The 144,179-nt window shown below is 31.5% G+C and overlaps 15 protein-coding genes across 17 annotated transcripts; 11 read left to right on the forward strand and 4 right to left on the reverse strand.

Moving 5' to 3' along the window:
* Positions 1–11,241: 11,241 nt before the first annotated feature.
* LOC123291791 (cytochrome b5-like) lies at positions 11,242–14,920 on the forward strand. Its single transcript, XM_044872212.1, has 3 exons — positions 11,242–11,441; positions 13,235–13,363; positions 14,201–14,920. Exons 1-3 carry the CDS (start codon positions 11,316–11,318, stop codon positions 14,426–14,428), a joined length of 483 nt encoding a protein of 160 aa, XP_044728147.1. The 5' UTR covers positions 11,242–11,315; the 3' UTR covers positions 14,429–14,920.
* A 7,391-nt stretch (positions 14,921–22,311) lies between these two features.
* Positions 22,312–24,562, forward strand: LOC123291770 (pre-mRNA-splicing factor RBM22). The gene is made up of 5 exons (XM_044872183.1): positions 22,312–22,481; positions 22,556–22,609; positions 22,670–22,933; positions 23,470–23,837; positions 23,931–24,562. Exons 1-5 carry the CDS (start codon positions 22,428–22,430, stop codon positions 24,532–24,534), a joined length of 1,344 nt encoding a protein of 447 aa, XP_044728118.1. The 5' UTR covers positions 22,312–22,427; the 3' UTR covers positions 24,535–24,562.
* Positions 24,563–24,997: 435 nt separating this feature from the next.
* Positions 24,998–26,825, reverse strand: LOC123291790 (succinate dehydrogenase assembly factor 2-A, mitochondrial-like). Its single transcript, XM_044872211.1, has 4 exons — positions 26,689–26,825; positions 26,466–26,617; positions 26,255–26,368; positions 24,998–25,197 (listed from the first exon to the last, which is right to left on the reverse strand). Exons 1-4 carry the CDS (start codon positions 26,749–26,751, stop codon positions 25,038–25,040), a joined length of 489 nt encoding a protein of 162 aa, XP_044728146.1. The 5' UTR covers positions 26,752–26,825; the 3' UTR covers positions 24,998–25,037.
* A 1,229-nt stretch (positions 26,826–28,054) lies between these two features.
* Positions 28,055–33,338, forward strand: LOC123291759 (DNA-directed RNA polymerase III subunit RPC3). Its single transcript, XM_044872167.1, has 5 exons — positions 28,055–28,257; positions 28,330–28,454; positions 29,768–30,387; positions 31,374–31,891; positions 33,188–33,338. Exons 1-5 carry the CDS (start codon positions 28,111–28,113, stop codon positions 33,329–33,331), a joined length of 1,554 nt encoding a protein of 517 aa, XP_044728102.1. The 5' UTR covers positions 28,055–28,110; the 3' UTR covers positions 33,332–33,338.
* A 10,881-nt stretch (positions 33,339–44,219) lies between these two features.
* LOC123291753 (probable basic-leucine zipper transcription factor J) lies at positions 44,220–53,276 on the reverse strand. Of its 3 annotated transcripts, none has more exons than XM_044872159.1 (7): positions 52,905–53,276; positions 51,078–51,214; positions 50,228–50,445; positions 49,285–49,647; positions 47,767–48,100; positions 46,144–46,538; positions 44,220–45,348 (listed from the first exon to the last, which is right to left on the reverse strand). In XM_044872159.1, exons 1-7 carry the CDS (start codon positions 53,052–53,054, stop codon positions 44,969–44,971), a joined length of 1,977 nt encoding a protein of 658 aa, XP_044728094.1. In that variant the 5' UTR covers positions 53,055–53,276; the 3' UTR covers positions 44,220–44,968. The 3 variants fall into 3 exon arrangements, with proteins under 3 accessions (XP_044728094.1, XP_044728095.1, XP_044728093.1); XM_044872160.1 differs by having other exon boundaries at positions 44,220–45,345; positions 47,767–48,103; XM_044872158.1 differs by having other exon boundaries at positions 47,767–48,103.
* A 3,981-nt stretch (positions 53,277–57,257) lies between these two features.
* LOC123291773 (zinc finger protein 525-like) lies at positions 57,258–58,806 on the reverse strand. Its single transcript, XM_044872190.1, has one exon. It carries the CDS (start codon positions 58,708–58,710, stop codon positions 57,589–57,591), a length of 1,122 nt encoding a protein of 373 aa, XP_044728125.1. The 5' UTR covers positions 58,711–58,806; the 3' UTR covers positions 57,258–57,588.
* Positions 58,807–60,132: 1,326 nt separating this feature from the next.
* LOC123291751 (zinc finger protein 260-like) lies at positions 60,133–68,784 on the forward strand. Its single transcript, XM_044872154.1, has 3 exons — positions 60,133–60,542; positions 61,275–61,399; positions 66,955–68,784. The coding sequence occupies exons 1-3, from the start codon at positions 60,177–60,179 to the stop codon at positions 68,585–68,587; spliced, it is 2,124 nt and encodes a 707-aa protein (XP_044728089.1). The 5' UTR covers positions 60,133–60,176; the 3' UTR covers positions 68,588–68,784.
* LOC123293076 (zinc finger protein 26-like) lies at positions 68,676–73,512 on the forward strand. The gene is made up of 2 exons (XM_044873792.1): positions 68,676–68,694; positions 72,350–73,512. Exons 1-2 carry the CDS (start codon positions 68,676–68,678, stop codon positions 73,510–73,512), a joined length of 1,182 nt encoding a protein of 393 aa, XP_044729727.1.
* Positions 73,513–75,691: 2,179 nt separating this feature from the next.
* LOC123291766 (zinc finger protein 626-like) lies at positions 75,692–84,754 on the forward strand. The gene is made up of 9 exons (XM_044872177.1): positions 75,692–76,019; positions 76,087–76,175; positions 76,249–76,309; positions 78,050–78,508; positions 79,657–79,855; positions 81,779–82,041; positions 82,117–82,237; positions 83,747–83,939; positions 84,114–84,754. Exons 1-9 carry the CDS (start codon positions 75,692–75,694, stop codon positions 84,255–84,257), a joined length of 1,857 nt encoding a protein of 618 aa, XP_044728112.1. The 3' UTR covers positions 84,258–84,754.
* Positions 84,755–87,909: 3,155 nt separating this feature from the next.
* Positions 87,910–89,892, reverse strand: LOC123291757 (zinc finger protein 260-like). The gene is made up of 2 exons (XM_044872165.1): positions 89,760–89,892; positions 87,910–89,670 (listed from the first exon to the last, which is right to left on the reverse strand). Exons 1-2 carry the CDS (start codon positions 89,760–89,762, stop codon positions 87,922–87,924), a joined length of 1,752 nt encoding a protein of 583 aa, XP_044728100.1. The 5' UTR covers positions 89,763–89,892; the 3' UTR covers positions 87,910–87,921.
* A 4,872-nt stretch (positions 89,893–94,764) lies between these two features.
* On the forward strand, positions 94,765–95,990 carry LOC123291776 (zinc finger protein 678-like). The gene is made up of 2 exons (XM_044872195.1): positions 94,765–95,753; positions 95,972–95,990. Exons 1-2 carry the CDS (start codon positions 94,808–94,810, stop codon positions 95,980–95,982), a joined length of 957 nt encoding a protein of 318 aa, XP_044728130.1. The 5' UTR covers positions 94,765–94,807; the 3' UTR covers positions 95,983–95,990.
* A 3,920-nt stretch (positions 95,991–99,910) lies between these two features.
* On the forward strand, positions 99,911–110,183 carry LOC123293078 (putative zinc finger protein 66). Its single transcript, XM_044873793.1, has 9 exons — positions 99,911–100,241; positions 101,983–102,080; positions 102,140–102,185; positions 103,366–103,830; positions 104,586–104,778; positions 106,109–106,374; positions 107,620–107,740; positions 108,258–108,450; positions 109,492–110,183. Exons 1-9 carry the CDS (start codon positions 99,911–99,913, stop codon positions 109,633–109,635), a joined length of 1,857 nt encoding a protein of 618 aa, XP_044729728.1. The 3' UTR covers positions 109,636–110,183.
* A 1,798-nt stretch (positions 110,184–111,981) lies between these two features.
* On the forward strand, positions 111,982–122,274 carry LOC123293079 (zinc finger protein 732-like). The gene is made up of 9 exons (XM_044873794.1): positions 111,982–112,318; positions 112,397–112,485; positions 112,642–112,702; positions 115,123–115,593; positions 117,099–117,297; positions 118,922–119,184; positions 119,262–119,382; positions 119,870–120,062; positions 121,010–122,274. Exons 1-9 carry the CDS (start codon positions 111,982–111,984, stop codon positions 121,154–121,156), a joined length of 1,881 nt encoding a protein of 626 aa, XP_044729729.1. The 3' UTR covers positions 121,157–122,274.
* A 2,265-nt stretch (positions 122,275–124,539) lies between these two features.
* Positions 124,540–131,559, forward strand: LOC123291765 (zinc finger protein 718-like). Its single transcript, XM_044872176.1, has 9 exons — positions 124,540–124,873; positions 125,045–125,136; positions 125,202–125,286; positions 127,111–127,581; positions 128,261–128,459; positions 129,496–129,770; positions 129,934–130,054; positions 131,055–131,247; positions 131,336–131,559. The coding sequence occupies exons 1-9, from the start codon at positions 124,540–124,542 to the stop codon at positions 131,489–131,491; spliced, it is 1,926 nt and encodes a 641-aa protein (XP_044728111.1). The 3' UTR covers positions 131,492–131,559.
* A 2,051-nt stretch (positions 131,560–133,610) lies between these two features.
* On the forward strand, positions 133,611–136,415 carry LOC123291780 (esterase GA18864). Its single transcript, XM_044872198.1, has 4 exons — positions 133,611–133,935; positions 134,072–134,269; positions 135,455–135,595; positions 136,103–136,415. The coding sequence occupies exons 1-4, from the start codon at positions 133,713–133,715 to the stop codon at positions 136,297–136,299; spliced, it is 759 nt and encodes a 252-aa protein (XP_044728133.1). The 5' UTR covers positions 133,611–133,712; the 3' UTR covers positions 136,300–136,415.
* The last annotated feature ends 7,764 nt before the right edge of the window (positions 136,416–144,179 follow it).

A 144,179-nucleotide genomic window follows, 5' to 3' on the forward strand; every position in this document is an offset into this window, starting at 1 on the left:
CGCGAAGAGCTTCCTTGACAGTAGACACACTTTGAATGTGGTTTTCACCGACACCCAAATATGTGTAGAGCTCTTCTTCATCGAGATGTTTCACGATGCTTCCATCTGTGAGCTGCACGTCTGCATCGTAATCAGGGACACGACCCCTCTTACAATGAATGACGGCACATTTATCGAGTCCGAATTCCATGCCAATAGCCTTCGTGTACTGATGGACAGCTTTGAGAGCTTGAGATAGACTGCTCTCAGAAGAAGCATAAAGTTTCAGGTCATCCATATAGAATAGATGAGTTACCTGATGCTTCCTATCTGTCGGGGGACCACAACGGTAACCAGTTTCTTCTCGCAAGCGCAAGGAAAGGGGCATAAGGGAGATGCAGAATAAAAGCGGGCTAAGGCTGTCGCCTTGATAGACACCACGCTTATACGTTACCAGATCTGTTGAGACAGTACGTTTACCACATCTAATGGTAAATTTGGTCTTCCACAAAGGTAACAGCTCTTCGATGCATCTGATGATATCGGGGTGAATTTTCAAACATTTGAGCAGCACCAATATGAGTTGGTGAGAGGTAGTGTCAAATGCTTTCCTATAATCCACCCAGGCCATACTCAGGTCGCGCTGATACTGACGAGCGTCTTGACAGATACATCTGTCAACAAGAAGATTATCTTTGCAACCTGATATACCTCGTTTGGAGCCGCGTTGCTCGTATATCATCTGCCAAACCGGTTCTATGGATGTGAGTATGCGTTCATTAAGAATGGAGGTGAACGCTTTGTACACGGTATTGAGACATGTAATCGGGCGATAATTGCTCGGAACTGAAAGGTCTCCTTTCTTGGGAATCAAAACTGTTCGTCCTTCCGCGAACCACGTTGGAAAGGTCCCGTACCCAAGGATGTATGAAGTAAAGTGCCTAGCAAGATGTGCGTGTGTGGAAGTTAAACGTTTCCACCAGAAGTTGGACACAGCATCCATGCCAGGCGCCGAATGATTCTTCTTGCTTTTGAAAGCAAGGGATACTTCATCAGCGGTAATTGATGTTAGGACCGCTTGTTCTGCTAGGCGCGCGTTGCAGAACCTTTCGAACAGTTTGATTGGTCTTATATTTTTATCTACACTAGTCGACTTTTCATATAAATCACGCCAGTAGCCATCGATTTGCTCTATCGAAGGTGGATTCTCGACGAGAGAAGGGGGTTTTGCGAATAAACGGGAAGGATTCGATACAAAGATCTTGTTCTCTCGAATACACTTCTCGCGTTTAACTAGCTTTTTTCGAGCGAGAGCTAGTGCACGTATCTTTTCAATGTTTCGCTGCTTGATAGTGAGCAGGATACCCTTGTTTAGTGTGTGGTGTTGGTGCCTGAGTTCACGCGCGAAGGCTCGCACCTTTGGGGTGAAGGGTTTACCAGCTTTCTGGTACTCTAACACACACTCGATACGTGATACCGTCTGTCGAAGAGGCGTCAACTTGGAGTCAAGTTGCTCTATACGCTTGCGTGTTTTCTCCTCGGCTGTCTCAGTAGACTTGGGGGCGGGAGAAAGAGCACACATTGCAGCATAGACTGAGCTATCGATTTCGAGTAGGCTACTTGTGCGATTTAGATGATCGTCGACGATCTGGTTGATTAAAGCAAGGTCTTGTGCTTTGGCAAACGTTTTGCGATACTTTGGACGTTTGCGTTTGGAAAGGTCATTATCGGTTATGAACAGGATATTTTGAAACCGTTCTTTAAGCTCTTCCAAACGAGTGTTTGGTGGCTCAGCAGGAAGGATCGGAGTTTCCTCTACGTTCGCTTCCGTGGTCGAAGTGAGTGGCGTGGCTGTTTCCGCCGTTAACACAGGTAGTGCTGGGATATCTCTGGGTATCAGAGGCGTAGGTGGTGAAGCCTCTAACACAGGTGGTGGTGGGGTATTTTGACATACCCGATCCTGTGTCTCAGTATCAGATCTCTCACTCTCTAATACTGGCTCATCCTGAGATATTCCATCCTGTGTCTCAGCAACTAATGTCTCACGTGTAGAATGAACTACACCAGTAGCAGCCGGCTCTATCTCATCACCTTGATTCACTTCCGCTTGCGTAGTCCTGCATTGTTTCTTTTGTCCTGTTCGGGGGTTGTCAAATCCGGTTTTTTTGAGACGGGATACTTGATCGCGCAGATGTTGCGATTTCATGTGGGAAAGTTCGGGATGCTTTTCGCACCAGAGGGTGTGCATCCTGCCCATATAGCCACGTCTCGATGGTTCACTTGCTTCGTAGCAAGTGAGCAGGTCAGCCTTAAGTGCCTTCGTCCATTGAAAGCGCTGAAGACGACTGTTTTGTGTGCTCGCTCGACTTTCTTGAGAAGTGCCTTGAGATGGCTCTTCGTCGTCAGCGGCACGTCTAGTCTCCGGGACTAGCCTGGGATCCAAAGCCAAATTTGATTGCTCTCCCTCATATCCGTGAGAGCTACCCCCTATAGGTAAGGTAGAAGCGTCACCTGCAGGGGGGCGGGGTTCTGTAGGACTGGGTCGACTACTACCCGCCTGAGGACCGAAAAATCTGCTTCTCAAATTTGACATTTTTGGATTTGACTCATTTAGCTCCGCTGAGTCAGCACGGACCCACCTCGTTAGCCCATCACTTTGAGCGGAATTGATGGTTACCGGGTATGGCACGTGTCCTAGTGTTAGGCTCGGACGTGAGGTTAGGGATTGCCTGCCCTTATTATTATTATTATTATTATTATTATTATTATTATTATTATTTAAAATTTGAAATTAACGAATTCATGCCTGCCAAGGAGGGAGAGAGGATACAGGATTTACACCCCAGAGCGTCCCATCTCCTTGAGAGACATAAATCTTCACAAGGCAGCTGCGTCTTTTGAAGAAAGTTCATTGACTTGTGGCCGTGTAGTCTGTACGTCCATCAGTCCACGCGACGTCCGTTGGTCCGTCTGTCTTCCGAGTCGGTGGTACGTAAGTCTGTCTAATGTCCTGGTCAAGCAGGCTCCGTCCCTGCACCGCAGCGATGTGGAACCTACTAAAAGAAATAAAAGAAAAGAAAAAGAAAAAAGAAACTTCAAGGGCTGTTACTTGAAGACAGTCTGATGCGATCTCAATGTACGAAGGGTGCCTATAATGACAGCCTTCTGCATGGAAGAGATAAGGTGACGAAGATGAGACCTGCAGACCGGAATTTGAGATAGATTCGTCTCGAGAGTTGGACGAATTCCGCCTAGGCAACCGATAATGAGGACAACCATTTTGACTGAGTAGCCAGGGTGTAGTTGTCGTAGTTCTTGTAAGAGATCAAGATATTTAGTCCGTTTTTGCTCCTCCTTCGTGACTATGTTCGTTTCTGCAGGCGCAGAGAACTCGATGACGTACATAGTCTTAGATAAGATATCCTGGAGCACTATATCAGGCTTAGTAGCAGAGAGCTGCCTGGTAGTTGGGAACGAGAAATTCCAGAAGATAATGCATTTCTCGTTCTTGACGACGGACTCGATCTCGCCTGGAGCATATGGTAGGACTGGCGTAGGGTCCACTTCATACTTGTGTCTCAAGAAGTAGTACAGCACGCGGAGGGCAGCGTTATGGCGATGTATGTAGGTGTTCGTGGCATAAGAAGGACATGCCGAGATGAGGTGCATCAGCGTCTCCGGCTGAGATTTGCACGCTCTGCACATAGTGGTGGAGACTGCTTCTTTACATACATACTTTTGGTGAGTTAGCGTCGCTATCACACCATCTTGGGCAGCGATGATAAAGCCTTCTGTTTCTGACTTGAGTCCAGCTGATCGCAGAAAAGAGAACGTAAGATCAACGGAAAGACTACAGGTGTCTAGATGACGGTAGAACATTCCCTGATGGTCACGATTCCGATGATCTTCGAAGAGGGAGCGTATTTCAGCTCGTTTCACAGCTGAACGAAGTCGAGATTTGGAGAGAAGGACCACGTTATCATCAAGATCACGATTAGACGGATCAAAAGCAAGGCCCAATTTAGACGCTGCATGTTGTGCTGCAGAGAACAAGAATGCTCCTTTACCCTGTAACTCATGATCGCGCACGAGTTCCATAAGAGGGTCTGAACTATTTATGACCTGACAAGCTATTCCTAAAACTACCCTATCATGTAGACATTCAACGGATAGGAGACCTCTACCTCCTTGCTGGCGTGGGAGGTAATTACGCGGTACAGAAGCACGTGGGTGCAAACTACGATTGACGTTCATGAGTTTGCGAGTGCCTCTGTCAAGTTCCTTAAGCTCCTCTATTGTCCATTTGATGGAACCAAAAGAATAGAGAAGGATGGGTATTGAAAGCATATTAGTAGCACGGATCTTATGGATCCCAGACAATTCTGATTGCCAGATTTGTCGAAGACGGTGCCTATACCTGCCGCGAAGAGCTTCCTTGACAGTAGACACACTTTGAATGTGGTTTTCACCGACACCCAAATATGTGTAGAGCTCTTCTTCATCGAGATGTTTCACGATGCTTCCATCTGTGAGCTGCACGTCTGCATCGTAATCAGGGACACGACCCCTCTTACAATGAATGACGGCACATTTATCGAGTCCGAATTCCATGCCAATAGCCTTCGTGTACTGATGGACAGCTTTGAGAGCTTGAGATAGACTGCTCTCAGAAGAAGCATAAAGTTTCAGGTCATCCATATAGAATAGATGAGTAACCTGATGCTTCCTATCTGTCGGGGGACCACAACGGTAACCAGTTTCTTCTCGCAAGCGCAAGGAAAGGGGCATAAGGGAGATGCAGAATAAAAGCGGGCTAAGGCTGTCGCCTTGATAGACACCACGCTTATACGTTACCGGATCTGTTGAGACAGTACGTTTACCACATCTAATGGTAAATTTGGTCTTCCACAAAGGTAACAGCTCTTCGATGCATCTGATGATATCGGGGTGAATTTTCAAACATTTGAGCAGCACCAATATGAGTTGGTGAGAGGTAGTGTCAAATGCTTTCCTATAATCCACCCAGGCCATACTCAGGTCGCGTTGATATTGACGGGCGTCTTGACAGATACATCTGTCAACAAGAAGATTATCTTTGCAACCTGATATACCTCGTTTGGAGCCGCGTTGCTCGTATATCATCTGCCAAACCGGTTCTATGGTTGTGAGTATGCGTTCATTAAGAATGGAGGTGAACGCTTTGTACACGGTATTGAGACATGTAATCGGGCGATAATTGCTCGGAACTGAAAGGTCTCCTTTCTTGGGAATCAAAACTGTTCGTCCTTCGGCGAACCACGTTGGAAAGGTCCCGTACCCAAGGATGTATGACGTAAAGTGCCTAGCAAGATGTGCGTGTGTGGAAGTTAAACGTTTCCACCAGAAGTTAGACACAGCATCCATGCCAGGTGCCGAATGATTCTTCTTGCCTTTGAAAGCAAGGGATACTTCATCAGCGGTAACAGATGTTAGGACCGCTTGTTCTGTTAGGCGCGCGTTGCAGAACCTTTCGAACAGTTTGATTGGTCTTATATTTTTATCTACACTAGTCGACTTTTCATATAAATCACGCCAGTAGCCATCGATTTGCTCTATCGAAGGTGGATTCTCGACGAGAGAAGGGGGTTTTGCAAATAAACGGGAAGGATTCGATACAAAGATCTTGTTCTCTCGAATACACTTCTCGCGTTTAACCAGCTTTTTCCGAGCGAGAGCTAGTGCACGTATCCTTTCAATGTTTCGCTGCTTGATAGTGAGCAGGATACCCTTGTTTAGTGTGTGGTGTTGGTGCCTGAGTTCACGCGCGAAGGCTCGCACCTTTGGGGTGAAGGGTTTACCAGCTTTCTGGTACTCTAACACACACTCGATACGTGATACCGTCTGTCGAAGAGGGGTCAACTTGGAGTCAAGTTGCTCTATACGCTTGCGTGTTTTCTCCTCGGCTGTCTCAGTAGACTTGGGGGCAGGAGAAAGAGCACACACTGCAGCATAGACTGAGCTATCGATTTCGAGTAGGCTACTTGTGTGATTCAGATGATCGCCGACGATCTGGTTGATTAAAGCAAGGTCTTGTGCTTTGGCAAACGTTTTGCGGTACTTGGGACGTTTGCGTTTGGAAAGGTCATTATCGGTTTTGAACAGGATATTTTGAAACCGTTCTTTAAGCTCTTCCAAACGAGTGTTTGGTGGCTCAGCAGGAAGGATCGGAGTTTCCTCTACGTTCGCTTCCGTGGTCGAAGTGAGTGGCGTGGCTGTTTCCGCCGTTAACACAGGTAGTGCTGGGATATCTCTGGGTATCAGAGGCGTAGGTGGTGAAGCCTCTAACACAAGTGGTGGTGGGGTATTTTGACATACCCGATCCTGTGTCTCAGTATCAGATCTCTCACTCTCTAATACTGGCTCATCCTGAGATATTCCATCCTGTGTCTCAGCAACTAATGTCTCACGTGTAGAATGAACTACACCAGTAGCAGCCGGCTCTATCTCATCACCTTGATTCACTTCCGCTTGCGTAGTCCTGCATTGTTTCTTTTGTCCTGTTCGGGGGTTGTCAAATCCGGTTTTTTTGAGACGGGATACTTGATCGCGCAGATGTTGCGATTTCATGTGGGAAAGTTCGGGATGCTTTTCGCACCAGAGGGTGTGCATCCTGCCCATATAGCCACGTCTCGCTGGTTCACTTGCTTCGTAGCAAGTGAGCAGGTCAGCCTTAAGTGCCTTCGTCCATTGAAAGCGCTGAAGACGACTGTTTTGTGTGCTCGCTCGACTTTCTTGAGAAGTGCCTTGAGATGGCTCTTCGTCGTCAGCGGCACGTCTAGTCTCCGGGACTAGCCTGGGATCCAAAGCCAAATTTGATTGCTCTCCCTCATATCCGTGAGAGCTACCCCCTATAGGTAAGGTAGAAGCGTCACCTGCAGGGGGGCGGGGTTCTGTAGGACTGGGTCGACTACTACCCGCCTGAGGACCGAAAAATCTGCTTCTCAAATTTGACATGTTTGGATTTGACTCATTTAGCTCCGCTGAGTCAGCACGGACCCACCTCGTTAGCCCATCACTTTGAGCGGAATTGATGGTTACCGGGTATGGCACGTGTCCTAGTGTCAGGCTCGGACGTGAGGTTAGGGATTGCCTGCCCTTATTATTATTATTATTATTATTATTATTATTATTATTATTATTATTATTATTATTATTGGTCTATAAACTGTAGTTCCAAAGAATTGCAATCCATGAATAATCCAAAATTCATGATGACCTGAAATTAATGAGCCCCATGATAGTCTCATTCTGGTACACTAGAGCTGCAGTTCTACGAGTAATGACACTGTAATCTCTGGACTATAACATTCTAACACTAAAATCTTAAATATCTCTGAAAATATTAGATTTCTACAAATAATAATCAGGTAATAAATTAGAGAAAAATTTAATTTCTACATCTTTTACAACTATTAAATTTTTCACAATGTTAATTTTAAACTACGTATTCTATATGTGTGTTTTCTGTGAGCCTAGCCTTTACTTTTGCGAGCTGAAATTGCTTGGTAAAAATTTGGAATAATAAAAATACTTTCAAACAAGAAATATCTACGTAGGTACGTTTGGTAAGAGGTTTGGTATTTGAAAGGTCAAGCTCGTTAATGAGAAAAATCGATAGATAAACAAGGGGTAGAGGGTTCCCAAAGTACAAAATTTTGAATTTTTTCAAAATAAAAAATATTTTTGTATTCATACACTCACACATTTTACTGATGTTTGTATTGTGTTGTCAACATAGAATTTTTTTTAAGTAAAATGTGTATTTTTTCTATCTATTAAGAGGGATTTCGCTTAGCTAACGAAGCTTCTACGCTACGAATTTTTTTTATTGATTGTCATTGTATTAGTAATTTCCAAATTTAGAATTTATATTTTCCTATCTATTTCGTTATATAAATCATTAAAAACGCAATAAATGGTCAAGTCAGGTATGTTCTTTACACCTTAAAACAATTGATTATGTTCAAAGATTAGAAAATTTGTCATCGATTAATAATAATAATAATAATATACAAAATATTATCATACGTCAATATTTGATAAAAAATTATATTTTAATTCTAAAATATTTTGTCAGATGTACACAGTATGAGCTACAAGTCATGTCTACAAGTAAAATTTACAAAATTTAAAAAACCCCCGATAAATTTTTCGAATACAGAACCATAAACTCGCATTTGAAACGTATTATTCTCCATTAAATTACCTTTTTCCTTAGAGCCTTCTCCAAACTGAACCGATTTTGAGGATCATCGCCTATTTTTTTGTTGTTCCGGATATGTAACCCTAAACTCGCACTTCAAACATAGCTAAGAACATCCCCATTAAATTACCTTTCAAACCAAACAAAAAATCCAGCAGCACTCAAAGCGCTGACACTATCAGCGCTTTAAGTGCTGCTTGACTGTCTGTGCAGATACTAATCACATCATCCTTCAAATTGGCCAATTGGAGGTGGTCAGCACATCTCATGATGGCTACCAGCTCTGCCTGGAATACAGTATTGTAACTGTCCAACTTGATGGATGTGTCATTTGCCCTTCTTGGGCCGCAAAACCCCTCGCCTACACCTTCTGCGGTTTTGGAGCCTTCTTGAATTGGGTCTTGGATTCATCTTGTAAACCGTAGGAGATAGAACAAAAATTTAAATGTAAAAAATGTTTCTTATAAAAAACAAAACAACTTTTGTTTGATACATTTTTTCGTAATCATCACTGTTTACCCGTGAGGGCGTAAATTAGGCCTAAATTTTATAGTATGTATTATATGGGAATATCAGTTATGTATGTGTGACATGTATGTATGTGTAATGTGATAGAGTAATCAATATTGTCTATGCATGGTATTTCGACAGTTATCTCAGTCAATTATTTGTTTTGACGCAGACATTAAACTGGGCCAAGGTTTTCAAGCTCATTGAAAAGCTCATTCTACTGCAGACATTCTTTGTTCGAAACATTTTTTCATAAACCCTACAGCTTAGGCAAAAAACGTACTAGAAAGTTTTGCCCAATATTGTTTTTTCTTATCAAAATTGGTATTTCGTATAGTTGTTTCTGCGAAATTCTTCGAAAAAATTTTTCCAATAAATCCAATAAAAGTGATTCGTTTTTCTATAAAGACCATTTTAGTTCAAATTGAATGAAAAAAACGCACAAAAAGCTAGATTGTCCAAACTATTTGGTTTACAAAAAAATGTTTATTTAATAAGAACAACTTTCTAAATTAAAGCGTTCATGTAATTTTGCATATTTTGAGCTCGATACATCCTTTGACTTTGTCTTTGAGTCGAGTACTTCAAACAGAAATCCTGATACTTTGATTGCAAGAAGAGGAAAAGTTGGAGAAGAGTTCAGGAAATTGTCAAAACCATAAGCGACATTTGCGATGAACACTATATAGAAGTGCGGCAGCCAAGGTTCAATTAATGATTATCTATAGATCGAATTTTGAATCATCGCTATATTTTATCAAATGTAACTTGCCTGTTTCTCAATAAAATAGAAAATTTTGATGAAAACCCTTACTCCATTTTTTAACTAGAAAATCCAATTTTGCACGATGATTTCCATGATATCAGGATCGACGAAATACAACTTTGGCAAAACGCATTGCCGGGCGGGGTGTCGAAAATACACTCGAAGTTTTGCCTGTGACAACAGTGACAAATGAACGCTCCTTTTCAACCTTGCGTCGTCTTAAAACATACCTTAGATCGACAATGTCTGAAGATCAGCTAATCGGTTTAGTCCTCGCTCAATATACATCGCATTTTTGCCTGTACTTCTCAGAATTAACTTATTGAAAAACAGTGACTGAATATCGCATTTTGACCTAATTAAATGTTCTCTTATTTGAAAAAAGAATTTCTTGTTTTTATTGACTTTATGGCCTAGTATGGCGAACAAAAGTTTTAACCCCTCCCTTAGATAATTCCTACGCACGGGCCTGCCTCAAATAAATTTTCGGTCGAAAAAACATTTTGATACAACGAGTCCTAAAAATCACCCATACATCAATTAATTTTTTTTTAAAAAGTTCCTATGCTTTGTTAAGATTAAAATAACCATATAAAAACAATATGTTATCTTTGTACGCGTGTTGCTGATATAAAATTCTAGAAATACCAGAACAATTTTGAAATAGCAAAAAAAAATTGTAAAAAGTATATCCGATAATAATTTCAAACACTTAAAAATTGATTAATCTTAATCACGTACACTCATTATCACATTATTTCACTTATAGTCTAGTCGGCAAGTTCTCTATCGGTGAAATATAGAGATAATCAGCCCTGGACCAAGGATGTAGGCCGGTAGCGAGCTTAACTCGCGCCCGAGTCAAAATACCTTTTAAGCGACCCGCTCCTCCCATTCGAAAAACATATAATACTACATGTAAAATACACTCGCAAATTAATAAATAAATAAAGTAAAATAAATAAAGTCATTGGTTCAAGCTAGACTTTAAATTTGAGGCAAAAAATGTAGTTGAGAAAACAAAACTGTAGTTGACAAAAATCGGAAAATTGGCTAGATATAAATAATAGATTTATCTCTAGCCAATTATCCGAGCATTTTGCGGCGTCTTCTTACACGTATTCCTGTATCAATAACCCATTTTTCACGAAGAGACTTCGTTTTTTTCTATTGCCTCTTCACAGAGCTTGGCTCGAAATTCGGCTTGTTCAGTCGCTAATGATTCACGATCATATCTAACATTTTATTTTATCGGACAAATGAAGAAAGAAGATAATTTATGTAACCACGCAGCGTAGATACCATAAGGAAGTGTTGACAGACACAGGTCTAATCAACCCTGCCAGTAGAAAAGACGTATATTATTACAGTTTGATTTAGACTATTAGTGTACCTTTTTCCTTTTTATTTACGAATTCACATTTATCATATTACACTGACATTCATATATTCAGCAATTTTTTGCTTTTCGAATCATTTGGCGCCGTTTGTGAGTAACGCTCGGGGTATGATAAACCTGCTTGCCCCTCCCTCGCTACGCCACTGGCTTCTAGAACATTTTTCTAGACATCATTCCAAATCCATGAGCTATCATCACACGTGTTTTTATTTTTTACGACCATTATCTCTATATTTCACCAATTTGAGCTTTCCGCGACCAGACTATTACCTAATCTGGTAATAAAAGCACACTTCATCATTGTGAAGTATTTCAATATGTATATATATAGAGATGCAATTTTAATTTGGGAAAAAAAATTGAACTACTATTTTGTGAGGGAATTTGAATATCATTGTAGTGAAGAAAAATTTTGAAAAATGACCGTGAGTGATGTGAAATTATACTCATTGAAAGAGGTTGCTGAACATAATGGTGAAAATGGATCTGAAATTTGGATTATTATTAAGGATATGGTTTATAATGTTACACCATATTTAGACGATGTAAGTTTACCAAACAACAGTCGTTAAAATTGTAGAGACGCTATAGAAAACAAAAAACACCCTTATAAACTAAAAATTTTGATGATTAAAGTGGTTCGGTTGTTTAAGCAAGTACGGTGAATGTACATTTTTTTTTTGCAGTAAATGATTCAAAGTACGTTGATAAACACAGTTTTGGGGCCTCTTGCGGGACAAAATTTCTAATTATTTCATTTTAAAATTGTGAATTTAAACACAGTACCTTACGAAAGAACTCACAATAATGTTAATTGTACAAAATTTAATCAGTGATTGAACTTCAAAAAAATTTTATCATGAAGAAAATTTACCGCAGATTCTGTTTATGTCAAAAAAATATTACCTTTCGGTGCTTTCCAAAAAGGAAACATAAAAAAACTTTGGTTTTTGAGGCATTTTCGATATTTTTAGAACATTTTTTTACATTTACATCATACAAATTGCCTAGTTGACTAGTTGACTAGTTACTTGAAAGCCGCACCACTTTAACTTAAAATTTTGAGAAATTTTTATTAAGGAAGTACGAGCGTCAACGTAATTTTAGACTTGTGTTTGAAATTACTAATTATTTTCAACTTTAATGATGAATTTTGTTTTTGTTCAGAAATATAGAAAATAATAATAACAAGTGAAAAAAACAATTGACTGAGTTAATTGTTAACATACCATGCATAGTCAGTGTTGATTTCTTTATCACATAACACATACAAACATGTGACACATACATAACTGATAATCAAGTATAGTACATATTATAAAATTCCCGCCTAATTGGCGCCCTAACGGGTAAACAGTGATGTTTACGAAAAAATGTTTCTAACAAAAGTTGTTTAATTTTTGATAAGGAACATTTTTTACATTTAAACTTTTGTTCTATCTCTAACGATTTACAAGATGGGTCCTACGGACCCAATTGACCTATGATGCTCATTTACGAACTTGACCTCACTTTTTACGTCTTGAGTGCGCTGTAAAAATTTCAGCTCGATATCTTTTTTCGTTTTTGAGTTATCGTGTCCACAGACGGACGGACGGACAACCGGAAATGGACTAATTAGGTGATTTTAAGAACACCTATGACAAAATTTTTTTCCTAGTATCATTATTTTTAAGCGTTACAAACTTGGGACTAAACTTAATATACTATGTATATTTCATACATACATGGTATAAAACTGTTCGATATCTACCTTGGTTTTCGAAATATTGAAAGCTAAATAATTAAACAAAATTTTCAATTTTCGATATTTTGAAAATTACTCCAAATATCAAATAATTTTATGCTTACTTTTCGACTTTTATTGTCAAGTTATTACATAATTCACCATCAAAATTGAAAATATATATCTTTTTTTAGACTTGTGTCCCCACTACCGTACTACCGTGGCCATGCACCCTTAATTAGTCGGACACAACGGATTTTTTTTTGTTTTCAATAATTCATGAAGGTTTTAAAATTAATTTAGATAGTTTTTTTTTTTAATTTCTACCGACTAGCTTTTGAGAAATCTATGAAAACATATCATCCATCTACCGTTTTCCCATAAGACCAATTTTAAATATATCTACTTTTAAAGTCATTTATTTATTTAAATAATCGTACATCCTACCCTCTCCCTAAAATTTTCAGAATTGATTGAGACTTAGTCCAACTTCATATAAAAAAAATCAAGACTTTTAACAATTAAATTTTTTCTAAAGATTGTCTGAAAATTATACAAGTTTTTCAGAATTCCAATTCATTATATGTAATTTAAAAATATTTTTGAATTTAGCATCCCGGAGGTGGTGACTTAATTACTGAATGGGCGGGAAAGGACGCAACCAAAGCATACAATGATTTTGGACATAGTGGAGATGCTGATCGTATGCTGAAAAAATACAAAATTGGAGAACTTATTGATGTAAGTTTATTTTTATATTTTGGGCCATTTCGCACGAGTCGAGCTAGTTCTATTAATTTAAAGAAGAAACTTACTTAAATCATTTTAGGATGGTAATAGTTTTAATATAATTTAGATTTATAATTAAAAATTAAAAATTAAATTTTTCTCAAAATTTATTCAAAAGACTATATTTAGATGCAAAAGTACCTTTTATCCGGTAATAATAAAAAAAAATTTTTTTTAGTCATATTTGTCTTCATCATATTCGCCTTTAAACCCAAATATTTCATTTTCTTCTTCAATTTTTTTAATTTTTTTTAACTTTTGAGTCACTTTTTTTTTAATTTATGCTTGCTTTTGTTTCCACGTAAGGTGATTTTGGAATTATAAGTTGCAAATTTTCACCGGAAAACTGCTTGCTCCTTTTTTTGACTTTTTACTCAAGTTATCTTAATCTCTATCCTTATCTTAGTCTTAAAAGAAAAGGCGCAAGTTCGCGCAAGATTTTTTTTCATAAACATGTTATAGAATATTGAAACTTTGCCCTGTTACAAAAAATTTTACGGGGCAAAAAGAGGCACATAAACAAAAAGCTTTGAGTTTGATAAATGTAATGAAAAAAAGTTACTTTTTTAACAGTAAATATGAATCAAAAATATTTAATTATAATAATAGAAACATTAACAATAAATACTAATAAATAAAGCACAAACCTTCGTCTTCAATGTAAAAAAAAGTCCTTACTTAATTGCACTAACAAAAGTAAACGTAAATTGAATGACATGGTAAATCGAGATCAACAACAATAATTTTTTTCAATAATTTTCTACTAAAATTTTTTTTTCATTTATATAGGAAGATCGAAAATCAAAGAAAAAGACAAAAATACAAAAACCAGCAAAAGATGAGAAGCCGAAAGATGAAAAACCAAAAATTATTGAAAAACAACCAAATAATACAACAAATTCAATGAATTCATCAGCCACAGCGAAAGCAAAAGCAAAAGAAGCAGAAGCATCGGCTGGATTCGAAAAAGATCGAGGTTTCGTTTATTATGTGACTTGTGGTTGTTTATCATCCTAGCATAAATAATTTTTCGAAAATATTTTCGATATAAGAAATTTCGTGATAAAATTCGATTGACTTTCTAATATTTATTGGGATTAAATTACCAAATTGATATTTTCTTATCGTTTAAAGTTTTTAATGGTCTTTTATCCAGTAAATTTATTAGATAGAAGAGAATGTTATATATGAGGACACAAGTGGCATCTAGTGAACAGGAGTCAATACTACTGAGAAAGCACGGAATGTTTAGGTTAGACCAAAGGGGGTAGATAAATTATTTTAATCACCTCTCTTTGAATTAAGATGCAAACAGACTTTCCAATAAGATTGCAAGTACGGAAACCTGAATGGCTCACAAGCAATTTATGAGAAAGTGGCGCTACACTAGTTTATTTTTTAAATGTGTACTACCCACAAGTATAAAACTAGCGTTTATAAAGCCACTAGTTCATTTTCAACAAATGCACTTGTGACTTGTGGAATTATGGAAACGAACCTTTTTGAAGATGTCGGTATTTTGTCATGTGCAGATTTCTAATTATAACGTCAAAATAAACATTTAATAATACTTTTAAAGGTTAGAAATTAGAAATGTTGAGATGCAAAAGAAAAACATCAACAATTAAAACATTATATTTTTTAAATAATACTAAAGAAAATTTTGAACTAACTACATAAGACAAATTATAAACATTACCATTATTATTATTAAATCCGGACATATAATTATTAATAATTTCAGACAGTTTCGGTAGTGTCTAATTAAAGGATAATCATCACCGACTGACATCTTCTAAAAGGTTCGTTTCCAAATGCCACAAGTTACAAGTACACTTGTTGAAAGTGGATTAGTGATTTTTTTAAAAGTTGGTTTTATACTTGGTAGTATTATAAATTCTCATAAATTGATTGTGAGCCATTCAGGCTTCCGTACATAAGCCCTTATTATATTTTTTTTTTTTACAAAATATATTTTGTAAGAATTTATTTTGTGGAATTATGAATGAAAATAATTATTTTTTATATTTTATAATGTAAACATTAATATTTGAAATAAAGAAAATATTTATGTAATTTTTTTAATTTATGGATTTTTTTTTACTGTCTTAAATGATCCTACAAAAAATAATGGCTGAAATCGAATTTGATCTTTCCAGTTTTCAGGTTTCATTAAAACCTAACTCTGATTCATAACTGATAAACATTAGATGAGCTCTTTAAATTAGAAAGTTGTTTTTCATAAAGATGCAAAGATTTTTGTTTGAAACATTTTTTTTCTAAACCGAATAGTTTAGACAGTAATTGACAGCAAAAATCTAGCTTTTTGTGCATTTGTTCATTCAATTTGAATAAAATGATCTTTATAGAAAAACAAACCACTTTTATTGGATTTATTCGAAATTTTTTTTTTTTGTAGAGTGTCTATATTTCGTAGAAATAATTATACGAAATCACAATTTTGATACGAAAAAAGAATTTTGGGTAAAACTTTCTAGTCCGTTTTTTGCCTAAACTGTACGGTTTGTGAAAAAATGTTTCGAACAAAGAATGTTACTTTTTTAATAAATAACAACTTTCTATTTTAAAGTGTTCATTTATCGATTACCAGTTATTCAGTAGAATGAGCTTTTCATTGAGCTTGAAAACCTAGGTCAGGTTTAATGTCTGCGTAAGATTTGCGCCTACACACCCAACATTTTTCGCCTGAAGCATTTTTATCGATAAAAGTTATTTTTCGCGTTTCAAGCATATGTCAACGTAAAAAAACAGGCTGTGTGACTGAATAATTTACTTTATTTTTATTTATAGGCAATTTTATTACAGATATGAAATACAAATTACATAATGAACAAAATTAAATCTTAATATTATTTCTCTAGCCTGTTTTTTTCGTATTTTTCATCATAAGCCACCACGATAAGCTTGAAAATGAGGGGAAATTCATGGAATTTGATAAAGAAATAAGGAAGATCTTGCATGAGCAGGAAAAAAAACTGACTGCCGAAATAATATATAAGATTTTTATAAATTTTACTAGCCACTCTCATAAATAAAACGTTTAATTCTAATTTCAAATAATTAAAAGAAAAAAAAGGAAAAGGGTAAAAGTAAATTTGAGAGAAAAGCATTTACCATTAATAATCTAAAAAAATTGTGGGAAAAAGTTGTCTGAATAATATGTAACTAGAAATTTAAATACCTAGTATAAGATATTTACTAAAAAATTTAATTAAGCCTGCATTTATATGAACCGTTTAAGGATTATGAAGTACTTTTGCATCGAAATATAGCTAAGTTATATCTAAAAACATAAGCTCTTCCTCTTTACACCCAATAGATTTTCAATAAGCAATTGTGTATATAATAGTCTATTATTACTATTAATGTCTAATTAAGTTATATATATAGGCAAAGTTATTATCATCGATAACTGTAGGTTTCTGAATTACCATAAATTATTTCTTCATCATTTATGTAATTATATTGCCTATATCCATAAAAAAAATTAAAAATAGAGGCAAGTTATTACATTAATAATACAAACAGTGTGTGAAGACATTATAGATAGAAGAAGTTATAAATATTTTCACTAAAGACGCTAAGAACGTTTCTGCAAGCAACGAATAGTATATTGAAATCAGTAAAGTTTAAAACTCCTACAACGTTTTCAAGTTTGAAACAACAAAATGAAATCAATGATGAAAATTAAAAGATATTTAGAAGAAAAAACCTAGCCATACCTACATAATTAAACATTCAATTTTCATTTATTCCATATTTGACCTACAATCCCTAGTCCTTCTCAGTATCCTACAAACAACAACAACAAAAAAAAAGGTTGTACCTATCTTGTAATATGTTGCTATATAAATCCTTAAATCGGTACGTGCTTTGTTATTAATATTAGAGCTCTCAATTATTATTACTGATATGTGTTTTTCGTGGTAGAATCATGACATAACATTCCTTTACTCTTACCCCCACTCTATTCATCATTACTCCTACTATTCACAAGATGGTTACCAAAAATGTTATACACATACAACCATTGCATTTTTTTATGCCATCTGCATGCCTTTATAATAAATAATAATACTATTGCATATAAATATTAAACTACGATTACACCGTGTCGCCCTATTAGCTCAATTGGTTAAGGTGAAACCAATTCCGTCCACGGTAAGCTTAGGGTAGCGAGTTCGATTCCCGCCGTCTCAACAAAATTAATTTAATTAATAGTTGTGATGGGCTGGTGTAGTGCATTGTATGCAAGAAGGAGGTGCACTCAGCCTCTGAAATTGAGCAGCTGATAAATGAAATTATCAGCGGGAAGGTGGTAAAACACATATATGGTATCACAATGGGCTCCATAGCCTAAGTGTGTCCTTCATGGACAGCCAATATAATCTAACCAAACGATTACACCGTATTTATACCTTAGATCATGTATTACTAGATAGGCCCAACGTGTATGAAGTATGTACAATTTCGCTTCACAGAGGAGATTAACAACTCAATAACCAAACAGTTGACAGAGAAACACATTACCAGTGTTAAAGTTCTAAAAAATGGTTAGATATTGTTTTATTTACAAGGAATATTGAAAAGTAGACATGTCTCACAAGTTAAAAAAAAGATCCTCTAGATGGCAGGATATATTTGCACCCCCCCCCCTAGTGTTGCCATCTAGCGTATCTTTTTTTATCTTCTGAGTGAAAAGGCTAATTAAAGCATTATACATAAGACAAATTATAAACATTATCATATTATCATTAAATCTGGACATACAACAATTAATAATTCCAGGCCTTTTTCCTCTGAAGATTAAAAAAATATTCCCCAGCGGGGTACAAATTTATCCTGCCATCTAGAGGATATTTTTTTAATCTTCAGAGGAAAAAGGCTAATTATTAAATAATATTTATTTAATGGCAATTATTATGTTGTAAATACGCGCCAGGATACTATATTGTATATTAATACATGCGCATTAATAATCATGCTCTCGCATTTATTAACATTACCACTCTCAATCTTCTTTGAGAATTAGTTCTCACTCTGTTGTCAATTCATCTTAATATATATATTTCTTGTGTGTGTTTGTATGTGACTGAACTCCTCCTAGACGGCTGGACCGATTTCGATGAAATTTTTTGTGTGAGTTCAAGGGGATTGGAGAATGGTTTAGATTTACAATTTGGTCCAGTACAACTGTTTTTGAGGGCTCCGTACCAAAAAAATGAAATTTCATTAAATGGTGGGAGCGCATATAAATGATATCACATTATATTACAACTTACTATGTGTACTATGTATTTTTTATTGTCAATAGGCATTTTTTAGAGCCATATGCGAGCGCAGCGAGCTCTATGTGTACTATGTATTTTTTATTGTCAATAGGCATTTATTAGAGCCATATGCGAGCGCAGCGAGCTCCACTGCCGAAGGCCAGGCCAAAGGTCGAAGCTCAGGCCGGTCCAATAAATGGGAGTTAAATTGGGGTTTAGCGGGACGTGAGCGGCATTTATTAGAGCCATATGCGAGCGCAGCGAGCTCCACTGCCGAAGGCCAGGCCAAAGGTCGAAGCTCAGGCCGGTCCAATAAATGGGAGTTAAATTGGGGTTTAGCGGGATGAGTGTAGCGGGACGTGAGCGGCATTTATTAGAGCCATATGCGAGCGCAGCGAGCTCCACTGCCGAAGGCCAGGCCAAAGGTCGAAGCTCAGGCCGGTCCAATAAATGGGAGTTAAATTGGGGTTTAGCGGGATGAGTGTAGCGGGACGTGAGCGGCATTTATTAGAGCCATATGCGAGCGCAGCGAGCTCCACTGCCGAAGGCCAGGCCAAAGGTCGAAGCTCAGGCCGGTCCAATAAATGGGAGTTAAATTGGGGTTTAGCGGGATGAGTGTAGCGGGACGTGAGCGGGAATGGGAGTTAAATTGGGGTGTAGCGGGATGAGTGTAGCGGGACGTGAGCGGGACGAGTGAGCGGGACGTGTGTACAGGACAACGTCTGTCGGGCCCGCTAGTATTAGTATATTTTCAAAGGTTTATACTATGTGTAGAATATGTAAAATATAGATATAGACTGTCAGATAGTGACAGAAAAAAGCAACAAATTTTTTTAATTCCGCAAATGATAGGCAGCATATATACAGCCATAAGCAACAGAAAAGGTATAACATGCATAACGTATTTAATATGCATAATTAAATATTAACTTTAACATAAATTTTTGTCTGCCAATAAATTTTTAGTGTATTGAACAGCCTTGCCTTTTATTCAAGTGAGTGGCAGACTTTAAAAAATTGCTCTGTTTTTTTTTTTCAAACAAACATGTTATTTAATACATTTTTCTGTCGTTTGTGATTGTAAATATGTATTCTATCATTCGCAGATTGTAAGAAATTGTTTATTTTTTTGCTGTCACTATCTGACAGTCTATATCGTATCGTAATGATTAAAAAACGTAACAGTTTTAGTGAACCTCTCTGCAAACTAAAAAACAATATACTTTCCAGTTAGTTAGAATAATAAGCTATTGGTATATTCTGTAGAAGTTCACCAAGAATTGTAAGTTATAGAAGTGGTTTTACAACGAATTAAGTAACTTAGGTACGATGATGATAATAACTAAGTTCATGGTATAAATGCTTGAATTGCAGAAAAACATGCATTATCTTTATGATATTTTTCTATACGTACATCCATACTTAAAATATTATTATCATGTCGTTCTATTTAATTGTCATATGTCATCTTTCTAATAGTCATCTTTTACATTTCAATGAACTGTATGAAATAAAATTTTGAAAATTCTATGGTACATCCTATGGACACTGCGTCATATTTTTATGCCATCTTTTTTTTTGACATATATTTAGATACATGAAGTTGAGTGTCCATGTGTAGTGTTCGCTTTCAAAATATACTCACTAGAATTGACAACAGAGTGAGAACCACCTCTCAAAGAAGATTGAGAAGAATAATAAATGCGAGAGCATGATTATTAATGCGCATGTCTTAATATACAATATAATATCTTGGAGCGTATTTACAACATAATAATTGCCATTTAATAAATATTATTTAATAATTAAAGTTTACTAACCTATAATACATGTCCACTTAAAAATATTCTTTGCAAATAAAACAATATTTAACCATTTTCTTAGAACTTGAACACAGAATTAATTAAACAAACAGTAACTATTGAATCAGCTAATTTCCGTCAATACGATCATGCGCATTGAATTCCATTCTCTTTTATTGTGTTTCTCTATCAGCTGTTTAAATATTTTATTGTTGTTTTTGCTAATCTTCTCTGTGATGCAAAAATGTACATACTTGGTACCAAAGCTTGGTACACGTTGGGCCTATCTAGCAATAGATGATCTAAGAGTGTCCATAGTGCATCCATCAAATGTATCTATGAACTATATACATTGTACATAGTTCATAAACTATATACATTGTACATTGTTCATAGACCTTTTCTTTTTAAAAAGTGATTACTTTTTGTTTCGGGCAGTAGTCAAAAAATCATAGGCATGGAAAAAGGACTGACTGTTCCTATCTACCTGTACAGTAAATAAAAGCAGCAATTTATAATAAGAGAGACAAATCTATTTGTGACCAGTTGATCGTTTTCCATGCCTTTTCCATGCCTATGCTACAGAGGACTACAGAATAGAGAAAGGTATAGACCTTTTCATTTTAATTACGATTTATTATTGTTTCAGACAGAGAGTAATAAGTTGGTCAAAAGTATAAGATATTTATTATTCATTTTATCACATTAGTTTTTTTTACAAACTGTCCGAAACAAAAGGTAATCACTTTTTAAAATGAAAAAGTCTATTGGCTACGATTCTTGGAGGATATTGCTTGGTCCAAATATTCTTTTGTATCTTTATCCAACTTATGACTGCCTCCCTGAAAGAGTGGCAGAGAAAATGTACCAAATTGTAGTTGTATACCTATAATAATTTTTTTCGTATACTGGTACATAAAGGTTTTTTCAATAAAGTAACTTTAAACGATTTGAAAAAAAAAATGTTAGTTTTTATTATAAAAAATTAAATGATTAGTTTGCATCTGTAAAAGTTAACGAACTATGTACTTTGACATGTAATCAAAGAACAAATAGTATCTTACAAAATGACGTTATACATATTTACCAGGTATATAAATTCAATCATTATACAATTAGAATAATGTGACAAGAGCTTGTTATTTTTAGATTGAAACAATAAAGCTTTCGACGAACGAATAAAGTGGGCTGTTTGCTTACTAATTCGAACAGGTATAGAAAAATATTATAATATCTTATTTTGGCAACTGAGCAGAATACCACCTCAGTGTGAGCGTTAATTATCTAATAAACGAAACGCGACCATTTTCTACTTACAATAATCTTTTTCTTAAATTTTCGTAAAAATTTCATTTTTGAAACCACTCTAAAATATTACAAACCTTTACAAGATACCACTATTCGTTGTGTGCGTAGTCATGGTAGGGACAATAAAATCGATGCCAGCGCTTCCAGTAAAAATGTTGGCGTTAAAGGAGGCTGTTGTGAAAATAAGAAATCAAATTACACAAATATTATTTTTTAAATGTAAATTATCATAATTATTTATTTAAATTTGTAAGACAATAATATTAAATTTTCAATATAAGTCATAAATACAATCCATACAATTATATATGCATCCATACAATTCTATAATTAAAGTAATGTATCGTTGCCATAGAAACGCCTCCAATAAAGCTCACACCCGGTGCGAATAGTTCTATTTACAGTTTTCATATCAGATACTGCCATCTGTTTTATTTATTATGAACTAAAAGGCTAGTGACTTCTGAACGCACCCAATTAATATTCGCTCTCTATGTCTTGTCCGAGTTGACAAATCCTTTTTGCTGTAGTGTATACGATTAGCTGTCATTCTTTTTTCGAAAATATTAAATTTTCAAGGTTTTTAGTCTTATTTTTCTAAAATAAGAACATGTAATGGCGACTTCAAAAACTACAAATACATATAATCGACAAAATTGGGAAGATGCTGTAAGTTTACTGTTAAAAATTAACTATAACCTAATTTATATACAAGTCATGAATATTACCCTTGAATATTTCAGGAATTCCCAATTTTATGCCAAACATGTTTGGGAGATAATCCATATATACGTATGGTAAGTTCGCGCCATCCCTTTTTCTATAAACCATTTTTACTAAGAATTTTCGTGTTTTAGATGAAAGAAAAATATGGAAAAGAATGTAAAATATGTTCCCGACCTTTTACGGTATTTCGTTGGTGTCCAGGTGTTCGTATGCGTTTTAAAAAGACTGAAATATGTCAAACATGTAGTCGTCTGAAGAATGTGTGTCAAACATGTTTATTAGATTTAGAATATGGTTTACCAATTCAAGTACGAGATGCAGCACTCAAAATTAAGGATGATCTGCCTCGTAGTGATGTCAATAAGGAATATTATATTCAAAATATGGATAATGAGGTAAAGTTTTATGTTTTTTGAATTTGGAGAATTTTATACCCATAAAACGCCAAACAATTGGCGCAAATGTTGGAAATTTTAGAATCTCGAAAATGTAATAAGGTTTTGTGTGGATTTTCAGGCGATACCATAAAAAATACCCGACTAACCGCCGTTTTTACTATTACTGGGTCAAAGTTACTCTATATATCGATTTTTATCAAAATCCAAATCATAAAGTTATTTGTGATTATTTGGAATAAAAATTAGGTGCGTTCAGAATTCAGTGGCCTTTTAGTTCATAATAAATACAACAGATGGCAGTATTTGATATATTAAAACTAGCTTGAAAAAGTAAAACCTTTCATAATAAGATTTATCCTTTAGGTAAATTTCACCCGAAGCTATTTCCCTGATCGATTGCTGTCAATTTCTTAAAAAACATTTGTGTAGTGGTATAATTAACTGAAGTTTCGTAATTTTTCCTAGAAAATCTCAAAACCTAGTGGTATTTCGACTAATTTGACTCCACTAAAAACAATTTTTATAATTTGCAGTTAAGTAAAAATGATTCAGCTTCTGGAATTGTGGGTGGAAAAGCGGAAACAACAAATGATATGTTAATGCGATTAGCACGTACAACGCCTTATTATAAACGTAATCGACCTCATGTTTGTTCATTTTGGGTGAAAGGTGAATGTCGACGTGGTGAAGAATGCCCCTATCGACATGAACGTCCAACAGATCCTGACGATCCGTTAGCCGATCAAAATATACGTGATCGTTATTATGGTGTCAATGATCCCGTTGCGGATAAATTATTAAGGCGAGCGGCTGCGTTACCTGCATTACCACCGCCAGAGGATAAAAGTATTACAACTTTGTATATCGGTAATGTTGGAGATCTTACCGAACAAGATTTACGGTAAGCTCTTGTAAATTTAGAGTATAGGAATCCTAAAACTTTTAATCCGCCAATTTTCAAACAGCATTAATTGATTGTTTTTCTTGGTTACAGTGATTATTTTTATCAATACGGAGAAATTCGGACAGTGTCATTAGTGCCACGCCAACAATGTGCATTTATTCAATACACAACACGAAGTGCCGCTGAATTAGCTGCCGAAAAAACATTTAACAAACTTGTAATCGGCGGTCGACGATTAGCAATCAAATGGGGCCGTTCACAAGGCAGACAAGCCACTGGGGGAATGATTGCTCAAGGTGGTATTGGAACATTTGAACCACTTGAACCGGTACCAGGATTACCTGGAGCATTACCCGTACCACCACCAGAATTATCGCATAACTTCTTCAATTTAGAACCAGGTCACATTCCATTACCAAATGTACCGCCTCCGCCATCGTTAATGGTACCGCACTTATTTGGACCTCCACCGTCTTTCTTCTTTAATCCAGCTGCAGCTGCTATGTCGGCCGCTGCTATTGGAGCTCCACCATCAGTACCGCCTGGAACTGAACAGTTTGTTGCACCCGCAGCCGCCGCTAGTTCATCCGTAGCACCAAGTACGCTACCGAAACCTGCGACCACTACTGTTCATTATCCAAGTCAAGATCCGTCTAGACTTGGTGCAACACAAACTAAAGTTGATAGGGATTAAGTTTTTATTCATATTTTACTTTGTTCTTTTTTTTTTTGATAAAATGAAAGAAAGTTATCAAATGTCATTCTGTGTTCTTTTTTTTTTTATTTCCTTTACACTTTACGGGTCCCTTAATCCTTCAAATTGTTCATATTTCGTATGACAATCATTACTCTTATGATAATCCGAGAATATTTTTAAAATCTCTGCGCCGCGATTGTAACAAGATGAACCTTTAATTAGGTCAGCCAGCTCATAGTGGAATTAAACAAGATATGCTCTTGCGCAGGTAGATGTAAAGTGGAGGCATTCTCTTTAAGTAAATTTTCTCAATTTTCTTAATCGAGAATCAATTTTCTTTAATTAAAAAATTCTTTAAAAAACTTGGTTAATTTGGGTCAATTTCAAGAAAGAAAATATTCCGTAAAATCAAATAAATACTGCTTTATTGTTTTTTACTAAATTTTACATTTTTAATAACAGATTATCTGTTTTTTCTATACAGATTATTTGTTGGTTTTCTAAGAAAGATCTGGTTGTCTTTTAGGGGAAATTTGTGCAAAACTTTTCACATGCTCTTTTAATAAATTCATTATTTCACTTTCAAATTCTTTTGGTGTCTCTTTTGCATCAGTCGCCCAATAATATATTTCCCAATCGTTCGATGGTTGATTAATCAATCTTTAAATGAAAAAAACGATAATTCAGTAAAAAAACGAAAGTAAGCTTACTATAAGATTATCAGTCTCATCAAGTTAGGTGAAATTTATTGAAGTTTTGGAGGTAGCAATGCCAAGGCACCTATGCCAAGGTTTAGCTTTTTGGAATAAAAATTTTTATATGCGCAGAAAAAAGAAAGACAACTCGAAAACTAGACATTTTAGATCAGTTCAAATTTAGCGGGCATAAAATTTCCGATGGATTTGTTTACAAAAAACTTTTTCTTATCTTTCATATTTTCTGAAAAATCCATATCTATGTACAATTTTCCGTGTTTTTGTGTAGTTTTTTAAATTTTACTTAAAAATTGTGCATTTTAGGAACAAAATTCTTTGAATAAAAGTTGTTAAGCATAAAATTTTCAATCGATCTGTTTAATTTGATTATTCTCAATCTTTAGTATTTTCGGAAAAATCGATATTTAAATAAAATTTTCCGCTGTTTTTTAGAATTTATTCAAAAAAATGCATTTTATGGAAAAAACACTCCAGACAAAAGTTGTAGAACGTAAAATTTTCAATCGATTTGTAAATACAGTTTTTTTTCCAGTCTTTAATTTTCACCACCAGAGAGCGGAAAATAAATATAAGTATGTATGCCTTGTATATATTTGTTTAAACATCAATTTTTCTGAAAATGCAAAGGTTTGGGAACAATTAAACTATACAGATCGGTTGGAAGTATTTTTAACCTAAAATGCAGTTTTTAAGAAAAATTAAAAAGAAAAAGGTATACAAAAAAAAAAAACACGGAATTTGTACATTGATGTGGATTTTTCAGAAAATATGGAAGAAAAACAAAGTTTATATACACAAATCGATCGAAAATTTTACGTCCGATAACTTTGGACTGATCTTTTTTCTCTAAATTGCATAGTTTACGAGTAAATGGCAAAAATTTTTGAAAAATCGTTGATTTTTTCGAGACCTCCATTTCTTTTTTCTGCGAAAATGAAAGTTTTTAATCTACAGGTAAAATCTAACTTGATGGGACTATATTACATAACTTAAATACTTACTTATCGTAAACAATAACCTGGTCTTCGGTCATTGATTTTAGGTACTTGTCAGCAAAAGTACTCAACAGTAATCCATTTTCCAACATTCCTCTTTTACGTGATTGATACAGCAATCTAAAAAAAAAAATAGAAAATTTAATTTAACTTATAGACAAGGGATGCAATAATAAATTTAAGATAAGCCGAATTAATTATAAAAATGAATACAAACCTAGCCTTTTTTGTTGCCAAAGGCTCATCAGAACGTGGTATATAAGGAGGAATTATAATTGATGGATCATCGTCACGATCAATTATTCTGTCATCAGTACAATTCACGCTTGTTGTGACAATTTGTCGTAAACAATTTCGATAAAATTGATCCTAAAAATTGTGTATTTAATTAATATCCAAAAAGAGGATGCTTATATTTGAAAAACATTCAAATTACTTACATTTCTCATTCGTAGACAAGAAGATGATGATCTTAAAATATTTAATAATTTTAAATTCGACATGTTTGTTATTATGTAATTAGTTTGTAAATAAATAGCAATTCACGAATATTTTTGACATTTGAAGTTAGGTTTAACTTGACAACAAAAAAATATTCAGGTCCGTATTAAAACAATTTAAGATCAATGCTAAACATACATCTATCACAAAATATAAAACTGTTAGCATTAAACGCTTGAAATGGATGTGGGCAGAACACGTTGCCAGATTATAAGACGATCGATGGACGTTAAAAAGTTCTGTATGGACATTTTAGCAACACAAGGAATTGAGGGAGTAAAACATAGAAGAGAAAGGATCAGTATAACAATCTGCGAAAATTTTTAAGGGAGGCTTATGCCCAAAAATTACTCTTTATTATTGTTATGATCATATTGACTGTAATAATCAACGAGGTATGAGAGCTGGCTACGTTTTCGAGAGTTTATTTTTGGATGATTTCAAGTATTTCTTTCCTTATTGAAATAAGTAAGAGGTGAAGTATATACAGATCTTGCATCTCAGAGCCGTTTGGGTTAATTAACGATAGATTCGCGCTAGTAAAGCAACCAAATTTCTGTTGGGCAAGTTAAAATTACGTTCTTTAAATATAAAGCTAAATCATTTTAAAATTAAAACCATATTAAAATGATTTAAATAAGTTTTTTTTTTATTATTAGATAAATATCTCGCATGGTATTAGCGACGGTAAAAGTATCTGATAATTATAATTGATATTGCTAAAAGAACACAATAAAATAATTGGATACAAATTTTCTTAAACAGTCTTGATAATAACTTTTTCGTGACGTTTCTATCTACTAGCTGTGATACTAAACCTTTTTGTTGTCGGAGAAGTCTTATAAAAACAACAAAGGACAAAGGTTCACAGCTCCAGTTCAGAATAAGATTAATTCAGCGAGACTAGACTATAATTTATCACTCGGAGCATGAGATTTAGCAAAGTTGGATTTTTATAGATCATGAGGCTTAAGATGCACTCATTCAGATGGAGCGTCAAATTAAGGTTCCATCTAGCTGGAAAAATAGACTAAACCGTCCACGTAACCTAATTTGACACTCAAACTCAGCGCCAATCGTCAGCATGAAAACACACCTTTATGCCAACAAGCCCGCAATCATTCCCACATTTTGACAAACGTTTAATTCAAACCTAAAATACTTTTTGAATAATTTTAGGACACCATTACACATTGATAGTTTTTAGGGATTGAAGATGCAATTCTAAAAGCCCCACCCCTGTCTACGTGCTTATCAATTAATGGTAAGCAATCTAAATTTAGTAGAGTCGTCTCTGAAAGTAGACCGGCATGAATCTGTGTGGCGGCGTGTTTATTTTGTAGAAATAACCTATAAAAAAAATGTCCACACAATTGGGTACATTAATTTCTTGTATTTTAGCCGAATATTTTGGTGAAACAATTGAAAAAATTGGATCATTCTTGTACACATGGGGTCCAAATCCTTTAGCTTTAATATCCAAAAATACGAGTGTACCAATTGAAAAAGTTAGTATGATAGTATTCCTTTATCCTTGATGAAATAAATCATTTCTACTTTAAAATAATTTCTATTTCCAGACGAAAATATCATTATGTTTTTTAATTAAATACGGTCTTGTTAACTTTGAACCAGGACGAACACCTAGTACAGCCAATTATTATTTAATTCATGAAAAATTATTGCATTTATTGAGATATTCGAGGTAAGTACAAAATAGACGGAATTTACGTTCGTTTTAGAAACTTTCAAATTATTTTTGTTTATGAAATTTACAAATTTTAAAAAACTCCCGACAAATGCGGTTTATTTAATTGTAGCCCTCTCCAAACTAATCCAATTTTCTGGAAACATATCTGAAAATACTCTCCATTTAATTACCTTTCAAAAAAAATCGGTTCATCCGCTTAGGATCTACGGTTCCCAGACTGACTGTCAAACGTATAACACCCCTCTTTTATGATTGGGAGCTTAAAATGAAAGTATAAATGCTGTATATTAAGCATTTTGAGCCTAAAAGCTAAAATATTAACCGTGACCGTTATTTTTAGGGTACGTAGGCAGTTAAAGAAAATTGTCATCATCTGTTCGCGGGGTCTCGCGTGTGGCTTGGCACCCATTAATGCGCAGTGTATCTATTACTTATCCTATTACTTATTGCCTAAACTATCAGAATCCAAGATTATAATTTCGGGCTAAAATTAGTGCTTCAACTTACGAACACAATTTTAATCCGAGGCAACAGCGGCGACCCCCATTCATGTGCCGCGATCAAAAAAATACATTAAATTTCACCCATAAAAAAATTAAATATAATTAAAATCCGTCAATTGTTATCACTTAATTTGAAAGGAGACAATTCTTCGTCTCAAAACTTTTCTAGGGGACATTAGAACGAGGTATTAAAAAATGGGACAGCTTCGTTAAAAACGGGACGAACGATACATTAAATATTTCCCATACTTCGAGAAAGTAATTTCCATGAAAGAGAAGACAAGCTTAGATTTTTTGACAGTAGACAAGGCAATTTGTTGGGGCCCCTAGACGATGTGAAAATCAGACAGTGTCTTGTTTCTTTTAGTCTTCGTAAATCAACCGAGCGCCTCCTTGTGCGTCGCACTTTAAAAAATTATTTTTTAGTCTTCATAAATCAACTTGGTGCGCGGTCTTTCTCTTAAAAATTTGCCTCTTATCCTTTTTCTTTCAGTCGTCGTAAAACAATTAGGTGCCTTCTTGCGCGGAGTCCTTTTCAAAAAAAAATTGTATTTTTAACCTTCGTAAATCAACTTGTCGACTCTTCTCATAAAAATTTGTTTCTCCCTTTTTTCTTTTAGTCTTCGTAAACCAACTTTGCGCCCCCTTCTGTGTGGCCTTTTTCACAAAAATTTATTTTTTAGTCTTCGTAAAACAACTCAGCACCCCTTCTCATATAAATTTATATTTTTGTCTTTTAATCCGCCTAATGGTTAATCCGTCACTGTTTTTGGGGTATAATTTGAATTTGGGTTAAAATTTTAGGTATATTGCAATTATAAAAAAGAAATATGGTAACATAGCCGAAGTAACTCTCGAAAATATTCTCTGTCATGGTATTGTTCGAGCATCGGATACAATTTTAGCGATTGCAAAGCGATTACAACAGCAGAACGATGAAGAAGAAACTGTCGATTTATCACGATTACGTGATATGTTTTTTACATTTATCGCAAATCAATACATAATGCGTGTACCTTCCCCGATTTCGGATAATGAAAAAATACCAACACTGAAAATCTCTGAGCGTGATTTATATTTAGCGCCTGAGATTGATATTAAACTATTATCGGAAATATTTAATGAAACAAATGCTGAGAATAAAAAAGAACATACGAATGATAAGGATGTTTATTGGCGGATAAATTTTGATCGATTTCATCAAGATTTCCGTGATGCTACACTTATATCGGCCGTTAAACGACGTACAGATGAAAATGGCGGTGAATTAATGGCGATTTTATTGAAATTAATGTATATACGAACGGAACCATGGGCGGATATTTCGAATCCGATACCGGTCAGTGAAATTAAGGATGTTTTACGAAATCAAAATACAAATCCAAATTTATTGCTGTATTTGGATCAATACTTAACTATAATTGGTAAGATTATTGTTTTTTTTTCGTTTTAAAATATAATATACCGAAATAACTCGGTCGAAACAACTCCGGTTAAATTACTCAGTAAAACAACGACTCAATACAAAAAGAATTCCCGCAAAAGTTTCTTAGTTTGGATACAGACATTGGGTTGGGAAAATCATTTGAGACCCCATTAAAGGCATGACACACCCGTGGATCAGAGAGAGAACGAAATCACAGGGTACTGCAAGGGCAAGGGGATGTTGTTTTTATACCGAATTTTTGTGATCAGAGTTGTTTTGGCAACGAGTTGCTTCTATCAGAGTGTTTGTTAATGACCGAATTGTTTGAGCCAGAGTTATTAAATATCGACTATTCATTACGTTTCCCAATTTTTGGGGATATGCTTAGTTCTGGGTCCATCATGCCATTGAACAACAAATTTCTGAGATTTTGACTGAAGAAATTCCTCCGGGATCATCCCTTGAATTTGATTTTAGTCGTTTTTTAAATTTAGAGTATTTTTGATCCTAAAAATACAAAAGTCGAATTCAATTAACGATTGTATCTACAGTTTTTGAGTTCAGGGTCTTCTTAAACATATTGAGCGGCAGGGTGCGTGCATGAGGGAGCGGGTTTTTTTTTTGTCTTCGTGAAGGAACTTGTTACGACCTTTCCTCCTTGTGGCGTACTTTTATACAAATTTGTATTTTCATCCCTGTTTTTTTCAGTCTTTGTAAGCATAAGTAAGTATAACATGGTAAGCTAGCGCCCTCAAAGCCCCGCACCCGGTTGCCACACACCCCTTGTACTCCCGATTATAGACGTGCCTGTTTGAGTTAAGGGCCTAATTTCGAGTTGAATATCTGTTTTTGGGTCCTAATTATTCTAAATAAGTCTAAAGAGTCTAAAATTTGGTTTCTTTTGCGATTAAACGATAAAAAAAATTGATAGAATCGAAAAAATCACAAACAAAAATTTTGAAATTTGGCATCGAAATTTTTCAGAAAATGATCCATGTAAATTTCTAATGAAAATTGGTGAAACTGGTGGCGGTCAATATGTGATTAATTTAAAAGAAACATTCATACAACTGGCATGGGCCACCGTTGAAAATATAATCGCTGAAAAATATGGCTCACATGCGGCACGAATATTTCGTTTAGTACGTTCGAAAAAATTTATCGAAGCCGATCATATACCACAGCTTTCAATGATGCAAATTAAAGATGCGAAACGTTTAACGTATTTACTGCTCGAAGAGAATTTATTACAGATGCGTGAATTACGTAAAGTACAAACGAATAATTCGGGACCAATTAAAACATTTATATTATTTCATATAAATTTTGATCAAGTTGCTCGAATGATTTTGGATATTAGCTATAAATGTATGTATAATTTAAAAGTACGACGAAAACATTTTGTGACAATTAATAAACCGATTATCGATAAGAAACATCGAGCGGACGCTATCGAATTGGATTTAAAATCGAAAGTTCCTGAAGATGAATTGGAGGAAATTGTAAGTTTCATCTTATTATTTTTAATTATGTACGAGCGCCAGAGCAATTTTGAATAAAAGCCTTGAATTTTTTTTATATGAAGTTAAACTAAGTCTAAATCAATTCTGAAAATTTAAGGGGGGTTGCCTTGATTATTTAAATGTTTTCATAGATTTCTCCAAAATCAGTCGGTGGAAATTAAAAAAAAAAAAAACTATTTAAATTAAAGTTAAAACCTTAATAAATTATTGAAAACAAAAAACCCGTGGTATCCGACTATTTAAGGATGCATGAGCACGGTAGTGGGGACACAAATTTAAAAAAAAATATTTTTTCAATTTGATGGTGAGTTATGTTATAACTTGACGATATAAGATGAAAAGTAAGAATAAAATTTTTCGATATCTGGATTAATTTTCAAAATATTGAACATTTTCTTTAATTATTTAGCTATCGATATTTCGTAAACCAAGACCGATATCGAAAAATTTTATTCTTATTTTTCGTCTACATTCATGAAACTATAACAAAATTCATCCAAGTTGAAAATAAAGTACAAATATTTTCAAGCACGAGTCTAAAGTTGCTTTGGCGCTCGTACTACCTTAAATTGTTGCAAGTTTAAAAAAAAAATCGACCGTAATTAAGAAATAGAGGATTTTCCAAAATTAGCGCAAGAAGTTTAATAATAATTAGAGGAAAATCGCAAATGGGTCCCTAGCACCTAGACCAAGGGGTCGCCTGTACCCTCCTTGAGAACAAACTATCATCCGAAGACCAAGAGTCTCCGGGTAAGACATGTTATTTTAAGCAGCAATATAGGATTCTGCCGAGACCAGACGCCATGTAGAAAACTCACAGCTTCTCCACCAGGATTTATGGATGCATGGTTTCGCGCCCAAATATTGTTAACTTGACTCCCTGCAGGTGCAAATAACAGGTATGGAGGTTTCCTAAATAAAGGTTTCCTCCAAGTTTAATGAAGGTGCTAGGGACCCATTTGCGGTATCCTTCTTATGTATTATTATTGCTATTTGATGAAGCTAAATCAATATTTCCAACTTAGTTTGCAGGAAAATTGCGAGCTACCAAACCTTAATTATTTTTTGAACCTTACTCGACAGTGAAAACACGTTGTTTTTTCGTGTAGCCCTCCATTATTAAAAATGCTTAACTCTCAGCTCGCACGCTGTCTTTGCTTTTCATTACCAACATTTAACCTTAAAAATGACGGGCGTAGCATTCAATTTTTGCGTTAATTTTGGGATACCTTATGCTATATAATTTGTTAAAATTTGTATTTTTTTGAATTTTAGTTATCGGAGTTAATAACACCTGCTGAAAGAGATATTTTAGGAAAAATTGGTACAACGATTAAAAAACTAAATGCATCGGCGCTCAATTTAGATGATACTATTTTTTTGTTACAGTTGTATATGTTGTACACAGCCAAAGAATAAAATTTTTTTACCATAAATTTAATCCGACTTTAATTTGCCCATCACTTTTTCTCATTAAAAGATGCTTTTTATGGAAATGGGATTTATAATTTAGGCTGAGATTTTTATATAAAAAAAAAAAAATCGTCTGGTTTTTTTAATGCGATAATAAGGAGAAAATAGTCCTATAAAATTAAATAAAACATCATGGTAATAAAGAAAAAATTAATGCATCTTTGAAATTTTCCACGTTTGCTTATTAGGTTTATTAGGATGTAAACACTGCGTAAAAAAAGTCTACCATTATTTTTGTTTAGGGGGGAGGGTATGTTAATCAATTTTTACAAATTACAATAAAACTATGCATTAAATTAAAAAAAATTAATTAAATAGTATTTGAACTGAAATATTTGTGCACATTTGCGTTTTTTTTCTACTTTCTAGCTTTAAAATTGACCGAGATATGTCAATTTTAATATGGAATTTTTTTGCTCATTCAATCAAATGAAAAAGTATCCATCTTGTAAACCGTTAGAGATACAACAAGATTAAATGTAAAAGTTATTCTTTATAAAAAATTTAGCAACTTTTGTTTGAAACATTTTTTCGTTAACATCACTGTTAACCCGTGAGGGTGCAAATTAGGCGTAAATTGTATAGTATGTATTATATGGGGATATAAGTTATGTATGTGACATGTATGTATGTTTAATGTGATAGAGTAATCAACACTGTATATGTATGGTATTTCAACAATTAACTCAGTCAACTGTTTATTTCCACTTGTTTTTTTTTTAATTTAAATTTTCAGAATTGATTTAGACTTACAATTAGTCCAACTTCAAATTTTTTATAAGGAACATTTCATTTGAATCATTCTTTCGTAAACATTACTATTTACCCGTGAGGACGCAACTTAGGAAAGAACTTGGGTGTCCATTTTCTTCAAAACTATAAAAAAAAAGTGTGTTGATTTGTTTTAAGTTAACTTCAACTATTGGTTTTGAAAACATTCTAGAAAAACAAAAAAAAATTCAGAAAATACTCGCGAAGATTTGAGATTTTGCCAGGCAGATTGGACTAGTTAAGAGTTTTGACTGTAACATATATATTTATCTATTAAAATAACCAAAGAGATTATATAAATTTATTTCATCTCTATGGTAATATCAGAACTTTTGAAAATACACTACTGGAATTGTTAACAGAGAGAGAATCACGTCTCAAAGTAGATTGACAAGGATAATAAATACCGAAGCATGGTCATAATACGCATGTTTTAATATACAACATAATATCCTGGCGCGTATTTAAAATAAGATTATACCACTTTTAAATAAAATTAAAACAGTATATTTTGTACAAATTACCATTTTACCATTTAAAAAATTTTTTTTCATAGAATTAACACACTATTATACTCGTTTGAACGTTAAAACAAAATAAATTTTTATGTGCAGTTGTGATGTAGCTGATTCTCCGTCAGCTGTTTGAATATTGTATTTTTGCATACTTAGTATACGCTGGGCTCATCTATTTAAAAATATATATGATCTAAGATCAGAACGAAGCCTGACGTGTTAATTAAAAAGTTTCAATTTTATGTTTGTGAAATTAATTAATAAAAACTTAACAAAATGGCAAATAATTCATTTAATAATATAAATAATTATTTTTTAATCAAAGAAGAAAATATTAAATTTGAAAATAAGTTACATACATCAGAATTAATTATAAAAAATGAAACATTAAATGAATGTAAAGTTACAATGGAAGTTGGACGAATTAAAAAAGAAATATCAGAAAATGAAGAAGACGAATACTGCAATGATATTAATAGTGAAAGTGTTATAAGTGTTAAACATGAACCTCTTGTTGAAAATGATAAACAATTGTGTACAATTAATTACGAAAATATTAAACTTGAAAATGAATTACATACAGAAGTGATTATTAAAGATGAAATTTTAAATGAAAATTCTATTTTAGAATCACATGGGAATCATGCTGGAAGTACAAACCAATCATTTTTGTGTGATATTTGTAATAAAACATTTACCAAAAAACATCATTTAGTTAGACATAAACAGATTCATAGTGGTGAAAAACCATTTTCTTGTGATATTTGTAATAAAAGTTTTAGTGATCAACAAAATTTAGTTGCACATAAACGAATTCATAGTGGAGAAAAACCATTTTCGTGTGATTTTTGTAACAAAAGATTTACTCAACAAGGTGCTTTAGTTTCACATAAACGTATTCACAGTGGTGAAAAACCATTTTCATGTGATATTTGTAATAAAATATTTGCTCAAAGTAGTAATTTAAATAAACATAAACGAATTCATAGTGGTGAAAAACCGTTTCCATGTGATTTTTGTAATAAAACATTTACTCATCGAAGTTCTTTGATTGTACATATGCGGCTTCATAGTGGGGAAAAACCATTTTCATGTGATATGTGTAATAAAACATTTACTCAACGCACTTCTTTGATTGTACATAAACGGATTCATAGCGGAGAACAATCACTATTTTGTGATATTTGTTATAAAACATTTTCCACATCATCTAGTTTAGTTGCACATAAACGAATTCATAGCGGAGAAAAACCATTTGCATGTGAAGTTTGTAATAAAACATTTACTCAGAAAAGTAATTTAGTTACACATAAACGAATTCATAGTTGAGAAAAATCATTTTCATGCACCGTAAATGTGCTAAAAATAAAAAAATAGTAAACCAACTTTTGTGATATAACTTTCTTCTCAGTTTGACAAAACTAAAAGGTAAAAAAAGTTCGAATCAGACAGTTAATCTTGGGACACCTTTATAATATTATTTTATATAAAAACTTTAATAAGAAAATAAGAATCTCTGTTAATTTGTCTTATGAAAATGTACAATATGATTTTTCATGCAAATTAAAATTTTTTTTTTTGTTATAAACAAATAAAAATGGATATAAATTTTAAATTTTGTTTTAATATTTTAAATTTTCTATCCTACCCATATCTTTTCAAATTTAAAAATAGATATTTTCAATTTTGATGATAAATTTATATTATTACTTGACGATATAAGACGAAAAGTAAGAATTTGATTTTTCGATATCTGGCTTAATTTTCAAAATATTGAAAATTGAAAATTTTGTTTAGTTATTTAGCTTTCGATATTTCGAAAATCAAGACACATCGAAAAATTTTATTCTTATTTTTCGTCTACATTCATGAAGTTATAACAAAATTCATCATCAAAGTTGAAAATAAGATAAAAATAATTTCAACCCTTAATCTACCCTGCTCTTACATCCCTTATATGGACGGTGACACCATAGACAACTAATTATAATATAGATAGGAAACTTGAACTGTTTTTACCATGTGAGTTCCAAAAACTTATCACTCTGTTCAACAGATTTCACTACTGTAGATCAAGTTCTTAATTTATACAGTATAGGCAATGAATATTACAAAAACGTTGTATGTATCACATAAACTTTCTAAATTTCTACAATCATTTTGATCATAGTTGCCTGGTCAAATTTGACAGACTAATACAAAAATTTATCTGAAATAGTGTCAAATAAAATATTAATTAAAAATTAAATAAATATTAGGATGGTTTTTCATTGTTGTGTGAAAGGTTGTGTAAAAACACAGAAGGATATTAGTTTACATGTGATTCCTAAGAATTTTGAGGTAAGTACAAAAATTGTTAACTTGGATAGCAATATTCTTGAAAGACTTAATTTTTCAGAAGTTTAAAAATTGGACAATAGCGATTGGTCGAACGGACATCAAATACTCGAAACGTGAAAACTATCGTGTCTGCGATTTACATTTCGCCGACGAAATGAAACTCCAGACTTCAACAGGAAAATTGCGAACTAACTTAAAGCCTAATGCTTTTCCTAGCCTCCACTTAAGTAGTAAGTTAAAATCCTTATGTAACTAACGTATGTTTAATTTATTATTGTATGTAGGTCTTATAGAGGAACCACGAATGTAGACACAATTTGATTATAAGGTAATTTTTATTTATTTTAGGTTCACAATTTTTACATGCAGAGACCTCGAACATAAATTTGAACAAAACTGTATCAAAACGACCTGGTGAGTGGATTTAATTGTTAGATACTAACAATTATAATTTAAAAAGTAAATATAAAAATATAGTAATGAGAATAAAAATAAAACCTAAAGAGATATTAAATATTCATTAATGAATTTTTTAACTTGTTATGTCTACTGAATAAATCGCCATGAAACACAAGTTTATTTCCTTAAACGCTTGGAAAATTTAGCTTTTATTAGCGTTTATTTTAAAGGAGAACTTTTGATAGCGAACCACCATCCAATTCTGTATGATTTTTCATGAGAAGGCATATTTTGCTCATTTACAACCTGTTTGGATTCAATTATACTTTATTAAATCACAAAAAATGGAATTGTTATTGAAATTTAGGAGCTTTTGTACTTTTTCACTATTTGATAACTAAAATCATAATATTATGTATATAAAACATGAGTTTTTTAATTGTTGTTCAAAAAATTTTTAATTAATTTTTTAATTAATAAATGATCTCAATTTTTAGGATCGCCTATTGCTTCTACGAGTCGAAAGATTATGGCCATAAATATCGAAGAAGAACAAATTCGACCTGCGTTTCAAATAGGTTTGTTGCCAACCTTGTTTCTTTTTTTTCTATTTTATCAAAAATCTATATTTTATTTTCATAGATTTGAAGAAAAAAATGTATTTACTAAAAGAAGGAAATGTGAGAAGGGTGAAAGAACTATCGAAAACAGCAAGAAAATATTACCATATTGCGAAAGATATGTTAAAACTTGCTCGAAAGTTGAAAGATAAAAATGAAACATATCTTAAAAGATTGGAAAATGCAAACACGGATGCAAACATTTATTAGTTTTAATTTTAGTTGTAAGAAACACGATTTAAAATTTTTATTTGTAAATAGAATGTTTTTATTTTATACAAGGGTGTGGGTTCGGAATGTAAATAATATTTTGAGGGGAATAGATTTAAGATTTGCTACTGATAGGATAAAAAAATTAGCTTTACGTAAATATAAGAAATATAAAATTAGACATAAAAGTATAAACAAAAATAAAAGATTAGTTGTTTAATAAATTTATTTTATAATTTAAAAGCGTGTTTTTTTCTTTAAAATATTTAATTATTTTTTGTTTTACTGTTTTAAGCACATGATTTGGAAAAAAGATATTTGATAGCATTTCAAATAAAAATTTGATACCAAAACATGTTCTAAAACAGTAAAACAAAAAAAAAGTAAAAATTTAAATTGTATTTAGATTTGGCATTGAGTATTTTAAAAAAGGCGGTCAATTGATTGAAGCGCTGTCTGGTGAACAGAGTGAGAACTAAATCTCAAGTTTCCTTGGTGATGATAGAGATGCCTATCTATAGTATAATATAAATATTTATTATCTATGGGTGACACTTAGTTTTTTTCTTTTCTAATTCATTGCTAATATGTTTACTTTCTATTAAAAAGTTTTTTTTAATTTGTTTTCATTCATTCCAAATGAAAATTATCAAAAACTTCCAAAATATGTCGTTTTTTGAGATTCCTCCATATAGTGGAGAGCCGTTAGATTTATACCTCGGAATCCAGGGATAGTCAATGAATTCTTATAAAAACTGTGCGACCGCATTGTTTAAAGCTTACTTAAAGAAGTTAAAAACAAAAATTTGTGCGATCTTGTCCAGGGGATGGGAGACACCCCTTATCGGGGGTTGTAAAATTTTTGCTCAAAATGACAACGGGAATCGGTATAGGAATGAATTCTAAGCGAAAAGTGTCATTGAAACTTATTTCGAAAAGTCAATACTTTCCGAGTTATTGGCGATTGAAATTCGGAGTATTTAACGTCAAATAATAGAAAAATTTGATATTTTTTGAAAAAAGTATATCGTACAATTTTTAAAGTACAATAAAAAAGTTTCAAGTCATTTGCATAAAAATTGACGGAGTTATGATGAAATCAAAGTTTATAGGACCTTTCTTTTTATGTTTTATTCAGTACAAAAACTGATCAATTTACCACGGGAACTAAAATTTATGATTGCCGCTTTCCAATTTTAACTTTCAATTTTTAACTTTATTTAAGTACTGGCAGCAGGGTCAAAAAGTTCTAGCAGTTTCGGAAATTTTTTTTTTGAAATAATGTAACTTAAATGCAAAAAATTTTTTCGAAAAATACAAAAAAAAATTGTCTTTATCGTTAAATAGCTTGAAAAATAATAAAGTTACAGAAAAAACTTTCGGGGGAAAAAGTTAAGCTTTATTTCAGCAAAATACTTTACCTTCTAAACTTTTTTTTGTAACTTTATTTGTTTTCCAGTTATTTAACAATAACGACATTTTTTTTACTTTTCGAATTTTTTTTTGCATTTAATTGCAATAATTCAAAAAATATTTATCCGAAACTGCTAGAACTTCTTGAATCTGTTGTCAGTACTTAAATAAAGTAAATAGGAAAGTGACAAAGCATTAATTTTAGTTATTAAAGTATATCATTCACTTTTTAAACTACTATAAAAAACCTTGAAAATGAAAAACGTTTCAAGTCTCAAAGTTTTTTGTTTTTTTGTTTTTGTTTTTGTTTTTTTTTTTTTATTCATTACGAAAACAGATGTATCTACCACGGGAGATGAAATTAATGCTTGCCGCTTTGCAATTTATTTAATTTTGGTACTGAAAACATGTTAAAAAATTCTAGCGATTTAATATTTATAATTTTTGAAATATTACAATTTAAAAGCAAAAAGAAAATTTTCGGAAAAAAAACCAAAAATATCTTTATCGTTAAATAACTCAAAAAATAATAAACTTACAACAAAAATTTAGAGGACAAAAATTGGGCTCTTTTTTCGCAAAATATTTTATCTTCCAGACTTTTTTTGTAACTTTAATATTTTTTTTGTTATTTAACGATAAAGACATTTATTGTTACTTTTTTCGATAAATTTTTTTCTTTTAAGTTGCAATATTTAACAAAATATAGATCCGAAACTGCTAGAACTGTTTGAGCATGTTGCCAGTACCTAAATAAAGTAAATTGAAAAGCGGCAAGCATTAATTTTAGTTCCCGTGGTAAATTCATCAGTCTTTGTGCTGAATATAAGATACAAGGAAAGGTACGAAAAATTTTGTTTTCATTATAACTCCGTCAATTTTCATGCAAATGACTTGAATATAAATATTATCGAAGATAATAAATGAGAACTCTAGGATATGTCGAAATAAATTTCGATTTTTGCCCCAATTTCCTAGATCAGTTTTTTGTATTTTTAAAATACGTATTTTCGACTACCATGTAGTCATCATCAGTATAAGAATTAGCTAGTGAATGTTACTCTTTGCTAATTCTTACTGATGATGACTACGTGGTAGTCGAAAATACGTATTTTAAAAATACAAAAAACTGATCTAGGAAATTGGGGCAAAAATCGAAATTTAAATGACTTGAAAATTTTTCCATTTTTATGATTTTTTATAGTACTTGAAAAAGTGTACCATGTACTTTCTTCAAAAAAATTCAAATTTTCAGTTAAGTATTTGCCGTTAAATACTTCGAATTTCAATTGCCCATAATTCGGAAAGTATTTACTTTTTGAAATATACTTAAATGACTTTTTTTGCTTAGAATTTATCCTTCTATCGATTCCCGTTGTCATTTTTAACAAAAACTTCTACACCCCTAAGCAGGGGTATACCCCACCCCCTGGACAAGATCGCACAAATTTTTGTTTTTAACTTTTTTAAGTAAGCTTTAAACAATGCATTCGAACAGTTTTTATAAAGATTCATTGACTGTCCTTGGATTCCGAGCTTTTTACACATTTATACCTTACGGATCTCTGTTAATAAGAGCCAATGTATTTTATATAGATTTTTAATGACTTTTTTCTTAAAAATGTGCATGGATACCTAAGCTGAAATTTTAACCACATATTCTTTGAGTAAAAGACTACCTAAAAACAAATTTTGAGCCTTTAAATCAAACATTGTTGTCATGCTCATACATCCTTAAACTTACCCATTATGTATTTATTTTGTTTACTCACCTTTTTTCAATAAACTTACCTATAAATGAATAATTGTACTAATATTTTGGTAAAAATGTAGGTTCTGTATGATATTCCTGAAATCGATGTAAAGGATATAAGTATAACATTGAATAATAATAATTAAACCAGAAAAATTGATAAAAAAAAGAAATAACTTCATCTGACGTTTCGCCTTCAGGTGACAGGTTGATATCGAAGAGGATCTCTTTTTAGGTGCTATGGACCCATTTTTGTTTATGTATTATTATAAGGTCCCCTATAAGAGAAAGTTGTCAGACATGAATTTGATAACATTTCAGGATGCTAGAGTAACAGGCATAGATTTTGTAAGGAAAATAGCGGGCTTTCATCTAGTAAAAGATAATGTTTATTATTAGGAATGTTTTTATTTAAATTTGAGATAAAAGAAATAAAATGATATAAAAATGAACATGAAAATAAATTTAAATACACATTATTTTAACTCTTAACATTATCTCGATAACTCTAGTGGGTATATATAATATAATATATATATATATATATATATATATATATATATATGTTTTCACATAATTATTAATTCATATTTTAATATAATTAATAACTTGCGCATGCACATAATTTTTTATTTATTTATAAATTCAAAATATATATTAAAAATTAACAAATGTGAAAAATAAATATAAAAAAAAAATATCTGAAAAATATATTTAGCAATTTATACAGGGTGTAATAGTATTTGATGTAGAAGGAGATAACAATAATAGCTCTGCCTACAATATCAAATCCTGTTACATCTTGTATATTAAAGACGCTTGTGTTCTCTGCTGAAAAAAAAAAAAATAACCAAAAAAATATATAATATTTAAAAAATTGCACTCACAGATATATTAATTTTTTAAGCGATGATAAAAAAAAAGCTTTTGTTAAAATAGGAGACACTGTAACGGATAAAAAACGCGAGATTTGAATTCCGCCTCCGACGAGCAGAAAATAGTATACACACCACGGGAGCAAGTAAAGAATGTCTCAGATCTCATGTTTATTGTCGCCCGAGGTGGTGCCGTTTAGTAAAAGGGTTACCTTAACGGTTATTTAAGCTATTTGGCTGTGATATTTATGACATAATTATGAAAAATATTGAGATATAATTAGCACTAAATCCTTAAGGATCATTAAAAAAAAAAACTAAAACCACAGTGTGATAGAAAGCATTTGAATTGTTAAAAATAATCAAAAAAGCCAACATTGAACACACCAAAAAATTACAAGATATCAAAAAAACTCTCTTAAAAAGTCAAAATTATCTTCATGGGTTTTCGTTTATTCAATCAACATCTTTGGCGTCCAACTTCTACATGTTGGTTGATTAAATGAAAATGCACATCGAAATACTGAACATGAAAATCCTGGAATATGTAAATAAAATTCCCTAAGAGACAATAGGCCTTTGTTCTAAATTTTTTTTATTGCCTCAATCGACATTCGTTTTTAAGCCAAAAACATCGTGTGAAATCAATTTTTTGATAATATCAAAAACTACGAAAATCGATTTAAATGTAGAAATAGAAGATAAAATAGCACGTGATGACGTCATAACTCTACATCAGAACAAAGGCCAATTCTAACTAGATATAATTCGATCCGATAGATATCAATTTGCAAATGATTTATGGGACACTTCATGAACTTAAAAAATTGTGTAATCTTAAATGATATTTTCTTCTTAAAATAAAAACACCAGTGTTTTAAAGCGGCCGGGTTGTCGCATTTTAGAGCAATTTCGCTAGGTAAAATCGTTTTCCATTTTGTTTTCAGTTCGATTCGAAGAATACACAATAAATTTTGCAAACGAATCAAATGTAAAAAATCATTTTCGTTTCTTAACAGCAAATCAATATCATGAAATATTTCTTGAAGAACGAAAATTTGGAGGGCGTTTAAAACCTCCTTTCAGATTAACCAGGAGGGTTAACAAACCTATAAGTTTTAAGAAATGGTATTTTTTTTCCGTCCCGTCAAACTGAAAACATAATGGCTGATAACACTTAGCTTAATAATAAACGCTTAATTATATTTTCTAAAAATATTACTTCTTAAGCTTATACAACTAGAAAAATGAGAAGGAGAGGGGTGGGAAGGGGTTATACTTCATTTAATATTTATATACAATAATTTTTTTTTTTAAGAAACTTAACAAGGTAATTTCCTAATTAAAAACGAAAACATGAGCGTAATAAATTAAATACGAAATTTTGATAATATTAGTAGAATTCAATCTGGGAAAAAAACATGGCATCATTCGTAGAATAAATAGGAAAATTATATTAAATATTAAGGTTGTTATGAAGAAAATGCTATTTAATGACAAACTTTCCAAAAATTGACAGTCAATTATTCACATAATATAAGAAAAGTCTATCGAAAATATAAAATCATTTTTGTTCTTGGTTTTCGTGAAAAACGATGTTAAAGTTACCTAGTTAAAGACGAGGATTATTAAGCTGTATTACAGAGAGACCCAGAAATGTCAGCTTCACTCTAAAACCACCAAAGTATTTAATAAAGACCTATAAATAACTGAACCCATTTACAAAACATTCATGTTTTTAGTTTTCGAGATAATTAACAAAAATTATCATAAAATGTATGAAATTTAATATAATTATATTACGCTTGGCAATGTTGCACATGTGTTGAAGGTATGTGATTATATTGCTAAAAAATAATTTTATTAAATAACGATATAATTATAATTTTTTATTAAATTTAAATATAAAATAATTCAATAAAAATAAAAATAAACATAATTGTAAATTTCATTAAATTAAAATTTCTTTAAATAGTTTTTTTGGAGTTATGTTGTCATGAACTGATCGTTAAATATCAACATAAACATTTCAGTGTTGTTAGGCTTTATTACGTCATAATTGTAACTTTTTTTTAAAATACATAAAAAGATAATTTTAATTATGAGTGGCTGTCCTAGGGTGGTACACACTTAGAACATAGGGTCCGTTGTGATACCGAAAAAGGATTGGCTCAGCAAAAGTGCTTTGACTTCAACGGACTTCAGGTTGGAGAGATCGTCAAAGAAAGGCTGGCTCAAGTGAGTCCACCTCCCCGTGGCAAGAGCTGGGCAGTGACAGAGAAGATGAGACATAATTTCTCCCTCCTCCTCACTGTGAAATGTAGTAGTCATGATACACTGTCAGATCCAGGACTCAGTCGTTCAACGTGCCTGCCAGTGTCCTGTAGTAGTCGCAATAATTTTGCTAATAGAGGCCCTTGGAAGTGATATAAGATTTTCGGAATGCCTAACAAAACCAATTTTAACATGTTAAAAAAACCAATAAAAATAACTTTGATATCGCTTGTAACGGCTATCGGATATAATGACCATAATTATAAGTTATCTATTAAGTGTCATATTTCACACAAAAGATTCGATGGGTAATTTTCTTGCAGAGTAAAAGAAGGAAAAAAGGTATTTTAGTTACGCTCATGAAAAAAAAGGTACAAAGAAACAAACAAAAAAAATCACCACCTAGCTAAAATTTACTGATCCTCTGGTATTTGAAGTCGATGTTTATGTAAAATGACAACATTATTTTTACTTGATGCATTGTGACGTAAAGTGCTGCCATTGTCAACGTCGTCATCACTGGAACCAGTTACTAGTGATGATGCCGATGACAATGGCCATAATGCATCTTTATACTTTTCATGTTGTTGTATATGATTAGCGGTGTCATGATCAAGTTGTGTAGATGATATTGGACTTGTCGGTGGATAACCGTCCAATGATAGTTCCTCCAACGGCGGTAGATGCGGTTCTAAACGCATCTTTTTACTTGGTGATGGTGATGATGAATAGTTTTCTGAATGGAATGTGATTAAATCCTCCATGTTTAGATCATCATCGATACCTTCATCTGCTAAAAGAAGGAAATGATATTTGTTTAGTTTTACCTAAAGTTTTTTCATTTTAATTAATCATCAAATTTCCTAGATTTTTTTTAGAAATTCATCCGAAAATTTGGTTTATTTGACTATGACATAAATATACTGTGCCCCGCAAAAAAGTGGCGTACTTACGAAAAATTTTTAATTTGCTCGAAATTTGAAACAAAAAATGATTGGATTTGAATGAAATATACAGGGTAACCGATTTTAATCGATGAACATAAATATCTTCTAAAATACTTACACTACAAAAAAATGTAGTGTAAGATTTAAGTAGGACATCATATTCTAGCGTCAGATTTGATCTATGTCTTCTGTACCCTTTAATAATTAACTCAGATTCGTATCAGTAGGAGATAGAATAACACTTTAAATTAGAAAGTTGAACCCCATAGAAAAAGTAACATTTTTTTATTTAAAACATTTTTTCGAAAATATTTAGTTTTCCTTACTTTTAGCATTACTCAGAAACAACGACGTGGACGGTTCTTTGAGAGACAAGGGGACCTACGTTAACCAAGTACCCCAAAGGAAACAGAACCTACTACGTCCATGTCGTTATTTCTGAGTAATGCCAAAAGTAAGGTAAAACAAGTATAAAGCTCTATACATAGTGCCTTTTTTAAGTTGACATACGCTTGAAACTCAATAAATTTAATCGAGGAAATATTTCAAACAAAAATGTTAGTTTCAAGGGCACATATCTTATATCCCTGTATATTTGAAAGCTTAAATTAAAAAATCACAAATAAAGTAATAAAACATACCTGGTTTAAAGAGTAACGCACGTTTACCAATATACTCTTCAACTTTATTCTCAAAGTGATCAACGTCTGATAACGCTGTCGATGAATCATCACCACGTTTTAATGATGGTACTGCAATCAATGCTAACGATAAAAGTAACACCATTAAACATGTGGCTGGCTGTGCTTTGTTATTATTTAGTCCACCAGCACCACCAAGTGCACCTGCAGAGGATCCATTAAATGCTGTTGAGGCTCCTTGCGTTGACGATGAATTATTTAGATGATTACCACCAATCTTTCTCGATACTAAGGCTTGTAATCGTCGTAATTGTGATACCAATGTTTGATTTTGTGTTTGTAATACTTTTATACGTTTTAATAATGTTTGATTCTCTTCGGTGCATTGTTTTACTCTATAAAAAAACAACAAAAACACATCATGTGAGAGAGTTCTGAAATATGAACGTTACGTTTTCTTATAGACACAGGGACATCTTTAGCCTTTTGGAGGTCCTGAACATATATATTCGTAATCAGCGACCTTGAAAACCCCCTAGTATCAACTTTCAGCGACCTTGAAAACCCCCAAGTAATTTAAGTTTGAGAGCGTTAATTTGTGGAAGTTATTAACATTAATTAAACACATTTTATTTGCTTAAAATCCACTTTATTTAAAAAAATTTGTCTATCTCTTGTCTAAAGTGGATTTTAAGCAAATAAAATGTGTTTAATTAACCCCGAGTAATTATTTTAGATACATTTTATAACAATTTAGAGATTACTCTGGGGATGAAGAAAACAACCAGGTCGTTTCTTATTTAATTTTTTGATAACTCTGTATTGTTTTAATTACGAGTAGGTAAACTATTACAGAAAACGGAGATACTATCGTAAACTATATAAAAGTTCAAGTAACAATTTTACATGCACTTTCGGGAATAGTGTCCTATTTTTTAAACCAGGGGCTAAAAACTTCAGACCCCAATCAACTCTTCTATTTTTCCCCACTTATTTATGATAGTTTTTTATCTAAATTTCTTGAAAGCACCTAATTAGCACTCAATTTCAATGCTTAATTTATACTTGATTAAGCATTCGTCCAAGTTTTAGAGAGACCTGATTTTAAAATCCGTTGTTTTGAAGGCTTTCGTCTAATTTTATTTCCTTAACATTCATTATTTTATTGTTATTTTCATTGCGTGCTAGCATCATCATATAATGCTACTACCAACGCATCTTTAAGTATTGAGCTGCGGTTTCTGACTGTTACCTAATTAGCATCTAAAAGCTACCAAAATAGACATTTTTTAAATGCGATTTCCGTTCTTTGCGTCGAGAGCGTAACAGAGCTCATAAGTTTGGGGCTTGAGACTTCGAAAATCGCATTACAAATCAATTAATTGGTCATTGAATCGTAAAATTAATCACTAGAATGGAATGGCAGCTGCAAATAATGTTTGTTTTGAGGACAGATCGGAGCCCCCTCAATCGCGAAGCCCTGGGTTTGTGCTCAGTGAAAAAAAAAAAGGCATGTAAATGATAATTTGAATATCATCTTCAATGAATACACATCAATTATAAGTTTACCGTGCATATATCGCAAGGAAGTATTCAAAAGATATTCTTAACGATCGAACTTACCTGTCTTCAAGACCATCAACATATTCCTTCTTACGTTTCCTAGAATCTTGAGCACTGATTTTATTACGGATTTTTCGTCGTATACGTTTCAATTCACGTTCTTCATGTTTTGTTAATGGATAACTTGTTGGTAAACTAATACCCTCTTTAGCCAATAAACGTTGTTCCTCCGTAGTTAATTGTAAACGTGGATAAGAGCCTTGTTGTGATACGTCCATCATATTATTGTTACCAATATTCACATTCGATGTATCTGAATTACTTCCATCAAACATATCTTCATCACTTGTCGATGTTGTCATATCGATAGTTTCATCGTTCGATGTTGGTTCCTCTACTAAAAATAATCATTTATTTTTATTTGTAAACTTAACGTCTATCTTTAATCAGGGTGACGATTGATTTGGTCTTATGAAATTCCCTGACTTTTTCTTAGGTTAGGTTAGAGTGGCTGTCTTGAGAGGAGGGGCATACATAGATCCAAGGATCCGTTGTGAAACCGAAAAAGAGTTGGATCATCTCTGGCCACTATTACATGAATAATTTGGAGCTACTTTAGAACAGCAGAACTGGTTTGACGTCAACAGACTTTAGTTCGGAGAGGTCGTCAAAGAAAAGCTGGCTCAAGTGGGTCCATCTCCTCATGGTAAGAGCTGAATAGTAATAGAGAAGATGAGACATCGTTTCTCTTTTATCCCCACTAACAGCTCGTGGAATAATCGTGGTACACTGCCATACCCAGGATAAATTATGGATAAACATAACTAAGTTATTGTAAAAATTTGATTTTTTGTAATTTTGTAGTTATTTAGTCATACTTTGATCTGAGGGGATTCATTTTGCTTGCTAACCCCCTCAATTGTCAGCGGCGGTCCATCAATTTTTGAAAACAAACAGGTATAGGCCCATTTTTATTATTAATAGAAATTCGAAAAAAATATACATAATACATAAAAAGTGCTTCCTTTATATACTATTATTATCTCCACCAACCCCACCGTTTTCGAGAAAAAAATTTGTCAAATTAAAAATTTAAATTTCCTTTAATTAGAGAACGGATAAAGATACAGGGTCGAGGCTTGGTTCAAAATACCTGTTTTTTAATTATATTCAACTTTCCCATTTAATTTTATCAGCGAAAATCAAAAGTTTTCCCAAAAAACCGCTTTTTTTTCAAAAATTTTCAAAAAACCCTCCAAAAAAAATCGTTCTGGGACAAAAGTTTTGTAAGTGTAACTCAAAAAAGTTTCATTCCTAATTAAGGTACTGAACTATGAAGCGCTTCAATACACAAAAATGAATTCTCATTGAGAAGAATTATTATCAAAATGATGAAAATTCTGTAGCCACAATTCCAGGAATGCTCCAAATAAAGCCACTGTGAAAAGATTATTGAGAATATTTGAGCAAACTGGGTCTGTAAATGATGTGAAAACTGAAACACGCGTTCCTCTTTGTCGTTCGACGGAAAATATCGCAGTAGTTTGACTTTAACAAACTCTAAATTGGCGTACTAACCTGCTTGTGTAAAAATAATATTATTATTTTTAATTGAAATCTTCTTCGAATGTTGTAACAAATTTGCCGATGTCAATTTAATATTTCGTTTATTGTTTGATGATGATGTATTGATTATTTTGATTGTCCGTAGATCTTTAACCGATACTGGTAACAATATTGAACGTGGATGATGATGTGAACTTCCATTTCCATTAGCTGTTGTAGATTGTGGCATAGCTTGAACTCGTATCACTTTCCCAGATAGTTTTGTTGGTAAATTTTTTTGATTTAAAATCGTTACGGTTTGTAACGATTTATTATTTATGAAAGATGTACGCTGCTGTTGAGATGTATTTTTAAATGATAAATTCGTTGGTTGAACTGTAAATTAACAAACAATTGTTTAAATATCCTGTTTCGAGTGTCATTCGAATAAACATGATATTAAGGTAGCTACACAAACTAGATAAGTTTACATGATCAATGTTTTTGTATAAGCAACCTTGAACGTATGTAGGATGCAATTTTGTGAGACAGATATTCTGGTCAAGTTTAGAGCTGTCACACCGAGATATTTCGAGAGTAGAACTCAAAACGAACAATATTTAAAAAAATTAGTAAATCCGCGGTAAGAGTAAAATGTTATTGTCTTTATATATTAAAAATCGATGAGACCTTTCTGCCACGATAAGAGCTGTCACACCAACTTTTAGTGAAATTAAATTTAAATTTGCAATAAAATGGTCTATTACAAATTAATTTCCATGAAAGTGCAAAATACTTATAATTATTTACAATATAAAAAATATTTCTGCCAGGCTCCCCGCCTGATGTATCTCATTTAATCTTTTTGTTACAGATCTAGGCACCTCTCAAAGTAATATAGGAATACGTTTTTTTTCTAGACCTATTAAGACAACAATTCAAAGATCCTAGAGTTTAACAATTTCGAAAAACTTACTTATAATTGGTGTCGTATTTTGTGTTTCATTTGTTGTATAAACCATTTCAGTGTCATCTGCCTTCAAGTCCGCCGGTGATGATTCACCTTCATAGTATGTAGTAGAATAAATGGGAGATGATTGAATACCAGCTTCAGAAATTGATGGACCGGGCGAACTCATTGTTGAGCTTAAGATTTCGTCATCGTCGCCAACATGAAATTGTTCCTCAAATTCACTATAAAATTTGATTTAAAAAAAATACATTTAGTTTTTCATTTTCATCAAGAAATTATTTATATTTAACAGTTATTTCAGTGGTGTCAAGATTGTGCTGTGCCTTCAATTTTCCCTTACGAAAATATTCATAATCAGGTACTTTTCTTTAACATGAACTGCAAGCTTCAAAATTGATTATTCCCTGCGAACGATATTCAAACATGATAACTGGACAATCGAAATCCAGAGTTCGTTATGTTTGGGGAGCAGTCATGAATAACTCGATATTTTAATAACTCTGGTAAACACAACTCGGTGCGGATAGTAACTCCTAGTTGTAAACGACTCTGAGTCGACCATGCCATAAATGGGGTCGAGTTAGCACGGCTCTGCGGGTTTTTTGGTTAACCCTGTGATTGCGTTAATTCACTGACCCACGTGGGAGTCGTTTTTGTAATGAGTTGTTTTGACCAGAGTTATTTTGGTAAGTAACCGATATTCAAACAAGAAAATTCAAAAATTATCATGTCCGTTGCTCACGAAAACAGATCATTCCTTAAAAATGGACATCTCGGAGCTTGCCCAAGTGCGCTTCAAATTTCTACCCGTTGAATGACAAATTGTACGCTTAACTATAAACTTATTACTTACAAATCATGATTTTCGCCACTGCTTAAACCACTATCAGAACATGAATTTGGAGATGGATCCAAAACACCTTCCAATTGTCCACCGTCATTTAAAATAGAATCCAATATTTCATCAGGATTGGATGGCCAAACGTCATTCTGAAAGAAGCTCATTAATTAATCTTCTAATTAAGATAAATAAATATTTGCTCGGACCAAACATGGGCTGACAATTTTCAAATGCGTAGAACAAAAAAGGGTGATTTCGGAAAATTTGTTTGCAATTTATTAGAAAACTATGCATTTAAGAGAAAAAAATAGGCCAGCTCAAAGTTATCGAGCGTAAAATTTCCGATTTTTGTATAAACTTTTCCTTATCTTTCATATTTTCTGCAAAATCTACATCAATGTATACTTTTCCGTGTTTTTGGTGGTTTTTCTAATTTTTCTTAAAAGCTGTGTATTTTAGGGAAAAAACACTTTGAATAAAAGTTGTTAAGCATAAAATTTCCAACCGATCTGTATATTTTGATTGTTTCCAATCAAAAATTTTTCCACATTTTTTTGCAATTTACTCGAAAGCTATGCATTTTAGAGAAAAAATAAGTCAGCCCAAAGTTATCGGGCGTAAAATTTAAATAAATATATACGAGACATACTTTATTTCCTATGTTTGTTTTCCGCCCTCTAGGGGTGAAAATTACAAGTCGGAAAAAAGTATATATACATATCGATTGAAAATTTTACGCATTACAACTTTGGATCGGAGTTTTTCCCTAAAATGCATAGTTTTTGAATAAATTCTAAAAAACGCGGAAAATTTTATTTAAATATTAATTTTTCCGAAAATAGGAAATTCCTCCTCTCGGAAAAATTTACATAAAATTTTCCGCGTTTTTTAGAATTTATTCAAAAACTATGCATTTTAGGGAAAAAACTCTGATCCAAAGTTGTAGTGCGTAAAATTTTCAATCGATATGTATATATACTTTTTTCCGACTTATAATCTTCACCACTAGAGGGCGGAAAACAAACATAAGAAATAAAGTATGTCTCGTATATAAATTTTACGCCCGATAACTTTGGACTGACTTAAAACGTTAAAAAATTTTCCATAATCAGCCTTTTTAGCTGCACATATGAAAAAATTTTTATTCTACAGGCAAAAATCTAAAAGTTGTTGTACCCAAAACTTCAGTGAATTTCGCCTAACTTGGTGCGGCTAATCGTAAAAAATTCTATTTGTTTATTTACGGCGATGCCTCTTCTACTTATCAAATGAACTCGATTTTGGAATTTTTTGAGGTCTTTTTCCCACTGAATATTCCAAAAATTATAATTGATAATTTTGAAGTATATTGCTAAATTCCAAAAAATCGGTACAATCGAATAAAATCATAAAAAGTTCGTGTAAGATAATCATAATAATGCCCGGCCAGTCATATTTCTGGTTTTTCCGAGTGACGTTACAAGAGGAATTTCCAATAATATGCACACAAAAAATTTATTTATATAGTTTAGGGGGTTATGAACTTTATTTCCTTGCGATTTATAAAAATATCCCTAATTATTGGAAAAATGCATTCGAAAATATTTATAAACAATATCAAATATGTTTTTGCAATATTGCATGATGCAACGTATATGCAAGCAATTTTTTTCTACGTCTTAGATCGATAACTTTTATAGTATTACGATTTTTTAGAAGAAATAAGCTTAAAATTAATAAAGTATATATAAAAACTTGAAATTCTTAGAAAAATTTCAACGAAATATGTTTCTAGTACATGGAAAATTACTACGGGAAAAAAAATATGTTGACACGTCAACTGATTTACGTATGACTTACAATATTAAAATTATCCTCGGAATTCGTGTAAGCGAATCCAGGTATATCCAAATCAATTTCATTCTTAATATTATTAAGAACACCGTGATCCTTTAAATCGTCGCGTTGGAGTAAGAAATCCATCATGCCAATATCTAATGGTGCTGTCATATTTGTTGCAATATTTGTTTTAGGAATTTGATAAATTCCAAAATGTTGTTTATTAATTCCTTATCTCTCCTATCACCTTTGTTTAAAATGTTCGATTTAAATTAATAGAAAATTGGTCAACATGTTTATTACATTTGTTTGGACATTTTTAATATAAATATTATCAAAATATGTGTCACAATTTATTATTTTTGTTTGAAATCATTCACAAGTTGTCTTCACTTTTATTATTTCAACGTGTAAGTTATTACGTCATACACAGTGATACCACTCTAGCGATGTAAATTGTTACTCAAATCTTTTTACATTTACACAAATTCCCTAAAATTATTTGGAGTGCGTTCCTCAAGATCTAAATCCTGAAAATGAAATGCTTTATTCATTAAACAAACACACTGTTACAAATACAAATAAAAACAAGTGAAAACAAACAATAGGGTATTATCGTTAGTCAAAAATAAATAATGAAATTTGAAAAAAGTTAAAATTTATGTTAAAATATACTTAAATATTCTGATTTCGAGTCATTAAAGCACATTTTTCTTTTAAAATATTAAAATTAAAAATCGTAATTTTAAACTGTATATCACGTGACCTAAAATGCGGGCAAGCCTTTCTGTGATGTCATAGCGGTATGAGTCATAGACCATCAGTTAGTTCATTGTAGACAGTTGGGTATAATATATACATAGATGAGTATTTATATTATAATCAGATGTCTATGAATATATCTGTCAAAATTATTTGTGTTATTTCGTATATTGATACCCATATTACGTCATCAAATTGGATGCCCGCGTTTTTGACAGTTTAAAAAAGGTTTAAAATTAATTTAAGTTTTTGGCAAGAAAGCGTGTGTATTTTTCCGAAATAAATTTTTGGTGGCTTTTTATTAGCAAAATCAACATTTTGAAGTACTATTTCAAAAATAGTGGAATACCCATTATTTTTATACCATGTATATATGAAATATACATAGTAAGTATATTAAGTTTAGTCCCAAGTTTGTAACGCTTAAAAATAATAATGCTAGGAAAAAAATTTTGTCATAGGTGTTCATAAAATCACCTAACTAGTCCATTTCCGGTTGTCCGTTCGTCTGTGGACACGATAACTCAAAAACGAAAAAAGATATGGAGCTGAAATTTTTATAGCGTGCTGAGAACGTAAAAAGTGAGGTCAAGTTCGTAAATGAGCATCATAGGTCAATTGGGTCTTGGGTCCGTAGGACCCATCTTGTAAACCGTTAGAGATAGAACAAAATTTTAAATGTAAAAAATGTTCCTTATCAAAAATAAAACAACTTTTGTTTGAAACATTTTTTCGTAAACATCACTGTTTACCCGTGAGGGCGCCAATTAGGCGGAAATTTTATAATATGTACTATACTTGATTATCAGTTATGTATGTGTTATGTGATAAAGAAATCAACACTGACTATGCATGGTATTTCAACAATTAACTCAGTCAATTGTTTGTTTTTACTCGTTTTATTTTTTATATTTAAACTTTTGTTCTATTTCTAACGGTTTACTAGATGGGTCCCACGCACCCAAGAACTTGACCTAAGTAGCTCATTTACGAACCCGACCTCACTTTTTATGTTCTGAGAACGCTATAATATTTCACTTTGAAATCTCTTTTAGTTTTTGAGTTATCGTGTTAACAGACGAACAGACAACCGGAAATGGACTGTTTAGATGATTTTTATCAATATTTTTCAGCGTTACAAACTTGGGACTAAACTTAGTATACCTTGATATATTTCATATACACATGGTAGAAAAAACTCATGAAAAGCAGAGCTCCATTATCATATCACGTCATATTCGCCCCCTCCCCCATTATATATTTCTGATTAAAATATGATAAAATAATAATAAAATTAATAAGCCGGAAAAAAGGGTCGAGCGTTGGAAAAGTAGGGAAACGCGGCACCGATTTGAATGAAACATTTTGTAACGTGTTTATAGGACCCCAAGGAACATTCAGCCAACTTAACCTAGTCAGAAAGGGGAATAGGGCCCCAGCGAGGGCTATAAGTCAAAATTTTTTTGAAATGCTTATTTTGGCTTAAAATTGTCTTCTAGGTATTTTTGGTCACTAAATACGAATCTGATGTCAGATTAAACAAATTCTGTTACGTATTTCAAAAATAATGCCATTTTGACCCGAAATTTCACTTTATTTGGTATATAAACGGAAAATTAAGTACTTATCAACATCGCCCAAACTGTTACCTGGGATATATTTTTAGTCGCTGATTACGAATCTGATGTCAGATAAACAGATTCTGTCACGTATTCCAAAAACCGAGCCATTATTTGCCAAGAATTTCACTTTTTTGGCACAAAAACTGCAAATTAAGAATTTATCGTCCAAACTGTGCTCTAGGTGCTATTTTTGGTTGCTGATTACGAATCCGATGTCAGATAACACGGATTCTGTCACGTCTTACGAAAATCGTGCCATTTTTATCCAGAATTTAATTTTTTTGACACAAAAATGGCAAATTAAGTGTTTATCAAAAATGACACAATTTTCGGGAGGCATCATATAGAATCCTGGAACAAAGTTTGGACGACAAATACTTAGTTTCCCGTTTTTGTATTCAAAAAAGTAAAATTTTTTGCCAAAAATGGCACAATGTTTGGAAGATGAGCAGAATCCGTTAATCAGATATCGGATTTGGATGTCTACGTCATGCAAAGAACATACTCTCCAAGTTTTTCAGGTCTCTGCGATCAGCGATTTGGGATGTGCGTTGATCCGTCAGTCAGTGACTCATTCAGGACAAAGCATTTCATATGTATAGATAATTGTAGAACTAAACCAAATCAACTTTCGATTTTTTTATGAAAATTATAGATGGCACTATCAAAAAAACAACAATTTGCATATGTTAGAGGATGTTTTGAAAGATTGGCGTATTTCAGGGAGAGGAGTTGGGGGATTTTTTTCCACCAGTCGAAAGCCGTTTACCATAAAAACTAACCTTTTTTATTGGAATCTTTCCGAAAAAACGACAAAATTCGACAGAAATGGAATGCACAAACATTTATAAGTCTAATTTTGCACTACCTTTCAGATTTAATCTATATTTGAACAAATGATTCGAACAAAAATTTTTATGTATTGTAGCCTCGTTTCAAATTATTCAGTTCCTTGTGGTAAAACTTCTGAGAGGTCGCAAAATCCGTGTATAAATTCCCCTCACTGCTTAGGCTATTAAATTTATTTATAATCAAAAATTAATATTAAAAATCAAAATTTATTTGTTTTACAAATTTTAACATTTACATAACACAAAATGTATTTATTACAAAGTTATTATTTTGTCATATTTGTTTTAATTCAAATTTCTGCAACATTTTCCAACAGCTGCAGCGGTCGATCCTTTTTCAAGCCCTTTACGCTACGGTATGAACCACAGATTATAGTTTTTAATTTAAAACAGATCTGCAACTCCATGAAATTTTTTTACTATTTTAGTTCTCTTATGGTGCTTTACTCCAGATGGCTCTGCATGTTATAATCGTGTAGGGCCATCTATAGGGCCTTTCATTTACAAAATGATTCTCTCTTGTTTCGGGCAGTTTTCAATCAAGTAAAGACATATATTTTCTATCCTTGTCAAAAAGCGCTGGTTGGAAAATATAAAATATATTTAACTTATGTTGAATAGTTTTTTGACAAGTGTCCGAAACAAAAGCAAGTCGATGAAAAGGTATATTAGGTTCGATAATAATTTACCTATTTCAATGGTTGTTGGGGAAACAATATTTTATATATTTTTAAATAAATAAACAATACGTCTTTCAGAATTCGTTTGCATATCATTAAAATTCGTTAATTTTCTTTGTGTGTATTCTCAATTGATTGCGTTTATTAACATTTTGTAGACCATTTTTGTAGTGACTTTAAGTGTTTAGGCCGTTTTTATTGTTCCCCTATTCATTAACTAAGTAGTGTAATTTAGTTTAAGTCGTTTTAGGCGTGTTTATAAATATATTTTCTGATTTTGTATATGGTATTTACTGAGTTTATTTTAGTGCTTAGGTCTTGTAAATCGTGTTGATTACCTTTAGGTCGTGCTTATTCGTGATTATTTTTGATTATTAACGAACTAAAATGGTTAGACATTGCATTTACATTACACTAAACTAGTAAATAATAATTTTAAACATGTTAATAAAAAAATGAATGCTATTTTGCTTCAAACATTGCAATAAATTATTATTTTATTTTTAAAAAACCTCACTTTATTTTATTAGAAGACAAATAAGTACAAAAAATTTAAAAAAATGATAAACTGAAGAGAAATAATTCCAATAATATCTAATTCCCCCAATTTAAAAAAAAAGAAGTTCACTCGTAAGTGCCTTACTCCAGAAGGGTTTTTAAACAACATTTCATGTTCAATAGAGTTGCCTGTCTATTTCTGTAATAAACTATAATCTGTGATATGACCTAGTCTATGCTGAATTAAATTGTTTCCTTCTGTAATAAACTATAATCTGTGATATGACCTAGTCTATGTTGAATTAAATTCTGTCTCCTTCTGTAATAAACTATAATCTGTGATATGACCTAGTCTATGCTGAATTAAATTCTGTCTCCGAGTAAATGTTTTATTACAAAATTCACACGAAAATGATTTGTTGTATCCGCTATGAATTCGTTTATGTGCAATAAGATTGCTGAGATGACTAAATGCTTTTTCACAAAATTCACAAGAAAACTTTCTCTCCCCAGTGTGAATGGGTGTATGTCTAATTAAATTTTGTTTCTGATTAAATGTCTTATTACAAAAGTCACATGAAAATGGTTTTTCACCGGTGTGAACACGTTGATGTCGAGTTAAATGACTGGATACATTAAATTTTTTATCACACACATCACATGAAAATGGTTTTTCCCCCAAGTGTATGAGTTTATGTCGATTTAAATTTTGTTTCTGATTAAATGTCTTATAACAAATATCACATGATACAGGTTTTTCTCCCGTATGAATTCGTTTATGAACAATTAAATTACTAGGATGGGTAAATTTTTTATGGCACACTTCACACGAAAACGGTTTTTCTCCGGAATGAGTTCGTCTATGCACAATAAAACTACTTTCATGTCGAAATGTTTTCTCACAAATATCACATGAAAATGATTTTTCGTCACTGTGTATTCGTTTATGTCGAGTTAAATCACCTTGTATTTTAAATTTTTTATCACAAATTTCACATGAATAAGGTTTTTCCCCGGTGTGAATTCGTCTATGCACAATTAAACTGCTTTCATGTCGAAATGTTTTCTCACAAATATCACATGGAAATGGGTTTTCTTCATGATTTTTTCGTTTTTCTCCGGTATGGCTACGTATGTGTTCAGTTAAATTTTGTTTTCGCATATATGTTTTATTACAAACGTCACATGAAAATTGTTTTTCTCGATTGTGAATTTGTTTATTTACAACTACATCTGGAATATTTATTTCCGTATTTAATTGCTGTTCATATTCAACAAATTCCTCTGGTTCTGGTATTTCTTCTTTAACTGTTACATGTTCAAAAGGTAAAATCTCTTCCGATATTTCTTCTTTAATTGCTACGTGCTCCAATTCAAATGGGACAATTTCTTCTTTAACCGTTCCAGGTTCCATCGCCTTTGATTTTTCTTTCTTGATAAATAATAAATGATTATTCACACATTTACATCACAAAATTAATTCTCTGCATTCTCTTTAATGATGCACAATATATTCTATGATGATGCACTATAATGGACAGCATAGAATAAATGATTCGACAGTTAACAAGCAGCCATTATTTAATAGTCCGCGGGATAGCACCATTTTTGTAACATGATCAATAAAGAATATTCATGAATTTTTTTTTTTTTTTGCTTTTGTGTATTTTCATGATGAAGCTTGACGCTGAGCGTCAACAGCGTCAAATCGTACAACGCTAAACAGTATTTAGCTTTTTACGATTTGACGCTACTCAAGATTTTTTTTCCATTCAGATGGCAGCACGGCATAAACTGACTTTTTATCATAGAAAAGTATATTCAATTTTTATTATCAGGATTAAATTTGAGAAAATTGGATAAATAAATCTATTATATATATTTTTTAATGTTTTCGTAAAACGAGAATAAAGGTTTAATTTAAAAAAATTTTATTTTCAGTTGATTGCCATTTCCAATTGATAATCATATTCACCATGGATATACTTGTTTATCATTTCCATGTGTCCTATTAAAAATGAGATTATGGATTAATAAACTAAATTTGCTTTTGTCGCTCCGTTTTACAATTTGACGCTGGACATAGTTTCATTTTTTTTCAGCTAGATGAAATCCTAATTTGTAAAATTTGTACAATTGCGGGAACTGTAATTTAGTAATCTACTCGCTTCTAAGGAATTTTCATTAAATATTGATAACCGGGATTTGCAACTATGCCAACTGGCGATAATAATTCGTACTAATTAAAAGAGAAAGTAGGCCCGTTTTCAATGGTTCAAATTTTGACTTACATGTTACGTACCATTTATTAAAACTAAATGGAGTCTTCTACAAATAAAGTGATCTTGTTTGAATAATTTTTGTCTGTTTTATTTGTTTTCTTATGTAAGTATTGAAAAATAAAAATACTTGAGTACGGCATGTTCGAGGCAAAATATTTTGGTCATAGTGTTCGAAAAATTCCCTACTGCGTTTTTTCAGACCGGTAACTTAAATAGGACGCTGACATGCTCATTTTAACAGCCGAACACCCAGCACTTTCGAAAGAAAGTCGTAAAGAGAAAGTTTGGTAGACTTTCCAAAAGGAAGCCTCTTACGAAGTCTCACTTTCAAGTATGTAATCATTTAAAAAAAAAAGGGTTCTGTCCCGTGGACTATAAAGTCTAGCGAAAGAAAAAAGTATGTCACAGACTTACATATTTGATTACATATATAAGTCTGTGACCTATGTAGAAGTTAACCATTTTGTTTTGTCAATCGCAGTGTAAATAATAAGAATCGTAACGATTTTATTTTGTAATTAATTAATTAAGTAATTCATTTTATTAGTTTTTATAATGATTTTATACTAAAATTGAGTCAAACAAATCAGAAGAAAAGATGGAACAGACATATTCAATTGAAATAATCCAACCATCCGATTTAGAGAATCTATCAACACAGGATAATGTGATTGAATTAACAGATGTAGGAATCATTGGATTAGATTCATTATGCCGTTTATGTGCAAATCGTAGTGATCATCTAATACCCATTTACGATGGTGAAGGTTTAGATTATCAATTGGAAGCAAAAATCAATCGTCATTTTCCATTTTCCGTGGAGCGAACGGATACTTTACCCACACACTGTTGTTATCAATGTGCAAGTACTTTATTGACTTGGCATGAATTAATTGAAACTAGTATTGAAGCGGATCGACGATTGAAAGCTCTAGAGTTTGACACAGTTGTCCAATTTAATCATGTAAGTAGAAAATAGATTGTACCTATATACAGAGTGCTCTTCTTTTTATACCATGTATATATGAAATATACATAGTATATTAAGTTTAGTTCCAAGTTTGTAACGCTTAAAAATAATGATGCTAGGAAAAAAATTTTGTCATAGGTGTTCATAGAATCACCTAATTATTCCATCCGGTTGTCCGTCCGTCCGTCTGTGGACACGATAACTCAAAAACGAAAAATGATATCGAGCTGAAATTTTTACAGCGTACTCAGGACGTAAACAGTGAGGTCAAGTTCGTAAATGAGCATCATAGGTCAATTGGGTATTGGGTCCATAGGATCCATCTTGTAAACGGTTAGAGATAGAACAAAAGTTTAAATGTAAAAAATGTTCCTTATCAAAAATTAAACAACTTTTGTTTGAAACATTTTTTCGTAAACATCACTGTTTACCCGTGAGGGCACCAATTAGGCGGAAATTTTATAATATGTACTATACTTGATTATCAGCTATGTATGTGTCACATGTTTGTATGTGTAATGTGATAAAGAAATCAACACAGACTATGCATGGTATTTCAACAATTAACTCAGTCAATTGTTTGTTTTCACTTGTTTTTGAAATATTTTCAATTTTATTTTAGGCTCTTAACACAAAATTAATTTCGGTTAAATTTCGATCCACTTTCGAGGATACCGAAATATTACTTATTATTTTTTTAGACTTATAGACAATTTTATCTTTTAGAAACTGGAAAATCTAGAAGAACCAGCTGCACCGGAAGAAGTTATACCCGATGAAACCACTGAAATATATGAAGAAGCTCAAGAAACTGAGAATATCAGTGATGTTTCTACAAATGATCAACAAAGGTGTGTATATATTTAGCTTTTTTTGAAGAAATTCTGGGGATATTGTCATACATTTTCATATCGAAAAATGATATTTCCATTCGTGGAAACTTTATTACCTTCATAGGACCGTTTGTATTCAAGAAGAAATGAATGACTCCCGTATTTTTAAATTTTGCTCATGAATTTAATTTCTCTTTTATGGTAAAACCCATAAAAATCCTTGAAAAAACAGTCTGGCATAGGAATCGACTCCTCGTCAGTTGATTTTTATGGCAGCCGGCGGAAAATGTTTGTCTGATTGTTCTGAACGAAATCATATTCATGTGAACTTGTGGTTTTTCGATTTACGCCCATAAAATGAGACAGAAGTCCTTCCTCCTTCCGGGCACCACATTCTCTTTATTTAACAAAAAACATACTATTGAATTTTATATTTTGGATTATTCTACATAAAAGGGTCTAAGTATTTTTAGACCCTTGACAATTTTCAACAAACCTCACAGTTATCGATATATAAGTGTTTGAAAACAAAAGTATGGGTTTTTGCCGAAAATAAAGATTATTTTGTAGTTTTGGTCAAAAATTTGATTTAAAAACCGTTTGATTTTATATTTTGGACCATCCACCTTCCGTTTGCGATTTAAAAAGGTTTGAAAAATAAAGTGAAAAAAGTAATAAAAAATATACTTTTTTATGAATGCAGACAAATTTATTCTGCTCTCATGAATAGACGAAACTCTCTGTACATCATTCTAAATTTGAACAAACCCAAATATTTATGAAAATAAAAAAAAATTTATGAGTTTATACTTAAGGTAGTACTATCGGTAATAGACTTTGCATTCAGAATTTAATGAAACTTGGCATAGTTGTCCATTATTATATCATAATTAACTAGTTAAATTTTTAGGGGCCTTCAGAGAACTGAAAATCTTAACGTCCAGTTTTGTGAAATAAAATAAAATCTGTGATTTCCCATAAGGATCAATGTTAAAATATCTTTTTTTCAGTTCTCTGAAGACCCCTTAAAATTTAACTGGTTAATTATGATATAATAATGGACAACTATGCCAAGTTTCATTAAATTCTGAATGCAAAGACTATTACCGATAATAGTACTACCTTAAATAATAATAATTTTTATAAAGGTTCAAGTCTCCAAAGTGTTGAAAATCCTTTTTATAGGGACTCTTAAGTATGAAATACCTGGATCCGCGGAGATGGGTTCGAAAAACCAACTTAATGATTTTCCTTCCTAATGATTTTGATTTTATTTGAATAATTATATACTAAAGAGAGTTTTCTGAGCATATCAAGATTTTAAAGTGCTACAAATCTATTCATCTAACTCTTTAAGTTGGAACTGAAGCAAGCAGATAATTTTAAAAATTCGTTAAAAGGTATTTTTGGATTTTCCTCCCGAGAAATTTTTTTTAAATTAATTGATTATATACTCAAAGAGGTTTACTGAACGTTTCAACTTTCTAAAGTGGTGCAAACCCCTTTTATAGAGACTCTGCCTCTGCCTTTTAACGAATTTTTAAATTTGTCTGCTAGCTTCAGTTCCAACTTAAAAAGTCCCGAAAAGTAGCTCTGCAGGACTTTAAAATCTTGATATGTTTAGAAAACTTTTTTAGTATGTAAATAATCAAATAAAATCAAAATCGTTAGAGAAGAAAATCATTAAGTTGATTTTTCGACCCCCATCTCCATACTTAGAGTCCCTATAAAAAGGGTGTACAACACTTGAGAGACTTGACCTTTTTAAAACTTATTTTTATTTAAGTATAAACTCATAAAAATGTTTTGTTTTCAATAATATTTGGGTTTTTTCAAAGTTATAACGATGTAAAGAGAGTTTCGTTTAATCATGAGAGGAAAATTTGTCTACTAGTTTCCATTCACTTTATTAATTACAAAATAGTTCGTTTGGATATAAGTAAAAAATTTGATTGAAACTCGTTTTGTAGTTCACTTTTAACGTGAACTACTTGACCTACTTGTTTGACCTTGGATAGATTATTGAGTTTTGAACTGTGCTAAAAACTTTTATTCAGTTGACAACGTATTTAAATACTATGGTTAATTAAACTTCGAATTCGAAACAATCGAAATCTAGTGAAATTAGATTGGCTTGGTTTGATTTAATATAGAAATATAAATTATTTTTTGGAATTATCTTAAATGATTACGAATTTCGAACAGTTTACATAATCCTTCGGCATCGATTTAATTGTGAATTTAAAAAAAAAATGGAAGTCTTAATTCTAACTGTAACAGGTTTTAGGGTCAGGCGTATTTGAGATGCTATTGTTAAGGTTGTGCTTAACGGTTTTTCCTGCGCAGAAATTTTTATTACCAGGGATTTCTCGATCAGGGACTTAAGTTAGTTTTTGAATTTCACTGGTCTTTGTACTTTAGGCACTCATAAAGAGAAATCTCTGGTTCTACAAATTTTCGCAAAAAAAAAAAAAAATTAATGCACGATGTTGACAAAAGAGTCTTCAGAAATGATTCAATAATACGCCTAGCCATCCTTATAATTTTTCCGTAAGTTTTGGATACCAGAAGCACTACATAGATAACTACGTCTCCTATTCTTCCATATCGAATGGTATTCTGACGTGTATTGTATTGTTTACAGGGTCGCACAGTTACGAGCGGCCGCCGTAACCGCTGGACGTCTTTTGTCATTTCGCCAAGCCCAGTCTAATTTCACTGTTGATTATTTAAATCAATCGAACACAACAAAACTTTGTACAACATCGGAAAATTTAAAGGAAACACAAAAATTTGATATTAAAATTGAGCCTAAAACAGAAGAATTGATACCCGAGCCTAAAAGAGAAGAATTATCATCTGAGCCTAAAATAGAAGAATTATCACAACAGGAATTACCAACATCACGTACGAAAATTAAACGAAAAGTTAAAACGTTAAAACAAAAAACATCTAGAATTTATTTTAATTATTTACAAATTAGTGATAAATTAATAAGTAACGATAAATTGGTAAAGATTCAAACCAATAAGAGTGATAAATTAGTAAAGACTAAAATCAATAACAGTGATAAATTAGTAAAGATTCAAACTAATAAGAGTAATAAATTAGCAAATACTCAAACAAATAATAGTGATAAATTAATTAATAACGATAAATTAGCAAAGACACAAACCAATAATAGTGATAAATTAATAAATAACGATAAATTAGCAACGATTCAATCCAACGACAATGATAAATTAGCGAAGACCCAAACCAAAAATGATGAAACTAATAATGAATATTTATGTGTATTTTGTGATGAAATGTTTTCAACAAAAAAATTATTAAACGCACATAAATATGAAAAACATAGTGTAGACGAGAAATGTCGTATTATCAATAAAGATGAAATTGATAATGCGCGTGTTATCATTGATAAACGTGTATATTATCAGTGTAAAGAATGTGGAAAAAATTTACATAGCCCTTACACATACATATGGCATCGACGCATACATACCGGCGAACGACCTTACGTTTGTGATTTATGCGGTAAACAATTTCGTGTGTCACAAGGTTTAGTACGACATTTACGTGAAACTCATGCCGGTATCAAAAATTTCCCATGCGACATCTGTGGTCGAATGTTTGGTACACGACGGAATGTTGACGAACATCGACGTATACACACGAACGAACGTCCTTATGTATGTGCCCTCTGTGGCAAATCGTTTAAACAGAAAGCATCATTATTCGTGCATACACGATCACATTCGGATAATTTCCCGCATAAATGTACGTATTGTGGACAAGGTTTCCGTACGAAGGCACCGTTGTTAATACATGTGACACGACACACGGGGGAGAAACCATATTCATGTGAAATTTGTGGACGATGTTTTCGTATTAAGTATGAATTGAAGGGACATAAATTGATACATTCGGATGTGAAACCGTTTCATTGTGCTGTGTGTGGTATTTCATTTCGACAAAAACGTTATTTACGAAATCATAATAAAGTGAAACATAATATTAATAATAATAGCAATAATCAAACAGTGCCTTAATTTTTTTTAGGATTTTTAGTATGTTATGCAGTTAAAATAAGGAATTTCTGAAAACACATTTCTTATGGTACTCAAAGGTTTAAAACTCCTTTTCCTTTTTTTGGAATATATACTGACGCACAAAATTGTGAACTTTTTTAAGTGTTGAATTATATCGATTCCTTTGAATATACTGCATTTAATTTTAGAATTAAGATCGGTGGCGGATTTAAGTGTTCGGTAAAAAGGTGATTCCAATATAGCCGTCCGTCCTCCCCAAAGCAGACAGTCAGCATGGCCCAGTCCTTGGAATTCTTTAAAAATTTTCAGTCACTTCAGAGAAAGAAAAGTTTCGAAATTAGTTCCTACTGTTATTTCTCTGGAAGACAAAAAGTCAATTTTTACTGTGAAAATCGGGCGCGCTTTAAGAATTGTCTCCCAAGCCTTTTTTCTTGAATCTGCCACTGATAAAACTTTATTTTTGTTTATAATTGTAAATATTTAGAATAATAAAATGCAAAAATTTTCTGTTCATGTTTCATTTTTAATATTTATTAAATTAGCTTCAAACACCCGCTTTGCGGGGTTCGAACTTCCCAAATCATTTCCAAAATCTATTCAATGAGAATTCCAAAAACAGCATCCAGAATATTCTGGAGTCAATCAAATCATTTTTAACTCATTTAAAACAATTTCATAAATTTTAGAGCTTTCCAGATCATTCTTTAAATTTTTTTAACAGTCCATAATATTCTAGTGTGATTAAAATCATTTTTATTTCATTTAAAACATCTCAATATATTTTAGAGCTTTCTAGATATTTCCAAAACTGTCAAGAATATTCTAGATTCAATCAAAAAATTTTTAATTCATTTAAAACAGCTTAATATATTTTAAAGCTTTCCAGATTATTCTCGAAGTTTATAGATTTATCCTGAATATTTCAGTTTATTCTAATCTAAACTAATCGAGAATAGCATTCTAGATCAGTCCAGACTAACATTCTATATCAGTCCAGAATAATGTAGAATGACTAATAATAACATATTATCGAAAAATACATTTTCAACTGAAAATGCGAAAAAAATATTCCAAGAAACTTTTTCTAATAATTTTTTTTCGATATTTCTAACCATCTTTGGCGTAAGACAAAATATTAAAAATCGGCCGTATTTATTAATTGTAGTATGCTGAGTTTAAAGTTCAGATTTCGGTTAAGTATCTTAAAAAATGTGCAAAATTTCAAATCGATATTCCTATAAATAACGAAAATGTGAGATTACTCTATATTGCCACGATTCGTGGTTTTGTAAGCCACGTAAATTTTTCATACGTAAAAAGTTATGAACAAATCTTTAATATTGAACCAACAGCGTAACCACGATGAAACGAGCTGAGATACTTGTTTCGTACAAAAAGTTAAAATTTTTCATTTAAAAATTGCCACGTGCCACGGTATACTAAGTCGGTTCTTTACCCAATTTTTTGTTTTGTTTATATGTGACAACGGTCTGAACTATTGAACTGTAAACATTTTTCCAGATCACATGCTGCCGTTTTGGTCAGCTTCTCATCGTATCACAACGCTCAAAAAGCTTTACTATTCAATCAAGCGGCCGACGATCAATCAACACAAGCAATAACTACAGAAGAACGTTTAAAAATTGAAGAGAATCAACAGAATTCTGTCGAAGATGGTATCGAAACGTTACCATTAAGTGAACGAGTTCGCCAAAAATTATATCGTTGTGATACATGCAATGAAACGTTTAAAACCTTAAGACATTTTAAAAATCATTTGACTGTAACGTTACACAAAGCAAGGCTACTCAGACCAACGTTAGAACGATCTTCTTCCGTCGAACGGCAACGATTTTATTGTGATATATGTGATTATGGTTTTAGTGAGCAGAATGTTATGTTACAACATCGTGAACAAACTCACGAAAATTGTCATAAAACTAACAATGATCATTTACCGGAAACAACGGAAGAAAAAAATGAAGAATCCAAGTCTGTGGAAGTTGATGAGGAAGTTAAAATGCCTCCACATCAAGATACTCTTGCATTAGCTGTAAGTATAATCAAAACTGAGTTAAACGAAGTCGAAAAACTTCACGAAACCACCGTCGAACAAACCATTTGTTACATTTGCAAATCACCATTTGAAATAAAAGACGATCTAAAACGACATATCCGAATCCGTCATCCTGAAACACACATCCAAAAAGTTGTAAAACGTCGTAAAAAATCTGAAATCACACCGAATTTCTATTGTGATGTATGTTTAAAAGGATTTACACGAAAATATGATATGCAAAAACATCGTAAGCAATCCCATTCAGATGTGCCCGAAAAGGAGAATGTTAAGAAGAGTAAATCGCAACGGAATGCTGAGCTATTGGCACGATGTAAAATTGAATACGAAGGTCGACCACATTATAAATGTGAACATTGTAATCGTATTATTCATTTATCGTATAATTTTCTTCGGCATCAGACAATTCATACGGGAGTGCGAGCGTTTTTCTGTCATTTATGCGGGAAAAGTTTTCGATTGTCAAGTGGTTTAAATCGTCATATTAAAGAATTACATTATGGTGTGAAAAATTATCCCTGTGATATGTGCGGACGATGTTTTGCGTCGAAAAATACACGAGATGATCATATGAACATACATACGGGGGCTCGGCCCTTTGTTTGCGATCAATGCGGGAAATGTTTTAAACAAAAAGCTTCGTTACATGTGCATAAAATTTTCCATACTAATGAAAAACCGTATGTTTGTGGTACGTGTGGAAAACAATTTCGACGCGCAACCGAACTTAAAGTACATGGTTGGTTACATACAGGACATAAACCGCATGCGTGTACAACATGTGGTAGTACATTTCGTTTGGCGCAAGATTTAAAACGACATCAAAAGACACATAGTAAAGATTTTCAAGTGGCATGCGAAGAATGTGGCGCTTGTTTTGGACAAGCACGATATTTAAAGAGTCACTTAAAAACGCATCGTAGAAAAGAGGCAGCTGCTGTGTTAAATAATACAGAAACAGTTGAACAAGTTGTTGCTGAAGAGGATGTGGAGGAAACTGAAACGAAAGTTTTGGTTAATAATGTAACAATTCTACCAGATATTAATGTGGCTCCTGAATATATTGTTAGCAGTTAGCCCCAATTACTGAACGTTTGAACGTTTTTATTTTGTTAGTCTCACGTATTACTCCCATCAAATTAGATTAGAAGTTTTGGGTGCAGCAATGCCACCGCCTATGCCAAGTTCTTTTTAGTTTTTTACCTATAAAATAAAAATTTTCATATGCGCCGAAATAAAAAAGTATAGGTCAGTTCAAAGTTATGGAGCGTAAAATTTCCAATAGATTTGTATATACAAACTTTTTTTATTTTTTATATTTAATGAAAAAAAAAATGTTGGTGTTTTTTTGTTTTGTTTTAATTTTCTTAAAAACTGTGCAATTTGGGGAAAAATATTTTGAATAAAAGTCTTTAAGCATGAAATTTCTAACCGGTCTGTATATTTAGATTGTTCCTAATATTTTACATTTTCGGATAAATCGATATTTAAGTAAATATATACGAGGCATACATACTTATGTTTCTGCTCTCTTGTGATGAAAATTATAAGCCTAAAAAACTAATCCATACATATCGATTGAAAATTTTACGTTCTACAACATTGGACTGAAATATTTTTCACTAAAATGCATAGTTTTTGAATAAATTCAAAAAATTGGTTGGAAATTTTATGTTTAACAACTTTTATTCAAAGTATTTTTTCCCTAAAATCCACAGCTTTTAAGAAAAATTAAAAAAAACCAACTAAAACACGAAAAATTGTACATTGATGTGCATTTTTCAGAAAATATGAAAGACACGAAAAAGTTCATATACATAAATCAATCAGAAATTTTACGCCCGGCAACTTTGGACAAATTGCATTTCGAGGAAATTGCAAAAAATTTATGTAAAACGTGGGAAATCGTTCATTTTTCCGAAAACCCTCTTTCTTTTCTGCGCATATGAAAATTTTTATTGTACAGACAAAAAGCTCAAACTTGGCATAATGTAGCATTGCTACTTCCAAAACTTCAGTTTTCACCTAATTTGATGGGAGTATATTATTTTAAATTATTTTTAAATTTTATGCAAAAAGTGTGTTAAATACTCTGTAATGGATCTGTCCACAATTTTTAGGGTTACAGCAACAAATACTTTGCGACTCCTGAAATTTCGACAGTATAATTCGAAGTGTCTTTTAACTACATTGAGAAAAAAAATCAAATCACTTGGAAAATACAAAATCTTTTGAAAAATATTACTTATAGTGTTATTTTTTACCAAGATACACATTTTCTTTCAAGATAATCAAGTATACTCGAGGTGCTAATAATAATAATCAGGCGAGATTGAGTCCGTTGTCAAGAACTATAAATGCATTATCTTCTGGAATTTCTCGTTCCCAACTACTAGGCAGCTCTAAACTACTAAGTCTGATATAGTGCTCCAGGATATCTCATCCAAGACTATGTATGTCATCGAGCTCTCTACGCCCGCAGAAACGAAAATATATAACGAACCCCTATATTATCAAACATATAAAATTTTTGTTGCCAAAAATATCTTTGAGACAACTTGTATGTTTTTAAGTATACTTAAATATTGAAAAATGAAGAAAATAAACATACCATGCCATTGGCGAGGGATTTTAACCCAGCAATATCGATAATAGCAAATTTGAACTTATACCATGTATATATGAAATATATCATAGTATACTAAGTTTAGTCCCAAGTTTGTGACGCTTAAAAATATTGATGCTACGAACGAAAATTTGGTATAGGTGTTCATAAAATCCATTTCCGGTTGTCCGTCTGCCTGTCAACACGTTAACTCAAAAACGAAAAAAGATATCAAGGGACATAAAAAGTGAGGTAGAGTTCGAAAATGAGCAAATTAGGTCAATGTCTTGGGTCCGTAAGATCCATTTTGTAAACCGTTAGAGATAGAAAAAAAGTATAAATGTAAAAAATAAACAACTTTTGTTTGAAACATTTTTTCGTAAACATCATTATTTACCCGTGAGGGCGCAAAGTAGTTTAAACAACTGAAAACAAACATTTGACTGAGTTAATTGTTGAAGTACCATGTATAGACAGTTTTGATGACGCAATCGTTTGTTTTTTGACGTCACGTAAATAAAGAAAGATTTCCACTCTTAAATAGCCACACACATATAACTGATATTCCCATATTAATACATACTACCAAATTTTCACCTAATTAGCGCCCTCGTGGGTAAACAGTGATGTTTACAAGAAAATGTTTCAAACAAAAGTTGTTTATTTTTTTCTAACGAACATTTTTTACATTTAAACATTTGTTCTATCTCTAACGGTTTACAAGATGGGTCCTACGGACCCAAGACCCAATTGACCTATGTTGCTTATTTACGAACTCGACCTCAATTTCAGCTTGATATCTCTTTTCGTTTTTGAGTAATCGTGATGACAGACGGACAGACGACAGGCAGACAGACATACGGAAGTGAACTAATTAGATGATTCTATGAACACCTAAACCAAATTTTTTTTCGTATCATCAATGTTTTTAAGCGTTAAAAACTTGGGACTAAACTTAATATACCATGTATATTTCATATACATGGTATAAAACATTATATTGTATGTATACACAGATACCTTGTTTAAATTTTAAATGTATACGTTAATATATATTATGTATGTGTTTGTTTGTTTATCTTTCTTTACTTACATAAAGCAAACGAATGCGTAATCAACACTGTTTATAGATGATATTTCAGCAATTAACTCATTCAATTGTTTGTTTTCAATTGTTATATTTGATTTGAAGTAATGCATTTTGTAGAGAGATCCAAAACAAATTAATTCTAATCGTTATATTAAATATTTAAACAAAAATAAAAAATTATATTGGAAATGTTTTTGTGTTTTTATTTTTTCATAACAATTTTACATTTTCTGATTTTTCTTTCAGAAAATTTGCTGAAAGTTTTAAGAGAGTTAAAGTGTATTTTCATGCTGATGCTTGACGCTGAGTTTGAGTGTCAAAGTATACTAAGCGTACTCATCATAGTTTATGTTATAATAGTAACACTTAGAATGTTTTAAAACGAGCATTTTTTTTGACATAGAGTATACATCAGATAGTCAGTTTAGGCCGTGCTGCCATCTAGAAAAAAACTTAACGCTTAGAAATACTGATGATACGAACAAAATTTTGGTATAGGTGTTCATAAATTCACCTAATTCCAAGCTGAAATTTTTATAGCGTGTTCAATACGTAAAGAGTTCGTAAATGGGCAACATATGTCAATTGGGTTCATAGGATTCATCTTGTAAACCGTTAGAGATAGAAAAAAAGTTTAAATATGTAAAAAAAATGTTCCTTATAAAATAATAAACAACTTTTGTTTGAAAATTTTTTTCGTAAACATCACTGTGAGGGCACAAATTTGGACAAAACTTTAGTGTCCATTTTCTCAAAAACTATAAAAGATAGGCATTTGAAAATTTGCAGATAGAGTTAGAAAATAAGTGAATAAAATGATGAAAAAATTAGTTAATAGTGTTTTTAAACTTTTGTAATTTAATAAAAATAATGCAAGCAGGGACATTCAACACTTTCTATACAGGGTATTTCAACAATTAACTTAGTCAATTGTTTGTTTTCACTATGTTTTTTAATATTTTTAATATTTTTTTCAATTTCAGACATGAAAAAAAAGTAATAAACAATACAATAAAATCAACGGACGACGTAAAAAATATTCGAATTCAAACATGTCAACCAGAAACAATTCAAAATGATCTTAAAATCAAAAAAGAATTTTTATCCAAAACATATAAATTATATGAAATAAAAACGAATACAGGGATACCAACAAATAATGAAAGAATACCAACAAAAATCATCTATTTATGCTCCAAATGTCAACTAACATTTTCAACAATTGAAAAATTTACACAACATTCAAAATCACATTATCACTGTTCAATATGTTCGTGTTATTTCGAAAACGAATTAAAATGGTTTGAACATAACGCAAACCATGAACAAATTATACCGTGCGATTATTGCGAACAAAAATTTATACATGAAACACATTTACAATACCATAAAATCGAATTCCATCAACAATTCGAATGTAATTTATGTAAAATTCGTTTTCAAAATGAACAACAATTAAAATATCATATTTTAAATCATAATACCAACTTAAAATGTGAAATATGTTTTCGACAATTTACACGAGTGGGAAATTTAAATGCACATTTACTTACACACATAACCGATATTTATTGTAAAGTTTGTTGTTCGAGTTTTATCACACAATTTCGTTTAGAAAATCATCTTTCGATTCATACTGAAACGGAAATAGCTGAGAGTGAAATAAATCCGAAATTTATTCAATGTTCGTTCAATGAAACATGTTTCGAAAAATTTCCATCACGTCTTCAATTATACGAACATAAAAAACAGTTTCATTTAAAAATACATGAATATCCATGCACAAAATGCGCGCGAAAATTTAAAACTGAATCTCAATTACGTACACATACAAAGAATAACCATCAATCAAATACTATGTGTTTAATATGTAATAAACGTTTTTCCACGGAGAAAATCCTTCGAGAACATTTACGATTGCATACAGGAGAAAAACCATTTAAATGTAATATATGCAATGTACGTTTCCGTTGCCAAAGCAGTTTGGTCGGGCATCGTATGGTGCATAGTCATGAACGGCGTTACATGTGTGGAATATGTAAACGTACGTTCGCCAGGGCGTGTTATTTGAAGGGGCATTTACGTACGCATCGTCAAGAACGACCGTTTCAGTGTCCGTTTTGTGATAAACGATTTACACAATCGAATGTGTTAAAGTCACATATAAGCGTACGCCATCAGAATTGTTCGATTTGCCATAAGAATATTGGAAGTAAGATTTTAATGCGAGTACATTTATTGAAAGAGCATAATATTAAAAATGATGAAGCATCGAATGTTGGTAGCACTGTTTCAAACTATGTGTAAACTATCTTGGTTGAACCCAAACCGATATCGTTTTACTTCATACTTAAATTAGAAATTTTAGTTCAGTCACGGCCGCCATTTTTAAACTTTATTTAAAGACACTATTTGCTCGAGTTACGACTCCATTTTTGACCCCCGACGCAAAAAGAGAAGTGTTATAAGTTTGAACGCTAAATGTATCTGTCTGTGTCACTGTAGCTCTTAAACGGCTTGACCGATTTGAATGCGGTTTTTGTTTGTTTGAAAGATGACTAGATCGAAATTATTTTGGCTATGTTTCAAGAAAATCGGTTTATTTTGGAGAAAGGTACAAGGAAAAAACCGCATTTGTCGAGATTTTTAAATTTTGTAAATTTAAGTTGTTAATCTCACTTTAAGGACAGTATTCGTCCTTCGATTTTTTCAGTATATAGACATGATTGTACTTTTTGCCACATTTCCTTGGTATTCACAGGCGAATAACTTCCTTCGATTACTAAGAAATCCAAGATTGAATAAATCTGCTTGTCGAATCTTATTAATCAGTTTCCATCGAGGGAATTTTTTGTAAATTTCTCATCGTTCTTCGTTAAATATGATCTGATCTTCCGATCCAATAATTGTAGCAATTAATGTTCTTTTTTTGTTTGCTTGGTTGTTTTTTATTTGATTCCGGATCGATTAGATGGTCGTATTGCTATTGATTTTAAATGTAAATAAGAGAAGTTTTAATAAACACTTTATAAGAAAATAAACTCTTGTGTTCTTTCTTTATTTAAATTCATCCTTAAGATTTCATTTCCGTTTTTGCTAAATGACAAAAACCTAATCCTTTTAAATTCTTCATGCCCATCCCATAAAGTTTAGGAGAAATTCTATGCATAAAATTATGGGATCCAAATTTTGATAGGTCAAAAATAAATATAAAAAGTAAAAAAACCCGACTGTGTTAAATAATCTTCCCATTATTGGGAAGATTTAAACCGGTCTAGATTTTAATGGGTCCCGATTGTTAAAGTCGCTATGTAAACTTCTGGATTTGTTCCTTTTATTTTTAGCTAATATTTAACGCAGTCTGGTTTTTTTATTTTTAAAATTTTTTTCTATTTCTATACACTTTTTAATTACAATTTTCAAATATCTATCCAGTGATATCTCACTTACATAGTTCGGGGACTTCCATTTTTAGCCTCTGATGTACGTATACTTGATTCCATAAAAAATGCAACAGTTAAAACATTCTAAGCGTACTCATCATATGTTCTGTTATAATAGTAACACTTAGAATGTTTTGATTCGAGCATTTTTTTAAGACATAGACTATATGTCTGGTTCTTTGTGACGCTCTTGAAACCAAATGCGGGGACCGATTTCAACGGCAATCGATTTATCTATTTAATATCTATTCATTGATACCTCACTTAACATATAGTTAGTCAACTTCATTTTTTCTTGCAATATGACGTCTGGTGGTCGCCATATTGAATTTTCATTGCTGTGTTGTCTTTAGTGACGCTCACAAGATAAAGACAAATCAATTGACGTAAGAATCATCAAAATCGTTTGATCTTTAGAGTGTGCCGCTAAAGAACAAATATATATATATATATATATATATATATATATATATATATATATATATATATATATATATATATACATACATATAGACGGATAAAAACATTATCACTCCTTTGCGTCACGCAGTCGGGTAAAAATAGAATAAAATGTTTCAATTGACTTTCCTTCTAACGTGAATGTTTCGTGAAAATTCTTAAAAAATATGCCTTATTTAATTCGTTATTTATGATTAAAATAAAATCTGTAAAAAGTAGAATAAAACTTGGTATACCTAAAACTTTATAAATACTTTTCAAATAAGACATACTAATTAAATGGAGACAAGCATTTTTTTTACTTTTTTCTGGCGAATTCACTTCATAATAATTTCAAATAAATGTCCTAAACAATAAACATATCGTCAAGTATTGATCCATGTACATGATGCGTTAGGGTTGAACGGACTCAAAAAGGGGTGTGTTCGACCCTCATTAAAGTTTGTAATTATGATTTTTTAAATTATGTATTGTATTATTTTGACAATTAAAAAAAATGTTTGAGACACAAACTTTTAAATCAAAAAACCATTGTTTAAATTAAACAATTGAATGAAAAATTTATACTTAAAAAAGAATATACAATGGCCTTTACTTCATACTGTCGATTATGTGCGAAATTTATACCAGAAATTGATTTAATTGATATACTTGGTAATCGAAACGGCTTAGAAACAAAAATTAAACAATGTTTTCAATTAGAACTCAATAACAATGATAATGTTTCACCGAAACAAGCATGTATATTATGTGCGTCGAAAGTGCATTCATTTCATGATTTTCTAATACAAGTACAAAAATCTCAATTAGTATTTAAAACAAATTTTGTTGAAACAAAAGTGGAAGTTAATGACGATTTGGATGATTTTAAATTTGATTTACATAATACAAACTCATCGGATAAATTTTCAGGTAAGAAAAAGTTATTTTCTGTGTAATTATTATAATTATTTTTAATTAGAAAATGATGATTTCATAGATTATGATGATAATGATGGAGGAAATGAATCTGATGAGGATTATGAACCGGAGGACGATGTTAAAATTGAAATTAGACAATCTAGAAAGGTATATATTGGAATTTTTTATTTTTCATACGTTAAGCGCTCTTAAAATTAAAATTAAAATTTCTATTTTATAGGCTGGTCCAAAATTTAAAAAGGAAAAAGACGATTTTACAAATCAAATAGAAACAGAAGAAGGTAAGTTTGATTCCACAGTCCAATTATAGGCCTGCGACGCACTCCCGATTTCACTCCTGAACCTTCAAAATTTTGGTAATCGCACTAATTTTGGGATGTTTTTCCTATTTTCCGGGCGGTTGTGATGTTGGCAATGAAATTTTGCTATTACTAAATATTTTCTTAATTTTACTTTATTTTGGGTGAAAATCCCATCCTTCTAGCATTCGATTGGTGAATAATGATCTGAATAATAGCGATCTGAATAGTGAAATTTTTCAAACTGTTCTGTTAATTTGATTATATTTCGAGTCGAAGGGTGAAAATCCCATCGTTCTAGAATGACTAGAACTAAAATCGTAGTTTTGGGGCGTTTTTTCGATTTTCCGAGAGATTGCAATGTGGCTATTTAAATTTTTCAAACTACTCTGTTAATTTGACTTTAGTTCTGGTCGATTGGTCAAAATCCCATCTTTCTAGCATGTACATGGAACTGAAAAATGTAATATTGGAAGGTTTTTTCGATTTTTGTAAAGTTAATTTTATAAGAAGGTACCTTACAATATATATTATTAATATTGGAATTAGTTTTGTGTGGTTGAAAGGTTACTCATTTTCTAAAGCTCTTTCTGGGGGTGAGCCACAGGCCTTACACAAAAGTCTAATAGTCTAATTACCAACAATCAATGATCCGTTGATTGGCTTCTGGCACCGAAAAAGTAGGATTTCTCAATTGAAAATCTAAAAGGGAGCCTAAAAATATCCTTGAAGGTTATCCTCAATTCCTTTTTTGAAAATTACTTGATACCGAAGTATTATAGATAAGAGGTCCCTCAGGGTCTCTTAAATTTTTTCTCTACCGATAAAGTACTGATGTTAACAAAATTATTACATGGAATAATCATTACCGAAGAAATCAGTTTTTATAACTAAACGGACCTGTTCAGTTTCACTTTTGTTTCGGGCAGTTATTTATCAGAAAAACTATTAAAATTTAAATGCAGGGTGTTCTAGGAGTAACCTCATGCCCTTGTTGCATTAGATAGAAAATAAAATTCTAAGACGAAAAGTCGTTTTCCATTTTTTTGATCCAATGCTCGGATAATTCGCTATTAAATAAAATAGGCAGCCAATCAGGAGCGAACTATAACGGCAAGGCAATGGAAGGGGGGGGGGGTAAATAGTAAGAAACTGCGAGAGGTTCAAAGCGTGACGTGTACGTATACATACGCGTGCAAGAGTGTGAATGTGAAAAGTGCGAGTATAAGTGCATCGGATAAAAAAATGAAAGAGGAATTTTCGCCTGAGAATTTTATTTTCTACCTGCAACAAGATGCGTCTGTTACTCCTGAGACACCCTCTGTACTGAATCGCAAAAATAGTAGCACTCTCAAAAAAATTTTGTATGTTCTCGAAATTTCAAACAGGTATATCTCGGCGAAAAATGATTGGATTTGAATGAAATATATTTGATCTGATGGCTTGTACTTTCTAGTTTTTATCTCTGAGAAAATTTATTAATTAATTTGATATGAATTTTAAAAGTTTGCACGGGGTGCTTAAATATTTATACAAGAAATTGAAGATCTGCAAACAAAAGATTGTTTATTTCTCTTTAAATTAATTTTATATTAATCTTTATACGAACATTAAAAGCGGAGTTATTCGCTGGCCAAGCAAAAAAGACACTTTTCACATGCAGGATCTACTCAAATAATGACCTTGTATATGTATAAAATTGTTTGATTATTTATTTTCTAGATATTGAAGAAATGAAAAGTGCATTTTATCAAAAAGTGAGTGAAATCGCTGTAAAAAGTTTCAATCATTTAATATCGGATGAAATGTACGCACGTTTAATACGTGAAGTTGAAGAGAGCGAAGCGAAACCAACAAAAATGCCCGGTGATTTACGTCGATTAAATCGTTTTGAAGTATTAATTACCGATGATAATCGTAAAAAATTAATTGTACGCCGTGAAAATTCAACGGATCAAGTTAAATATTTTGTACCAAAAACAGAAATGTTTGATTTAATACGTGACGCACATTTACAATTAAATCATGGTGGTCGTTGTCGTATCGAGAGTTTATTACGTTCCAAATATAAAAATTTATCACGTGACTTGATTATGTTATATTTGAATTTGTGTACAGTGTGTAAATATCGGAAAAAATCAATCAGCGAACGTGTTCAATTCAAAGAAGAGAAACCAGTTGGTAAGTTTTTCATTTTCAATTATTGAAAATTGTTAAAATTAAAATGTTCGGATCATCTAGTACCTTTGCCTCTGTCCGTTTAGCAACCGACCCATGATCTGCGTATACTTGAGTATCAGTCCCGAGCGAACTAACGACAAATGCATCCAATGAGACATTCTGTAGCCTTTCGTGGTTAACTCAACAGCAAGTTGGTTATATTTTTCGAGCTTTTGAATGCCGAACAACTTATAGAACATTCGAAGTATCCTCAAATGGAATGATAATTTCGATGATCTTTAGTCCCATACTAAATTCATCCAGGACTTCAGGTCAGGACGAGGAGTACTTCGTACCCCGGGTACTTGTCTATTAATGTTCAAGGCAGTACCCAGGGGTAGACATTATCCGCGAGAAAGGCGGTCTTGATTGGATGATTCAGCACGTGTGGTAATGCCTTATTGACATAACTACAACATCGACACCGTTTATTCCCGTTTCCGCTTTTGCTGCCGAGCAACCTATAGAGCATCCAGAATCACCATATCAGGACGAGGAGCATTCCATACACCGGGTACTTGTCTATTGATGATCAAGACAGCCCCCAAGAGTAGACTCAATCCGCGAAGTAGACGGTCTTAAATGAACAGTAAAATGATTCAGCATGTGCGGTAATGTCTCATTGACATAACCACAACGTCGACTCCGTTTATCTCCGTTCCCGAATCGCCATGTTTCATTTAATGGAACGACACCGAATCGAGCTCAGTGGGGTAAAGCGATAGTTGCGGAACCGAGTGTACCTACCATTCAGCAAAAAGTGCATGCTCGCTTCCTTTAGGTTTGTACAGGAGCACGCTTTTCCTTGATCTGGTATTCCTGGTAATCTAGCAAGATAGTATGCCCGAAGTGCTGAGCATAGATGAGCATCCTCCACCGAGTAAAAATGAAGAATATCAAAGGGTTTCAAACCGAATGAGTTTTTTTCGATTTTTTATAGCTTTGTGCGTCTCTGCAATGTTCCCAAGAAGTCAAAGAAGTGAGTTTTGGAGGTGTCAAAATCCCCCATTCCCGTCTTTTTTTTGTAGATATTTCATGTGTTCAATAATCCATTGGCGAAGGAACTCGGTTATTCACGTGTTTTTATTTTTTTATTTTTTTTTTTGCAGTGTCTAAGCCACCTGTACCGAAATTAAAATGTCATGAATGTAATCAAATGTTTTATACATCAAACGAAATTACGGATCATTTTGAAAGTGTTCATCAGAAACCAGTGGAATTCATTTGTTTGGAATGTTCGAAAATTTATAACAATTATATAACATATCGTAATCATCTATTGAGTCACAAAAATAGATTTCGATTTAGGTAATATATACTTTATTTTGTAGTCCCTCTCAGTCTATGAAAAAAAAAGTATTTCTCCAAATTTTTAAAATAATGGATTCTGATAGTTCTTGATCAGATTCGATGTTTTAGTAGAGTGTCTCCATAACTAAACGCGATAGAAAAAGTTGGATAATATTTCTTGATCTCTTTTCAAGAGACAAGTTCATTGGCATCAACAAAAACTGGCTCGCATTTTTTGTTTTTAATTTATAAGCAAAAATACGACTCTTAAACTTATGTGAATAACGTCGTGAATGTGAATAATATAATTTTCACATCCTAAGGGCATTTTTTTCTGTAAAATTCGGTGGCATCATTAAAATTTAAATAAAACGTTCGGTTTTCGAGTTTTGACCTAAAGTTGTGTTTTTTAAATAGGAAGCATAGTTGACTATGGCTTAGTTAAAAAATATGTATTACTTGCTGGGTCACTTTGGGCCCATATGTTCGAAATACCGAAAAATGAAATATAATAATTTGCTCGATTACTTTTGGGTTTTTTAATATCTGTTTCTAGGAGGCTATGAATAAAATTCCAAGAAATATATTCGTTGTGTGCGTAGTCATGGTAGGGACAATAAAATCGATGCCAGCGCTTTAAGTGAAAAATTTTGGAGTTAAAGGGGGCTGTTATGACTAATTTGCAATTCTTTACATGTTAATGTAATAGAAATGTCAAATTAAAATTATTGAAAAACACGAATTAATTAAACTTAATGCATTAAAAATTGTGAAAATAAGAAATTAAATTGAACAAATATTATTTTTCAAATGTAAATTATCATAATTATTTATTTAAATTTGTGAGACAAGAATATTAAATTTTAAATGTAAGTCTTAAATGCAATCCATACAATTATATATGCATCCATACAATTCTATAATTAAAGTAGTGTATCGTTACCATGGAAACGAAACTCACGCACGGAGCGAATATGTTAAGTTTTATTTAATATATTAAAAATTATTGTGCATTGTATCGGAAATATATTTCAATCGCTATCCAGAAATATATTTCTATTACTGGAATGACGATTTCAAACCTCTCAATTTTAAATTGTGCGCTGGAACCAGGTCCCTGATAAAAAACAAATTAATTTAAATATTCAAATTGATGTTCCTGTTTATTGATTCTTTTCGATTTTTTGCTATTTCGGGCTTATGGGGCAAAAGCGCCCCAGCAAATAATGCATAGTTAAAGAGGAAACAAAATCTGTTTTAACTAAGCCATAGCCAACTATGCTTTCTATTTAAAAAAAACACAACTTTGAGTCATAACTCGAAAACCGACCATTTTATTTAAATTTTTTAAATTTTAACGAAGCCACTAGATTCTACGGAAAAGAGTGCCTTTAGGACGTCAAAGTTATATTCTCTTAACTTTCAAACAACGGCGTTATTCACAAAATCGAACTTTTGCTTATAACTCGAAAACAAAAGAAGCGAGCTACATTTTGTTGACGCCAATGAACTTGCCTCAAAAAAAGGGATCAAAATATTTTTTCGATCTACTATAGTTATGGAGATACCCTATTAAAACATTTTCCCACTCTGTACAGAGATCTAAGAGCACTTTTAAAAAACAGACGCTCCAGTTTGAAACAAGTAGAATCATCAGAGATCCTCATGTTATGAAGGTGGTAGTTCAATCGACAGTGTTCTGTCAAAAGTCCTACCACCCTTCTCAACGGTGCTCTATTGAATTTCAGGCAAGCACAGTCGTTTGGCGTAGCTGTGGTTATACACAGTTTGACCTATCGCATGCCCTTCGAAAAGTCCCAGTAATCAAGATGAGCTTGCATAGCCATTCCTTGATTCCAGTTTGGCTTTGTTTTTTTCCATTTTTACTTTCACATATTCCCTCAAAATTATTTCCCACTAATCAGTCTTTTTTTTAAACAGATGTGAAGAATGCGATAAATTCTTTTCATCAAATCGAAAATTACAAGATCATAAACAACGTCACACCCAAGATCGTAAAAAGTTTTTTTGTAGTGTTTGTGGGAAAGGATTTTTAGATAAAAATTATCTAACAAAACATGAGAAACGAATTCATTTAGTTGGAGATATTACACCGGATACATTAAAATCACACGAATGTGATGTGTGCCATAAATCATTTACTTCCGTTTCTAATTTAAACACACATAAAAAAGTTCACACAGGTAAGAACTCAATTTTCTATATTGTGATCGAATCAACAAAGAAATATTAATAAAGATGATATGCTTTAATTCTAGGTATTCGAGATCATACATGTGAACATTGTGGCAAAAGTTTCTTCTATAAAAAATGTTTGGATCATCATATTACATCACATAGTGAAGAGAGACCTTTTACATGTGACTTATGTCCTGCACGGTAAAAATCTTATATATTATTACTCTAACAAGTTTTTTTCTGTTCTTATTTTTCTTATTCCTTTATCAAATTCCATGATTCACTCCCCATTTTTAAGCTTATTATGGTTAAGTTTTGACGAAAAATATACTCACGGTCTAAAAATGTACCGCTTGGGAAAAAACACGCTAGATAAGTAATTTGAACGAAAAAATATCATAAATTTAAATAATAAGTTTACTAAGCAAACATGTTTTTACAGATTCTCTCCTAATACTCTAGAAATATAATTACTATTTTTAATACATGTTCTCCTAATAGTAATTTAGGAATTTTTGATTTTTTTTACCATTTTTCTATGAAATTTGTTATTGTTGTTTTCAGCCAAGGGTTACGGTAACTACGGGAGTGGAATTCCGCACGGGTCGAGCTAGTTATTTATAATAATATCGGGTTAATAATAATCATAATAATAATTATAATACGTAAGAGGGGTACCGCAAATGGGTCCCTAGCACCTAGATCAAGAGGTCCTGCCATCTGAGGGTGAAATGTCTCCGGGTAAGAGATGCTATTTTAAGCAGACCCAAACATTATAGACATGACGCCCTGCAGGTTCTTGCAGGTGCAAATAACATGTATGGAGGTATCATCGTCCTCCATGCAGGCCTTGCAAATGGGATCATCAGAGATTCCAATGTTATGAAGGTGGTAGCTCAATTGACAGTGTCCTGTTAAGATTTCCACTGCCCTTCTCAACTGTGTTCTTGTGAGGCAAGCACAGTCGAATGGTCTAGCTGTGGTTATACAGTATTCAATAGGAACTTCTCGTAGTTATTCCTTGATCCTATAAATTACGGAGCATCTTGCTTTGAGAATGACAGGTTCAGATGAAAGAGGCGTTTGGGATTATCTCTATTGTGTCGACGAGTCTGCTGCTTCCCTGGTGGATAAAATATAAGTGTTAATAGGTCTTAGAACCTCTGAAAAATTCTTAGGAATTCTGAAAAAAAAAATTTGGAACTCTGAATAATTCTAAATTTTTCAACGTTTTTGGACTGTCTAATTCAGACTTAATAAGTCTGGATAACTCTGAATTAGACAGTCCAAAAACGTTAAGAAAATCAGAGTTATTCAGAGTTCCTAAGACTTTTTCACAGTTCTTAAGACTTTTATAGAGTTTCAAAGTTTTATAAGACTTATTCTTTCTTCAAATATTTTTTCCACCAGGGTTCATTCTCTTTAATGCTAGAGTGACCCGGTATCCAGATCAGTCTGACTATGTTATTCAGTGCCAGGCGATTCAGTCTTCGAAGCAAACATAGACTATCCTCGATTGGAATCTTGACGCCTAAAGGGCCTGAAATGTGCCCTGGCATCACTGTATTCTTTTATATTACAAATCTGAGCACCTCTCAGCATGGCGAAGATATTCCTTTATTCTAGGTCCATAAACTCAAGAGCCAGGTAGATCTCCGGCCCTTGACCGTAAGGTGATTCTAAAATTAAAAGAATAATTTTTATTTACAGTTTCAAGACGAAAATGTTATTACGTCAACATACATTTGTACATACAGGAATTAAACCATTCCAGTGTCACGTATGCGGAAAGAAATTTCGACGAAAACCAGCCTTACTTGAACATTCGATAACGCACACAAATTTGTATCCATTTAAATGTGAAATTTGTGAAAAACGTTTTCGTTCAAAGAAAAATTGTGTTGTAAGTATATAAATTTTCTCTTAATAACAATGAGTTTAATTTTTCAAAGATCCTGTAAATCAAGGTTAAATTCAGGATAAGATATTCCATACTTCTACTCGAATCCTTGTTTTCATAATCGCTTTGTTAAAGAAATATTTCGCTGGAAAGAATAAAAAGTGTTTTTTTTTTCAGTGGCATCAACGTTTACACACAGGAGAGAAACCGTACTCTTGTGAGATGTGCAATCGACATTTTACATGCTCATCGTACTACGATAAACATATGAAACGTAATCATGGCGTTATCAAAGTAAAAAAAGAATTTGGTAATTGTTAAAATATCAAAAATTCTTTTCTAACTTTAAAATATTTTGTATCGAATATCAAAATGAATAAAATAGAGAAGAATGAACTTAACCGGGTTCATTAATCTACATAGATGGCCAGGTGCTGGAGATCTGTCTGGAGGAAGACGTTAATGTTATTGGTTGTCAGCATAACCAAAGTAAAATATGTGAAATGGTAATCATGGATCTCATTGATCTTATATAAGATCAAAAAGAAATAAAAATCCCCAGGTCGTTACACTATCATGTAGCTCGGTTGGAACTGCCAAGAAGGCAGTTGAAAAAAATAGTGAGTATTTTGATTGAACATTTTCGGTAAAATTTCCAGAGCTAATTCGATTCAGGACAATTTCCTCAATTTTTCACTGTAAGTGCTGCACCTCTATGAGGGTACATTTCAATTTAAAATTTTACTAGATTTTTTTTATAAGTTGTTAATTTCAAAAAATGTGTTTTAATTTCCGTTGTATTTAATATAGTTCCTTAATTTTTTAAGAAACTATACAAATGTACACGAGAGTTTCTATTTTATTCTCTTTGATTCTAAATGATCATGTTTTCAGAAAATAGAAGGAAAATATATAAAATTCCGAATCTGAATGCAAAACATTTGTATATGCCAAATTCTCTTAATACACTGTGTTTGTAATGTAATTTGTAATTTTTTTTAAAATAAATTATAAATGGGCGTACTCAGAACATTAAAGTGTTGAGTAACTATTGAGTTACATACTTAGATGGCTCAATACTTTTGTTGCGCGATGTGATTCTAATTGTCTAATTTGTCTTACTTAATACTTTGTTGCTCTGAACACTGAATAAATTATATAGAATATTTAAAACTTTCAGAAAAATACTCAACTTTCGTTCATTCCTGAATCCTTACCAAAAAAAAAAAAAAAAACAAAAATTGAAAAAAAAAATACTTTTACGAGTTTTTAAAAGTCAACATTTTACATCCCAAATAGCCCTGGAGCCCATGACAGTAAAATGCACATACACGGATTTCGAAATTTCGCATATGAATCAATACTATTTAACGATAAGTACAATATGGATTAGAAATATTTTTTGACAGGTTTTTTTATTTTTTTCTGGTGTGACATATTATTTTGGTCAAATTTGATCTATCACACCGAGAAATTCCGAAAGTAGAACTCAAAACGAACAAATAAAAAAAAATTAATTCCGCGTTAAGGGTGAAATTTTATTGGCTTTATATATTAACAAGTGAAAAGAAACAATTGACTGAGTTAATTGTTGAAATACCATGCATAGTCAGTGTTGATTTCTTTATCACATAACACATACAAAAATGTATAGACAGTGTTGATGCGCAATCGTTTGTTTTTTTGACGTCACGTAAATAACAAAAGATATTCACTTTTAAATAGACACACACACAACTGATATTCCTATATTAATACATACTATAAAATTTGCACCTAATTAACGCCCTCGTCGGTAAATAGTGATGTTTACAAAAAAATGTTTCAAACAAAAGTTTTTTATTTTTTTATAAGGAACATTTTTTACATTTAAACTTTTGTTCTATCTCTAACGGTTTACAAATGGGTCCTACGGACCCAAGAACCAATTGACCTCTGATGCCCATTTACGAACTTGACCTCACTTTTTACGTCCTGAGTACGCTGTAAAAATTTCAGCTCGATATCTTTTTTCGTTTTTGAGTTATCGTGTCCACAGACGGACGGACGGACAACCGGAAATGGACTAATTAGGTGATTTTATGAACAGCTATGACAAAATTTTTTTCCTAGCATCATTATTTTTAAGCGTTACAAACTTGGGACTAAACTTAATATACTATGTATATTTCATATATGCATGGTATAAAAATCGGGTGACCAGACCTTTCTGTTACAATAAGAGCTGCCAGACCAAATTTTCCTTAAAATAGATACAATTTGCCTCTTACAAATTAATTTCCATGAAAGTGTAAAATACTTGTAATTATTAAAAATATAAAAATTTATAAAAAATATTTCTGCTAGGATAAACCCACCTATTACATATTGTACCTATCGTTAAACAGCATTGATTCATATGCGAAATTTCGAAATCCGTGTAAGTGCAGTTTTATTGTCAAGGGTTCCCCGCTTAAAATGTTTCAATAGCCAAAAATAATTATTTTAAACTGTAACGGTCATTTATCTAAATGTTGTTGTTTCTATTATGTTTAAATATGGTTACATGTTTCGTAATAAATTGGTTGGCAATTTGGTTGATAAATTTCAGCATTTCATATATAGGAAAAAGCTTTTACATATAATATCGGCCGTTATATTTGGTCCAGGATTCGAACCCCAGTGCGTTGCAGGGGAGCATGCTACCACAGAACCAATGATGGTGAACCTATTTTTTTATACCGTGTATATATGAAATATACATAGTATATTAAGTTTAGTCCCAAGTTTGTAACGCTTAAAAATAATGATGCTAGGAAAAAAATTTTGTCATAGGTGTTCATAAAATCACCTAATTAGTCCATTTCCGGTTGTCCGTCCGTCCGTCCGTCTGTGGACACGATAACTCAAAAACGAAAAAAGATATCGAGCTGAAATTTTTACAACGTACTCAGGACGTCAAAAGTGAGGTCAAGTTCGTAAATGAGCATCATAGGTCAATTAAGTCTTGGGTCCGTAGGATCCATCTTGCAAACCGTTAGAGATAGAAAAAAAGTTTAAATGTAAAAAATGTTCCTTATCAAAAATTAAACAATTTTTGTTTGAAACATTTTTTCGTAAACATCACTGTTTACCCGTGAGGGCGCCAATTAGGCGGAAATTTTAGAATATGTACTATACTTGATTATCAGTTATGTATGTGTCACATGTTTGTATGTGTTATGTGATAAAGAAATCAACACTGACTATGCATGGTATTTCAACAATTAACTCAGTCAATTGTTTGTTTTATTACTAAAATATCGACCCGGGCTCAATTTACGAACTAAATATAACAATTCTGATATTATATGTAGGAGCTTAAAAATAAAAATAAAATTTAAAAAGTATAAATTTATTAAACGAATTGAAATTTATTACAAAACATGTAGCCAATAAGTAACATAATAGAAATAACAATATACCAAAACATTTGTAGTTATTAATAACAATTTTTGTATCCGTTACAAAACCATGTTCGAAAGTTTCCCATTTCTTCGGATTAAATCGAAAGACTCTAAACATCGTGTAATTTTTCCCGGCTCCCGATATCAACATAAATTTTTCGGAAAGAATAAATAAATAGGTAAGTAATCGAGATTTTTTTTTTTATTTCATATTTAGGTAAATTAATAGTTCTAAGCCGCAGTATTATTTGAAGGATATTTATTTAAGTTTCTAATTATGGAAAAACTGGGTTTCTAATCATGGATTTCGGTCATATAATTAGATTTTCACTATTTTCCCGTCTCTGTAGTTTATCTTACAACTTTAAAGTGGCAACTCTAACTGAAAACTCTAAATCAGAGGAACGTTTTTTCGTTTTTTGATCTGTCATGTAGATCAATTTTTATATTTTGTTATTTAACAATTCTAATAATTATTTTTTTTAAATATTATAAAATCCTACAAAAAAGCAGGTTCTATGAAATCAATTTTAAACTTTTCCCTTGATTTAAAATTTTTTTTATTTCTTAATTAAAATAATAACATTTAGATGTTTATGATCATTCAATTCGTTTTTATTTGTAAATATTCTGTCGCAATCTTCACACGCATATGGAGTTTGATCACTATGAATTCTTCTATGTTTTACAAAGTTTATTTTCATGCTAAATGTTCTATGACAAACATAACAACAATATGGCTTGTCTCCTAAATGTGTTCGTTTATGCTTAGTTAAAATATGCTTCAGACTGAATGCTTTGTCACAAACATCACATGTATATGGTTTCTCTCCTGTATGAGTTCGTTTGTGTACATATAGGCTGCTGTGATGAGTAAATGTTTTATTACAAACATTGCATGAGTGAGGTCTTTCTCCCGTATGAGTTATTTTATGAGTATCTAAAATATGTTTACGGTAGAATATTTTACCACAAACATCACAATCAAAATATTTTTCTGCTGTATGAATTCGTTTGTGTCTCAATAAAAGTAAATTCGAAGTAAATTTTTGATCACAAATTTCACATTTAAAAGGTTTTTCTTGAGTATGTGTTCGTTTATGTTTAACTAAATCACCACTATATCTGTATGATTTATTACAAACATCACATGAGTAAGGTGTTTCTCCGGTATGAGTTCGTTTGTGACTACTTAAATTGTACCTGACATTGAATTTTTTATCACAAACATCACATGCATGCGGCTTTTTTCCTGTATGAATTTTTTTATGTTTACTTAGATCAGTAGCAGCAGCGAATGTCTTATCACAAATTTCACATGAATAGGGTTTTTCGCCGGTATGTCTTCGTTCATGTACAGCAAGATTACATTTATCTCTGAATGTTTTATTACAAATATTACAAGAAAAACGTTTTTCTCCGGTATGTCGTAGCTTATGTCTAGCAACATAACATTTATCTCTGAATGTTTTATTACAAATATTACAAGAATAACGTTTTTCTCCGGTATGTCCTAGCTTATGTCTAGCAACATAACATTTATCTTTAAATGTTTTATTACAAATATTACAAGAATAAGGTTTTTCTCCAGAATGAACAAGTTTATGTCTAACCATACTCTTAGAATGAGTGAATTTTTTATTACAAACATTACAAGAATAAGGTCTTTCTCCTGTATGGATTCGTTTATGTCTAACTAAATTGCCGTTGGTGGTGAATGCGTTATCACATACATCACATACGTAAGGTTTTTCTCCTGTATGAGTTCGTTTATGATAAGTTAATTTGGTACTAGTTCTGAACTTTTGGTCACAAACATCACATGCATGCGGCTTTTTTCCATTATGAATTTTTTTATGATTACTTAGATTACTAGCAGCAGCGAATGTTTTATCACAAATTTCACATGAATAGGGTTTTTCGCCGGTATGTCTTCGTTCATGTACAGCAAGATTACCTTTTTCTCTGAATGTTTTATTACAAATATTACAAGAATAAGGTTTCTCTCCAGAATGAACTCGTCTATGTATTTTCAAGCTAGTTTTTTTGTTGAATTTTTGGTTACAAACATCACACGAAAAAAGCTCTTCTTGTGTATTTGTGTGAATTTCTTTTAACATTTCATCATTTTCTGATTCACATCTGTTAAACATTTCGTCGAAATCTTCATCTTTTATAATTAATTCCGAATGTAAAGCTTGTTCAATTTTAATTTTTGATTTTTTCAACATCTCATCAATATCCTCATCCATTTCATCATTATTTGAGTAAAATTCTTTTGACATTTCGGTATAATTAATTAACAAAACCTATTTTCACCATGAACATAAATATTGTAAATATAATATGATAACATTTTAAATATAATATAAAAAATAAAATAATAAAAATTTCTTACCATTCATAAATCACCAAAAAGGTTATACATACATATACAGGAAGCACGTGCAAACCATAGGTCGAGCTAAGTGAGCTCCTTATAGTTAGCAGATAAAATTGTTATTTTTCACTCAAACTATTTCCATTCATTTGGGAGGATTTGGGAATATAATTTTAGAATTTGGGAATTATTAGTTTTCCTGTAATTAATCATTCTTTTTTCAGCGTATAGTTAGCAGGTAGGAAATTAAATCCACTTAATTTTTATGTTATTCGAAAGGAAATCATTTGGGAATTACGATAAACACGGTTTCAGAGTTTGGGAATGTATAATTAATTAATAACACCTATTTTTTAGTAGATTGATAGGTTATGTTAATTAACCGTACACCTGAACCATTAATTGTTATATAGCAGTATGGCGCCAATATTCAAATATTACTGAATAATTTATTTTATAATTTATGTTAATGTTAAGTTTTATTTTGCTTTAAAACTGTTCTTATTCAATTGGAAATCATTTGGGAAGATTTAGGAATATCATTTTATTATTTAGGACTGATTAGTTTTCATTTAATTAATTAGTTCTTCAAAGCGTATACTTAGAAGGTAAAAAATTAAATTTTCACCATTTTTACGTTATTTGATAATAATTTACATGGAGACTAATCTAATTCATTTGGGAATCACATTAAACACGGTTTCATCATTTGGGACACTAAAATTATTTAATTAATTACATTTATTTTTTAGTTGATTTTTTGTGGTTATATTAATGGCGGCAATATTCAAATGTTACTTCATTTACAATAATTTTGTTTTTTTAATTTATGTAAATGTTAAGTTTTATTTTCCCTTAAAACTGTTCTTATTCAATTGGAAATCGTTTGGGAAAATTTAGGAATATAATTTTTTTATTTAGGACTGATTAGTTTTCATGTAATTAATTATTTTTTCAAAGCGTATGCTTAGAAGATAATAAATTAAATTTTCACCATTTTTACGTTAATTGATAATAAATATCTGGATGATCGAGCTTTGCTCGGTATTTTTTGAGTTAAAAAGACACAAATTTTATCACTAATATAATAACCGTTTAAAATGTCTCGACACAAATACCAATTTGAATGTGCCAGTAATGTCTTTTATTTCGTTAACTACGATATACACCAATAGATGCCAGGAAGAGTCATATTTTGCTGTGTATGTTTCGTTAACTACGATATACACCAATAGATGTCAGGAAGAGTCATATTTTGCTGTGTATGTTTCAGTTTTTCATGAAAAGACGAATAAAACGACGTTTTTTGAAAATGAAACCTTGCTAGATCGACTTTTCGCCCCAAAAAACCCCTGCATACCCATTTTCATGAAAATCGTTGGAGTCATTTCCGAGATCGTTGATATATATATACAAGAATTGCTCGTTTAAATATATAAGATTTACATAGAGACTAATCTAATTTATTTGAAAAGTACATTAAACATGGTTTTATTATTTGGGACACTAAAATTATTTACAGTACAGTATAATTAATTATATTTATTTTTAGATGGTTTTTCAACACAGTATTCAATTTATCGTTAGTTATTTAATTTCGCATATGAATGATCTCTTAATGGGGTATTGAAAAATACAGGATCTCTAAATTTTTTATCATTATATTGGCATAGATAATAGATGGTGTTTAATGCATTCCCGTTTTTAATTGATATAATTTCGCAAACTCAAGTACGCCTAATCCCTGCTTCATATAAAGAGTTTATAGCATATACTTGAAACTCGATAAATAACTTTTATCGATAAAAAAGCTTCAAACAAAACATTTTGGGTGAATATGCGCACATCTTACGCAGATATTTATAAACTTGACCTAAGATTTCAAGTTCAATGAAAAGCTCGATCTACTCCGTAATTGGTAACAGATAGAGAAACACTTTAAATTAGAAAGTTTTTATGGTTAAAAATGTAACATTTTTGTTCGAAACATTTGCCGAAAACAGTATAGTTAACGAAAAAACAGACTGAAAAGTTTTACCCAAAATAATTATAACTTATAATTGTTTCTACGGCATCAAGACACTCTTCGAAAAATATTTTCCAATAAATCCAATGAAAGTGGTTTATTTTTCCATAAAAACAATTTTTTGTTCAAATTGGAATGAAGAAACACGCAAAAAAATTAAAACTCTGTCTTAACTATTCGGTTATTTACAAAAAAAAAAAAGTGTTCGACTAATGTTTGTAAGTTATAGTGTGATCAAATTAACTTTTTGAATTTTTTAATTCTGAGTTCGGAGAAAAAAATTGAATTTAGTAGATCATTATGATACAAATTGAAGAAACTAAAATCTAACATTTTATGATGGTCGGAAAGGGTCCAAAAAAAATGGTAAAGTGGCCTAATCCGGTCTTTCGCGTCAGACACCGTCGGATTGAGTTAAAAATAAAAAAGCGTTTAATAAGCTTAGGCGCCGTAAAAAGGCGGAAAAAATGAGCTGCGAATGAACCCGATTGATCATTCGATGTCCCCACAAATTGCAAAAAACCATCGATTTTGCTCGAAATTTCAAAACTTCATAACTCTTGTTGTTTTAAAGATTCAAAGCTGAGATTTAAATGGATTGTAGCTTTTGTGCCCATGAAGTATCACACACAATTTCAGCAAGATCGAATGTATACTTTTTGCAAACCGCAGCTGAATGCAAAAAACAGGACTTTTGTAAAATGGCCCTAAAAAAGTTGTGGTGCGGTAACGCGCTATTTTTTTTACGCGATCATATGCTTCAATAGTTAAAGTAATACCTACTAAAGTGCCAATCTCTTATCTTTAGTAACAGTTACTAAAATATTAATTTTAAATTACTATTATTTTAAATTATAACATTAAAAATAGGATGGGAGTAATGGGAGCAATTATTAAGAGACAGAAGTTTTGTGACATTATAGTATGATGCATATGCATTTAATATTGTGATGCACTTACTATATTGAACTTTTGCTGCTATTTAGCTGCCTTGATGGATTATGTTTTGCTCTTTCGTAAGGCAAGAGTAAAAACTTTATCGTATAATACCTTATTGTAACTGTATTTAACACATATTCTTTGCATGTGAATTTAATTTTTGCATTTGCCGTTAACAGTTTGAATAATTCCTAGTACTTCCATAAGTGACTGTTAAATATAATTCAATTTTTTTATTAATTAAGTTACCTATGTAACTTAATATATTATTAATTGAGTTGATTATTGTCAAATAAATTGCAAGTTACATAATTAATTTTCAAACATTATATTGGAAAATATTTCTTCTATTATAATATTGTGTTTTTGTTTGGAGATTTATTTGTAAAGTATGGCTGATATTACTATCGATTGTGCAATCTGCGGCAAGGACGCTTCTATTGGTTCCGTTGCTATTAAGAAGCGCGGAATAAAATTAATGCTAGCCATCGTAGTAAAGATAAGATGTACTTGAAGTTTAAGAAGCAATGCCCTATTACCGTCGGGAAATTAAAGTTCATCACAATATTAAATGCATATGCATCATACTATAATGTCACATAACTTCTGTCTCTTAGATGTGTACCTTTGAATATATCATTTTTCGTTTGAAGCATTTTCCTCGATTCAACTTATTTTTCGAGTTTTACGTATATATCAAGTTAAAAACTCTGTAAAAGCTCAAACCAACTCAACCAAATTTTTGAAATTACCAAATTAAATACATTTCAAATACCTCCTACGCTAGCTTGTACCTGTACCTACTATAAGAGAATAAATATTTTATTTACAATTTTATCAATAAAAATGCAGTTTTTATTTCATGATCAATTTATTTATCTTTATTAGAATAAACAGTTAAATAATTTTCCTTCCTATCCACATCCTCTTCACACTTCCTAATTAACACTTTTTTTATTGTACGAATTATTATTCTTTAATAAAAATAAGATTCGCATAAAGCATTAATCTACACCTACATAAAAAATGATACAAATCATCATTAAATATATATTTTGACATTAATCACTCCCAAAACACTTCAAACAAACCTTCACAAACGATTCGATCTTTGAAAATTTCCCGATTAAATAAATATAGTTTTAATGTCAAATAAACATTCACATAAATTAAAAAAACAAAATTATTGTCAATGAAGAACATTTGAATATTGCCGCCATTCATATAACCATAAAGAATCTTCTAAAAATTGCGAGTAATACATTTCAAAACGTTAATACTGATTTATTTGTCAGTGAAGAACAAATAAATAGAAACAAATTAAACGAATTAAATACAGAACTGATTATTAACAAGTGAAAACAAACAATTGACTGAGTTAATTGTTGAAATACCATGTACAGGCAGTGTTGATATCTCTGTCACATTTCACATACATACATATCTGACATATTTAACTGATATTCTCATATAATGCGCAAGTGTTGATGCGCAATCGTTTGTTTTTTTGACGTCACGTAAATAACAAAAGATATTCACTTTGATATTCCTATATTAATACATACTATAAAATTTGCACCTAATTAACGCCCTCGTGGGTAACCAGTGATGTTTACAAAAAAATGTTTCAAACAAAAGTTTTTTATTTTTTTATAAGCAACATTTTTTACATTTAAACTTTGGTTCTATCTCTAACGGTTTACAAGATGGGTCCTACGGACCCAAGACCCAATTGACCTATGATGCTCATTTACGAACTTGACCTGACTTTTTACGTCCTGAGTACGCTGTAAAAATTTCAGCTCGATATCTTTTTTCGTTTTTGAGTTATCGTGTCCACAGACGGACGGACGGACGGACGGACGGACAACCGGAAATGGATTAATTAGGTGATTCTATGAACACCTATACCAAAATTTTGTTGGTAGCATCAATATTTTTAAGCGTTACAAACTTAGGACGAAACTTAATATACTATGTATATTTCATATATACATGGTATAAAAATGAAATATTTGATGTGAGTGAAAGTGATTCAATAGATTATAAAGAACCATTCAAAGGTGAACAAGAAGGAATACTTGAAGAAACTGATATTAAAATGGAGAATGAACGAATTAAACTTGAACAACAATTAAATACTGAATTAATTATTAAAGATGAAATATTTGATGGAAATGATTTAGAATTTCATAATATTAAAAATGAAGAAAAATCTTTGACGTGTGAAGTGTGTGATAAAACTTTTAATAAAAAACACCATTTAAGTGAACATAAACGAATTCATACCAGGGAAAAATGTTTTTCATGTGAAGTGTGTGATAAATCATTTAATTATAAAAGCAACTTAGTTCAACATAAACGAATTCATACCAAGGAAAAACCTTTTTCATGTGAAGTGTGTGAGAAATCATTTACTTATAAAAACGGTTTAATTCAACATGAACGAACTCATACAGGGGAAAAACCTTTTTCATGTGAAATGTGTGATAAAACATTTACTCTAAAAAGTAATTTAATAAACCATAAACGAACTCATACAGGTGAAAAACGTTTTCCATGTGAAGTGTGTGATAAATCATTTAATTATAAAAGCATCTTAGTTCAACATAAACGAATTCATACCGGGGAAAAGCCTTTTTCATGTGAAATGTGTGATAAAATATTTACTCAAAAATGCAGTTTAAATGTACATAAACAAAGTCATGTAGGTGAAAAACGTTTTTCATGCGAAATGTGTGATAAATCATTTAATTATATAAACCTTTTAATTCAACATGAACGAATTCATACTGGGGGAAAACCCTTTTCATGTGAAATGTGTGATAAAGAATTTACTCAGAAAAGTAATTTAGTTACACATAAACGAACTCATACAGATGAAAAACCTTATTCATGTGAAATGTGTGATAAATCATTTAAAAGAAAACTCGATTTAATTCGGCATGAACGAATTCATACTGGGGAAAAACCTTATTCATGTGAAATGTGTGATAAAACATTTGCTCAAAAAAGCAGTTTAACTATACATAAACAAAGTCATACAGGTAAAAAACGTTTTTCATGTGAAATGTGTGATAAATCATTTAATTATATAAACCTTTTAATTCAACATGAACGAATTCATACTGGGGAAAAACCCTTTTCATGTGAAATGTGTGATAAAACATTTACGCGGAAAAGTTATTTAATTCTACATAAACGAATTCATACCGAAGATAAATCTAAATTGTAAAATAAAAATACCTATAAAATTTATTTAAAGGAGTAACGTGAGGAAGCACACTCGAGGAAGCTGGGCGAGGTGAAGTATCCAATGGTCCAAATGTATGGAGGTTTAAGAACAAAACTTCCATCGAATCAAATTTTAATAATAATTGTCATACAAGCATTTATTGTCATAAAAACCTTTGAATATTATGAAAAAGTGAATAAATATTGCGTGATAATAAAATTGATTTATATTTATTTGATTTTCTTGAAGTTCTTTTTATGATAAAAAATCTTGCACACACTGTAATATGAAATTAATACGAATGTCAAGTTGGTACTACTGATACTGTTTATATCATGGTACAATTATTGGGATCTGACATATGGGCGGGGCTAAAAAAACATGGCTGACATAAAGTGACAAATTTTAATAATAACGTAGCAATACATATTCTTTATGCAATTTTTCAAGAAGAGAATGATTAATATTAATGAAATTTGTTGTTGGGGGTAAACAAAACCGAGTAATCGTAATTTTACTGAATATGAAAGACTTTTGAAAGCAAGTCATGTGATTAAATGTCGAAAAATCAAATCGAAGGTGATGAGAATGTGCTCAGTTTAACGTCATACTGTTTACAAATAACAGTATTTAAATAAATTGAATTGATTTTTTCTGATTTTTAATTGTCTTTTACCTATCCTTCTCTTTCTTCCGTCTGTCCTACCCTTTTCTTTCTTATTCCTTTATCAAATTTCATGATTTTCCCTTTATTTTCAAGCTTATTTGGTTTAGAATTGGTGAAAGTATACTCACAATCTTAAAATGTACTGCTTAGGAAAAAACAGACAAATAATTTGAACGAAAAAATATCCATAAATTTAAATAATAAGTTTATTAGGCAAACATGTTAGTTGTTATAGATGCTCTCCTAATACGCCAGACATATAATTACTATTTTAAATACATGTTCTCCTAATATTAATTAAAAAACTTTTGACTTTTTTCTCCACTTTTCTACCATATTTATTGTTTGTTATTTTTAACTACGGGAGCGGAATTCCTCACGGATCGAGAAAATACGATATATTATCACTATATTGGCATAGATAATATATGGTGTTTAATGCATTCCCGTTTTTAATTAATATAATTTCGCAAACTCAAGTACGCTTCATATAAAGAGTTTATAGCATATACTTGAAACTCGATAAATAACTTTTATCGATAAAAAAAGCTTTAAACAAAACATTTTGGGTGAATATGCGCACATCTTACGCAGATATTTATAAACTTGACCTAAGATTTCAAGTTCAATGAAAACCTCAATCTACTCCGTAATTGGTAACAGATAGAGAAACACTTTAAATTAGAAAGTTTTTATGATTAAAAATGTAACATTTTTGTTCGAAACATTTGCCGAAAACAGTATAGTTAACGAAAAAACAGACTGAAAAGTTTTACCCAAAATAATTATAACTTATAATTGTTTCTACGTCATCAAGACACTCTTCGAAAAATATTTTCCAATAAATCCAATGAAAGTGGTTTATTTTTCCATAAAAACCATTTTTTGTTCAAATTGGAATGAAGAAACACGCAAAAAATTAAAACTCTGTCTTAACTATTCGGTTATTTACAAAAAAAAAATAAATGCTCGGCTATTGTTTGTAAGTTATGGATCAGACTGAATTTTTTATTGAACCCGAAAACTTGATCGAATTGAATACCCGTATAAGATGTGTACCTTTGAATATATCATTTTTCGTTTGAAGCATTTTCCTCGATTCAACTTATTTTTCGAGTTTTACGTATATATCAAGTTAAAAACTCTGTAAAATGCTCCAACCAACTCAACCAAATATGTGAAATTATATAGTACAAAAAGAAAACCAAATTAAATACATTTCAAATACCTCCTACGCTAGCTTGTACCTGTACCTACTATAAGAGAATAAATATTTTATTTACAATTTTATCAATACAAATGCAGTTTTTATTTCATGATCAATTTATTTATCTTTATTAGAATAAACAGTTAGACTATCAATAATTTTCCTTCCTATCCACACTTCACACTTCCTAATTAACACTTCTTTTATTGGACGAATTATTAATCTTTAATAAAAATAAAAAAAATTTGAAAGTAGTTTCGCATAAAGCATTAATCTGCACCTACATAAAAAATGATACAAATGATCATATAGAAAATATCCATTGAATATTTTGACATTAATCAGTCCCAAATAATAAAATTACAAAATCTGAATATTTTTACATTAATCACTTCCAAAACACTTCAAACAAACCTTCACAAACGATTCATTCTTTGAAAACATTTACATAAATTAAAAAACAAAATTATTGTAAATGAAGTAACATTTGAATATTGCCGCCATTAATATAACCACAAAAAATCAACTAAAAAATAAATGTAATTAATAAATTAATTATACTTTCCCAAATGATGAAACCGTGTTTAATGTGATTCCCAAATTAATTAGATTAGTCTCCATGTAAACTATTATCAAATAACGTAAAAATAGCAAAAATTTAATTTTTTACCTCCTAAGTATACGCTTTGAAAAATAATTAATTACATGAAAACTAATCAGTCCTAAATAATAAAATTATGTTCCTAAATCTTCCCAAACGATTCCCAATTGAATAAGAACAGTTTTAATGAAAAATAAAACTTAACATTTACATAAATTAAAAAAACAAAATTATTGTCAATGAAGTAATATTTGAATATTGCCGCCATTAATATAACCACAAAAAATCAACTAAAAAATAAATGTAATTAATTAAATAATTTTAGTATCCCAAATGATAAAACCGTGTTTAATGTGATTCCCAAATGAATTAGATTAGTCTCCATGTAAATTATTATCAAATAACGTAAAAATGGTGAAAATTTAATTTTTTACCTTCTAAGTATACGCTTTGAAGAACAAATTAATTAAATGAAAACTAATCAGTCCTAAATAATAAAATTATATTCCTAAATCTTCCCAAACGATTTCCAATTGAATAAGAACAGTTTTAAAGCAAAATAAAACTTAACATTAACATAAATTATAAAATAAATTATTCAGTAATATTTGAATATTGGCGCCATACTGCTATATAACAATTAATGGTTCAGGTGTACGGTTAATTAACATAACCTATCAATCAACTAAAAAATAGGTGTAATTAATTAATTATACATTCCCAAACTCTGAAACCGTGTTTATCGTAATTCCCAAATGATTTCCTTTCGAATAACATAAAAATTAAGTGGATTTAATTTCCTACCTGCTAACTATACGTTGAAAAAAGAATAATTAATTACAGGAAAACTAATAATTCCCAAATTCTAAAATTATATTCCCAAATCCTCCCAAACGATTCCCAAATGAATGGAAATAGTTTGAGTGAAAAATAACAATTTTATCTGCTAAGTATACGGAGCTTTCAGGTGTACGGTTAATTAACATAACCTATCAATGAACTAAAAAATAGGTGTAATTAATTAATTATACATTCCCAAACTCTGAAACCGTGTTTATCGTGATTCCCAAATGATTTCCTTTCGAATAACATAAAAATTAAGTGGATTTAATTTCCTACCTGCTAACTATACGCTGAAAAAAGAATCATTAATTACAGGAAAACTAATAATTCCCAAATTCTAAAATTATGTTCCCAAATCCTTCCAAACGATTCCCAAATGAATGGAAATAGTTTGAGTGAAAAATAACAATTTTATCTGCTAAGTATACGGAGCTCAAAAAGCTTTTCGAAAATGAGAGACAAATAAGCAAAGCACTTATATGAACGCATTCTTTATTGAGTGCGTTCTCACATATTCAATCTTGTATACAAACTAAAAATGTATACATTTATTTTGACAATTAAAATTGTCTGATTATGAGAGAAAATGTTTAAATAAAATTAATTATTAATCATATAATTGAATAAAATATTAAAAAAATAATAATAATAATGACTTTCACATCGTACTGTCGATTATGTGCAAAATGTATAGCAGAAGTTGATTTAATTGATATACATGGCAATCGAAACGGCTTAGAAATGAAAATTAAACAATGTTTTCAATTCGAATTGGATAATGATAATGTTTCACCGAAACAAGCTTGTATATTATGTGTATCTAAAGTGCAATTGTTCCATGATTTCGTGATACAAGTACAAAAAGCTCAACTAGTATTCAAATCAAATACTAATTTTGTTGAGACAAAAGTTGAAGTGAACAATGCTGACTTGGATGATTTTAAATATGATTTAAATAATACAAATTCGGACAAGTTTTCAGGTAATGCTTTAAATAAATAAAAAAGTTAATAGTTTAAACTCCCAGTTGGCTAGAGATTCAATCCTTTTACGACCCTTTTATGTAGATATTTTATGTATTTAAAATTATTAAAAAAAATTAAAAACCCAACTGAGTTAAATAGAAACAAAAGAAAAAAAGTCCAGTAGTTTACATAGCGACTTTAACAGTCGGGACCCATTGTTGGGAAGATACGAGCCAGTGTAGATTTTAGTGGGTCTCGACTGTTAATGTAAACTGCTGGACTTGTTTTCTTTCCAGTTTATATTTAACCTAGTCGGATTTTTTGATTTGTAAATAATTTTTTTATTTTATCTTTTTAGTTATATATCCCACTTACCATAGTTTGTCGACTTTAATTTTCAGCTTATGTATGTATGTTTGGTCCTTTTGAGGCGCTCTAGAAACCAAACGATCTAGAACTAAACAGAATTGTTTATGTGTCTAGAAACTTAAGACATAGCTTCGACAAGAGAATTATGAGCAACCTTTACTTTGCTTACGTTTATAGCAGGCTTAAATACGGAGTTCTTCTTTGGGGAAACTCCACACATGCAGCTCAGTTTTTTATTCTACAAAAACGCATAGTCAGAGTTTTAGCAAACATTGATCAGCCGACATCATGCAGAGAATTTTTAAAGAGTTCGGGTTTTTGACCTTGACAGGAATTTACATTTACGAATGTCTTATCTATACAAAACAAAATTTAAACACAATGTATAACTATAATCATGACTATGACACGAGACATGCATCCCAATTTAGAACTCCTAAGCATAATTTAACCTTGTTTGAATGTGACCCAATACACAATGCGTCTAAGCTGTACAACAATTTGTCGGAAAGCATAAAAAGTATTTCAAGTTAATAAATTTAAAATAGCGTCTAGAAGGTTGATACTTGAAAAATCCCCATATACACTGAATGAATTTTTTAATTAACTTTTTAATTGTGACCAGCCTATATGTATTTACACATCTTTTCGGCAATAAAATTTATTATTATTATTAACGCGTGAACCGATTTTAATGATTATTACTTTAATCGATTTGTCTATTTAATAGCTATTCAATAATACCCCACTTGACATAGTTCGCCGACTTTCATTTTTTTTCTTTTTCACAATATGGCGCCTGGTGGTCGCCATATTGACTTTTCATTATTGCCTCGCACTCGCAAGGCCATCAAAATCGGTCAACGCGTTTGGTCTCTAGTGTGCCACATAGGAATACACATTTTTAGTCGAGAACTTCTCTTAAATTGGGCGAGAAAAAATTGAAAATGATATTCATAGAAAAAAATGTAACAAGTGAAATTTACAAAATTTAAAAAAATCCTGACAAATTTTTCGGGAACGGAACCCTAAACTCGCACTTGAAATATGGTGTCTGGTGATCGACATATTGAATTTTCATTACTGCCATATCTTTAGTAGCACTTGCAATGTTAAAGCAAATCAATTGACGTAAGAATCATCAAAATCGACCGACGCAATTGGCCTCTATTGTACCACATAAGAACAGACATAGACTGATAAACACATTACGACCTTTGCGTTGCTCAGTCGGGTAAAAACATGAAAAGACAAAATTCTTGGGGAGAAAATATGAATTTAGTGATGAAGCGCTGCTCCTTTTTTTACTGTAATGGGAATTTAAACTTATTAATTATTTATTAGTTTTTAGTAGGTTTTGTTTTAAAATAAATTGTGTTTATTTGAAAGATTACGACGACAATTATGGAGAAAGTGGGTCTGATGACGATTATGAACCTGAACCTGAACCGACTGAAATTAAAAGTAAATCCAAACAATCGAAAAAGGTGTGTATGCAATTATTATAGTTTTTATTTTAAATTAATTACAATTTTTGTTTTCATAGAATGGATTGCAATTTAAAAAAGAAGATGAAACGGAAACAGAAGAAGGTGAGTTGATGGAATTATAAGTTTTGCTCTTTAATGTGAAACTCTGATAATTTAGGTCAAGAACCAATCGAAGTATTTGACAGTAATTTCAGAAAAGTTTGAAATTGGAGAGGCTGTTTAACAAGTTCATGTCTAACAAATTTTTCGTCCACAATAATTTTTATAGTCGAGAACTTCTCTTAAATTGGGCGAGAAAAAATTGAAAATGATATTCATAGAAAAAAATGTAACAAGTGAAATTTACAAAATTTAAAAAAATCCTGACAAATTTTTCGGGAACGGAACCCTAAACTCGCACTTGAAATATATCTAAGAATACTCTCCATTAAATTACCTTTTTCCTAAAAGCGTTCTCCAAATTGAACCGATTTTGAAGATCATCATTTAATTTTGTATTGTTTCGGATACGTAACCCTAAACTCATGTAAAACATAGCTAAGAACACTCCCCATTAAATTACCTTTCGAACAAAACAAAAAAATTAAAATCAGTTCATCCGTTTAGGTGCTACGATGTCACAGACGGGCAGCGGTCAATTTGACCAAAAATTTGAAAAGTATGACCTAAATTTAGTAGGATTACATACTTGGTTTACCAAAATTGGATATAATTTGGATATGATAGAGCAAATTTAATTTTATTATTTTGATGACGTCATTAAGTTTAAAAAATCGATTTTTTTTATAACATAGCCAAATTTTATCCGATCTGAATGGAGTTTTTTTAAACCCATTAATTTTGGGTCAAACTTTTCATCTTTGATAATAGTTTTTCGCTAAAATTTACCTTTATGTTTAATATCGGGACTTTGCGGTGAATATTGATACTCAACACGAGAGATATAAGCTTACTAAAATTTCCTCCGTAACATAAAAAAAAATTATTTAAACTCAAAACTGAAAACTACTATCAATAAAATATTATCGCTACGAAACATTGTTTTAGTAAATAATATAATAATACTTATTATTTTCGTTATTATTATTAACTCGAAATTTCGAACTCCTTAACAAGCTCTGGTCATCAGCTAGGACAGGTTCTTCATTTTCTAAGCTTGCCCTGGTGTACCCCTAGCTACGGGCCTGACCCTACATAATTAACGAGCTCAAAATAAACCCTCGCTGATGCAAAGTGCGATGATTTTTGATAGTTTCATACACTAATATATTTCTTTTTCCAGATATTGAAGCGATGAAAACAGCATTTTATAAAAAAGTGAATGAAATGTCTGCAAAAAAATTCAGTCATTTAATAACCGACGAAATGTACGGCCGTTTAATACGTGAAGTTGAAGAGAGCGAAGCAAAAACAAAAAAAATCACTGACGATTATAAAAGATTAAATCGTTTTGAAGTATTAATTACCGATGATAATTGTAAAAAATTAATTGTACGTCGAAATAAACCAACGGATCCAATCAAATATTTTGTACCAAAAAGTGAAATGTTTACGTTATTACGTGAAGCACATTTACAATTAAATCATGGGGGTCGGTGTCGTGTAGAAGCTTTGCTACGTTCAAAATATAAAAATTTATCGACCGATTTAACAATGATGTATCTAAATTTGTGTAAAGTGTGTAAGAATCGTAAAAAACCACCATACGAACGTGATCAAGCAAAATCGAAAGAAGTTAAACAGCCTGGTAAATTTTTATACAGGGTGCGCCAATTTTTATATCGATAAACATTGAATAACTTTGACATTTGTCAATCGATTGAATTTAGTACTTTAACCATGAATCGAAACAACCTGCCGAAATAGTGACGCTGTACATTGAAACTAGTCGTTCAGCTTTGTTAAATCAACGTGCATATCGTAGAAAATACCGTGGCCAACAGGCACCATCTGAACCAAGGCTTTCGAATTAACTACTTGAAGCGGTTAGAGAGAGCGTTGCCAAAAACCCAAAAGGGTCGTATCGTCATCACTGCCGCTCGAATGGTTGACACTGAATCTGATTTTTGGAAGCAAATTTTGATAACCGATGAGGCCCATTTCACACTTCCTGGCGACATTAATAAGCAAAATTCCCGCATTTAGGGAACAGAAAATCCACACGAGATTTATGAAACGCCATTGCATGCCCAACAAGACGGTGCGTCATGCCACACTGCAAATAACACAATTTAGTTTCTGCAACGAAAATTCCCTGGATGATGTCAGTAAGAGGCGACATTAACTAGCCATCCAGATCTCCAGATTTGATCCTTCCGGGCATCTTTTTGTGGTATTAAGGTAGCGAGCCTCAGGTCAATGACGAGCTCAAGGCAAACATTCGTACCTAAATTGAATAAAAATATTCTATGTTTACATACCGACGGCGCACTCTATACAAAATCTCAAATCTACAGCTGTTGTGAACTTGTATTTTCTTATCACGGTTCCATTTTTTTGCAGCATCCACTCCAGCAAGATTAAAATGTAACGTATGTAATAAAATGTTTCATACATCAAACGAAATTACCGATCATTTTGAAAGTGTTCATAAACAACCAGTTGAATTCATTTGTTTGGAATGTTCGAAAATCTTTTACAATTATATTAAATATCGTAATCATCTTTTAAGTCATAAAAATAAATATCGATATAGGTAAGGCATTTTGCAAATTTAGGATAATCGTGAGGAATTCTCGTGAGGAATGAGATCGAGATATACTTAACTTTTCACCCTCTCCCGAGTTATATCTTTATACGGATTTTCAAGGGTCCGAAGATCTATCTAATGCGGGAGTTTATGGACCTAAAATAAAGGTATCGATTCCTCTTGGTCAATATGCGACGGTTTTTCAATCAGAAATCTTCACGATGCTGAGAGGTGTTTAGATTTGTAATACGAAAGGTTAAAGTGAGGCTCATATAAATATCTTCTCAGATAGTACTTCAGGTCTATCTTCCGGTCCTGTAAGCATCAAGATGCCAATCGAGGATAGTCAAAAATACTTCGAAGTCTGAATAGCCTGGCACTGAATATCACAGTAAGTCTCGTTCACCTGAGGCTGTTCTTCCCATAGCAAGATGATTTATAATTTAATGAATCAAGGAATGGTTACGACAAGCCCATCTTGATTGCCGGGACTTTGCCCAGGCCATGCGATACGTCAAACTGTGTATAACCACAGCTAGGCACATCGACTGTGCTCACCAGAAACTCACTAGATCGCGGCTGAGAAGAGTGGTGGAACTCTTGACAGGACATTCGATTGAATTATCTCTAATGATTCCACTTGTAGGTCCTGTATGGGGGACGATGAAACCTCCTTACGTGTTATTTGTCCTTGTAGAAATCTGCAGGTGTCAGTTTTAGAAAGTATGAGATTCATCACGTGGGCTTTCTGCGTGGCGTCTGGTTTCGACAGAATCCTATAGCTTCATCTGCTTAAAATAGTACCTGTTATCTAAAGATGTTTCGCCCAAGGAGAGCAAAGGATTATTTCTATTAGGACGCATATATTTTTTGGAAATATAATCATTTCAAATTATGTTCCTTCAAAAACAATCAGGAAATTTTAGGAAAAGTCAGGTAATTTCATAAAAACAGTTCAATCGTTACTCTGACTAAGTTACTTTTGATTATGGAGGCGTTGATAAATGGTAACTTACCTGGTGATTTAAATTGGAACTACTGAAAAAGCGGACCACTTCCTGTTTTAATTAATACGAATTATTATCGCCAGTTGGCGGGATTTATCTAATTTGAATTTGAAATGATAAATGATAAGTACAAGTATTACCATCTGATAATATAAATTGGAGCTAGTTGGCGGATTTGCAACTCCCAGTTACCAATATAGACCTTACAGAAATCTCGGTATCTTATACTGACCAACCGAACCATTTCAATCTATCTAGGGAAAGATTACTTAGGTTTTCTCTTTCCTTTCCGATATTGTTAATATGTTTTATTTTTTCCTTTTGCACAGATGCGAACAATGCGATAAATGTTTTTCATCAAATCGAAAATTACAAGATCATAAACAACGACATTTAAAAGTACGCAAAAAGAAACATTTTTGTAGTGTTTGTGGCAAAGGATTTTTAGAACGAAGTTATCTAACAAAACATGAGAAACGGATTCATTTAATTGGTGATATTTCACCGGAACAATTGATTAAACATGAATGTGATATTTGTCACAAGTCATTTTCATCCATGTCCAATATGAATAACCACAGGAAAATTCATTCTGGTAAGAATTCGGAATTTTAGAAATCCAGATTTTTTTATAAATTATCAGACCTCCTTCTCCCCTCATTTACGAAACTAAAATAGGGGCAAAATTAACACTTTTATTGGAAATACTTTTTCCAAAATCGATGAAAGGACCCTAAACGAATAGATAGAAAAATAGATTCGTGTGAAAATTTTTCAAATCGCCCCCAAAATGTTTTTCGGGTAGTTTTCGAGCTACGCGCAATCAAAGCTACACATATATTACGATTATTAGTACAGTTAATAAGCTGGGATGCGCATAGGAAAAATTGGAAAACAGCACCGATTTTAATGAAGCTTTTCTAACGTTTTTATAGGACCTCAATGAACATTCAGCCAACTTAACCTAGCCATAGGGGGAGAGGAGAAATAGAGTCCCAGCGGGGTTCATAGAGTCCAAAAACAACCCCAAGGCAGGAGATGACAAAAAAATTATTTGAAATTCTTATTTTGGTTTAAAACTTGCCGTGTTTTTACACAAAGACACGGCAAACTAAATATTTATCGTTCAAACTGTGCTCTAAGGGGTATAATTTTCGGAATACGTGGCAAATTCCGGGTAGTCTGACAACGAACAATTTTTTAGTCATCTCCTGGGTTGGGCCAAATTTTGGAATACATATGTCCCCACTAGGGATCTATCCCAATCTATGACTAGTTTTAGTTGTCTGAATATTTTTTGTGGTACTATAAACACATTACAAAAGGTTTCATTTGAATCGGTGCTGTTTTCCAACTTTTACATACATCCCTTATTAGCCCGTGCTAATAGCTATAATATATGTATAGCTTTAATTGCCCGTAGCTCGAAAACTACTCGTTAAAAAATTTTATAGCCGTGAGAGCTTTTGATCAGACCGATCCGAAGAACATTTTGGGGGCGCTTTGAACAAGTTTCACAGAAAGCCTTTTTCCTATCTAATCGTGTTGGATCTTTCCACAAAAATCTAATGATTAGGCAAGCGTTAATTTTTTTTTGAATTAATTCGAATTTTAAAAAAATTTTTTTTTTTTTAAATTATAAACAATATTCTAAATTAATTTTTAACTTATTTTGAAATTTAAACTCAAACTTAAAACTAGAATCATTTTCCCTTCGAGTCACATAACTTTAGATTTCGTTATTTTTCTCTTAATTTTGGTTTTATATTATATAGTTTGAGGAACCTTCAGAATTGAAATGATCTCAAATTGATTGTTATTAATTTCATGTGGTTTCTAGGTATTCGAGAACATACTTGTGAGCATTGTGGTAAAAGTTTCTTCTATAAAAAATGTTTGGAACATCATATAACAACGCATAGCGACGAACGGCCTTTTACATGCGAACAATGTCCCGCACGGTAAAAATTGATTAATTCGCTCAGCCGAGTTTCAATAGGATCTCCTAGTGCTTAAAATTAAATAAATATAAAACGAAATTTAAAAAAAAATTTTAATAGTGTATCAATAATTCAAAATGTTTATGATTCGCTTATAAGCATTCGAAAGGTTATGTGATAAGAAATATTGTTCTATTTTTTATTCTGGTCGCCATATATGTTATCTGTGAGACAGACACTAGCGACTCTATTGAAGCTGGGCAATGCGAATAACTACAGAAGATGGTATACGGATGACTTACATCCATCTGATAACCAGATGAGTTATATTTTTTTATAAAATTTTATGGATTGATAAAGACACCTATGATAGTTTGTCTATCGAAAAGTGTTCATGGCTATTTTTAATTAAATTGAGATTTTGAATTAAATTTTTTTTAACGAAAATGGAAAGATCATAAATAAGTTTTACAAAATATGTCTCATCTGCCTTTTTTACTTATCTAAATTATAAGAAATAAACAATATTAATTTACAGTTTCAAAACAAAAATGCTTCTAAGACAACATGTACTCGTGCACACAGGAGCTACACCGTTCCAATGTTATATATGCGGAAAGAAATTCAAACGAAAGCCAGCATTAATTAGCCATTCTATAACTCACACAAATTTGTATCCATTTAAATGTGAAATATGCGATAAACGTTTTCGTTCAAAGAAAAATTGTCTTGTATGTATAAAATTATACAAAATACTTTGCTCTGCACAAACCTTATGTTTAATTTAATGTAATCATTCCTTCTCGTCGAGAATGGGAATGAGATATACATAACTTTTCACCCCCTCCTGGACAATATCTTCATACCGATGGGTCAAATGTCGAAGATCTATGTAGTGCGGAGGTTTATGGATCTAGAATAAAGAAATCGATTCCTCTTAGTAAATATGCGACAGTTTTGTAATTAGAAATCGCCAGAAAGGCTACAGTGGGGCACATATCAGTATGTTCTCAGATAGTCATCATAGAGGATAGTTTATGATGAATTGAATCGCTTGGCATTGAATAATACAGTCAGGCTGATCTGGGTACCAAGCCACTCTGTCGTTATTACACATGAGCCTGTCATTCCCATAGCAAGATGCTCCGTAGTTTACCCAACCAAAGAATGGCTACGACAAGCCCATATCGATATTAAAGGACTTTGCGCAGCGTATGTGACAGGCCAAACTGTGTTTGACCACAGTTGAGAAGGGTGGTGGGATTCTTGACAGGATGCTATCGATTGAATCTTCATAACACTTTGTTCTTTGTGAAATGATCTTACTTGTAGGGCCTGTATGGAGGACAATGAAATCTCCAAACATATTATTTGCACCTGCAGGGCGTCAAGTTTAAAATTTTGGGCCCGATACCTTGGGTCCATCAATCCTGGGAAATCCCGTCGAAGAAGCTGTAGACTTTCGGCGTGGCGTCTTGTCTCGACAGAATCTTATAGCTTCATGTGCTTAAAATAGAATCCCTTACTCGGAGACATCTTGCCTTAGGCTGACAGGTTGTTCTCAAGGAGGGTATAGAGGACCGTTTAGTTTTGGTGCTAGGGACCCATTTGCCGTACTCTCCTAATGTATTATTGTTATTATTCACGCCACAGGAAGCGTCATAATTTATCCGATTATGAGTTCCTTGTCACCACGTAGGCTGTATAATGTTTGTGCAGGGTTAATTTTTCCATATTTTATTTGTAATCAAGTTTTTTATTTTTTGTTTCAGTTTCATCAACGTTTACACACGGGCGAAAAACCGTACTCTTGTGAGATGTGCAATCGACATTTTGCATGCTCATCGTACTACGATAAACATATGAAACGTAATCATGGCGTTGTCAAAGTCAAAAAAGAGTTTTCTAGTTGCTAAAAATGTTTAATTTTATGTTTCCTTCTAGCTAAATAAGTTTTAACGATTTTATGGAAAACATAAGTTAATTATATCTCAAACTTTAGAGATAGTTTTTCTTTTCTTAAAGGACGTTATTAAACTTTGAGCCTTGTTCGAGATTTACCAATCCTCGCACAGTTGAAAACATAATGGTAAAATACATTATACCCTTTTCAATAATAAGGGAAATCTGACCCTGGTGCAGGAATAATCCAAAAAGAGGGTTTTCGAGTAAGAGAACATTTTATTTTGTCAAAATGTAGTAGTTCGAAATTATGCGGTGAAGTAATCGAAAAATTGTATTTTTCGTATATGGACCTCCAGCTGGTTACATTTGGCTTAATGTTACATCTGATATAATGTTTCACACAAATTGCGATAAAATTTCTTTAAAAAAAATTGAAGTGTGCCGTAATTTGAATGTAAAGTGTCCCAAAATTGACGAACGAAGTAATTTTAATACAAAACACAGATTTTTTGTAAATCTTTTATCGATTCGTAAAATAGACAGTCAAATTGTAATTAATTATCCCGAGAAATGTTTCTCGTCTTATTTCAAATACCTAGAGTTCTAATAGTTATTTTTGATAATTTTAAATTTAGACCGTAAAATTCTATTTTTTGAATAAATGTGGCTGAATATTGTTTATATAAATAACTCTCTTCAGTTGCAAAAAGTCACCAAGTACAATATCTAAGATTGTTAAAACCCATTATTTGGGTTGTCAATAATCAATAATAGTCTAATCTTTTTTGGGACACTTTTTACAATAGTTTTGTAAATCCTATGTATTGTAATTTGTAATGTTTTTAAATAAATCATGAATACTTTAATTTTTGCAGTTCTCACCTTTTTGAAAATTACTTTTGGCTTCGTTTAAGTCTCCGTTTCGTTCTCCAAATCACTATTTATGTGGCTATACAGAATGTTCGAATTACAACTAGGCATATAAATGTCACGAGTTTGGCAGAATACATGCGTTAAGCAATGCATCTAAGTGAGAGGTATTATATACATGTGTTGAAGGTTCGATATGCGTTGAGAAAGTTGTAAGACGCTTGGAGAGTGGGAATTTCTTAGTTGAATAGATGAACTAAGCCACGATACAAGTCACTTTTGCAATTTCATATAATACCTCTTACTAAGATGCATTGCTTAACTAATGTACTCAGTCATACTCGTGATATTTATATGCCTAGATGTAAATCAAACATTCTGTATATTGTAGTATCCTGAAATATTATATTTTACCCAATTTATTTCTTACAGAGCATGATCAATCGATCATGGGATCATAATGCTGAATAAGCAGAGTGCCAAACGATTTTAAACGTGCTAACATCTGAGGTAATTGCTTAGGTCCAACCTTTGTAGATTCGTAAGAAAAAATGTAAAGTGATACGTGATAAGTATTTTTTTAAGTCAAAAAGCGAAAAAATTCAGTGAAATCACAATGCTTTTTGTAAAACATTTTGTGGTATGAAAATTTGACATTCAATGTATGTTTTTTTGATAAATGTCCCTATATTCATTTCAATGTATATTTTTGTAATATCCCAATATTATTCTGATAAATGCATTTAAAAAAAATAAATATCCCTAGCTGACCTAAGCAATTACCTCAGATGTTGGTAGGTTTCTCACTGTCCGGAAAGATAGGCGTTGGTTAGTCTATATAAAATTATAAACAGGGCTGCCAGTAGAGTCAACTTATTTTATACCGCTCGGTCACTGAAATTATACAGAATCAAATCTCATTATACAAAGCGACAAAATTGTAGAAAAAACAGTTCCAGTAGCAAGTGGCGCTGCGTTAAAAAGTCACTTTTACGTTTACTTGTAATGCTAACGAATGTTACTCAGATAATGCCAATTTCCATTAGTATAGTTTTCGAAAGAGCGACAAACGCATCACGCCATCTACGATTAAGAAATGTTCGTTATCTCAAATAATCGGTATTTTTACTCTCACAAAATATACTTCACGTTTGAATTTTTTTGTATCCAATTATACGAGGCAATCTGCTATACAAACTGGATACATAAAATAACCATATACACTTTTTGTATCCGACTATATAATCTGGCAGCCTTGATTATAAAGTCAATTTAGAATACCCTATTAAAGTGGTTAGTACAACTGGCAGCCCTGGTGAACACACTCATTTTTGAGTGCGTTCAAACCTATTTGCAAATATAAGTTGTGTATATTAATTTTGACAATTAAAACAAAATATTTTTATAAGAAACAAACAATTGTTTTAAAATAAAAACAAATAATTTAAACTAAACAATTGAATATAACAAATAAAAATTAATGTAAAATGGCATATGATTCTTTTTGTCGTTTATGTGCAACAGATACACCACCAATTGATTTAATCGATATAGAAGAAAATCCAAACGGTTTACAAATGAAAATTGAACAATGTTTTCAAATAAAATTCGATGATAATGATAATATTGCACCAAAACAAGCATGTATATTGTGTGCATCAAGAGTTCATTCATTTTATGCATTCTCAATACAAGTACAAAAAGCACAGCTTGTATTTAAATCAAATCCAAATTTTGTTGAAGCGAAACTTGAAGATATCAATAATGATTTTGATGATTTTAAATTTGATTTACATAATACAAATTCATCTGATAAATTTTCCGGTAAGCTAAAATTTGTGAGACTTTTTTTAAATGAAATTTTTAATAAATTTTTGATTTTCTTTTTTTTTTTTTTTGAAGATTGGGATGATAATGACGGAGATAATGGTTCAGGTGATGATTACGAACCGGAGCCTAAAGTTAAAAGGGAATCGAAACAGTTTAAAAAGGTGTGTATGATTGAAAAAGATTGGCTTTTTTTTTCGTTACCGGAACTTTTATCCTTTGTATAGTTAAATCGATGACATTTTGAGTGATTACTTATTCAATTTTTAGCTTGATTAAAATATAAATTTTATTCAAAAAGCGTAATTTATTGTTTTTAGAATGGACTTCGTCAGAAAACAGGAAATAAAAATAATTTTAATCTAAAAGAATCAGAGGAAGGTAAGTTTCAAAACACTTCGACTTTAAAGATTACGATATTTCACAACATTAAACAATCGATTCAACTACAATCGATTGATTATAAAACATCCATTAAATAAATCAAAATCACTTATATTTCAAAATATTAATCACAGATCTGGTAATTATAGCAGGGATGTAGTATAAAGTCCTACTTTAGACAAGGGGGGTGTATCACTCAGGTGGGAAGTAATGTGCCTACTTTTGATTGGTTGCAGCTCTCATTTGCAGGAAATTCAAATAAAACGATAATATTTCGTGTGTTTAAGATTTTAATTTTCTATATCCATGGTTTTAGATTGCCTCAAGCAATATGCCTGCTTTTGATTGGCAGCGGCTGTTCGTACTCTAAATTGCGGGAAAATTTAAATGGGTAGCGAATTCTGCGTGTTGTAGATTGGTCCGAGCAAAAAATCTTTCTATTTAAAGTTAAATCTTTTACCCAAAGGAAAAATATGTATTTTTAAAAAAATACAATTTAGAAATTAATTACAAATATAATATTTTTAACTAATTACCCTTGGATGAAGGAATGTACCTTTAATATTCCTTTGACCGACTAATTACCTAAAGAATATTCCATGCTTACAAACGAATCAAAAACACTTAAAGAACGCTTTGAGCATACTTTCAGCATGCGCCTAGTTAACAACCAATAGAAAGTAGGCACAATGATACCCTGCCTCTTTCCCCTGAGTGAGACTCATCCCACTCGATTATACTCCATCCCTTTTAAAATATTCCTATATCCATGATATTAATTTATTTATACAATACACATTACATAAGTGTATGATATTTTTAAAGAAAATTAGAAGTATTTCGTAAATTACAAGTTGAAAGTAGAATAACTCTTATTTAAAATCGCAGAGATTATAGTACATCCGGCAGACAGTTTCAGATAGAAAAAAGTTCGACATTAATGAAACTTTGGATGTTGTTCAGGTATGGGTGGTTAATTAATAGATAGAGTAGATAGTTCAAAGTCAGTGATTGTAATTAGGAATCATAATCACAACAACATTTCATCATAATTCGGAAGAAATAAGGAATTCTGTATTTATTTTAGTATCTTTAGCGAATTTAGAATCAAAGGGCCATATCTCGGTAACGAATTGACATACAAATCTGATTGAATAATCAAAATTGTTGGAAATTTAGTATTTTTAGCGAATTTTGAATCAAAGAGCCATATATCTTGGTAACGAATTGACATACAAATCTTATTGAATTTTCAAAATTGTTGGAAATTTAACGTTCTACAAAAAAGTATAGGAATGCTTTCGCCGTAGGACGTAAGGGAAAAATGTTATTGATGAAAACCGGAGGAAGGTCGAAAATTTCTTTCCCCTTCCCTTTTCTCATAAGTTTCTCGAGGTCCAAAACTTGAGAAAATATTAATTAACCATCTCTGAACAACATCCCTAAGTTTCATTAACTTCCAACCTTTTTCCAGCTTATCGTCTAGCCTATATTATTTCTCTAGCCTGTTTTTTTTGTCACTTCGCGAAATCTTCCTTATTCCTTTATTAAAGCTTATCGTTTTGGCTAATGACGAAAGATAGACTCATGATCTAAAAATGTACCATGCCGTGGAATACCGTACTGTGGAATTCCACACGGGTCGAGCTAGTTATCTCAAAGATTTTTCAAACAAATTGACCATTTTTTTATGCACAAAACTTATATATATCCAGTAAACAAGGGAGAAAAAAAAGACGAAATATCTAAATTTTGACCGATTTTGAAGTTTGGGATCAAACAAAGTTCATCCTCTAGATCAAAAGTTATATGGGGTCGGGTAGTACTTTTGTCCAGGAGTGTAGTAACTTCCACTTCTAAGAGAAGGTAAAATATATGTTGAAAATATCAATGGGAATCGAAAGAGGGATAAATTCTAAGCAAAAAGTGTCAATACTTTCTATATATACTTTTCGAAATACTAGCATATTTCGAAAAGTCAATACTTTCCGAGCTATTGGCGATTAAAATTCGAAGTATTTACCGTCAAATAAATTAAATATTTGACGGTTTTTAATTTTAAATACTATTTAAAGTATGATATACTTTTTTTCAAAAAGGGTCAAATTTTCAGTTATTTAACGTTAAATACTCCGAATTTCAATCGCCAATAATTCGGAAATTATTGACTTTTCGAAATATGCTTAAATGACACTTTTTGCTTAGAATTCGTCCCTCTTCCAATTCCCGTTAAAATCTTAAATTTGACATCATAAAACTTTTGGTTCTTGGGGTCTTATCTACTTATTACCAAATTTTCAGGACAATCGGAGTTATAGGAAAGAATTTGGAGTTTTATTCCTCGTTTACTGGAGTATAATGTGTATTTTTCGTTTTATAACAATTAAAAATTATTGTTTGTTTCCCAATTTTTCTAGATATTGAAGAAATGAGAACCGCATTTAATCAAAAAGTACATGAAATGTCCGTTAAAGTTTCCAATCATTTATTATCGGATGAAATGTACGCACGTTTAATACGTGAAGTTGAAGAGAGCGAAGCAAAAGAAAAAAAATTATTGGGTGATCAACGACGTTTGGCACGCTATGAAATCATCGTACACGATAATAATCGTAAACGATTAGCTATTCGTCGCGAACAACCATCGGATCCAATCAAATATTATGTACCAAAAAGTGAACTATTCGATTTGATACGTAACGCACATGTACAAAATAATCATGGCGGTCGATGTCGCATTGAAAGTGTTTTACGCTCCAAATATAAAGATATATCACGTGATCTGATTGTATATTACTTAAAGTTATGTACAGTGTGTAGGAATCGTAAAAATACGGTTAGTGAACGACAACAAATCAAAAGGGAAGAAGAAAAAGAGAAACCGAAAGGTAAGTTACACGCGTATTCACTCTAAAACAGAAGGTGGAGGGGGGGGCGAAACTCACATGGATAGTGGGCCTCTTAAATACCAGCGTCTAAATTCAAAATGAATGAAATGTAGTGGCTGCTACAGCAGACGCTCTCTAATGGTGTAAATGTTGTTTGAAATGTCATTTAAATAATAAATTATATTATTTAAAATTATTTTATTTTTGGTTTCATTTTACGAGTACCTCGAAAATTCAACTCATTTTCGTAAATAAAGTAGAGAAAATGTTTAAATTAAAAGTTATTCTTTATAAAACAGGGAACAACTTTTATTCTAGTCGCCTATTTTTATACTCTGTATATATGTAATATATATCAAGGTACCCTGTATATATGTAATATATATCAAGGTATATTAAGTTTAGTCCCAAGTTTGTAACGTTAAAAAATATTAATGCTACGAACAAAAGTTTGGTATAAGTGTTCATAAATTCACCTAATTAGTCCATTTACGATTGTCTGTTCGTCTGTGTCAACACGATAACTCAAAAATGAAAAAAGATATCAAGCTGAATTTTTATAGTGTGCTCAGGACATAAAAAGCGAGGTCGAGTTCGTAAATGAGCAAGTAAGTCAATTGGGTCTTGGTTTCGTAGGACCCATCTTGTAAACCGTTATAGATGCAAAAGTTTAAATGTAAAAAATGTTTCTTATAAAAAAATAAACAACTTTCGTTTGAAACATTTTTTCCTAAACATCTCTGTTTATCCGTGAGAGCGCAAATTATATAGTATGTATTATATGAGAATATCGGTAATGTGTCTGTGGCTATCTAAGAGTGGCTATCTTTCTTTACTTATGACGTAAGCAAATAAACGAATGCGTAATCAACACTGTCTGTACATGATATTTCAATAATTAATTCAGTCAATTTTTTGTTTTTTTAAACCAGTCAACAATTAGAAAAAACTTTTTGAATTATAGTTAAAGTTTTTTTTTGATGGCGGCCTGACAAACCCCCTCTCCACTCACATTGCTTAATTCTTCATGTGAGTAGATTGACAATCATTCTAAAATCAGGTTCCTGATGATACTGGACGATATCACACCGTCTGTATTTCTTTGGAATATCTGTCCATTAATTCTGAAATCAGTTCAAACTTGAGAAAACGGTACATCTTTGGCAGTCTATTGGTACAAAAAAAAACCAGCTTTTAGCACGCGTGATAAGGTTACGGTTGAGAACGAGGTGCTGGATAACACCTATGAAAATATTCCTAAAATAACTCACTAAAATTAGGCTAAAACTAAGAAAAAATTTAATAATGATTTTTTGTTAACTTCGAGTTGCGACATAGTTATTGAAATAAATACCACGATACTCGAAATAAAATTGTATATTAAGAAATTCTATTTAAAAATATAAAAAAACATACAACAGCAAACATCGTCAGTAGCTAAATTTATTCATATAACACATTACAAGCATTTCAATAACTTCGAAAATATTTATTTAATTTTTCAGTAATTACACCACCTCAACGAAAATTAAAATGTCACGAATGTAACGAAATGTTTTATACATCAAATGAGTATACGGATCATTTTGAAAGTGTTCATCAGAAATCCGTCGAATTTATGTGCTACGAGTGTAATAGAATTTATAATAATCATATTTCATATTTGAATCATCTTAATAGTCATAAAAATAAATTTCGATTTAGGTACGAAAACACATGTATTCGATTTGGAACATACAGGGTGGATCAATCTATAATGGCTAATAGCTCATTTTGTAGTTAAGCAATCAATAAATAACTGATGAGGGGACATCATGTTACGACATCAAATTGGATCTAGTTCTCTTGGTTGCTTTAATAGTCAATTTAGATCCTAAAAAGTAAGGGATACGATAACACTTTAAATTAGAAAGATGATTCTCATAAAAAAAACTAATATTTTTTTCAAGAACCGTCAAAACTACAGAAAAATGCTTAAGTTAAAAGTTTAACCTAAAATTCTAGTTTCAAAGTCATTTCTGACCTTCATCTTGATGATCTTGATGACACTTCCTCCGAAAATCAGCGATTTTCGAAAAAATGTTTTAAATAAAAAATGTTAATTTTATTATGAGGATCAACTTTATAATTTAAAGTGTTCTTCTATCTCTTACCTTTTAAGAGGTTATATCCAGTTGCGAGTTCAAAAACACGTATTTTTTGTGAAGTTTTTATTTTGCATGAATATATATATAGGACATTTCTTTAATTTTAAGATCCCGAAGTCCGATTTCAAAAATTTGATATGATACTGCTCCTGTAGGCAATCTACTGGAAGTCCGGCGATGAGCATCATATCTCTGGTTTGGATTATCTAAAATGAAAAAATCCAGAATATTTCTTTAGCTGATAGATGAGCACAAGTATTAATCGAAGGAATAACTTCCGTTTTTAAAGTGGTGTAAAATAAATAATTTTCAGAAATCTTATTTCTTCTATTAATACTTGGGGAAAATATCTAAGAAGATTGTGTAAAAATTCGAAACCGATCGGTTGAGCCGTTTTGGAGAAATCTTGCTCATCGACTTTGAAAACGTTGTTTCGAGAAAAACGCATTTATAGTTTCATAAGACGTTTACACTCAGTTAATTATTATTATTATTCATTTTGTTAAAATATATCCTTAATATATATTCTTAAAATATTAAATATATAATTAGCTAATTAATAATTTTATAATCTAGCTAAATATTTTTATTGTGGGTCCTTAAGGGGATATATTTTAACAAAATGCATAATACAGCCCACAGAAATGCTCATCTTAATTTGGATTATTATTATTATTATTTTATTTATTTATTTATTTTTTTTGATCCGTTTATCTTCGTAAATATTTCTCGGATCAACTTGAAATTTTTATAGAATATAACCCCTTAAGATCTCAATTGACTATTAAAGCAATTCGGAGAACTACTCTGCCGGAAAAAATATTTGATGAAAAAATAAGTCTTAATAAGTCTAAGAATCTGAAAAAGTCGTAGGAATAACTCTGAATTTAATAACGTTTTTGGACTAGTCTAATTCAGAGTTATTCAGGCTAATCCAAAAACGTTGAGAAATTCAGAGTTCATAAGACTCTTTCAGAGTTTCTAAGATCTTTTCAGAGTTTTCTAAGACTTATTCTTTCTTTAAATATTTTTTTCATCAGGGTAGATCCAATCTGATGTCAAAACATGATATTCCCCATAAAACATTAATTTTATCAGCCACAATTGATTAAAATGGTCCACCCGGTGTATTACAGGGGTGATATTAAATTCAGTATTAAGTTTGAATGAAATTTTTACAGATGTGAACCGTGTGATCGATTCTTCTCATCAAATCGAAAATTAAAGGATCATAAACAGCGGCATACACAAAATCGTACAAAATACTTTTGTAGTGTTTGTGGGAAAGGATTTTTGGATCGAGGTTATCTAGCAAAGCATGAAAAACGAATTCATTTAGTTGGAGACATCTCCCCGGACACATTTAAAACACATGAATGTGATGTGTGCAATAAATCGTTTGCATCGATATCTAATTTAAATAATCATAAAAAAATACATTCTGGTAAGAAATCAAATTGTTCGAGAACAAAAATTTTCATACGATTTTCTCATGAAATTTTGTATTAATTTGTATTCTAGGTATTCGAGATCACACCTGTGAACAATGTGGTAAAAGTTTTTTCTATAAAAGATGCTTGGAACATCATATGACATCACATAGTGACGAAAGACCCTTTGGATGCGACAAATGCTCTTCACGGTATGATTTAATTTTATAGATATTCTTTTGAATGCTGAAAGATGCCCAGATTTGTAACACGAAAAGTTACAGTGGGACACATCAGCATATTCTCAGCTTTTTCATCAGGTCACACTTTGGGTCCTTGAACGTGAAGATTCTAATCGAAGGTCAATGCTTCGAGGAACTGAACCGCTTGGCACTGAATAGCACAGTCAGGCTGATCTGCGTACCGGACCATCATTCAGGCGTTAAATTGGATGAGGAAACGGGCTCGTTAGCACGAGAGTGGTCGTCTCAAACGGCCCTTTCATCTGTTCCTGCCATTCCCATAATATCACATTGTTCTGCGCGAAATTTAAGCCACCGAAAAGAATCGTTTTCGAATCCATTTTCGTACGAACTTTTGCTAATGTTTTCATGCCAAGAATAAATCCCAGAAAACTTATGGAATTTCCTTTTTTGGCCAGTGAATTTTAGTAATTATTATTTGTCATATAATTTACAGTTTCAAAACAAAAACACTTTTACATCAACATCAATTCGTGCATACAGGAGTGAAACCGTTCCAATGTCATGTTTGTGGAAAGAAATTTAAACGAAAACCAGCATTAATTGAACATTCGATAACGCATACAAATATATATCGATTTAAATGTGAAATTTGTGATAAACGATTTCGTTTTAAGAAAAATTGTGTAGTAAGTATAATTTTTTTTCTAAACACTCCAATGAGAAATTGATTATTTTCATCTTGTCACACAAGTCTGTTAACTCTATAAAATGCATTAGAAAAATGTTCTCTTTGATGTACGAGTTAGTTCCCAAAACTGCTGCATGCAACGCCACCAGTATCGAATCCAAACCACTGGCCAATAATTTATTTATTTATTTAATTTTTATTTCAACAAATATTTATTATCAATTAATTAAAATTATTTATTAATTTAATGAAAATATAATTTATACAAAATTAAAACTTGTTTATTTATTTTAAATTTTCTACTAATACCGTATTTGGATTTGGCACATGTGTCGCTGTCTAGTGTTTAATAATGTAACTAAAACGTTTTCATTTAGAGACCCATGGTTTTATCAGAAGTTAAATGATTTGTAATATTATATTACTGTGGTCGAGGGTCATAGTTAATTACTATTTTTTTTAAATTTGTTCAACAGAAGTTTCTTTAAAGTTTAAATTAAAGTTATAACCTTAATAAATTATTGAAAACAAAAAACAAACAAAAATTGTCCCCAACTAATTAAAGATGTATTAGCACAGTAGTGGAGACACAAATTAAAAAAAATATATATGTTTTCAATTTTGTTGATGAAATCTGTTATAACTTGGCAAAGTAAGAATAAAATTTTTCGATATTTGAATAATTTTCAAAATTTCGAAAATTGAAAATTTTGTATAATTATTTACCTTTCGTTATTTCGAAAACCAAGGCAGATATTGAAAAATTGTATTCTTATTTTTCGTCTACATTCATGAAGTTATAACAAAATTCATCATCAAAGTTAAAAATAAGGTACAAATAATTTCAATCCGTAAATCTAAAATTGCCTTGGCGCTCATACTACCTTAAAACGATTTCCAAATGAAAACTTTTAAATTTGATGCAAATTCTCTATTTTGTTTCAGTTTCATCAACGTTTACACACCGGAGAAAAACCATACTCGTGTGAGATGTGCAATCGACATTTTACATGCCTATCGTATTACAATAAACATATGAAACGAAATCATAGCGATATTAAAGTCAAGAAAGAGGTTATTGTCGGTTTTTAATTTAAATTGCCTAATTATTTTTGTTCCTTTTAGCTGTCAACTAATTATATATTACAAGGGCGAATCCAGAAGGAGGCAATAGGGGCAGCTAGTTCCCAGTCCTGTTATAGTAAAATCCAGGCTCGTGTGTAGAAATCATCCAAGGGAGGGGGGGGTCAAATATTTGTTCATTTTGTTAGATCATAAAGTCGATAAAAACAAGAAATTATTTTTTCGGATTATATCAAAATGTGATATTTAGTCAATATTTTACTAGCTACAGAATAAAATTTTCTAAAATTGTGTGCGCATCGATCTCTACATCACGATGTATTTTGAGCGAGGTTAAACCGTTTTGCCGATCTTCAGACATTGTCGATCTAAGTTATTTTTGAGACGACGTAAAGTTGAAAAGAAGATTTTATTCGTCGCTTTTGTCACAGATAAAACTGCCACAACGCGAAGCATTTGCGCATCTTCATTGAAAATATCGAGTGTGTCGAGTGAATTTTTGACGTCCTGTCCGGTAATGCGTTTTCGTCAAAATGTAACTTCGTCGACCCAGATTTCACGGAAATCATCGTGCAAAATTAAAGAGTCTGATTCAAAAAGTTGAGCGCAAAAATCTTAATCAAAATTTGTAATTTTGTTGGGAAAAGGACAAACATTTGATAAAATATTCCGATGGTTCAAAAATCGATCCTGTAAATATGTCAGAAACAAATCGATGTACGGTATTGTAGATTGTGATCCGGAAATAATATTCAAATAAATCAGTCTGTATATTCGAGTGTTGAGTCTGTTTTGACGCAAACCTTGGCTTCCGCAATTCTATGAGGTATTCATCCCAGATTTCGCTGTAAATTTTTCTGAATCTTTCTCCAGCTTGAACAGCTAACTTGTCAATGGAACAGCGTTTCATAAATGATTAAATTTACAGGACGAATTTGTTAGTTTAAATTTATGTGGAGAGTTTCTCAATTGGTTTTGGAGGTTTGACCTCCCAACCTCCCGGTACACAAGGACCTGGTAAAATTAGCAGAATATATACGGTTTATTGACCGTAAAAACCAGAGGGTATAAAAAATGTAAAATTTGTGCAATTTCTTGTAAGGTTTCCTGGGGGATTTCTAAGTATAGTTTAGTTGCAGTGTTCTATAAAACAATTCTAGATGAATAAGTCCAAAAAATTCTTAAAAAGTATAAAAAGATTTTTGTAAAACTTACTAAGCAGTTTGAAGACTGCATTTTTAGAAGTTTTTGGGCTTTCTTAGAAGACTTTTCTGAATTTTACTGATTAATTCTGAAAAAGTCTTACTCTTACTTTAACTAAATTTTCATAAAATCTCTGATTAATTCAGAAAAAAATCTTCTAGGAGAATCCAAAAACTTGTAAAAATGCAATCTTCAAACTGCTTAGAATTTTTCAGACTTGTACTCATTCTTCTAGAATTGTTTTTCAGAACACTGCAAGATTAAATTAGACTATCCGGTTGAAAATATTTCTACCCGGGTTCGTTTTTATTAAAATTTTATTTTTTTCTTAATTTGATTTCTTATACATTTTCAGTGAAAATAAATAAATGAATGAAAATACACTTGGAAAAATGTGAAATTTATAATGTGAAATACATTCAAAATCGGTTATAATGTCATACAATTTTTGGTCGTTATATCCGATAATCGCTATAAACGATTTGTACATTTTTATCTAAATAGAATGCTGCTGCCTCATATATTTTCATTAAATTAATAAATAACTTTAATTAATCGATAATAATATTTTTTTGAAATAAAAATTAATTATTAATAAATAAATAAAGTATTGGAAAGTGGTTTGAATTCAATAATGGTCGCGTTGCATGTAGCAGTTTTGGGAGCTAACTCGTACATCAATAAGAAAATGTATATTCCTAATGCATTTTATATAGATTTGTGTGACAGATATGACTGTGATCATTATAGACAGTAATTCTAAGGATGTTTGGTCATTATAACCGATATGATATTTTATCCGATGTTGTATTTATTAATTTAAATTCAGTTAAGATCTTGCTAATTCGTCGTTATAAGCAATCTCGATTTTGACTACACACGTTTTAACATTGTATTTGTGTAACTGTAATTTTTAATTTTATTAATAAATCGTGAAAATATATATTAATTAATATGTATCATTATTAATTTAGCTTTTAAATTGCAAGAACCTCTCCTCCTGTAAAATTAAACTCCTGGATACAATGCTCCTAATATCATGGCTCAATCCAGGGGGGGGGGTGAGCCCGGCAACCGTCCGGAGCGGCAAATCCTTAAAATAGGATATACAGTAATATCGATAATCGGGACTCAATTGAAGAATCCCCAACTGCCCACCAAAAAATTGGTAAGGTACGCCCATGAGAGGTCCATTTTCTTTTACAAAGTACTTACAACCTAATAAACAACTGTGAAAAACTTGAAAGATGCATTACTTTTTTCTTTATTACCATGATATTCATTTAATTTTATTAGACTATATTAAATAAATAGCCAAAGGATTTTCGTCTAAACTTTCCGTAGAACTTCTTCTACTCTCTTCTTTTAGGACATTCTGTGTAATAAATTTCTTTTGTCTTCGGCTACCGTCGATGGGAGCCATACTGAATGGAAAAATAGTATTGGCACCTGATAAAAAATAGATTCTTTTAAATGGGGTACTGTTACTAGCATTTATTTTACTGAGCGCTCAATAAATTAACTGATTGCCCACCTCTGCTAAGCATTAAGGCTAATGATTATTGATGAGTGAAAAAGACAGAAGTAAATACAAGATAAAGAACGAGCATAATTTATTTGACGCTTTGAAAAAGTTATTTTGACAGTTTCAATTGTCGAATGAAGCAAAATTTTCAATTTAAAAACAAAAGAATGTTTATATTTAAAATGAATGTCAAAAATTAGTCCAAACTTTCGCTAGAACTTCGTCTGCTTCTTTTTCTTAGGACATTCTGTATAATAAATTTCTTTTCTCTTCGGCGTCCCGTCAACGGGAGCCATACTGAGTGGAAAAATAGTACTGGCACCTGAGATATTTTAAAGGAAAAAATGGATTCTTATATATGGGGTGCCGCTACTGTCGTTTATTTTACCGAGCGCTCAATAAATTAACTGATCGCTCACTTCTACTAAACGTACCCAATGATTATTGATGAGTGAAAAAGACAGAAATAAATAAAAGATAAAGAACGAGAATCATTTATTTGACGCTTAGAAAAAATAATTTTGACAGTTTGAATCGTCAAATAAAACAAAATTTTCAATTTAAAAACAAAAGAATGTTTATATTGAAATGAATGTCAAAAATTTAAATTAAAATTATTCGATTTGATACAATTTAAAAAACAAACAAACAAACATCATAAATAATGACTTTTAATTCATTTTGTCGTTTATGTGCAACTTTTTGTAATGAAGTTGATTTAGTTGATATATTCGGTAATAAAAACGATTTAGAATCAAAAATTGAACTATGTTTTCGATTAAAAATCGAAAATGATAATTATTTACCGAAACAAGCGTGTATTGTCTGTTCATCGAAGGTGCATTCATATTACGACTTTTTTTTACAAGTTCAAAAAGCACAATTAGTTTTTAAATCGAACGAGGAGGTGCCAGTTGGTTTAGTTGATGCTAAAATTGAGGCAGACGATGAAGAAGAAATCGACGAGAAATTTGATGTATCCTTCGATAAATTTTCAGGTAATCAAAGGTGTTTATATATTTTTACCGGCAATGTCCACGACATTATAAAATGAATTATTTTAAGTCAGTGAAATTTTTTAAGTGAAATGATGAAAATCGTGAATGTGATTGATTATGATCAGGAATTATAACAAAAATCATGTGTGTAAGTGTTTTGATTTTTTCTAGATGGTGATGAAAATGATTCGGGAGGGGGCACCGATGACGATTTTGATGAGGAAATTAGTGATATTAAATCTGAATCAAAACACACTGTTTTGGTATGTACAAATATTTTCATAATTTAATTCGGAAAAGAAAAAAAATCAATTTGATTGCATTCCAGAGGTCACGAAAACCTATAATTAAAACGGAGGACGATAACGACGATGAAGATAATGAAATAATCAATCAAGAAGAAACAGTTTCAGGTAAGATGATAAATTAATTCGATGCAGTTTTAAAGTATTTGAGCCAGGAATCGACTCCTCGGCAATTGATTTTAATTGGATCTGATGGAAAATGTGTTTGAGTGTACTCAACAAAATCTTATTCTTGCGAACTTGTGCTTTTTCAATTTACGCCCATACGGTGGGACAGAAGTACCCTACTGACATTTTTAATCTCCGTTTTCGAGATATAAGCATTAAAAAAAAAAAAAAAAAAAAAAAAAACGGATTTACGCCGAAAAATCGTTATTGACAAAAATAAAGATTATTTCTCCCAAAATACAAAATCTAAAGGCTTTCAAGTTAAATTTTTTACCGGAACTACAAAATAATCTTTATTTTCGTCAATAACGAATTTTCAACAAAAAATCCGTAGGTACTATTTTTTTCAAAGGCTTTTTTTTATATCGAAAATGGTGATATGTGGTGAAGTATGAGTACAAGTCAAAAAATGCTTCAAATCGTCCAAAATATAAAACACAAGTTAAATTTACAAAACTTAAAAATTCCCGACAAATTTTTCAGGTACGGAACCTTAAACTCGCACTTGAAACATAGTTAAGAACACTCTCCGTTAAATTACTTTCAAACGAAACCAAAATATTTAAAATCGGTTCATCCATTTATGCGCTACGATGCCACAGACAGACACACACATATAGCGGTCAAACTTATAACACCCTTTTTTGAGTTCGGGAGTTAAAAAGGCTTTCTAATTAAATTTTTGACCGGAACTACAAAATAAATTATTATTATTGTCAATAACGAGTTTTCAGCTAAAATCCGTTTCAAAAAAAGTGGTATCTGGAAGTACGGTTCTTCTGTGCCAATTGAAACTATAAGTTCTCATGAATATGATTTTGTTGATCATACTAAAACATTTTCCATCGGTTCCTATAAAAATCAACTGCCGAGAATTCGATTCCTGGTCCAACAACATGGACTAGGGTGTGCCAGGGAAATATTTTTGTCACGATTTTTTTATTTTTTACTGTTGTGACAGATATTTTGGTCAAGTTTTGAACTGTCACATCGAGATATTTCGAAAGTAGAACTCAAAACGAACAAATTAAAAAAAAAGAAAGTATTTCCGCGAAAAGGGTAAAATTTTATTGGCTTTATATAAAAAAAAAAAATCGATGTGACAGACCTTTCTGCCACGATAAGAGCTGTTACACCAAATTTTCCTGAAAACAGATAAAATTTATAATAAAATAGTCTCTTACAATCTTACAAATTAATTTCCATGAAAGTACAAATTATTTGTAATTACTATAAATATAAACAATATTTCTGCCAGAATAAACCCTGGCACACCTAGTCCATATTATACCTATCGTTAAATAGTATAGATTCTTATGCGAAATTTCGAAATCCGTGTAAAGTTAATTATTAAGCTCCAAGGCTAATTGTAATTATTAATACTTACATTCGTTTTTTGATTGCCATATCGAATAATTAACATTTATGTCCTCGTCTCTAGTACTTAATAAGTCATTTCACTTTATTCACTACATATTAAATTAATTTTGTTTTTTGGTCTTTAGTTAATAAAATTAATATTTAGTCTACCGATTTTTAATATATAAAGCCAATGAAATATTATTACACCAAGTAAAAAAGAAAAAAATCCTGACAAAAAATATTTTTGACAGGATAAATCCTGACCTTATAGTCCATATTGTACCTACTATGGTTAAATAGCATTGATTCATATGCGAAATTTCGATATCCGTGTGAGTGCAGTTTTACTGTCACGGGCTCCAGGGCTATAACTACTCAATTAATATAAAATATTATTTTCAGATATTGAAGAAACAAAAGAAGCCTTCTATAAAAAATTAGGTGAAATGTCTGTAAAAAGTAACGGTCATTTAATATCAGACGAAGCATATCAACGTTTTATCCGTGAAGTCGAAGAAGCCGAAACAAAAACTACACCAAAGAGTGCAATGGACTATCGTCGATTGAAACGTTTTGAAATATTATTAACCGATGATAATGTGAAGAAATTAATTGCACGACGAAAGAAACCATCCGAAAGCGTTAAATATTTCGTACCGAAAAGTGAAATGTTTGAATTGATACGTGAAGGACATATAAAATGTAATCATGGTGGACGATGTCGAACCGATAGCATTCTAAAAATGAAATATAAAAATTTATCACGTGAAATTATTATGGTCTATTTAAGTTTATGTAAAGTGTGTAAAAAACGGAAAAAATCTTTACGGGAACGAATTAAATTAAAGGAGAAACAAAATCAAGAAAAAGCAGGTGTGTATTAAGGTAGTACGAGCGCCAAGGCAAGTTTAGACTTGTGGTTAAAATTATTTGTACCTTTATTTTTAACTTTGATGATTAATTTTGTTATAACTTCATAAATGTAGACGAAAAATAAGATTTTCAATATCTGCCTTGCTTTTCGAAATATTGTAAGCTAAATAAATTAACAAAATTCATTATTCATTATTGTCAAGTTATAACATAATTCACCATCAAAATTGTGAAAATATACATTTTTTTAATTTGTATCTCCACTACCGTGCTTATACATCCTTAATTAGTCGGGTACAATAGGTTTTTTTTTTCGTTTTCAATAATTTATTAAGGTTTTAACTTTAATTTAGATAATTTTTTTTTATTTACACTGACTACTTTTAGAGAAATCTATGAAAACATATCATTCATCTACCGTTTTACCATATAAGACCAATGTTAAATATGCCTTCTTTTGAAGTCATATATTTATTTAAATAATCGAGTTACCTCCCCTAAAATTTTCAGAATTGATTTGAACTTAGCCCAACAGCATATTTAAAAAACATTAAGCCTTTTATCCAAAATTTCAAAATTAAAAATTATGAGACATCTATAAACAATCTTGGAACTTTTAACCACAATTATGTCATTCTTTTGAAATTATTAACAATTAATAAAAAAAAATATTTTACAGTATCAAAACCACCCCCACCTGCCTTGAAATGCCACGAATGTAGTGAAATGCATCATACGGCAAACGATTTACGTGAACATTTTGAAACTGTTCATCAAAAACCTGTAGAATTTATTTGCTTAGAATGTTCAAAGCTTTTTAATAATTACATAACGTTTCGTAATCATCTTTGGAGTCATAAAAATGAATTCCGATTTAGGTAAGATTTAAAGATCTCAACTAATAAAAAACCTTTTAGTCTATAATAGATCAGACGATTTTAATAGAAATAATAGACTGTTAGACAACAAAAAAATTTGCACTTTCGAATATTTTCGAATATTCTAAATATTAAATCTTATACATAATATTACTCTAGCAAGTTTTTTTCTGTCCTACCCTTATCTTCCTTATTCCTTTATCAAATTCCATGATTCACCTCTCATTTTCAAGCTTATCATGTCTAGGTTTGACGAAAAATATACTCACGGTCTAAAAATGTACCGCTTAGGAAAAAACACGCTAGATAGATAATTTAAACGAAAAAATATCTATATATTTAAACAATAAGTTTATTAAGCAAACATGCTAGTTTTTACAGATGTTCTTCTAATACTCTAGACATTTAATATTCAAAACATTACTAGGCAAACATGTTAGTTTTTACAGATGGTCTCCTAATACTGTAGACATATAATTACTATTTTTGCTTTTACATTTTTTTCCCACTTTTCTACGAAATTTGTTGTTTGTTGTATTTAGCCACGGTTACAGGATAGCTAGGGGCTACGGGAAAGGTATTCTTACGGGTAGGTATTACACAACGCAGGGTGGGGGGGGGTAGGGTTTATAAAGAACGTTAAAAAAACAAGAATTACGGAAAAATCTTTCGAACAAAAGTTGTAAACTACGAACATGAGATATTATTTTTTCCCACTTGTAGGGTGGGTGTCCTTCATACATGTTATTTGCACTTGCAGAGTGTCGTCTTTAGAATACTTGAATCCATCAATCCCGGTGGGGAAGCAGTGGGATTATAATAACATCTCTTACCAGAAGACGTCTCACCTTCAGATGACAAGTTGTTTTCAAGGGGGTATAGAGGACTCCTTAATCCAAATACTAGAACCCATTTGCGGTACTCCTCATAACTATTATTATGAATTGTCCATTATTTCTATTAAAATCGTATAATCTATTTATTGCAGCCTCTGTAAAAGTACCTATAAATCGTTTTTATTTCATTAATTGTGCAGATGTGAACAATGCGATAAATTCTTTTCATCAAATCGTAAACTACAAGAGCATCAACAGCGACATTTAAAAGTTCGTAAGAAATATTTTTGTAGTGTTTGTGGTAAAGGATTTTTAAATGAAAAATATTTAACAATACATGGACAACGGACTCATTCAAAACAGGCGAACGAGACAACAGAAAAAGAGGAAGTTGTTAAAAATCACGAGTGCGATGAATGCCATAAAATGTTTGCTTCCATTTCTAGTTTGAATAATCATAAAAAAGTTCATACCGGTAAGTACCATTCAACATAAGTTCTTGAAAGCTTCAGAATCATTAGGAAATCACCAGGCAGGGAATGAAAGCGATCAATTTGATTTTTAGACAAGGGCATTTACGTGCGGAGCGCGGGAATTAGCAGTGATGGCACTCCTAATTAAAATATTTGATATTTCAGGTATTCGCGAGCACACCTGTGAACATTGCGGCAAAAGTTTCATCTATAAAAAATATTTAGACGACCATATCACATCCCACAGCGATGAGAGGCCTTTCAAATGTGAAATGTGTCCAGCCAGGTACGTTTTATCACCTTTTTTTTTAAAAAATTAAATAAGGCCTCTAAAAAGTAAAGAAATTTTCTATAGTATAATTAAACTAAATATATAAAAAGAAAAAATAAATGCATCTTTGACATTTTCCACATTGTTTATTAGCTTGTAAAAACTTGGTAAAAATAAATAAAAATATAATTGGTAAAAAAAGTCGACCTCAGGGGCGTACCAAACCCCCTTTTTGGAGGGGTAATTATGGGTTTTAAACAGAGTTTTACAAATTACAAAAAAAAAATTGCATCAAATAAAAAAAAAGTTCTAGCTGAAGTATTTGTGTACAGTATTTTTTTCGACCTGCTAGCTTTAAAATTGACCAAAATATGCCAATTTTAAAATGGATTTCTTTGCTCATTCAATCAAATAAAAAAGTATGCATCTTGTAAATCGTTAGAGATTGAACAAAAGTTTAAATGTAAAAGTTATTCTTTATAAAAAAAATTAACAATTTTTATTTGATTCATTTTTCGTAAATATCACTGTTTACCCGTCAGGGTAAAAAACCACTAACAACTATTGGTTTTGTGAAACATTCTAGAAAAATAAAAAAAATTCCAGAAGTTTTGAAATTATTTTGGAGACGCCCACACGGGTGAAAAGGGGTGTTTAAAAAAAATATATACAAAAGTTGTTTATTTTTTTATGAGAAATAAATAAAAAATTTAAACTTTTGTTTTATACCTCTAGCGGTTTACAAGATGGATACTTTTTCATTTGATGAATGAGCAAAAAAATTATATTTTAAAATTGGCATATCTCGGTCAATTTCGGTCAAAGGGGTTAGGTACGCCCATAGGAGCTCGACTTTTTTTTACGAAGTGTTTACAACCTAATAAGCAACTGGAGAAAATTTCAAAGATATTTTCTTTATTACCATAATATTCTATTTAATTTTATTAGACTATTAGAAAATTTTACAATGATTGGATTTTGGATTCTGAAAATTAATTTGATTTGTTTTTTCCAGTTTTAAAGCAAAAATGTACTTACGACGGCATGTATTTCTTCATACGGGCGTCAAACCATATCAGTGTCATGTTTGTGGCAAGAAATTCCCTCGAAAACCAGCATTAATTGAACATTCGATAACGCATACCGATTTGTATCCATTTAAATGTGAAATTTGTGATAAAGGATTTCGTTCCAAGAAAAATGTTGTGGTATGTATTCAAATTTAAGATCTACGTTAAAATTTCGACCCCCTATAACCATCTTCCCGTGCGTATAACTTGTAATTGTATTTTTCAGTGGCATCAACGTTTACACACGGGAGAGAAACCATACTCATGTGAAGCATGCAATCGACATTTTACATGCTCTTCGAATTACGATAAACATATGAAACGACATCATGGAGTTGTTAAAGTCAAAAAGGAAGTTCCAATTATAACTAATAATACGTAACCTTCTACAAATATTCTTTTAGATGACAGCATCGCCGTCACCATACTATGAAATTGATGCTTTTTTACGCCTCAATAAATAAATATCCATTTAGGAGTTAATTATCTTAGTTTAATTATTTTATTTTAAATAAATCGAATATAATTTTTAAGTGTTTCATGTACATAATTATGTTTATCAATAATAATTTATTTTATACTAAACTAGCTTTTAACCACGACTTGGCTCGTGCACTAGTTTACAAAATTTTAATTTTTGTCTGTTGCCATGAATTTTTTGGTGGTTTTTCTTTGCTTATGACATGTTATTTTTAAATATACCCTCAGAAATTTGTGTGCACTCAAATTACTGTATGCAGCTCAAACGATTTTCATCATTTATAGTACACTTAATGAGCCGAAGAAGGTGGGAAAGTGGTGGAACAGCTTCGATTTCAAAAATTATTGTTTGTACGTGATCCTTAGACATTCAGGAACATTCATACCCACTAGCTTTTACATTAATATAAAAAAAAAATGAAAAATAAGGGTAGGGTTCCCATTCCTAAAGTATTTCAAAGAGAAACAGTGAAATAAAATTCAAAATTTCACCTCGGAATTCGTCTCCTGGGAGTTTTGTTATTGCTGATTATGAATTCGATGTCAAAAGCAACTGAAAATGGTTGCAACCCCATTGAACGCATTCATAGAAATGACAATGGTATTTTCCGATTTATTTAATGTTTTTGTTCGTTGATAACTTATATATCGTGAATATCTGAAAATCAAAAACTAGGGCTGATCCAAAGATTCTAATTATATATTTGAGCTTAGCATAACATGTGCAGCCAACAACAGCAAAAATTTCCCCGGCTACAAATACACTGTAAACTAGTGTAATGATTCATTTCAATGGATTCAATAAATGATTCATTTAGTGAGACATTGATTCATTTAAAGAATCTACCTTTACCTCATTTATCCGCTCTATATACTACTCAGAATATAGACGTTGAAAACCCATATATTATCCTTCAACCCGCTTTTCCTCGCTTAGTACGCCCCCTAAACAAGAACTTTAGTTCCAAACCACGGGCACATATATATTAATTTTTACATTTTTAATTTCAAAAATGACAAAGTTTTATAAAATCTTTCACCCCATATTTTACCTCCTTGAAGAATGAATTTTTTGAAAATTGTCAACTTTTTTTTTAACCATGGGGGCATGTATATTATTTCTTACATTTTTAACTTCAAAATTGACGCAAGTTTCGTACAATAGTCCAGAATAATCTAAGTTTGTTACCTCGAGCGTCGAACACAACTTTATCAAAAATCGAAAAAATCGGCTTTTTTCAGATTTTCGGCGATTATTATCCTTAAGGACTAATTTTGGATAGTATCTTTTTAGGGCGATTTTCAAGTAGACTAAATTTGCTACAATATGAGACTAGAATTGTCTCTGTAGTCCCAATAATTTCCGAGATAATGTCGCAATACGAATTTTTATTATAAAAAACTGATCTAGAAAACTGGGGCAAAAATGAAAATTTAATTAAAAAAAACCTACTTCTTTAATTACTCTAATTACGAACCATAGACCATCAGTTAGTTCAGTGTAGACAGCTGGGTATAATTTATCCATAGATAATAAATATTTATATTTATTATAATCAGATGACTATGAATATATCTGTCAAAATTATCTGTGTTATTTCGTATAATGATACTGATATTACGTCACCAAATTGGATGCCCGCGTTTTTGACAGTTTAAAGAAGGTTTAAAATTTTATTTAAGTTTTTGGCAAGAAAGTGAGTGTATATTTCCGGAATAAATTTTTGCTGGCTTTTTATTAGTAAAATCAACATTTTAAAGTACTTTTTTCAAGTATAGTAGAATACCCTATTGTTCAAAAAAATTGTTTGGAAATGTCTATTAATTTCTTTTAAAATTAATCCTGATAATAAAAATAGGATATAATTTTCTAATGCTTTTCTATGATAAACTGGTCACGTGATCTTATTTGACATTCAAACTCAGAGTCAACATTATGTTTTTCAAAATGATCATGCTCGTCCATACATTTTTTAATGAATTGTGAACGCAGCCAATGGTCGTGTAACTGAACGTACTTATTTATACGCGGGTGATGTTTAAATGTCACAATAATTTGAAGGAATATTTTTTTTTAATTTTCCACAATAAATTTTTGATGAATTAATTGCATGTGTTAAAACATGTCTGAGAAAAAAGCTGCTTTAGATACGATGGCATCAAGAAAATTAAAAATACTTGCATTACACGGTTATCGGCAAAGCGGTGAAATATTTCGTATCAAAACTGGTTCATTCCGAAAATTAGTGAAAAATTTAGCAGATTTTACTTATATAACAGCACCACATAAAGTTTTAAATTTAATTACGAACGATGGAAGTGAACCCGCTGATGAAACTGCTGATAGTAAGTTTGTTAATTTTAACCCACTATAATTATAAAGATTCATTTTTTGCCTAATTAGTAACTCGATCGATTGGTGGGGGTGGGGTGGGGGGCATTTTATATATTCGAAAATTTATTTTGCTTCATTTTTATCTAGACGGTTATAGTTGGTGGTTTAATCGTGATGATTTAACATTCAAAGGATCCAGAGAAGGTGGTCCAGCAATCGGATTCCAAGAAAGTGTTGAATATGTTGAAAGTGTTTTTAAGGAACATGGTCCATTCGATGGAATTCTAGGGTTCTCACAAGGTGCTTCGTTTGCTAGCTTATTATGTTATTTAGTCTCTAAAAATCGTAAGTATTCAGAGAATTTTTACGAATCGGATATAGTGGTTATTTTACGGTGAAAAATGATTGAATCTGAATGAAAACTATATGATCTGGTTATAGCTTATACTTTCTAGTTTTTGAATTAATATTTCAAACATTTTTATCATCTCTTATAAGCGGGGAGCCCGTAACAGTAAAACTGCAATTACACGGATTTCAAAATTTTGCATATGCGAATCTATACTATTTAACGATAGGTACAATATGGACTAGGTGTGCCAGGGTTTATTCTGGCAGAAATATTTTTTATAATTTTTAATAATTACAAGTATTTTGCACTTTCATGGAAATTAATTTGTAAGAGACCATTTTATTGCAAATTTTATCTATTTTTAGGAAAATTTGGTGTGACAGTTCTTATCGTGACAGAAAGGTCTGTTACACCGATTTTTAATATATAAAGCCTATCCAATTTTACACTTATCGCGGAATTCTTTTCTTAAATTTGTTCGTTTTGAGTTCTTCATTTGAAATATTTCGGTGTGGCAGCTCAAAACTTGACCAAAATATCTGTCACACAAGTAAAAAAATAAAAAAATCCTGGCAAAAAATATAAATATTGTACCTATCATTAAACAGTATTGATTTATATAAATTTCGAAATCCGTGTAAGTGCAGTTTTACTGTCACGGGCTCCAGGACTATTAATATTTTATGCACAGGACTGAAACTCTGAGAAAATTTATTACTTAGTTTGATATGAATTTTAAATGCGTGTACGGGGTGCATTAATATTTATACAAGAACTTGAGTATATGCAATCGAAGGCTTTTTTATTTTTCTTTAAAATGCGCTTGTTTTGACCTTTATACGAGCTTCTAAGACCGAGTTATTTATTCGACGATAAAGACCTTACAAAACTAAACCGTGAACCCCGCACACACTTTTAAAATTCATATCAAATTAATAAATAAATATTCTCAACGTTTAAATCCTGCGCATAAAATATTAAGGATGATAAAAATGTTTGAGATATTGATTCAAAAACTAGAAAGTACAAGCTATCGGATCATATAGTTTTCATTCAGATCCAATCATTTTTCACTGAAATATATCTGTTCGAAATTTCGAGAAAATTAAAATTTCTTTTAAATGCCCCACTTTTTTTTGTATAAAAATTTGAACGAGATTTAATTTTTTAATTTTTAGTAACACCAATAAATTTCCATTTTGCAATATTAGCATCCGGTTTTAAATCTGGAAGTATTCCACATATGAAATATTATGGACAGCCAATTTGTATTCCATCTTTGCATATATTTGGTGAAAATGATCAAATTATTCCAAAAGGTAATTATTAAATGAAGTTCAATTACATCCATGTCTCCATTACATAAAGTAGCGGTCGTATGTTTGACACCTTTTGAAGCTTTTTAAGGATTAAAAGCCTACTTTAAAGGTAGTTTGCGAAAATGAAAATAAGGTGCTTCGGAAAAGCCGTGTATTAAAACCCGAATATGTTATAAGCTCGTTGAGTCGATGGGACGTTATGAATGAGTTATATGTTTAATGAATTCGATTGATGACGATATTCGATTAATTGGATGGGGCGTTTACCCATCCTCGTTGCCAATTTTGTATAACTCGATTTAACCCAATTTATTATAATACCACACGTTACAGAAATCTTTTACAAGGGGTGTTGGGTTATATGGATTTTTGTCAATAAAATAAACGTGTAAGAGAATACTGAAGAAAGGAAATACGTGTAAAAACGTGACAGACGATTCGATAGAGTACCGCGGCCGCTTGAACTTTAAAAACTGTGTACATTAATAGATTTTGTTATAATTTTAGAGATGAGTTTAACATTAAAAAAAGAATTTGTAAGTGATGAATTCGATCCGATTGAAGTATTACATGACGGAGGACATTTCTTACCAGCCAACAGTATTTTAAAACCAGCTTATATCAAATTCTTAAAATTAATGTTACTACAAATACAAGAAAAGGACAAGCAATCATTCTCAACCTCACCTGCAAATTCTTTATAATAATTAGACAACCGACTAGCAATATGTTGATAATAGTCTAAGAGTTGGTATAAGGTCGACCTTCACCCATCTGATAACCAGATAAGACATATTTTTTATTAAATTTTATTGATTTATAAACACGTCTATGATAACTTGTCTATCGAAAAATGTTCATATCGAAAAGTTTCCATAACAATTTTTTTTGCAGGGAGTCTATACCAATATTTTCGTAATTATCTTCTGATGCCAATTTCGATTGGTTAACAGATCGGTATAATTACCCATATTGACTTACCTGTTCACACGGAATGAACAGATCTAGACCAATCTGTTAACCAATCGAAATTGGCATCAGAAGAAAGATAATTTAATTACGAAAATAATGATATAGGCTTGTCTGGAAAAAATCCATTATGGAAAAAAATTGATTAAAATTAATTAAAAATAGCCATGAACACTTTTCGATTGATAAGCTATCATAGACGTGTTTATCAATCAATATTATTTCATAAAAAATATGTCTCATCTGATTATTAGTTGGGTGAGCGGTACCGGTAATTGATGAAATTTGTAAATATGAAAAATAATGAAAGTATAGTAAAATTTATTTTCTACAACTTTGTTTACTTTTTTATTTCCATTTTACTAATATAACTAGCTGTGAAATACCCGCTTTGTTGGGCAACATCCCCACTTTCACCCATCTTCCATCCATATCCCCTTGCGTAGGGCATACAGTTTTCTAATGTTCATTCCATGCTCTTTTATTTGATATTCCACTGGGGTATATTTGAATATATTCGATTATTCATCCCCACCTTTCCAAACCCCGAAGGTAAAAAATAGAAAAAAACAAGTGAAAACAATCAATTGACTGAATTAATTGTTGAAATACCATGTAAAGGCAGTGTTGATTATTCTATCACATTTCACATACATACATGCCACACATATATAACTGATATTCCCATATAATACATACTATACAATTTGTGCATAATTTGCGCTCTCAGGGTAAACAGTGATGTATACGAAAAAATGTTTCAAACAAAAGTTGTTTATTGATTATCAGTCATGTATGTGTCACATGTTTGTATGTGTAACGTGATAGAGTAATCAACACTGACTATGCATGGTATTTCAACAATTAACTCAGTCAATTGTGTGTTTTCACTTGTTTTATAATAGACTAGCTCCACCAGTGAGAAATTTCGCTCCCGTAGTTACCGTAACCCGTGGCTAAAAACATCAAACAACAAATTTTGTAAAAAAAGTTCTTAAATTAATATTAGAAGAACATGCAATAAAAATAGTAATTACAAAAATAGTAGGAGAGCATCTGTAAAAACTAACATGTTTGCCTAATAAACTTGTAATTTAAATTTATGATGTTTTTTTCCTAAGCGGTACATTTTTTGGACCGTGAGTATATTTTTCGTAAAACCTAGACATAAAAAGCTTGAAAATGAGGGGTGAATCATGGAATTTGATAAAGGAACAAGGAAAATAAGGTACGAGTAAAAAAAAACTTGTGTAATAATATAAGATGGTTTATCAAATATATCACAAAGAAAATGATTTTCCATCAACATGAATGAGTTTATGTACAATTAAATTTTGTTTTAGATTAAATGTTTTATTACAAATTTCACATGAAAATGGTTTTTCACCCGTATGAATTCGTTTATGTTTATTTAAATTGCTTTTTTCAGTAAATTTTTTATCACAGACTTCACATGAATATGGTTTTTCACCAGTATGTGTTCGTTTATGTCTATTTAAACTACTTCTATCATTAAATGATTTATCACAAAATTCACATGAAAATGGTTTTTCTGCACTATGTGTTCGTTTATGTTGCATTAAATTACTTTTATCATTAAATCTTTTATCACAAATTTCACACGAAAATGGTTTTTCATCACTATGAGTCCGTTTATGTTCAATTAAACTATTTTGCTGGGTAAATGATTTATTACAGATTTCACATGAAAATGGTTTTTCACCAGTATGAGTTCGTTTATGTGTAATTAAACTGTTTGGCCGAGTAAATGTTTTATTACAAATTTCACATGAAAATGATTTTTCACCACTATGCATTCGTTTATGTTTAACTAAATGTTGCTGCTGTTTGGTGGATTTTTGTTGTAATTCTAAAACATTTTCATTAATTGTTTCATCTTGAATCATGAATTCTGTATAATATGGTTGTTTTTCAAGTTCAGTATTTTCATTAATTTCATGTTTCATATTAATAATAAAATCATTTTCATTGCTGTCTTGTTCTTGTATTTCATTTTTAATTCGTCCATCTTGTATTTTAACTTCAGCATCATCAAATATTTCTTCTTTAATAATAACTTCCATAAATCCAGTATTTAATTCTTGTTCATGTTTAATATTTTGATAAATTTCTTCATATTCTTTTAGTATTTCCATTTTAATTGGTTTTTGTACTGTTGTAATATTTTCTTGTTTAATTTCATTTGTTAATTCCATTATATTTTCTATTTAATTGTTTTTCAAGTTTAATAATTTCCTCATTGAAACGGAAATAAATATTAACATAATCAGTTATTATTTTCCTTTTTCTTAAGTTTTTCTCTAGGTTATATTATTCCATGGTGTCGTCTGTCAAATATTTATAACATAAGTACCCCAAAGAGCATAGGGTAGAGGAGAAGCAGCCCATATGAGCTAATGTAAAATCGTAGTATACGAGTTTTAGCGCCTCTACCGAGTCAGGCTTTCAAACTTAATAGTTAATAGTCACCCCCGCAAAGTAGTCAAACTTAATAGTCATACCCGCAAAGGCCTACAAACTTAATAGTTGATCGCCTCAGACTCCAGATGTCACTTATAATTATACTTCTGCTTCTTGTCTATCCTATAGTCTTTGAAGTACCCTTCAAAGAATACACAAAGACTGTGAGAATGTATGCTCTTTGAGAATACAGATACGTACCCATGAAGGTTATAAAGAAGGAGAACGATCGCTATGTACTAAAGCATTAGCGCACCTGTCTCTGAAAATTTATAGAATTTATAGTTCATTTTCAGCCACCAGCAGCGCTGTCTAAGTAGTATATTAGCGCACAACAGCCCGCATTTAATGATAGAACTTAGCGATCCCAGCGCCTCACTTATTTTTTCAAAATATTGGGGACAATCTTTTCTATTGCGATCGTTCTCCTTCTTTATAACCTTCATGTACGTACCGTACCAGAGACTGCCTTAACATGGGAATTTACTGATATAGTCTCTGGTTTACACGGTACGGTACAGAGAATATGTATAGCGGTAAAGGATAAAGTCTCTGGTACGGTACTTTACCGATATATTCTCTGGTGTAAACTCCCATGTTAAGGGAGTAAAGTTATGCAGTATGTACATAAATATGCACAAATTTTTTTTCGTGTTAATTAACTATAAATATTTTTTAAACCATTGTTCGTCGTTTGTTCTTCATTGTTTGATCATTAAAATAATTTGTTCGATCGTTGTTTATTTATTATTTATTAAACAATATTTGTTATTAAGTTAGTCCCCCCCCCCCATACTATTTATTTCTACTTTTTACTTCCTTAATCAATTATTTTAACGAATTATTGATTGTTCGTTTTAAAACGAACTTAAGTTTTAAACGATCAGATGTTTCTATCGGGTTCAACTTTATTTTCTCAATTATAGAAATTAGTTCCTTCTAGTCAAATTGTCATTAATTAATTTTATATTTATTTGTTGTTCGACGTATGATTCACATATCATAATTGTTTATTAACTTATTTTTTAACCTTTTAACTTTTTAACGGTTTTCTGAAAAAGAAACAAATTTTATATCTACTTATTTTTTAACTATTTATTTGTTATTTATTATGTGTAATTTTTAAGTAATTTTTATCAAGCGAAAACTGCTTTCGTCTCTTTTAACGATTTTGGATCATACAATTGTTTTTATTTATTTTTTAACAAATCTACAGGTTTCAGTATCACCTAATTATTACATAATTTCAATTTGTATTTTAGTATAAATACAGGTACGTTGTTTGTGTTAGATATTAAAATTGAAATACGCGCCTCTTATAATTTTATGTAAACAATGTATACCTAGATGGCACATATGTAAACATTAGAATATAGCAAGGAGAGTTCAAAACATGTGGGAAAAAGGTGACTGTAATGAATAAAACTAAATTGATTGTAATCGATCTTTTTTATTATATTAAATCATTCAACAAATTTATCTTTCAATAAACATAAATTTATCAGGTTATGGGCCCAGATTTTCTCTGGGTAGTGCGCGATGTTAAAAATAAATTAATAAAAATAAAAACTGAAAACAGTCTAACAATAAAATTAGTGAGGTTACGTATATTGGAACAGCGTGGAAAATTCTATGTACTTTTTGGAGGGAAAACGTGTTGATTAAATTACAATTTAAGATGGCTGTTAATAATATAGTAGTGCCTATTTTGGAGGCAAATAACTACAATAATTGGGAATTTCGAATGAAACTAATTTTGCAAAGAGAAAACTGCAGCAAAGCATTAGAAGATCCACCAGAAGAAACAGCAACTAATGAAGTGAAGTTGTCCTTCTCGAAAGCGGATATTAAAGCTCAATCATTAATTGTACAAGGGGTGTCAGACAAACATTTGGATATAATTAAAGACTGCACAAGTGCAAAATCGCAATTCGAAAGTTTAAAAAATGTGTTTGTGAGAACAAGCTCGTTCACAAAATTATCTCTGTGGAGGAAGTTAATTAACCTTAAACATGATGTGAATGAAGGGTTAGAAGACCATTTCTTCAAATTTGAAACTATAATTCGCGAACTTAAAGATCAAGGATCAAACATCAATGATAGTGATCAAGTATGTCATTTTCTTCTCTCTTTACCTTCTAAATACGATATAGTCGTCACAGCCATCGAAACTATTAAAGATGTTAAGATGGATTTCGTGAAATCAAGGTTACTGGATGAAGAGTTGAAAATAAGTTCCAAAGACAGTATTGAAAATGAAACGGTGTTCAAAGCTAGTACAAATAAAGGATGTTTCACATGTGGTAGTACATTGCATATACAAGTATATTGTCCAAAAAGAAAAGTCCCACCACATAGAGAAGGAAATAAAAACTTTCAACAAAATAATAGAGGTTGGAATACAAATTATAAAAATTACCAAAATGAAAGCTATCAAAATAAAAGGGATAATTATCGTGAAAGTAAACAAGCAGCTAATACAGCTGAAGATACCTATGTAAATTTATACGCAGCAAATGTTTGTAATGAAAAAACCGGAAAAATAGTTTTTGTGTTGGATTCTGGAGCAAGCAATCATTTTGTTCAAGATTGTTTGGAACCTGTTATGCATGACGTTGAAAAATTGACACACTTTGTCGAAATTTGTACTGCGAATGGTCAAGTCATGAGAACAAATAAACAAGGAGTATTGAAAGCGGAATGTCAAGGTCGAAAAATAAATATTAAAGCACTTATCGTTCCAGGAATCAAACATAATCTTATATCAGCGTCAAAAATGACAGACAATGGTCATAAAATAATAGTCGAACAAGAAAAAACGATAATAACTAGTAACAATTTTAATTTAGAATGTGAAAAGGAAAATGGTTTATTCGTTCTAAAATTAGACGAAATAATAAAGAAAACAGAAAACTGTCAGGTAATGGTTAAAAATTTGTGGCATAAACGATTAGGACATGCAAGTAAAGAAGCTATTGCAAAGTTGGGATTAAAAATGTCAGATACAATTTGTTCATCGTGTGTAGAAGGAAAAGCTACTAGATATCCTTTTAAAAGAAATGAACAAAAAGCAAAAACTATTGGAGAGCTTGTACACAGCGATATATGTGGACCAATAAATCCAGGGACGTATGACGAAGGTAAATATTTTCAAGTCATCTTGGATGATTGCAGTCACTTTGTAGTTGTGAAAATATTAAAATTCAAAAATGAAGCTGAAAAAAATATAAAAGAATATGTAAATGAAATGGAAAGACAATTTGACATACGAGTAAAAAGGTTTAGGTTTGATAATGGGGGAGAATTCTCATCGGAAAATTTCAAGAATTTTTGTAGACAAAAAGGAATTAGATTAGAATATACGATGGCGTATAGTCCTCAACAAAATGGAAAATCAGAACGTATGAATAGGACCCTACTGAATATGATTCGAACAAAAATAGCAGACTCAGGTATACCAAAAACTCTGTGGGGAGAAGCACTAAAGTGCTCAGTGTACGAGTTGAACAGAACACCAACAACTGGATTAGAATCAAATCAAACTCCTTCGACAATGTGGCATGGACGAAATGATATAAGTAAACTGAAAATATTTGGATGTAGAAGTTGGTTCACAATAATGCCAAAAGGTAGCAAACTTGAACCCAAGGCCAAGAAGGCAGTTATGGTTGGTTATTGCGGTGGAGGGTATCGATTATGGTTACCAGATGAAAATAAGATCATCAAGTCGAGAGATGTACGGTTTGATGAAAATATAATGGAGTATAAATTTAAAAATAATGAAGAAAAGAGATATCTGCGAGCCGAAGTAGACGTGGATCAAGAAGAAGAAACCGAAATAAATACAAAGAAGATTGAAACAGACGAAGAAAATGAAGAAAATAAAAATCATGAAGAAAGTGAAGAAGAAGATGTCGTGTCAGCCAATACAAGAACAAAATCTGGGCGAAGTATTACAAGACCGAAAAATTTATCCGACTATGAAATATATGAAGCATATTGTTTATTGTCAAGTTCAAGTGAAGAACCGAAAACGTACAAAGAAGCAGCAAAATCACCAGAATGGCAACAAGCGATAGAACGTGAATTAGAATCTCACAAGAAACTGGAAACATGGTCATTAGCCGAACTTCCAGAAGATAAAATAGCTATTGATACACGATGGATTTTTAAAATCAAAGAAGGTGGTCAGAAGAAAGCCCGATTAGTAGCAAAAGGCTTTCAAGTGCCCAAAGAAGACGAAGAGTTTAGTTATTCACCAGTTTGTAGACTTTCAACTATCAGAATTTTGTTATCAATAACAATTCAAAGAAATTGGACACTAAGTCAAATAGACGTTCCAACAGCATTTCTTAATGGAATATTGGAAAATGACGTGTACATAAAAACACCCGAAGGTTTAAATTGTCAATCTCAAGTGTTGAAATTGAATAGAGCCTTGTATGGTTTAAGAAATGCACCAAAATGCTGGAATATTAAATTCAATGAAGTTATGACGAAACTTAAGTTTAATCGTTCAGAGTATGATTATTGCCTATATAAAAACAATGATGTGTATTTGATATTGTTTGTTGACGATGCGCTAATTACAGGACCAAAAGAGAAAGTTGAAAAGTTGGTGAAAGATTTATACATTGAATTCAATGTTAAAAACATAAAAGAAGTAAAAATGTTCTTAGGAATGGAAATCCATAAAACAACGAATGAAATCAAGATAACTCAACATAAAATGACTTTGCGATTACTAAATGAATTCAATATGATGGAATGTCGTTCTGTTGAAACACCAATGGAACAAAATTTTCAGATAGATGAAACACAACAGGTTTTGGTAAACATTCCTTACAGAAGATTGGTGTGTAGTTTGATGTATCTTGCAGTCGTCAGTAGACCGGATATAACTTTCAGTGTATCAGTGTTAAGTCGATACCTTGATAAACCTACGATGCAACTTTGGAAAGCTGCAAAACGAATCCTAAGATACCTAAGTGCAACAATGGATTATGGAATCAAATTCGAAAAAGGAGAAAGTGGTTTAGAAGGAATGTGTGATGCTGATTGGGGTGGAGATAAACAAAGCAGGAAAAGTATTAGCGGATTTGCTGGTTTTCATTCTGGAAATATTATTGCATGG

The sequence above is a fragment of the Chrysoperla carnea genome, chromosome 2, assembly GCF_905475395.1.
Source record: "Chrysoperla carnea chromosome 2, inChrCarn1.1, whole genome shotgun sequence".
In the NCBI taxonomy this organism is placed as follows: domain Eukaryota; kingdom Metazoa; phylum Arthropoda; class Insecta; order Neuroptera; family Chrysopidae; genus Chrysoperla; species Chrysoperla carnea.

Bases quoted from the DNA above. Each gene is read 5' to 3' on its own strand.
- LOC123291751 (XM_044872154.1), top strand. From the start codon at position 60,177: ATGGAACAGACATATTCAATTGAAATAATCCAACCATCCGATTTAGAG. The intron at 60,543-61,274 runs GTAAGTAGAAAA...TTTATCTTTTAG, and splicing joins CAGTTGTCCAATTTAATCAT to AAACTGGAAAATCTAGAAGA. The intron at 61,400-66,954 runs GTGTGTATATAT...ACATTTTTCCAG, and splicing joins TCTACAAATGATCAACAAAG to ATCACATGCTGCCGTTTTGG.
- LOC123291780 (XM_044872198.1), top strand. From the start codon at position 133,713: ATGTCTGAGAAAAAAGCTGCTTTAGATACGATGGCATCAAGAAAATTA. The intron at 134,270-135,454 runs GTAAGTATTCAG...TTTAATTTTTAG, and splicing joins TTATTTAGTCTCTAAAAATC to TAACACCAATAAATTTCCAT. The intron at 135,596-136,102 runs GTAATTATTAAA...TTATAATTTTAG, and splicing joins TGATCAAATTATTCCAAAAG to AGATGAGTTTAACATTAAAA.
- LOC123291770 (XM_044872183.1), top strand. From the start codon at position 22,428: ATGGCGACTTCAAAAACTACAAATACATATAATCGACAAAATTGGGAA. The intron at 22,934-23,469 runs GTAAAGTTTTAT...TATAATTTGCAG, and splicing joins TTCAAAATATGGATAATGAG to TTAAGTAAAAATGATTCAGC. The intron at 23,838-23,930 runs GTAAGCTCTTGT...TCTTGGTTACAG, and splicing joins CTTACCGAACAAGATTTACG to TGATTATTTTTATCAATACG.
- LOC123291776 (XM_044872195.1), top strand. From the start codon at position 94,808: ATGGAGAATGAACGAATTAAACTTGAACAACAATTAAATACTGAATTA.
- LOC123291765 (XM_044872176.1), top strand. From the start codon at position 124,540: ATGACTTTTAATTCATTTTGTCGTTTATGTGCAACTTTTTGTAATGAA. The intron at 124,874-125,044 runs GTAATCAAAGGT...GATTTTTTCTAG, and splicing joins ATCCTTCGATAAATTTTCAG to ATGGTGATGAAAATGATTCG. The intron at 130,055-131,054 runs GTACGTTTTATC...TGTTTTTTCCAG, and splicing joins TGTGAAATGTGTCCAGCCAG to TTTTAAAGCAAAAATGTACT.
- LOC123293079 (XM_044873794.1), top strand. From the start codon at position 111,982: ATGGCATATGATTCTTTTTGTCGTTTATGTGCAACAGATACACCACCA. The intron at 115,594-117,098 runs GTAAGTTACACG...TTAATTTTTCAG, and splicing joins AGAAAAAGAGAAACCGAAAG to TAATTACACCACCTCAACGA. The intron at 117,298-118,921 runs GTACGAAAACAC...AAATTTTTACAG, and splicing joins AAAAATAAATTTCGATTTAG to ATGTGAACCGTGTGATCGAT.
- LOC123291766 (XM_044872177.1), top strand. From the start codon at position 75,692: ATGGCCTTTACTTCATACTGTCGATTATGTGCGAAATTTATACCAGAA. The intron at 76,020-76,086 runs GTAAGAAAAAGT...ATGATTTCATAG, and splicing joins CTCATCGGATAAATTTTCAG to ATTATGATGATAATGATGGA. The intron at 82,238-83,746 runs GTAAAAATCTTA...TTTTATTTACAG, and splicing joins TGTGACTTATGTCCTGCACG to TTTCAAGACGAAAATGTTAT.
- LOC123291773 (XM_044872190.1), bottom strand. From the start codon at position 58,710: ATGGAACCTGGAACGGTTAAAGAAGAAATTGTCCCATTTGAATTGGAG.
- LOC123293078 (XM_044873793.1), top strand. From the start codon at position 99,911: ATGACTTTCACATCGTACTGTCGATTATGTGCAAAATGTATAGCAGAA. The intron at 100,242-101,982 runs GTAATGCTTTAA...TTTATTTGAAAG, and splicing joins AAATTCGGACAAGTTTTCAG to ATTACGACGACAATTATGGA. The intron at 102,186-103,365 runs GTGAGTTGATGG...TTCTTTTTCCAG, and splicing joins TGAAACGGAAACAGAAGAAG to ATATTGAAGCGATGAAAACA.
- LOC123291790 (XM_044872211.1), bottom strand. From the start codon at position 26,751: ATGTCGAATTTAAAATTATTAAATATTTTAAGATCATCATCTTCTTGT. The intron at 26,618-26,688 runs GTAAGTAATTTG...CACAATTTTTAG, and splicing joins CTTGTCTACGAATGAGAAAT to GATCAATTTTATCGAAATTG. The intron at 25,198-26,254 runs GTAAGTATTTAA...TTTCATTTAAAG, and splicing joins CAGGTTATTGTTTACGATAA to ATTGATTAATCAACCATCGA.
- LOC123291791 (XM_044872212.1), top strand. From the start codon at position 11,316: ATGACCGTGAGTGATGTGAAATTATACTCATTGAAAGAGGTTGCTGAA. The intron at 11,442-13,234 runs GTAAGTTTACCA...TTTTGAATTTAG, and splicing joins TTACACCATATTTAGACGAT to CATCCCGGAGGTGGTGACTT. The intron at 13,364-14,200 runs GTAAGTTTATTT...TCATTTATATAG, and splicing joins AAATTGGAGAACTTATTGAT to GAAGATCGAAAATCAAAGAA.
- LOC123291753 (XM_044872158.1), bottom strand. From the start codon at position 53,054: ATGACAGCACCATTAGATATTGGCATGATGGATTTCTTACTCCAACGC. The intron at 50,446-51,077 runs GTAAGTAATAAG...CAAATTTTATAG, and splicing joins AGTGGCGAAAATCATGATTT to TGAATTTGAGGAACAATTTC. The intron at 45,349-46,143 runs GTATGTTTTATT...TCCTTCTTTTAG, and splicing joins TGCGTTACTCTTTAAACCAG to CAGATGAAGGTATCGATGAT.
- LOC123291759 (XM_044872167.1), top strand. From the start codon at position 28,111: ATGTCCACACAATTGGGTACATTAATTTCTTGTATTTTAGCCGAATAT. The intron at 28,455-29,767 runs GTAAGTACAAAA...TTAAAATTTTAG, and splicing joins CATTTATTGAGATATTCGAG to GTATATTGCAATTATAAAAA. The intron at 30,388-31,373 runs GTAAGATTATTG...GAAATTTTTCAG, and splicing joins TCAATACTTAACTATAATTG to AAAATGATCCATGTAAATTT.